This window comes from Mauremys reevesii, linkage group 1, assembly GCF_016161935.1.
Source record: "Mauremys reevesii isolate NIE-2019 linkage group 1, ASM1616193v1, whole genome shotgun sequence".
In the NCBI taxonomy this organism is placed as follows: Eukaryota; Metazoa; Chordata; order Testudines; family Geoemydidae; genus Mauremys; species Mauremys reevesii.
Genome location: NC_052623.1, coordinates 51592030 through 51736208, shown reverse-complemented (window position 1 = coordinate 51736208; position 144179 = coordinate 51592030). Strand labels below are relative to the sequence as shown.

The 144179-nt window shown below is 45.9% G+C and overlaps 1 protein-coding gene and 1 long non-coding RNA gene across 5 annotated transcripts; one reads left to right on the top strand and one right to left on the bottom strand.

Moving 5' to 3' along the window:
• The first annotated feature begins 43397 nt into the window (after positions 1 to 43397).
• KATNAL1 (katanin catalytic subunit A1 like 1) lies at positions 43398 to 93138 on the top strand. Of its 4 annotated transcripts, none has more exons than XM_039520070.1 (11): positions 43398 to 43578; positions 59765 to 59940; positions 63922 to 64082; positions 67395 to 67563; positions 76040 to 76167; positions 79441 to 79546; positions 82783 to 82941; positions 85594 to 85720; positions 87576 to 87710; positions 90887 to 91013; positions 92834 to 93138. In XM_039520070.1, exons 2-11 carry the CDS (start codon positions 59779 to 59781, stop codon positions 93030 to 93032), a joined length of 1473 nt encoding a protein of 490 aa, XP_039376004.1. In that variant the 5' UTR covers positions 43398 to 43578; positions 59765 to 59778; the 3' UTR covers positions 93033 to 93138. The 4 variants fall into 4 exon arrangements, with proteins under 4 accessions (XP_039376004.1, XP_039376006.1, XP_039376007.1 ...); XM_039520072.1 differs by lacking the exon at positions 43398 to 43578 and adding an exon at positions 43616 to 43717; XM_039520073.1 differs by lacking the exon at positions 43398 to 43578 and adding an exon at positions 43621 to 43651.
• A 12149-nt stretch (positions 93139 to 105287) lies between these two features.
• Positions 105288 to 137886, bottom strand: LOC120399456. Its single transcript, XR_005595178.1, has 5 exons — positions 137793 to 137886; positions 135576 to 135622; positions 133689 to 133801; positions 132550 to 132645; positions 105288 to 105399 (listed from the first exon to the last, which is right to left on the bottom strand). It is a non-coding gene; the product is annotated as an uncharacterized LOC120399456 (long non-coding RNA).
• Between the last annotated feature and the right edge of the window lie 6293 nt (positions 137887 to 144179).

Below are 144179 nucleotides of genomic sequence, written 5' to 3'. Positions count from 1 at the left end.
GACTGGCAGTAGCCATACACTGAGGTGAGGTAGGGATAGAGGGAGGGGGTTCCCTGAGAAGGGGAAGCCCTGAGAGAAAAGGGGTTACTGCCAGGGGGCAGCACCCCCATGTAAAAGGGCACTGGGTCCAGGGAGGGACATGGGGGGGCCTGAGGACAGGTGGATCACCAGCCTACAGAGGGTGCTCCAGTGCTGGAACGAGCTAATTCCCGGAGTCACCAGCAGGAGGCGCCACAGGGGTGAGTCTGGCCCGTCTACAAGAGCGCATTAACAGACCAGGGCGTCTACACTGGTGCTGCAGCGCTCCAGCGGGGGCACATCAAACATTACACTCGCCGAGGTGGAGTACCAGGAGCACTCTAGCCACGGAGTCCAGGCACTTTAAGTGCCTTGCCAGTGTGGACGCGTCCTGAGTTAGAGCACACGGGGCTGCTTTAATGCGCTCTAACTCGCAAGTGTAGCCCTAAGACTGCTTTGCAGGCTTTCAGCTGCAGATGGCTCCTTGTCCTATTAGACTGTAAGGCCAGGGCTATACTACAGACCCGTGTCTGTATAAATACATTGCTCAGGGGTGGAAAAAATCATCATAACTTAGGCCTGGTCTATACTAGGAAATTAAGTTGGTATAACTATGTCATTCAGGGGGTGTGAAAAATCCACACCCCCTGAGCAATGCCGTTAAACCTACCTAGCCTCTGGTACAGACAGTGCTAGGTCAATATGAGAATTCCACCTCTCAGAGAGGTTGATTGCCTACGCCAGTGGTTCCCAAACTTTAACAACCTCTGAATCCCTTTCACTAAAATGTCAGTCTCGCAAACCCCCTCCTGAAAATAAATATTTCAAGGGATTTTCTCTTTTACCGGAGTATAAATTATAAAAGCATTGGTCTTGGAAATATAAAATTTGTTTTATGACATGCTTATTACACACTATTTATTATTAATTATTTATCATTACAGTATTATTATTACATTATGAAAACTCTTCCAGGATCTCACTTTTGTATCACTTTGAATAAGCCTGTTATAAGACAAGGCTCCTATGTTTCATCAAGGAGTATCAGATGTGAAACCGCATGAAGGTATTTAAGAAGCCAACTCAAAGAGTTCCTCCTACACAAGTATTCAGATCTTGAGCAGTCCAGGCAAACAACGCATGTTACAACAAAGCTTAAATTTGTTCTTCATAATAATTTTTAAAACAATACTAGCTGCCTAGTTAATTTAAAAAACAGCAAAAAATATCCACCTCCCTTTCCATTTCTTCTAAGGAGTCTTGAAATTTAAATCTCCTCAGTGTGATAGATATACTTGCTTTGATCTGCTTAACTCTGGGAAGTCCAGGGGCTCTGGGCTGCTGGCCCCCTGCTCAGTGGCATAGCCAGGTTTTCAGTGTAGGGGGTGCAAACATAAAAAAGGTGCCCCCCCTTGGCTCCTCCTCTGGCCATGCCCCCCAACCGGACCCCCACACTCACCTTCCATCCTGCGCCGCCGCCTGTCCCCGGCCTGCTCCCAGCGCTCGGCGCGCTCCACATGGGGCTTGCCAGCCAGGTGGCCTTAAAGGCACAGGGGCCCTTTCGCCTCCCCCTGCCTGCCACATTAGCAAGGGGCAGGGGGAGTGCTTGGCTGCCGAGCACTGAGCCGAGGAGCCGGCCCCCTCTCTCCTCCGACCGCGTCTGCCGCCCCCGCATGGCTCCTCTGGTCATGCTGTTGGTAGCGCCGGCCAGCAGGCGCCACTTCCGCACTTGCCGCCCTGAGGGGAAGCGGCTGCTTCCACTGAACCCCGCTAGCTACGCTGCTGCCCGGGGTCCCTAGGGACAGCTCTGTCCACCATTAGGGAATTTTTCTCAGAGAAACCCCTGTAACATTTCACGAACCCCAGTTTGGGAACCACTGGCCTATGCTGACAGGAAGGGTTCTCCCATGCGTGTAGGTAGCTTCTTCACTGAAGCCCTGCAGCAGTTCTGCTGTAGTGGTTTGTGTGTAGACAAGCCCTTAGCACTTTCGTCAGATTTTGGATGGTACAGCTTCCTGCCCATCTTTAATGCAAAATCTCAGCACCAGGGAAATTCCAATGCCAGATTCATGAGACACATCTGTGGCAGATATTGCAACCCCATGCAGTATCTTTGGGGACCTGTGTATTAAAATGATGAATTGCTTATGTGTGATTGTGTTCTGCTCCATGGAAGGGTCACAATGGCTTCTTCAGGAACTCAAAACACTAGGGGATGATAAGGTGAGAGGTACCACCCCCTGGAGAGGTTTGCATATACCATAGAGCAAGCTGGGTTTTCCAGAGATTAGGGCTTTTTGGTATAAAAGGATGAGCTGGAACAGACACAGAGCCTTCTTTCTGATCCAGCAAAGGGATGGGACCTCCAGTCCTAGGGGCCCCTCGTTCTTGAGGAAGGGTTGGAAAGACTTTAGCCTGCTAGGGCCCCATAAGACTGATAGGCAATTCCTTTAGGCAGACTGGCTTGCTACAGCTATCACAGTAGATGGCAGGGGCCTGTGCAGCATTAACACCTCCAGTCAGAGCGAGGGAGGGACAAGCATCCCTGCCCCAAGACAGGTGACTGAGGGAGACCTGAGACCTTACTGGGCACGCCTGGAATGGACCGCATGGGTGGGATGCAGCTGGAGTTACCTGAAACTGTGCCAGCATTTATCTATCATCTGTTCATATTGCACCAATCACCATGGTATCTAGGTGCTTCATATGGAACTCAATGGAGTTGCAGGCACTGTTGATGATCTCCTTGTCTCTGACTGTTCAAAGGAAGAACATGATGCAAATGTTCATACTGTCCTCCAGAAGTCACATGATAAAACAGGTATGTTTGAACCCAGAGAACGGCATCATCTGAAAGTCACTTCACTTCCCTGCATCTGTTTCCCTGTCAGTGTTGTCTACTTAGATTAGAAATTCTTTGGGGCAGGGATTGCCTCTTACCATATATGTACACAATGGCTAGCACAATGGGGCTCTGATCTCAGCTGGGACCTCTGGGTGCTCCTATAATACAAATAATAAGTCCAGAGGGAAGATATTTTGCACAATGCCTTGCTGTAGATAGGCTCATCTAAAGTCACTCTGGTGAAGAACATGGAACTACCCCATAAACTGTCACTAAATACAATCCTTGGCATGTTTACCTCCCTGTCCAAGTTTGCACCAAACTATTTTTTAAAATCAATGGACCATTGGAGCAGTTGCTGAAGTAAGCCAACGAATTAATCTGAGATAATCACCATGACACTACGCTCCAGAATACAAAGGAACTGCATGTATTACATGCCTTCTTTGACTCTAATAAATAGTTGACTCTAATAACCAATTCAGTTAAGAGGGACTTTTGTGATGTACTGCTCCAGAGAGGCTGGTCATGATATTACACATCAGTCACTCACTCACACCCACCCAGGAACACTGTGCACAAATAAAAAGGAACTATGTGCACTTGTATTTGGCTGCAAGTATCTTCCTCTGTATATGTATGGCTGCTAAATTTGACCATAAACTGCTTGAAACAATTCTGAAGAAACCATTTTGCAGCATCATGCAGATTATGCAGTACATGATTTTCCCATTGCAGAGACAAGACACTCCATTGCAAGGTTATTTTTATATGACACTGAACTTGTGTTTAACTAAAACTGTATTCTAGAGATGGTTAGAGTGTGTGATGATTTAAAATGGACTCATTTTGAAATAGGCTAACATAACTGTACATAATCTGGAATGCGCAAATATTTCAGGCAAAGAGTTTCACTGTATTAGAAATGAAGCATGACAAACTTTGGAAAAGGCCAAATATAAGCCACAACTGAAGCTCCTGAAAACATGTAATTATTCTATGAAAAATAAGGTAGAAGAAGGCTTTTTTCATCTCTGCAATAATAATCACAGCTGTAAGTTCTAGGTTCTCTAGAATAAGGCCCTGAAAGTCAGCGTCTTTGGGATAAAAAGTAGTCAGGAATCATTCTTGAAAAACTTTGTTTCTGGTTTGCCAGTCCAGTGCAGACATAACTGCCATGGGAATTACTGGAAGATTTCCAACAGTTACAGGACTGGGCATTTATACAGAAGAAAAGAAGTACCAAAGGTGGTTGGTTTTTTTGTTTTTTTTCCAGTTAATCATGATGAAATATAAAAAGAGAAAAACAAGCAATATTTTTACAAGGTTTCACTGTGACCTATTAGACTTTTGTGCACAATCAGTGTTTGCTATAGTTTGGGTTTTATTTCCTTTATTCTGTTTCCTTTCATTTCTCTCTGGCTCTCTAGTCTGTTTTGGATGACTTTTCGTCAACTCACTATACAAATAAGATCTTTTCTCAACACGGTCCTGCTACACCATTTTCCTTCTTTTGTATTCTGTATGTTGCACATTACTTGGCTTTCTGCTGCAGCCCCTCATTTCTCAATGTTAACAAAAACAGGAACTAAAAGCAAACCAGCACTACAATTCAAAATTCATGCTGTTGCTTTTAAAAAGAATCACGGTTAAAACATTCTGACTCTTGACAACTTTCAGTTAGCACAGTTCTGTCTTCGTGGTTTGCAAGTCACTCCATAGAAAAAGACTGAGGAGAACCACTTTTGATTTTGTAGAATTTGAGCCCCGCTCCTGCAAGATTTGTAACACTGACCTACACTTCTCCTGTTCTAAGCATTTTGCGTTGAAAAGTGAAACCCTCTGAATAAAGTGCACATTGCTGCACAATTGACCTCTTTTTCTCCTATCATAGAAGGCCTGCAGTAGGATTCTTGCTCTGAGCAGATTAGATAGCATGTCTTCAGGGAAAACCACAGAGCATGCTGCACGTTGCTCAAATGCTCTCGTTATTCTGAAGCCTGAAGAAACAAGGAAGGAAGCTTGAGGCTGGTGGTTTGGCAGGTGTGAAGCCTTTTTACAGAGACATCTGTTTTTAGTGGTAAGTCTGGGGCCGTGTCTGAGTGGAAGAACCCAAACCCGCTCCTTCCCTGTGGTACACAGAAAGAGGTCTGGGTTCCTGAAGAAGTGATGAGTCTGTGCTGTCAGCTCCCTCAAGCTGCACTTTGAGCCTCTGCACTGTCATATTGGTACAGGAGGGTTTCAAAGTGAGAGAATTCCTTCCTCTAAACCAACAACTGTTTAATGCAGCTGTTCAGCTGTTGCATCAGTGAGAGGTTTCTGTTGCTGTGTTGGCAGCCACAAAATGGATGAAGGATATAAAATGGGTGAAAGATGACACCCCACTCAGCCCTCTATAAAGCCCTTTACCTGGATGGTACCTGCTGCACCACATGAAAATTAACTTTTCTAACACTACGAGATTATCTCTAGTGGTTTGAGGACACTGTTGAGAAGCCAAGCACTTCAAAGCATCAGTGGGCTGAGCTCACTGCATCCACTGCCGGCCCCTTGCAGCCTCCATTTCCCACACCCTCCAAGCTCCCTGTGTGCCACCCTCCCATCCCCTTCTATTTCAGAGACTCTCTGCAACTCTGCTTAGCATCTCCTTCATGCCAAGGGCTCTGTGTGTCCCCCATTCCTCCCCCTCCCCATGGCAGGGGCTCTGTGTAACCCTATCCCCGTCCACAATATGCCAGGTCCCCCATTTTCTCCCTCAAGCCAGTGGCTCTGTGTACAGCTCCCTTCCCCCTCACATTGCCTATTCCTTCTACCCCCTGGCAGGAGTGCTGTGTACCACCATTCCCCCCTTCCATCCCAGTAGGGGCTGTGTGTGCCCCATTAGCCCTTGCCCCAATCTTGGGGTTCCCAGGCACTCTCAGGATGCTGCAGACTTTCTATCTGGCACCCCCAGCTGAGTTTCAGAATCCTCTGGCAAACCGCCTAAACACACCACTCTCCCAGAGGTACGATTTGCGAAGCATCTGGTTTCCAGCTTAACTGTCTCAGGGGCATGCCACAGTTGTGAAGCTGATAATACACACACTTAACAGATAACGCACAGATCACACAAAACAATGGAACACCCTAAGCGCTATGTCCCTCACTAGATCACCCTTCCCTTGGGAGTCCTTGTGAGACCCTCTGTGTTTTTTGTTTTCTGTTTGTTTTTTTTCTGTCAGGCAGGCAAGGCCCTCTGCCCCATTGCCTACCCTGCCCCAGCAGCCTCCCTCATCTTAATCTGCTGCAAAATGGCTATCCCCACACTGTAGTGTTTCTCCCCTCCCCCCAGCCCTGAGTCCCTTTCCAGACTGCTGGTAGAGTCACCTGCTTCTTCTTTTTCTCTCTTTTGGTTACTTTCCAGTACTCCCAACCCCCTTGCCTTTCAGACAGGATGTGTCTTCTCCCACGCAAAGCAAATCCACTGTCCCAAGGTATTTTACTTTGACTTGGAGAGAGCTGATCGCTCACCATTGTCTCCGGCCTGGCAGACACATGACACAACCCTGTTAATTCACGGTGGCTCACATACATAGAGGCATTCCATGACATAGTAATTTCATGATACGAGATCATAAAATAATTCTCTATTCAGGAGTAGTACAGCCAGTGCCCTCAATTCATCACATTAGGGTCCCCCAATCTCCCTCCATACCAGAGCCTCCCCTTCTTCCCTGCCTCCCCAAGCCAGGCGATGTGTGCAGAGCTCCCTTCTTCCCTTCCCCCAACATAATTATTTGTTTTCTATCTGGAAGATAAGTCATTCAAGGGTGTGGACATGTTACACACTAGTGGGAGGATGGGCAGAGCTGAAATAGGAGATATTGTTATGCATGAAGGTGTTTAATGGGTGTCATCAACTGATGCTTTGATCTCCAGACAATTGCTGGGGTGTTTGAAGCTGTGGCTCTGCTGAACAGATGACAACTCCATGTGTCCCCCATTTACTGTATTTTCCTCAATATTCTATTCCCCCACCCCCAGATCAATAGAATTCCGCTCACTGATGCCTAGAACGTTCCCTGAGATTTTGGAATTGATCGGATGTGGTGTTCAAAAGTTATCCTGTTACATACATACAAACAGACAGACAAATGCTGGCAAGTTGAGTGTAAGGCCCTGCAAGCTCAGCCAATTTATGATCTGAATGAACTGCTTCCTTTAGATGGATGCTATGGCAGATTCTCAGCTAAAGTCCTGCATTGAGTCTGAAGGACTCAGTTACTGTTGTTATCCATGTGGTCACACAGCTGTGCATTGCACTTTGTATAAACTTTACACAGTCCCTTGCCCTGAGGAAATACAGTGTGAAGGGTCTGATCTTGTTTTATTAAACCAAGGGGGTGAGAGGTGCCATTTATTTGAATGAAAGCAGGCTCAAGCCCTGAGTTAGACAGAGTGGATTTGATCCTCCACTTCCTTTTACTTGCTTAGTCATTTACACATGTGCAACATGGGTGTAAATGGCCAATAGATGGTAGCATTTTGCACTTGCTTTGAAGAGGGGTAAAACATTACCCAATTTGCAAGGCAGTGGAGAATCAGCCTCATTACAGTGACTATCAGAGTTGGTGGAGTGGTAGCTGCGACTGGGGAAGGGAAGGGCAAGGATTCCAGGGAGATGTATCAAGAGAATTGCTTTGCTATGTTGCTTGTGTGTCTTGTTTGGAGGTTTTCTAATGTGATATTTTGCCATTCCATTTCCATTTTGGGAGTTGAGCAAACTGTAGATGGTATTGGGGCAGAACTCAGCTCCTGCCATTCCTGATGTTCCATCTTGAAGTTATCAAGGCTAGATTTCAATCCTCTGACACAAATGTCAGAATGAGCAAAACTCTGGGGAGGAAATGGGGTTTGGTAGCATTATGCAACTCCCTACATAGAAGACAGGATTTCTGCCATGTCATGGATAATGTGGTCTCTGGAGCTATTTTGTCCCACGGCACTAGCTAATTATGTGGAAGACCATTCAACTGGTAAGATTAGGGTGACCAGACAGCAAGTGTGAAAAACTGGGACGGGAGTGGGGGGTAATAGGAGCCTATATAAGAAAAAGACCCCAAAATCAGGACTGTCCCTATAAAATTGGTACATCTGGTCACCCTAGGTAAGATAAATCTACTGGACCTTTGAGTCTAGCACCACCAGCATAAAATTCTGACCTTGTTTTGGACAGAAAGGAAAATCACACTGTAACATTGTCACTTTCGTATCTTACCTCTCTCTTTTTTTTCATCTGAAAAATAAGTCTGATGTGTACTTTGACTTCTGATTTTAAAGATATCATCTCCCTTTACCAGGTGGCTACTGTTTTTGGAGATGTTTTTAAGTGAGATCGCACTTGAACCTTCGAGTTTGGAATGCACATCCTCGAGCTGTTTGATTTAGAAACAGAACGTGCCTTTTTAAACACTCCTTCTCTTCCTTGAAATTAGTCTCACCAGGAGTAAGGCAAGGAAATTATTTTAGAGCATAATGAAAGAACCTAATCAGACATACTAGTGGCTAATAAAAGTGCATAAAAAGAATAAATGACTTTTTGGCAGAGATGAAAACAGAAGAAAGTGGCATAATTACTGGAAATATCCAAACTATACAGCAACAGGCATCTTGGGTCAATAGGTTACAGCAGCACCACTGCAAACTGAACCCTTTGGGATAGCTTGATTGAATAGTTTAACTGATTTAGTGTTAGAGTAATTGGTAAATAGATACATCAATCCAGTGAAGCCCTAAATTGTACCATTACAGGGTGGTTATGGTCAGAAAACTCATTCTGTGGGAAATGGCACCTTGTTACTTCACATATTATCCACTCCCCATGGGGTAAATTTTCAAAGCATTGCACAGGGTATTATCTGCATGACTCCTATTAAAGTAAATAGGAGTTGAGTGAGGGTAAAACCAAGTGCAGAACATTGAGGTGTTATACCTATAAGTCTTTTGAGTCTCATGCTATCTGCTTAGTTCACTGACAAAGAGATGGGTTTACTACTGTCAATATGGCAAGGTCAGTGAAGCACAGGAAGAGGGAACTGAGCCTGTATTCTATTGTGCCTTTCACAGTAGCAACACAATCCTTAGCTCGTGTACAGAGCAGATGGTGTACTAGAGCAGGAGGAATTTAGATGGATTTTTTTCAGCTGCCAAGTGGCGATTGTACTGCCATCAGTTAAGAGAAATCCAGTTTTGACTTGCAAAGCTTGCAGTTCTATTTTGGAAGTCATTGATGGAGAATTAATATGGAGTAAGACAAAGGTGGTTACAGAACTGCCTTTTGCAGTATTAGCAACCCCAAATGTTCAAAAATCATGAGTCAGGCTCACCAAAAATCATGAGATTGGCTTTAAAATCATGTGTTCATGTAAAACTAATAGATTTGGAGTTCTTTTTATTTGCCTTCTGCTTTTTGAGCCTTTAGGGTGTACTGGGATCACATTGTGAAGCTTTCTCCACAGCCACAAGGGCTGGAAACTTACTTTATTTTTTTAAGAATGAAGGCTAAAATCATCACATATCCACTTGACCCCAGGAGCTGGGGCTTAAAAAAAACAATAATTATCATGAGGATAATTATCATGAGTTGGCAACATTGCTTTCTAACTAACCATAGCTACCTTTATGGAAAAAGTTTACTTTCTCCATTACAAGCACTTCTGAGGTTTTCAGTAGTCTTTCTTGTCGTGCTAAGCAATTTCTTTCCTAAGATCTGGCTTGCTTCACAGGTATCTATCAAATCACTGTGCCCCAGACAAGTGCCCCATCTTGCACAAGCTTGTGCCAGTCTCTTGCACTGGGAAATGTGATCATAGTTCTATTTTAAAAACAAGTGCCTTTTAAATGTTGAAAAATAACCTACTTTCCACTCCAGTATTGTAAGCTTTTGTTCTTCTGTTTGTTGCTTGCTGTAGATAACGTAAATTTAATAAGTGAACAGCAATTCTTGGTTGTATCAGTAGGTGGCACACAACTATGAATTGTAGTGGAAAGTTAAAAAGTGAAAGCTATAGTTAGGCTGAATTTGGTCTGAAGTTTCTGTGTTGCTATAACATACGTTAACAACATGAAGACACAGGCCTAAATTTTCATAGAGTCATAGATTCCAACATCAGAAGGGACCACTGTGATCATCTAGTCTGACCTCCTGTGTAACACAGGCCACAGAACTTCCCTCAAACACCTCCTGTTTGAATTAGAGCATATTTTTGGAAAAAACATCCAATCTTGATTTTAAAATGATCAGTGATGGAGATAGGGTGACCAGACAACAAATGTGAAAAATCAGGATGGGGGTGGGAGTAATAGGAGCCTATATAAGAAAAAGACCCCAAAAACGGGACTGTCCCTATAAAATCGGGACATCTGGTCACCCTAGATGGAGACTCCACCACAAGCCATGGTAAGTTGTTCCAGTGGTTAATGATTGTCACGGGTAAAGATTTACACTTTATTTCCAGGCTGAATTTGTCTAGTTGAAACTTCCAGCCATTGGATTGTGTAGTACTTTTCTCTGCTAGATTGAAGAGCCTATTATTAAATATTTGTTCCCCATGTAGGCACTTAGAAACTGTGATCAAGTCACTCTTTAACCTTCTCTTTGTTCAGCTAAATAGAATGAACTCCTTGAGTTTATTGCTAGAAGGAATGTTTTCCAATCCCTTAATCATCCTCATGGCCCTTCTCCAAAGTTTGAAACCTTTCTAATATATCAACATCCTTCTTAACTGTGGGCACCAGAACTACATACACTGTTCCAGCAGCAGCAGTCACACCAGTGCCAAATACAGAGGTAATCTAACTTCCTAACTCCTACTTGAGATTCCCCTATATGCATCCAAGGATCACATTTCCCATTTTGGCCACAGCATCGCACTGGGAGCTCATGTTCAGCTGATTATCCACCATGACCCCCAAGTCTTTTTTAGACTCACTGCTTCCTTGGACAGAGTCCCCCATCTTACAAGTGTATCCTACATTCTTTGTTCCTAGATGTATGACTTTACATTGGCCATATGAAAACACATTGCTTGCGCCCAGCCTTCCAAGTGACCCAAATCACTCTGTATCAGTGACTTTCCCCTTTAATTATTTACCATTCTCGCAACCTTTGTTGGCAGATGTACTTGTATTAATGATGATACTTTTCTCTACTTTGGAAAATTGGTGTAGTCGACGTGCAGTAAATGCCAAGAAGACAAAATGGTTGCATTTTGAAAAGGGTCAGGGGATAAAGTGTTGAAATTTAGCAACAGTGAACAAGTAGAATCTTATGTGTACCTAGGAAACATAGAATATCATGGTTGGAAGGGACCTCAGGAGGTCATCTAGTCCAACCCCCTGCTCAAAGCAGGACCAATCCCCAGACAGATTTTTGCCCCAGATCCCTAAATGGCCCCCTCAAGGATTGACTCACAACCCTGGGTTTAGCAGGCCAATGCTCAAACCACTGAACTATCCCTCCCAGTACTGATGGCTCCGTTAAGGATGAGCTTAAAAATGAAATTATGGTTTGATAAAAACATTATGTCTGGTATCAAAGTGAAAATGTATCAAACCAGCATACTAAAAGTATTGCTCTATGGTCTGGAAGCAACTGCATTAAATGAAACGGAGAGCAGAAAGTTCGAGGCAGTAGAGATGAAAGTTCTTCAAAAGATGGCAGGTGTAAAATGGAATGATTTTAAGACAAATGAAGAAGTTAGAAGGAGAGTAGGTATAGGATTGGCTGCAATCAGAAAGATCCTTATGGTGGGGACACTGTAGAAGACAAGCAGATGATATGGCAAAGAAAATAATGCAAATACAACCAAGGTCAGTCTGACCTAGAAGCTGACCAGGGGCGGCTCTAGGGATTGTGCCGCCCCAAGCATGGCAGGCAGGCTGCCTCCGGCAGTTAGCCTGCAGAGGGTCCGCTGGTCCCATGGCTTCGGTGGACCTCCCGCAGGTGTGCCTGCGGGAGGTCCACCAAAGCCGCAAGACCAGCGGACCCTCCGCAGGCGTGCCTGCGGGAGGTTCACCGGCGCCCCAGCCCGGCGGACCCTCTGCAGGCGCGTGCCTGGAGGTTCACACGAGCGGGACCTCTGCACCCTCTGCTGCCGCGGCGGCCGGGAGGAGGGACCGGAGCGAGGACCCTCCGCAGGCAAGCCGCCGGAGGCAGCCTGCCTGCCGCCCTCGCGGTGCCGGCAGAGCACCCCCCGCGGCTTGCCGCCCCAAGCACGCACTTGGCGTGCTGGGGCCTGGAGCCGCCCCTGAAGCTGACCACCAGCTAGATGGTGGGACATGGACATCTTATGTGGGGACATAACCAGGCTGGGCTTAATGCAGGAACAAGCCATGTACAGGAATGAATGGTGACACTATACTACTCCTCGTGTCTGCAAAGAAGCTCCGGGATGAAAAGAAGAATAATTTTTGAGTCATTTGCAGACTTTATTTCAGGCCATTCCCTGCATATATTCACAAGAGACAGGGATAGTGCCAGGAGCCACCCCTTCCTTGCACAGGAGCAGGCAAGAATCTCTTTGGGGCGTACGCTGCTTGCACTCAGCTAGTGCCCCAGTGGGCGTTAGCTGCCTGAAAGGGGGGCAGGATCATGGTCCCCTTTCCATGTCCCCACTGTCCTATGGAAGTGGCCAGTGTTGTGTCTTCTGCTGTGTACACACCATCCATAACACAAAGGAAAGACATGGGCAAGCTGGGGTCTAGATAACTGTGTATAATATGCAAGGCCTGGCTACATATACACACTGCTGTTCTTGTGGCTTTGGAAATATAGTAGACATTGAGGGCTGCTCTTTAAATGTAAAGGGACACTACCTGATGCCTGTTCACTAACGGCCCGCACAGAGCATGCTGGACTCTCTCAAAGGGTGGGGGAGCTGTTACTATGATGTCTTCTTCATTTGTCTCAGGCTCCATTTGTCTTAAAATTATTCCTTGGGAGCCCCCAACCAAGAGTAATTTTGACTGAGTGAGTTCCAGATACATTTGGCTCTTGCTTCCCCCTCCAGCATATGTGTGGGCACTTAGGGCGGAAACTTGCCCTGGGTAATTATCCAGGAGCTTCCCTAGTCCCTTTGAAAATACAGATAGGGGTGTTTGATAACCATCTGCTTGGGAATGATGCTACAGGACAAACAGACATTTAAATAAGCTATTTTTTTACATAGCACTTAGGGCAAAGATTTGTAATATCTTATCAAACAAGCAATATGCACTATGGCTTCTCTGTTACCATACTGGAAATGTGCATTGCAAAATATGTGTTAATACTAGCACCTACCGTATCATGTTTATATGATATCTTCAAAAGGAAGAGCTGTTTGTACTCTCATTGTATCAGTCATTGATGTCACAAGCTGGGCTATTGACTTTTTAGAGGAGAAAGATTCTACCAACTCTAGATGACTTAAATCACTTACTCAACGATCCTTTTGTGATTTTTCTTGCGGTATAGGACTGTTAATTTATTTAATGAAGAATTCATTTGTGGCCAATGTCTGGTTAACCCAGCCACCATAAAACCAAGCTACATGTGATGGCAGGTACTGACAGAGCTAACTCAACATAACGTTCTCAATAGCCTTTCCTGAAAAAAGGACGATTAGAGACAAATTGATAATTGGTGAGTTCAGGGTTAAGAGGTGGTCTCTGGCGCTGGGGCCTAAAATCACATCTTTAAGAGAGGCTGATCACTGTCTGGCTTTATTAAGTACATGCAGTAAATCACTCAACTCCTCTCCACACTTTCAACTTTCTTGATGGGCCCAATCAATTCAATTACCTCAACTAACTCCCACAGCTTGTTCAACATCCATGCAGTCACTCCACTTTATTAAGTTGAGCACTCACTGAACTCAGAAAGAGATACAAGCTAATGTCCCCATTGTTACGATTCCAAACAGTCTGCCCTCTGAAAAATGCTAAACACAAATACAAATACTTCCCACTACTTAGCCACTGCCTCCCACTCTGATCAACCTCCTGGATTTGGGGGACTCATTCTGTCCTTATCTCGCTCCATTGCTGGAGGGCTTCTTGAAATTCAAGGGTTTAAAACATTCTTATTTTAATTGTATTTCCTTTTAATCCCAACAATGGTTTTTGTAATTGTCTCCCTCTATTACAGTTACAGTAATGAGTAAAGAGTCCATTAAAAAAGAGTGTTGGATATAGAGAAATACTGCCAACTACAGTACCAAGGAAACATTACAGTTGCCCTTTGCCCCCAAATACCAGTTCCTCGCTGTGGATAAATAGCTATTCCAGTCCTTCTGGGAGAAATTCTCTTTTTCTCAGTAGTGGGTTCAGAGTACACTGTACCAAAGAACAGTCTGTTTTCCAGAATGCACGTCTAATCCATGCTCTCTCCGTACCCGGGGGAACTGGAAGGCTAGGAGCAGTGGAAAAGCGGGGACATACAAAGAAGAATAGTGGGCTGAACGACTATTCTAACAATGGAATCACATGGCAGAAAAAGCAATTTCCCCCCCCCAGGTACCTGAGTCTCCTCATATAAGGTTTCTCTTAGTCTAGAAAATGCCTCATGTTGATGTATTTGTCATCTGATCCCTTATCTAGCCCTAAAGACTGGTTCTGTTTTCACTCGCTTGGGCCAGAGGTAAGCAGAAAGGCAGTCTAGTGAGTCGGGCAATGGCCTGGAAGTCAGGACACCTAGGTTCCAGTCTGTGCTCTGCCACTGACTTACTACTGTGACTTTAGGTCACCTCAGCTCTCTGGGCTGCTGTTTACCTTTCCAACTTGACTTTTTCTCACTGTGTGTTTGTACAGCATCCAGCACAACGCAACCCTGACCTTGGCTGGGGTCTCTAGGCACTATGGGTCCAGACAATAAAATAATCCAAGTAATATATTAAGAGTAACTTCATTTATGAAAATCAGTGGAGTTACACTGGTGTAAAACAGGCATAAGGGAGACCAGCATCAGGCCCTTAGTCCTCCAGCTTCAATTCAGTTTTGATCTGTATCTTTTTTCCCCTCACATGGCTTGATTCTCCTTTCCCTTACACTGGTGTATGAATCAGGAGTATCTCCATTGCAGTGAATGGCATGAGAGGAGAATCAGGCTTATAGGTTTTGTTGTACTGTCTGATCCTCTCACTTTATCTTTCAGATCTTCAGTGATCTGAAATTCAAAAAAAGAGTCCTACAAAAAGTGGAAACTAGGTCAAATGACAAAGGATGAATATAAACAAATAACACAAGTATATAGGGACAAAATTAGAAAGGCCAAGGCACAAAACGAGATCAAACTAGCTAGAGACATAATGGGTAACAAGAAAACATTCTACAAATAAATTAGAAGCAAGAGAAAGACCAAGGACAGGGTAGGCCCGTTACTCAATTTGAGGGGGGAAGACAATAACATAAAATGTGGAAATAGCAGAAGTGCTAAATGACATTTTTGTTTCAATTTTCAGTAAAGAGGTTGTTGGTGATTGGATGTCTAACATAGTGAATGCCAGTGAAAATGAGGTAGGATTAGAGGCTAAAATAGGGAAAGAACAAGTTAAAAAATAGGGCTTGTCTACACTGGCAATTAACAGTGCTGCAACTTTCTCAATCAGGGGTGTGAAAAAACCCACCCCATAGCACAGCAAGTTGCAGCGCTGTAAAGCACCAGTGTAAACAGTGCCCCAGCACTGGGAGCTACGCCGCCTCATTGAGGTGCCAGTGTAGACTAGCCAGACAAGTTAGATGTCTTCAAGTCACCAGGACCTCATGAAATATATCCTAGAACACTCAAGGAGCTGACTGAGGAGCTATCTGAGCCATTACTGATTTGAAAAATCATGGAAGACGGGTGAGATTCCAGAGAAATGGAAAAGGGCAAATATAGTGCTGACCTATAAAAAGGGAAATAAAGACAACCGGGGGAATTACAGACCAGTCAGCTTAACTTCAGTACCAGGAACGATAATGCAGCAAATAATTAAGCAACCAATTTGTGACCATCTAGACAATAATAAGGTGATAAGTAACAGTCAGCATGGATTTGCCAAGAACAAATCATATCAAACCAACCTAATAGCTTTCTTTGTCGGGGTAACAAAGTGATAGACAGATAGATGTGGATGGGGGGACAAGTGATAGACATGGTATATCTTGACTTTAGTAAAGCTTTTGATACTGTCTCCCATACCTTCTCATAAAAAAACTAGGGAAATACAACCTAGATGGAGCTACTATAAGATGGGTGCATAACTGGTTGGAAAACCATTCCCAGAGACTAGTTATCAGTGGTTCACAGTCAAGCTGGAAGGGCATACTGAGTGGGGTCCCACAGAGATCAGTTATGGATCCAATTCTATTCAATATCTTCATCAATTATTTAAATAATGGCATAGAGAGTACACTTACAAAGTTTGCGGATGATACCAAGCTGGGAGGAGTTGCAAGTGCTTTGAAGGATAGGATTAAAATTCAAAATGATCTGGACAAACTGGAGAAATGGTCTGAAGTAAATAGGATGAAATTCAGTAAGGCCAAATGCAAAGTATTCCACTTAGGAAGGAACAATCAGTTGCACACATACAAAATAGGAAATGACTGCTTAGGAAGGAGCACTATGGAAAGGGATCTGGGGGTCATAGTGGACTACAAGCTAAATATGAGTCAACAGTTGTAATGCTGTTGCAAAAAAAAAAAAAGCAAACATCATTCTGGGCTGTATTAGCAGGTGTGTTGTAAGCAAGACACGAGAAGTAATTCTTCTGCTCTACTCCGTGCTGATTAGGCCTCAACTGGAATATTGTGTTCACATTTCAGGAAAGATGTGGACAAATTGGAGAGAGTGCGGAGAAGAGCAACAAAAATGATTAAAGGCCTAGAAAACATGATCTTTGAGGGAAGATTGAAAAAACTGGGAGAAGAGAAGACTGAGAGGGGACATAATAGTTTTCAAATACATAAAAGGTTGTTACAAGGAGGGAGAAAAATTGTTTTTCTTAACCTCTGAGAATAGGACAAGAAGCAATGGGTTTAAATTGCAGCAAGGACAGATTAGACTGGACATTGGGATAAACTTCCTGTCAGGGAGGTTAAACACTGGAATTAATTGCCTAGGGAGGTTGTGGAATCTCTGACATTGGAGATTTTTAAGAGCAGGTTAGACAAAAACCTGTCAGGGATGGTCTAGATAATACTTAGTTCTGCCATGAGTGCAGGGGACTGGACTAGATGACCTCTTGAGGTCCCTTCCAGTCCTGCGATTCTATGGTTCCACGGTTTATCAGCTAAAGCATTGCTGAATTCATAATGGAGGAGCATTGTGTCCTGAGAACTGAAAATCAAGATGAATAGGTTCCGTTCCCATCTCTGCCGCTGTGAGTTACTTACCTCTCTTTTTTCAGTTTCCTCAGCTATAAAATGGGGATAATATTACTTCTCTATCTCACCACAGAGTTAGAGGCTTAATTCATTGAAGTTTGTAAAGCACTTTGATATCCTCCAATCAAATTAATATAGAAGTGCAAAGCATTATTATGATCCCTCCACTATATAGTGTACACACACACACACACACACACACACACTATTCTTTCTAACAAACACTTTGCATGTGTGGTCTCTTGCCAGAGAATGATCATGTTGCCAAGTGTTTGATTATTTGGACCAGCTATTTTTGAACTATGCAACCTCCAAAAAATGACAAATATCCGTTTTTGGAAGAGTCTGATACATTTTTTTACTATTGCATTACTCAAAATTCCAAATTGGGTTGATCTGAGAACTCCAAATATATTGCATTGCATTAGGGTTCAAGGAAATGTTCTGAGATCTTACTTACACTCAAAGATCTACCACAATGGGGCACCAATCCTTAGTAAGGTTTCTATGGTCTATTGTATTAGAAACAGTTACAATAACAATAGTATTGAACTATCCCGGGTAGAAAACTTCTTCTTTTGTATGGCAAAAGAGGTGATTAACAATATTCAAATACCCAAGTCCAGATTGGTGAGCCAGTGAGTAGCTTTGGTGCTGTCCCAAACAAGGACTCCTAATAAATTTCGCATTGCTAATCATATTGTGAGGTCAACAAATCAATGTTCAGTAGCCTTCTGGTGACATTTGTTGTTACTCAATTACTCATGACAGCAGCACTGAGTGAAGGTTGTCATCTTCCCCTGATGGATAATTGGAAAAAAAAATCTGAACAGCTGAAAAATACAGAGATTCTGTAATGGCTTTTATTGTTGTTGTCAAGTGGATAATGGAAAGAGTCACTATAGACTCTCTGCAAACATTACAACTTGCATTCAATCAATAGGCTGATCAAGAGGAGCAGTTTCCTAGCTTACAGCTCCCAAAGGGCCTCCCCTTTCGAGGGTCACACTATGCTCACAGGCTTCTGCTTGGCTGTCTTGGCTTTTGCCTCTGCTCTGCCTCTCTCTCTGTTCTTGTCTGTTCTCAGTTTTTGTGCGTGTTCTGCTTCATAGACGGACATGAGCCCACACACATAACTCAACAAAAGCCCTTCATCCACTCAGCCCAAACTCCTGAGTAGGTTTACGACCCGCTTTTGTTTTAGGTGGGAGGGGAAGGCTTCTGATTAACTCATCCTGAGAGGTATGTTAAGTGAAGGGTGTGTATATCAGAGAGGTTTGTGATCAATGCAGTCACCAGTGCCTCAGCATAACACTATCTTTTCATTGTCAATAAGATGTTATTCAAAAAAGGGTTCTGGTAGATGTTGTAAGGATCCAGTGCAGATTTAAAGGGCCTTTGCTATATTTAAGTACTGTGCATGTGTACACAGGGACAGCCTCAGGGCAGCCTTGCATCAACCCTTGATTTGTTGGCATTTGGCCCTTTCTATCATGCCACACTAAAGTTCACAGCAGGGAACCCTGTTTGTCAAGCCAAAACACAAGGCGAGAGCAGGAGAACCTCCAGTCTACCAACAGGACTACATGGGGAGTTCCTTTAAACACTACATTGGGAAACCTTAAAATATAAAAGGTGAAATTAATGTATTTAACATACAGTACGCAGTGTTGTAGCCTTGTCAATCCAGAATGTTAGAGACAAGGGGGTGAGGTAATAGCTTTTATTGGACCAGAGAGAGAAGCTTTCCAGCTACATAGAGCTTACTCAGAGTGTCACAGCTAAATGCAAGGTGAGACAGATTGAAATATGTGTTAACTATTTATGCTAAACAATCTGTTCCATCTTGTATTCAGCTGAGTTGCTCTGTGTAAACTCAAAAGCTTGTCTCTTTTCACCAGCAGAAGTAGATCCAATAAAAGATATTACCTCACCCACCTCATCTCTTTAACATACAGTAGGCTTTGTTAAGGAGGCTCTGTCAGTTTAAAAATCAGGACAGCTGCTGGACTAGGACTGTTAGGGTCAACAGAGGTCACACAGTGTCTACACTTGCACTACTACATTGACCTTAGATTGACCCTGGCTCAACACTGTTTGGGGAGGTGGTTTTACTGCATTACTGTAACGAAGTGCTTACATTGCCTGGCGACAAATTTTAATGTAGATACATTCACAGATAGGTCAATGCAAGGCAACGTACATCAACCTAACTTGGTAGCACAGACCAGGCCTTAGTCTGGTAGTGAACGCTTGCAGGATTGGGCTTTAAATTAGCAGGGAATCACACACATTACTGTGAGTTATAAGGAGATATTGTGGAAATGTTTTAACTAGGACTTGTCAACCCACAATTGTTTTGCTTTATCTATACGAATATAGCAAAAGTGGAACTCCTCCTACTGATAGGTAGTGGGTGGAGCCCCACGGTCAGAAAGCCATGAGCCCTCCCCCCACCCAAATTTGCCACGAGCACCCTGCCCTCGGCCTGGCCAGAGTGCCCCCCCCTCAGCCAGAGGAGTCTTGGGCTGGCCGGAGGCCTGAGCGCCCCCTCCACATCCTCTAACAGACCCCTTCCAGGACCCCAAACCACCACAGGGTTTTGCTATGCCCCATACAGGTTCTGGGGCAGCTAAGGAGGTGATATTTACTACCGGGGTGGCTCCAGGCACCAGCACACCAAGTGCATGCTGCAGGGGGCGGCCTGCCAGTTGCCATGAGGGCGGCAGTCAGGCTGCCTTCTGCGGGATGCCTGCAGTCCACCAGTCCCGCAGCTTCGGCAGCAATTTGGCGGCGGGTACACTGAAGGCGCGGGACTGGTGGACCTCCCGTAGGCATGCCACCGAATCTGCGTTACCAGCGGATCTCCCGCAGGCGCACCACCGAAAGCCGCCTGACTGCCGCCCCTGTTTGCTACTCAGCTTCACCAATAATCTCTCTGGAGTCCAGGGAGATTACTGATGAACCCAGGAAGCTGAATAGTATATATTGCCTCCTCAGCTGCCCCAGAACATGCATGGGGCATAATAAAAAAAAATCTCCCCCCCCAACACCCTGCAACTGGGGTTCCGGCGGCTGCAGCAGTGCCAAGCCTATTATACCCACTGCCCACGCCCCTACCCGTACCCCTCCATCCATCCAGTTTTGTGTATACCTAAAAGTTTTACCAGCATAGCCAATTTGGTTAGAAGTGTGAAAAAAAATCACACCCCTTACCAACACAGCTATGCTAGCAAAATCCCTATTGTAGATGCAGCTATACTGGCAACAAGTCCTTTTGCTTGTATAGCATGTTCCACTTGGGAAATTCTTTTGCCAGTAAAAGCTGTGTCTCCTCAAGGAGAGTTTTCTGGTAGAGCTTTACTGGTGTATCTCTACCCCCTACCAGCAAACCCTTTCAAGGCTGTACTGTGGACTCCGGCAGGCTACACGTACATTAGCAACTGTATGTATCCATAAGAACATAAGAACGGCCATACTGGGTCAGACCAAAGGTCCATCTAGCCTAGTATCCTGTCTTCTGACAGTGACCAATGCCAGGTGCCCCAGAGGAAATGAACAGAAAAGGTAACCATCAAGTGATTCATCCCCTGTTGCCCATTTCCAGCTTCTGGCAAACAGAGGCTAGGGACACCATCCCTGCCCATCCTGGCTTACAAAAATTATAAGGGGTATGGAACGGCTAATAGCCTTTGATGGATCTATTCTCCATGAACTTATCTAGTTCTTTTTGAACCCTGTTATAGTCTTGGCCTTCACAACATTCTCTGGCAAGAAGTTCCACAGATTGACTATGTGTTGTGTGGAAAAAACACTTCCTTTTGTTTGTTTTAAACCTGCTGCCTATTAATTTCATTTGGTGACCCCTAGTTCTTGTGTTATGAGAAGGAGGAAATAACACTTTCTTATTTACTTTCTTCACACCAGTCATGACTTTATAGACCTCTATCATATCCCCTCTAAGTCGTCCCTTTTCCAAGCTGAAAACTCCCTGTTTTATTAATCTCTCCTCATACGGCAGCCGTTCCATACCCCTTATAATTTTTGTTGCCCTTTTCTGAACCTTTTCCAATTCCAATATATTTTTTTGAGATGGAGCGACCACATCTGCACGCAGTATTCAAGATGTGGACATGCCATGGGTTTATATAGAGGCAATATGGTGTTTTCTGTCTTATTATCTATCCCTTCCTTAATGATTCCCAACATTCTGTTAGCTTTTTTGACTGTCGCTGCACATTAAGTGAATGTTTTCAGAGAACTATCCACAATGACTCCAAGATCTCTTTCTTGAGTGGTAACAGCTAATTTAGACCGTGTCATTTTATATGTACAATTGAGATTATATTTTCCATGTGTATTACTTTGCTTTTAGCAACATTGAATTTCATCTGCCATTTTGTTGCCCAGTCAACCAGTTTTGAGAGATCCTTTTGTAGTTCTTCGCAGTCTGCCTGGGACTTAACTATCTTGAGTTAAGTCATCTAGTTTTGTATCATCTGCAAATTTTGCCACCTCACCATTTACCCCTTTTCCCAGATCATTTATGAATATGTTGAATAGGACTGGGCCCAGTAGAGACCACTGGGGAACACCACTATTTACCTCTCTCCATTCTGAAAACTGACCATTTATTCCTACACTTTGTTTCCTATCTTTTAACCAGTCACCAATCCACGAGAGAACCTTCCCTCTTATCCCATGACCGCTTACTTTGCTTAAGAGACTTTGGTGAGGGATCTTGTCAAAGGCTTTCTGAAAATCTAAATACACTATATCCACTGGATCCCCCTTTTCTACATGCTTGTTGATCCCCACAAAAAATTCTAGTAGATTGGTGAGGCATGATTTCCCTTTACAAAAACCATGTTGACTCTTCCCCAAATAATTATGTTAATCTATGTGTCTGACAATTTTGTTCTTTACTGTAGTTTCAAACAGTTCACCTGGTACTGAAGTCAGGCTTAGTGGCCTGTAATTGCTGGTGTCACCTTTGGAGCTCTTTTTAAAAATTGGCTTCACATTAGCTATCCTCCAGTCATTTGGTACAGAAGCTGATTTAAATGATAGGTTACAGACTACAGTTAATAGTCCTGCAATTTCACATTTGAGTTCTTTCAGAACTCTTGGTGAATACCATCTGGTCCTGGTGACTTATTACTGTTTAGTTCATCAGTTTGTTCCAAAACCTCCTCTACTGACACCTCAATCTGGGACAGTTCCTCAGCTTTGTCACCTAAAAGAATGGCTCAGGTTTGGGAATCTCCCTCACATCCTCAACCATGAAGACCAATGCAAAGAATTCATTTAGTTTCTCCACAATGGTCTTATCATCCTTAAGTGTTCCTTTAGCATCTCGATCGTCCAGTGGCCGCACTGGTTGTTTAGCAAGCTCCCTGCTTCTGATGTACTTAAAATTTTTTTGCTATTACTTTTTGAGTCTTTGGCTAGCTGTTCTTCCTTTTTTTTTGGTGTGGCTTTCCTAATTATATATTTACACCTCATTTGCCAGAATTTATGCTCCTTTCTATTGTCCTCACTAGAATTTAACTTCCACTTTTTAAAGGATGCCTTTTTGCCTCTCACTGCTTCTCTTATTTTGTTGTTTAGGCACGCTGGCTCTTTTTTGATTCTCTATGTTTTTACATGTCTATGAGCATGGTCGTGCCACAATCCCTGTGCTGTCAACATCTAATCTCCAGAAGCACATGTCTGAAGTGAGTAGAGGGGGAGTAAGCTAGTACGCCTGAGGGGTGTAGGTAAGTACATTCTCAGGCTGTGGCATGGCCCCATACCCATACCAGTGTGCAGTGTGGATGGGGGTAAGAAGTGTGTACCAGGTCTCAAGTTTTAGTAGTCCTCCACCCCATTGCCAGAATGCACTGAACCCTTTTCTGCCTGACCCTTTCCAATCTACAAAGGTCCCTGTCCCCCATTTTCATTGATGATAGCGAGCTGCACTGACCATATTAAAACAGCTTTCTGCTGCACTCTTCTGATCAATACAGGTGAACATGGATCCTGCTCCGAGAGCAGCTGCCTGGTCTGCCGACCACACCGGATGCTGATCAGTGTGTGGTTGGAGTACATTGTCCTCCATGGCTTTGCCTGGAGCAACGGGAACATTCCTCTCTACAGGGAAATTTCAGAGGCTGGAGCAGGCCAGCATTGTGCGAACTCCAGTCCCGTGTGGGAATGCATCATGCACCTGAGGCTCCTGTACTGGAGGGCAAAAGATTTCAAGAGTTGCTCAAAGAGGGCTCCTCATACGTGCCCTTTCTATGATGAGCGGGACTGGTGTTGTCAGATCCTGAAGTGGCTCATGACCCTCTCCACAACCCCACCAGCCTCTTTGTCTGAAGGGATGCTGATGAGGGGGCACAGAGGATGAAGACCTGGAGGATGAGGAACATGTGATTCTGCATCTCTACCAAAGGAACCAGTTGAGGAAGCCCCATGAGCAGGAGTCTGAGCTGCGGCAGGAGCTGGAACTTGAGGCTGGTAAGTTACAGTGGACACCCACACTTCCTGCCAATATCTCCTCTTGCTCTGGTTGCCTCAGACTAGATTTTAAGCCTAGCCCCATGCAAGACACAGCTATAAATAAATGATTTTACTGATTGCTGATGAGTCACTGTTAGGCATTTGGCAGAAGCTATAAAGCAGATTATTAATGAACAATCATTGTGCTCCCGTATCTGTGCATTTTTCGGCCAGCTCTCAGGCAATGGTGCTCCTAGGGCCACACAGACTGGGGGAAGGAAGAGGGCGGGTTTAGAAAGATTCTGGTCTAAACACCGACACCTGAAATCCCTCCCAGTGGGAACCCCCTGAGCATCCAGGAGGGGAATGATGAGCCTGCGGGAGTCCCTGAAGCCCACCAATGGCCTGTCCCCCAAATTCCATGCAAGAGACATCCCAGTTTGCCCCCAAGAACAATTATCCCTCATTGTCCCCTCCTCCTTGCCAGGGGAGGACAAGGAAATGGGTGCAGAGACATTAATATTTGGCCATTCAGGGATTCAGTCCCATTAGGTTTTGTTGGTTTCCCTCTCTTTTTAAAAATATTTTACTTACCTGCCTAATATAGTACTTTTAATCAATGTTAGCATTTCCTTGACTTCTGTGTGGACTCTCCTTCCTAAGTATGATGAGCCTAAGATGGTTTCAGGTTCGGGATTATACCCCAGGATTCACACTACAGGAGCTGGAATGGTGTAACTGTGTGGTCCCTTCATACTACAAACACTTTTCTCTCTGCCCCGCACCCACAACGCCCCCGTCCTTCTCCCAGGGTTAAGAAATAGCTGAAGTCCCAAGGATACATGAGAGGGATAGGGAAAGTGCAGCTAGTGTTATATGCTTACAGAGAGCACTGGTAAGTAGTTCTAAATGCAGCAGAATTCCCTCCACAGAAAATGAGGAGATAAACATCTTTAGAGCTTGTGGCACCTTAAAGACTAACAATTTTATTTTAGCATGAGCTTTCGTGAGCTGCAGCTCACTTCTTCGGATGCATAGAATGGAACACACAGACAGGGGATATTTATACATACAGAGAACATGAAAAGGTGGAAGTATGCATACCAACAGGCAGAGTCTAATCAATTGAGATGAGCTATCGTTAGCAGGAGGAAAAAAACTTTTTGAAGTGATAATTAAGATGGCCCATAGAAGGTGTGAGGAGAACTTAACATAGGGAAATAGATTAAATTGGTGTAATGACCCAATAGCTCATCTCAATTGATTAGACTCTGCCTGTTGGTATGCATACTTCCACCTTTTCATGTTCTCTGTATGTATAAATATCCCGTCTGTGTGTTCCATTCTATGCATCCGAAGAAGTGAGCTGCAGCTCACGAAAGCTCATGCTAAAATAAATTTGTTAGTCTTTAAGGTGCCACAAGTACTCCTGTTTTTTTTGCGGATACAGACTAACATGGCTGCTACTCTGAAACCTGTCTTTAGAGCTTGGTTCACATGCAGAACAACGAAACACAATCCAATTAGCAATACAGGCATCTGCCTCTACCCAGTGATTAAATGACCCCTCCTTCCCCCACAAATCTTGACCAGTTTCAACCTTAGTAGCAATTAGTGCAGCATACCAGCCACTAAGTGCAATTAGCACTGCAGATAAAGAACTGTAAAAAAAAAAGAGAGAGAGAGGCAGGGTGGAACCCTTCCCCAGCCAAGGCAAACGCTGATAAGGTCATTAAGAGACATTGAGCCCTCCCAATAAGGGAGGCTTGTACACAAGTGTGAGCAGTTAAGTCAAAAGCATTACACATGGCCACAGTACTAACTCAGCCACCCTTCTCCACAGCACAAATCCAACCCAAAGCTGTTAACCCAATGGAGGTACCTGGTTATAATTGTCAGGAGTGTGTGAATTGTCACAGGAACAAAACCCTCACAAAGCTGGGTAGTCCCACAAGTAAGTGCCAATGTTCTCTCATGTTCTTTTCCAGCAACTGCTCAGGGTGTGAAGTTGTCATTCTCTGTCTCCCTGCTGTGCCAAGATGTGTGCGCATATGGCATCCCTGGGCCAGCTGAGAACTGGGACCAGTGTGCACATGGGTGGGATCCAGAGGCTCATACAGATTTTTGTAAACCAGACTTGACTTGATCCCACTCAGGACAGAAGCACTCCCTGTCACCTTCACAAACATTATGGAGTGCACAATATATGATTATAAGAATAGTATTTGCCACATTGGCATGCAGACGGGTACGTAGGCACCACCACCACCAAATGCACACTCCACAACCATTCTGCAGCCACTGCGTTTGCAACTGAATTCCTGTTTTCCCGGGTCATTGATGTTGGGGTATAGTTTCATGAGCCAAGTTATGAGTGGGCATGGGAGGTCCCCCAAAATAACAGTTGGCACAAACACAGCATAGAGAATCATATCGTTTCTGGGGGATAAAGTCCCTTCTTTCCCCTTCAAAGCTCAATCCCAATCGCCTCAGCACCATGGCATCATGGCCCTTTCCAGTGTCTCCCACTTTGGCATTCATGAATTGGCCTCTGTAGGCCACTAAGTCTCACAGAACATGTAAAATAGTCACCTTTTTGGTTTACATATTCACTACCCCCCTGGTTGGGGGCAAAGTACTGCATATGGATGCTATCCATGGCTCATGCATGGTTTGGAAACCCCATCCTCAGAAATCCAGCTATTATTTCTGGAACTCTTCTTATGTCAGGCACCTGTGGGAAGATCACAATGTCAGTTGTCTTGCAAACATGTGTAACGCCAACAGACCCCCGTTGTTAGTGGGCAGGATCAAACCAGGAACTTTGGGAACTTAGTGCACAAGCCTCTACCGCATGAGCTAAAAGCCAACTGGCTGTTAGCTAAGGCTGTAGAGCATGCTTATTTTATGTCTCTTTTAAGTGGTCTCGGTGCCACTAGGTGGGACAGAATACCACACCCAGAAGGTGTGTGGTTACATGTGCACAACCACACCCCAGTAGTGGACTTTCTGACCCCAATAGTGGAATTTCTAACCCCAAAGTGGTTTGCAATGGGTTTATAGCTGTCTGGTGTTGCCACTTTCCACAGGGAAATAGTTATCTGCTTCTGCACCAGCATGGCTTCACTGAATTGAGTGTTCTGGCTCTGAAGGTTTGGTGTAACCGCCTCACACAACTCCATGAAGGTCTGTTTCCTCATTCAGGGAAGTTTTGAAGCCACTGCTGGTCATCCGAGGTTTCCAAAATGATGTGATCCCTGGGTCTCCTGGACCAGAAGTGATGACCCACCCATGGGCATATCATGGCAATACTGGCATTCATCATATCCGTAGCATGGGAGCTTAATGAATAGTCATTGACCTTTAAGGTCAACCGTCTTCAACATGTCAGAAAGTTCTGCTCAAATTCCATCCAGGATATTACCAATCACCTACTCCACTAAGCATTTGTCCTGTGATAAGGAGCAGGAGCAGAACTACATCATCCCATTGTTCCATGTCTTCCTCCCAGTTTGGCAGGGGGAGATGTAAGCAGGAACTGCCATTGGCAAATGTGTGAAGGCAGGAGACAGTACCAACAACACACAGCAAAGTGGTTCCTAGAACATCTCCCTGTGATACACAGAACCTTGGGATACCTGAAATGGTAGCATTAATGTCATGTAACAACCATGGTAGTGTGGACGCAGGTATACTCCTGTACAAAGCATTATACCTGTGTTCAGCACAGCATATGTGCACACGAGTATAAGGAACACGTGTGAGCAGGGCCGGCTCCAGCTTTTTCGCCGCCCCAAGCAGCGAAGCGAAAAAAAAAGAGAAAAAGATAAAGCCACTGTCATAGGTCTCACCCCCACTTAGAGCTGTTGGGTTCCAATGTGGGGACCTGCACTGGTTTCTTTCTAAACTAAAATCCTAGTTTAGATCTAGTAAAAGCTGCCACCACTCAATCAGGTATGTGGATTGAGACACAGTCCTTCCCCAAAATCCTAGGGGATTCCAAGAGCCCCAAATCCATGGAGTTCTTACACCCAGGAGAAATAAACCATTCCCCCCCGCTTCCTCCCCCCTCCCTTTTCCTAGGAGGGGCACCAGGATTTAACTACAGAGGGATACCTCCCCCTCCCCTTTCCCTGAGAATCTACCCAAAGAAAGATCAACCAAGTCCTTAATAGAAAAGAATTTATTAAAGAATAAAAAGAAAATTCACTGTCTCTGTAACCAAATTGGAACAATATACAGGGTCTAAATTTATCAATCTCTGGAGAGAATTCCCCCTCCTTTCTTTCTCAGTAAAAGCAATCACAGTACAGACTTAAAGAAATTCTATAGCAAAACACAGAATTGCAAATACAGAAATAAAAGTATAAGAATACTAGTTCCTTGCTAATACTCACTAGCGTGAATAGAAGAATTTGTTGCAGAAACCTGGGAGGACTTGATTAAGATGTCTGGACTCTCTTAATTCCCAAGAGAGACTCTCTAAGAAACAAAGAACAGGAAAAAAAAAACCTCCACAGGGATTTGAAAATATCTTGTCCCTGATTGGTCCTCTGGTCAGGTGTCCACAGGTACTGCTTGTTAACCCTTTACAGGTAGACAAAAACCTTAACCCTTAACTGTTTATGACAGCCACGATCGGCAGCACTTAGGTGGCAGCTCCATCGCGCCGCTTCATTCTTTGGCGGCAATTCAGAAGCGGGTCCTTTGCTCTGAGAGGGACTGAGGGATCTGCCACTGAATTGCCGCCAAAGACCCAGACGTGCTGCCCCTTTTCATTGGCTGCCCCAAGCACGTGCTTCCTTAGCTGGTGCCTGGAGCCGGCCCTGCGTGTGAGCTTTTACATGGTCAGGTAACCAGGTACGTGCACCACAGTAGACATAGCCTTATACTGGTGTAGCTATTCCTGTTTGGGAAGGGAAATAAGATATACCCACATAAAGCATGTTTATGTTGATATAGCTGTATTAGGGTTGCCAGATGTCTGGGTTTCGACCAGACTTTCCCAGCAGAAGGGGACCTGTGCAGTGTCTGGTCAGTACTGCTGACTGGACACCAAAAGTCAGGCTGCTGCAGTAACTGCAATCAGCCTCTGTCACCAGGAGGGTGGGAAGAGCAGCTGCAGCTGGAGGAGAAGGGAACCCGATAGTGTGCCGCATTTGAGGAGCTGGGCCGGCTGCCGGGCTCCCCACCTGTGATGGCCCATCCTGCCTTCTCAGCCTCTTGGGGGCCCAGCTCTCTCCAACCCCTCGCTCTGGGGATCTCCCCTTACACCCCATCATGCCCTGATTGGGCAGGCAGGCAGGCTCTGGCTCTGCAGGTAGCAGGCGAGTCCCGGAGGAGGGGGAAGCAAACGACTGGGGCGGGGGGGGGGGGGGGGAGCAAGCAAGCAAGCAACTGGGGGCCTGTAGTGTCCGGTTTTGAAAATTGGAAAGTTAGCAACCCTAAGCTGTAACCACACTAGTGGTTGTACCAGTACAACTATATATCGGTAAAAAAAAATCACACCCCTAGCCAAAACAGCAGACCAAGCCTTAGAGAGAGTATAGTAGAGAAGTTTGTAACAGTCACAGTGAATAAAGAAATGTTAGTTACTTTGCAATCTGTCTTTATTTTGCTGTTCCGCTCTATTGGATGCTGTGGTGCTGCCAAGAGCTGGGCTAATAGGTATCCCTACTGCGTGCCCTAGTTAGAGCAAAGGACAGAGAGAAGCGAGATTGAGAGGTGGAACACGGAGACCTAACAAAGGATAGAACAGGCTGAGCAAAACCTTTCGGAAGCTGGGCCACCAGAGCAAACATGACTTCATGGAGATGCCCTCTAGCCCAAACATTTCATGCTATTTTAAACCTTTCTTGGCCTGGATAGCTTATAATTCTAAAATGTCTTCTTGGAGAAATTCTCTTTCAGAAATATTTTGCCTCGTATTTTTAGGTCTAGGCAGTTTTATTTGGATCCTCAGTAGTCCATCTACTGCTGCAGATTGATTTCAGGGTTTATTTTTTTCCTTTTTAAACATGCTACATGCACACACACACACAAATCTGTGCACTTTGTTGTTTTTCATTAAAATGCCTTTTTTTAATCTTAGCAAATGCTCAGTCTTTTCCACTTCAATAGCCCGAAATTCTCCCCTGGGAGTCATAAGCTCTTTAAATATTTTTAGGTTGCCAGATTTCTTATGTTCTCTCTCCAGGAAGCCAATTTGGTTTCTAGGCTCTTGAGAGTAGTGTAACTTCATCTTTTTGCGCACTCACTGCATCACAATAAAATGCTGCCTAATTGCTGCCTTTGTGGAGTCCCAAAGGTGTAAGTGTTTGTCTCGAGGCTCTCATTGTGGACAATAAACTCTTCTCATGCTGGAGTTAAGCCTTCTTATTATTTAAATCTGAGTCATGTAAAATTAGTTTACTAGCAAGAAACCCATAAGGATCTTGTATGAAAAATAACGCCCACACCTTGTTTTCCAGCACCATGCAAGGACGATCAGACATAAAGATTTTCAAATGGCTGAATGTATATAATGTACAAAATGTAATAGAAATGCTGAATTTTAAATCAGTTGAAAGGAAACACAAATGTTTCAGTGGAACTAGGAGCTACTGCCAGACCTCAACAAACCCCTGGTCATCCTTGTTATGTCCTCTTGCTCCTTACAAGTTGGTTGGAGGAGCAGTTGCTCTTTTCCTAGCTGACCCTTCAATCTGCTATACCTACAGAATAGAAAAGCAATCTGTAAGATCATGAATACACACTAGGACAGATGTAGCTGTGCTGATTCCCAGAGTAGACCAGACCTAAGAAGCAAGAAAGATTCAGGGCTGGTCTACATGGGAACTTACATCAGCATAGCTACTTCTCTCCGGGGTGTGAAAATCCATTCCCAGAAAGATGTAGCTATGCCGACCTAACCCCTGGTGTAGACACTGCTAGGCTGAAGGAAGAATTCTTCTGTCAACTTAGGTACCGCCTCATGGGGAGGTGGATTACCTATGCTGATGGGAGAACCCCTCCTGTTGGCCCAGGTAGTGTCTACACTGAAGTGCTACAGCAGTGCAGCTGTGCCGCTGTAGCGTTTTAAGTGTAGACAAGCCCTCAGTGTAGACATACTTTCTAACATCTTTCCATCCCCTCTATCTCTCTTCTCACCTGAGATCACTCATTTGCCCTTCTTTTTCCTATCCTTGGCATCACCCAAGGTATCACTTAACATTTTGCTGTCCCAGTTTAACTATTTGTAAATGTGATGTACTACTTCCCAGAGTCTTGTGAGAATTAATTACTTGGTGCTTGTAACAACCTTTGGAATGAAACTCCAAAGTATAAATGTAAAGTAACTATCGTTGTATGATCACTGCTTCTGGGACGCTGCTCATGTATGCCACTGCCTGAACTCTGTCTTTGCTGAAATCCCTCTCCTTGCCTCCAGCTACTCTACAGAATGCACTGTCCCCAGAACAGTGCTGACTGGGCTGTTCTGCACAAGGAAGCACCAACATGTTACTCTTGGCCTCAAACAACTCCACAGGCTTCACGTTCATTTCAGCGTCCAGTTCAACATCGCCCCTCTTGTTTCTAAAACTCTCCATTGTCTTGCTTCAGGCTGTTTCATTCTGTCTCTATCTATTCCCCTCCCCACCCTCTTTATCCATTTAGCACTGGCTTTCCCCACTGCCTTGTTTTCCACCCCATCTGGAACAGTCCTGCTGCCTCTTTGATTCCATAACCGAGGGCATAATTTTACTGCAAAACCTTCATTACTAATGCTGATAACCAAGCCAGAAAGGACACAGTTTGACATTCGGGTCTCAAGTTGCATTTGCTGCAGGGGGGGAGGGTGCAGTTAAGAAAAAACATGGATTAACTCCTTGCCCCACTGAAGTCAATGGGAGCTTTGCTGTTGACTTAAATGGAGACCAAGATGTCACTTGATATTTTTATCTGCAGTTGGAGAACATTTATTTTGGAAGTCACAATAAGTATTGAATCCCACGGTGCCATTTTTAGAATAAGTTTTCAGAGTATAGCCACACTGGCTCTCGGTGCCTCCTCCATCCATCTGTAAAACTGGTATAATAATCTGAGAGGGGAGTGAGGCTTAGCAGATGAATGTTTGCAAATTGCTTTGAGATGCTCTGATGAAAGGTGCTACCAAGGTTCTACAGTCATGCAGAGGATCATTATACTACGTTCTCCCTGTAATGGGGTCTACAAACTCCATACTGAGCTTAGGCAGGAGTGGGAGGGGCGTCTCCTGTCTGCAGGCAAGCAGCTTGACCATACCCACATGCAACGGCCAGAGCTGCCAATCAGGGAGGCAGGCACTCCCAGGTGTGCCCAGTAGGGGACACAAAGCCTGCTGTAAAGGAGATAGTGCAAACAAGGAAGGGAGGCAAAAAGGTCTGAGACAGAAATGAGGTAACACCCCTGCTGGTTGCAGCCAAGAGTCTGAGGATCACTTCTGGACTCAGTCAAAGTTCTGAATCAAAGAAGCATCCTGAGCCGAGGCAAACTAAGGGGGTCCCGATGAGGGCAGCAGTGACCCTCCAAAGGAGCAGACCCGGCGCCAGTGACGCTCCCTTTCTCTGTAAATCAATTTGTGATATTTCAGATGAAGGATACTATGCAAAATTATTTGTATTTTATCTATATATGAGATATACTGCTATATATATTTACTCTTTATCTGAGACCTATCTATGGAAAAATGTTTTATGTTAATATTTTAAGCACAATCCTGTAAAGATTGTCTTTGTTTGGGTGGATGTGTTTATAAGGTTATGTTACATAGTCCTGTAGCATAATGCAGAATGTATAAGCAATATGGCTGGATTTTTATATTTACTGCTTGGAGAACAATATTAGCTGATTTATTCAAGCATCACTTCCACAAAATGAGTGTTTAGAATCTCAATGAAACTTTCAAAAAGGAAAGACACTTTCCACCATAAATATTAGCCAATGACTGTGTTTAAAAAGGTACTCCTGGGGATATTTAGAAAACCAGTTTATATTACAGCTCTATGTCACACTGTACGTACATGTAGTCTGTACATTCCTTTTTCTTAAAAACACTTAGGGACAAATTGTCCCCTGAGGTTTATTCCTGAATACAAGACTACAAGCTCCACTACACACTCTATCTATATATATGTTCCCCACTGGCTAGATGGACCTTTGGTCTGATCCAGTATGGCTGTTCTTATATTAATTCTCATCCCTCTCCACTTTTGCCATCTCCAACATGGTGAACTCCAACTTCATGGCTGTTTCACTGGAAGCTGTGCTTGCACATAACTTATCTTGTTCCTTGAGTACAAAATCTCAATTCCTTCCTGAGTTTATTTATTTCCTGAGTTGTCACTGCTGCCCCAACAACTACTGCCTCTTTAGTTTTGTGACAGTCAGTAGAGTTTCCCCCTAACAGCTAGTTAGGCATCTTATAATAGCTGGCAACCATTAGGGGAATTGGACACCTCAGGGACCCAGTAGCCTGAACTTTTGAACTGTCTTCGCTTATCGGTCTAAAGGCAGTTGAAGCTAGTCCTGAACTGGTTTTTGCTGAGCAGATTGCAGGAGTGCAGGGTTTGCTAACCACCAATCAAATGCTAACACGACCGAAGCCTGTGTGTGAGTGTGTATAAAAGATTTTTGTTTTTTGTATGGAGTAGAGTTTTTGTATCTTGGTACAAAGCTCTCCTTTCTTCTGCAGAATAAAGCAACCTTTCCTTATCCCTGTCTGGCTGTCATTGCCTCTCAGCTAGGCGGACCCGACATTTCGGTAACAGTTTGGTATACGATTCTTGCTTAGTCTCTGGGTGCTATTGTCTGTTCTATTTCCCTTACCCAAAATAAACAAACAGAAAATAATAAACCATATCCTTTTTCTTTATTTGTTTCCAGCCATCTCATTTGTGTATCTCTCAGTATCCATGGGCTGGTCTACACTAGAAAATGAGATCGACCCAGCTACTGTTGCTTGAGGTGTGAAAAATCCACATCCCTGAGAGACATTGTAAAGCTGACCTAAGTCCCTGTGTAAACAGTACTAGCTCGGTGGAAGATTTCTTCCATTGATCTAGCTATCATACTGCCTAAGGGGATATGCAGAGGTCTTCTGGGGGTACATCAGCTCCTCTAAATATTTGCCTAATTGTTGTTTTTTTTGCTCGGAGCTTCAGGGATGGCAGTTGGGCGCTTCAGGCTACATAAAAAGCACTAGCAAAGTCAGTACAAATTAATATTTCATACAGACAATAACTTGTTTGTACTGCTCTACATACTATACACTGAAATGTGAGTACAATATTTATATTCCAGCTGATTTATTTTATTATTATATGGTAAAAATGAGAAAGTAAGCATTTTTTCAGGAATACTGTGCTGTGACATTTTTGTATTTATATGTCTGATTTTTTAAGCAAGTTCGTTATAAGTGAGGTGAAATTTGAGGGTACACAAAAAAAAATCAGATTCTGGAAAAGTTGAGAGCTACTGGTTTACAGTAGTGTGTTTCACCATGTCTTAATGGGCAAAAATATATGATTTTCTATCAAATTTGTTCAATCAAGTTAACATAACACAATTGACAAGTCTTTTTAAGGAGTGCTAAAATGAAGGTTAACACATTTGAGGTTGAAAATCCTAGGCTACAACAGAGGCAGTTAACATGACTTCAAACATGTTAGGTTGAGTTAAGAGGGCTTTTCAGATGGGTTAATCTAATTCAATTTGAGCTAATGAGTGAAAAACACACATTTATTGTCTTCAAAATAGGCTTAAGACTGAGAGCAATTTTTTATTTTGGTTGCATGTCCAGAGTGGAAAATCCTACCTGTGTAAACTCCAAAAAGATCAGAACTTGATTTAATAAATTTATCTTCAGAAAGCAAATCTCATTCACCAAGGTGAAAAATTAGCTCTTATTGGTAAGGTTAAGATTTTGTCTCAGTTATTTTTAATAAAAGTCACAGACCAGGTCACAGGCAATAAAAAAAAAAATTCACAGAAGACCATGACCTGTCTCTGACTTTTACTAAAAATAACTGTGAGAAAATGGGGATGAGCCCCAGCAGGGCCGGCTTAGGAAGTGCGGGACCCGATTCGAACAATTTCAATGGGACCCCAGCAGGGATGACTGAAAAAACCATAAACACATAAAAAAGCACGTGGGGCTTGTACTCACCGGGTGGCGTTCCTAGTCTTCGGAGGTGGGTCCTTCACTAGCTCCGGGTCTTCCACGGCACTGAAGGACCTGCCGCTGAAGTGTTAACGAAGACCTGGAGCGAGTTAAGGACCCGCCGCTTAAGTGCTGCCGAAGACCGGGAGCGCTGACGGGTGAGTAAAAATTAAAAAGGAGCCTCTAGCCAGGGAAAGGATTCTCGGCTACTTGCAACCCATGGTGGCCCTGCCACTGGCCGCGGGACCCTCTTACGCATGGGGCCCGATTCGGGGGAATTGGTGGTATTGGGATAAGCCGGCCCAGGTCCCAACCCAAGTGCCATAGGAACCCTAACCCTAGCTCCAAGTGCCCTACCTTTAGGAACCCTAACCTTGGGACGGGAAGCCCTACCCATAGGAACCCTAATCCTAGCTCCAAATGCCCTACCCATACGAACCCTAATCCTAGGGCGGTGTGCCCTACCCATAGGAACCCTAAGCCTAGCTCGAAGTGCTCTATCCTTAGGAACCCTAACCTTAGGATGGGAAGCCCTACCCATACGAACCCTAACCCTAGCTACAAGTGCCCTACCCTTAGGAACCCTAACCCTAAGGCAGGGTGCCTTACCCATAGGAACTCTAACTCTAGCTCCAAGTGGCCTAACCATAGGAACCATAACCCTAGCTACAAGTGCCCTACCCATAGGAACCCTAACCCTAGCTCCAAAAGCCCTACACTTAGGAATCCTAACCCTAGGGAGGGAAGTCCTAACCATAGGAACCCTAACCCTAGCTCTAAGTGCCCTACCCTTAGGAACCGAAAACCAAGGCGGGTAGCCCTACCCATAGGAACCCTACCCATAGCTTAAAGTGCCCTACCCTTAGAAACCCTAACCCTAGGACTGGAAGCCCTACCGATAGGAACCCTAACCCTAACTCCAAGTGCCCTACCCATAGAAACCCTAACCCTAGATCCAAGTACCCTACCTGTAGGAACCCTAACGCTAGGGCAGGAAGCCCTACCGATAGGAACCCTAACCCTAGCTCCAAGTGCCCTACACTTAGGAACCCTTAACTCTAGGGCGGAGCGCCCTACCCATAGGAACCGTAACCATAGGGCTGGAAGGCCTACACAGAGGAACCCTAACCCTAGCTCCAAGTGCCCTACCGTTAGGAACCCTAACCCTAGGGCGGGAAGCCCTCCCCATAGGAACCCTAACCCTAGCTTCAAGTGCCCTACCCATAAGAACTATAACCCTAGCTCCAAGTGCCCTATGCTTAGGAACCCTAACACTAGCACCAAGTGCCCTACCCTTAGGAACCCTAACCCTACATTCAAGTGTCCTACCCTTAGGAGCCTTAACATTCAGGGCGGGAAACCCTATCCATAGGAACCCTAACCCTAGCTCCAAGTGCCCTACCCATAGGAACCCTAACCCTAGCTCCAAGTGCCCTACCCTTGGGAACCCATAACTGTAAAGCGTGGTGCCCTACCCACAGGAACCCTTACCCTAGCTCCAAGCATCCTACGCATAGGAACCCTAACCCTAGCTCCAAGTGCCCTACCCATAGGAACCCTAACCCTAGAGCTGGAAGGGCTACCCATAGGAACCCTATCTCCAGCTCCAAGTGCCCTACCCATAGGAACCCTTACCCTAGGGCGTGACGTCCTAGCCATAGGAACCCTAACCCTAGCACCAAGTGCCGTACCTATAGGAACCCTAACCCTACCACCACGTGCCCTACCTTTAGGAACCCTAACCCTAGGGTGGGGCGCCCTACCCACAGGAACCCTAACCCTAGGGGAGGAAGTCCTACCCATAGGAACCCTAACCCTAGTTCCAAGTGTCTTCCCCTTTGGAACTCTAACCGTAGGGCGGGCCGCCCTACCCATAGGAATCCTAACCCTAGCTCCAAGTGCCGTACCCTTAGGAACCCTAACCCTAGGGCGGGGCGCCCTACCCATAGGAACCCTAACCCTACCTCCAAGTGCCCTACCCTTAGGAGCCCTAACATTAGGGCGGGAAACCCTACCCATAGGAACCATAACCCTAGCTCCAAGTGCCCTATCCTTAGGAACCCTAACCTTAGGATGGGAAGCCCTACCCATAGGAACCATAACCCTAGCTACAAGTGCCCTACCCATAGGAACCCTAACCCTAGCTCCAAAAGCCCTACACTTAGGAACCCTAACCCTAGGGAGGGAAGTCCTACCCATAGGAACCCTAACCCTAGCTCTAAGTGCCCTACCCTTAGGAACCGAAAACCAAGGCGGGTAGCCCTACCCATAGGAACCCTACCCATAGCTTAAAGTGCCCTACCCTTAGAAACCCTAACCCTAGGACTGGAAGCCCTACCAATAGGAACCCTAACCCTAACTCCAAGTGCCCTCCCCATAGGAACCCTAACCCTAGCTTCAAGTGCCCTACCCATAAGAACTATAACCCTAGCTCCAAGTGCCCTATGCTTAGGAACCCTAACACTAGCACCAAGTGCCCTACCCTTAGGAACCCTAACCCTACATTCAAGTGTCCTACCCTTAGGAGCCTTAACATTCAGGGCGGGAAACCCTATCCATAGGAACCCTAACCCTAGCTCCAAGTGCCCTACCCATAGGAACCCTAACCCTAGCTCCAAGTGCCCTACCCTTGGGAACCCATAACTGTAAAGCATGGTGCCCTACCCACAGGAACCCTTACCCTAGCTCCAAGCATCCTACGCATAGGAACCCTAACCCTAGCTCCAAGTGCCCTACCCAGGGGCGGCTCTAGAAATTAGGCTGCCCCAGGCAGCGCGGTGTGCTGCGCCGCCCTTCCTCGGTCCCGCGGCGGGTCCCCTCTTCCCGCGGCTCCGGTGGAGCTCCCGCGGCAGGTCCACCGGAGCCCCGGGACGAGCGGACCTGCCGCAGGCATGACTGCGGGAGCTCCACCGGAGCCGCGGGAACAGCGGACCTCCCACGGGCACGGCTGCGGACGGTTCGCGGGTCCGCGGCTCGCTGAGCTGCCGCAGTCATGCCTGCGGGAGGTCCAGCCGAGCCGCGGGACGAGCCCCCCTCCGCAGTCATGCCTGCGGCAGGTCCGGTCGTCCGCGGCTCCGGTGGACCTCCCGCAGGCATGACTGCGGCAGGTCAACCGGCCCAGCCTGCCGCCCCCTAGATTTGGCCGCCCTAGGCAACAGCTTGCTTTGCTGGTGCCTAGAGCCGCCCCTGGCCCTACCCATAGGAACCCTAACCCTAGAGCTGGAAGGGCTACCCATAGGAACCCTATCTCTAGCTCCAAGTGCCCTACCCATAGGAACCCTTACCCTAGGGCGTGACGTCCTAGCCATAGGAACCCTAACCCTAGCACCAAGTGCCGTACCTATAGGAACCCTAACCCTACCACCACGTGCCCTACCTTTAGGAACCCTAACCCTAGGGTGGGGCGCCCTACCCACAGGAACCTTAACCCTAGGGGAGGAAGTCCTACCCATAGGAACCCTAACCCTAGTTCCAAGTGTCTTCCCCTTTGGAACTCTAACTGTAGGGCGGGCCGCCCTACCCATAGGAATCCTAACCCTAGCTCCAAGTGCCGTACCCTTAGGAACCCTAACCCTAGGGCGGGGCGCCCTACCCATAGGAACCCTAACCCTACCTCCAAGTGCCCTACCCTTAGGAGCCCTAACATTAGGGCGGGAAACCTACCCATAGGAACCATAACCCTAGCTCCAAGTGCCCTATCCTTAGGAACCCTAACCCTAAGACAGGGCGCCATAGCAACCCTAACCCTACCTCCAAGTACCATACCCTTAGGAACTCTAACCCTAGGGCGGGAAGCCCTACCCATAGGAACCATTACCCTAGCTCCAAGTGCCCTACCCATAGGAACCCTAACCCTAGATCCAAGTGCCGTACCTATAGGAACCCTAACCCTACCTCCAAGTGCCGTACTCTTAGGAACCCTAACCCTAGGGTGGGTAGCCCTACCCATAGGAAACCTAACCCTAGCTCCAAGTGACCTACCCATAGGAACCCTAACCCTAGGGCGGGGCGTACAACCATAGGAACCCTAACACTAGCACCAAGTGCCCTACCCTTAGGAACCCTAACCCTACATTCAAGTGCCCTACCCAAAGGAACCTTAACAGTAGCTCCAAGTGCCCTACCCATAGGCACCCTAACCCTGGGGCGGGGTGCCCTACCCATAGGAACCCTAACCCTAGCTCCAAGTGCCCTGCCCTTAGGAACCCTAACCCTAGCTCCAAGGGCCTACGCATAGGAACCCTTACCCTAGGGCGGGGTGCCCTACCCATAGGAACCCTAACCGTATCTCCAATTGCCCTACCCTTAGGAACCCTAACCCTAGCTCCAAATGCCCTATCCTTATGAACCCTAACCCTAGGGCGGGAAGTCCTACCCATACGAACCCTAACCCTAGAGCCAAGTGCCCCACCCTTAGGAATCCTAACCCTAGGGCGGGGTGCCCTACCCATAGGAACCCTAGCCCTAGCTCCAAGTGCCCTACCCTAAGGAACTCTTACCCTATCTCCAAGTGCCCTACACATAGGAACCCTAACCCTATGGCTGGAAGGCATAACCATAGGAACCCTCACCCTAGGGCAGGGCGCCCTACCCATCGTAAACCTAACCTTAGGGCGGGGCGCCATAGGAACCATAGCTCTAGCTCCAAGTGCTCTACCCATAGCAACCCTAACCCTACCTCCAAGTGCCCTACCCTTAGGAACCCTAACCCTATGGCGGGGCGCCCTATCCATACGAATCCTAACCCTAGAGCCAAGTGCCCTACCCTTAGGAACCCGTACCCTAGGGCGGGGCGCACTAGTCATAGGAACCCTAACCCTAGCTCCAAGAGCCCTACCCATAGGAACCCTAACCCTAGGGTGGGGCACCATAGGAACCCTAACCTTACCTCCAAGTGCCCTATCCTTAGGAACCCTAACCGTAGGGCGGGAAACCCTATCCATAGGAACCCTAACCCTAGCTCCAAGTGCCCTACCCTTAGCAACCCTAACCCTAGGGCAGGGCGCCCTACCCATTGGAACTCTAACCCTAGCTCCAAGTGTCCTACCCATAGGAACCCCCCCCCTAGGCTGAGGGCCTCCCCCATAACAACCCCTAGCTCCAAGTGTCCTACCCATAGGAACCCTAACCCTAGCTCCAAGTGCCCTACCCATATGAACCCTCACCCTAGGGCAGGAAGCCCTACCCATAGGAACCCTAACCCTAGCTCCAAGTGCCCTACCCATAGGAACCCTAACCCTAGCTCCAAGTGCCCTACCCATATGAACCCTTACCCTAGGGCGGGGAGCCCTATCCATAGGAACCCTAACCCTAGCTCCAAGTGCCCTACCCTTAGGAACCCTAACCCTAGGGCGGGAAACCCTCCCCATCGGAACCCTAACCCTAGCTCCAAGTGCCCTACCCATAGGAACCCTAACTCTAGATCCAAGTTCCCTACCCATAGGAACCCTAACCCTAGCTCCAAGTTCCCAACCCTTAGGAACCCTAACGCTAAGGCTGGAAGTCCTACCCATAGGAACCTGAACCCTAGCTCCAAGTGCCCTACCCTTAGGAACTCTAACCCTAAGGCACGTAGCCCTGCCCATAGGAACCCTTAGCCTAGGTCCAAGTGCCCAGCCCTTAGGAACTCTAACCCTAGCTCCAAGTGCCCTACCCATAGGAACCCTAACCAGGGCCGGCTTAGGAAGTGTGGGGCCTGATTCAAACAGTTTCAACGGGGCCCCAGCAGGGATGACTGAAAAAAACACAAACACATAAAAAACACGTGGGGCTTGTACTCACCGGGAGGCTCTCCTAGTTTTCGGAGGCGGGTCCTTCAATAGCTCTGGGTCTTCCACGGCACTGAAGGACCTGCCGGTGAAGTGTTGCCGAAGACCTGGAGCGAGTTAAGGACCCGCTGCTGAAGTGCTGCCGAAGACCCGGAGCGCCGCCGGGTGAGGAAAAATTAAAAAGGAGCCTCTAGCCAGGGAAGGGATTCTCGGCCACTTGACCCCCCTGGTGGCCCTGCCACTGGGCGCGGGGCCCTCTTAGGCGCGGGACCCGATTTGGGGGAATTGGTGGCATTGGCCTAAAGACCGTCCTGAGCCCCAGCCCTGCTGTGGGAAGGAAGGGAGAGGAGGATCCAGCACCCGCTGCCACTTGGAGCTCCGGGGTCTCCCTGGTGTCAGCAGTAGCTGGGAGCTCCGGGGTCCTCCAGCTGTCTGCAGTGGCTCGGTGCTGTGGGTCTTTGGCTCGGAGCTTCAGGGCTGGTAGTTGGAAGCTTCGGGGTCTCCCGCTGTGCTGGAAGCCCCCAGCGGCAGCAGGGAGCTTGGGGTGCCCTCTGCTGCCAGCAATAGCACAGAGCTCTGGGGCTGGCGGCTCAGAGCTCCAGGTCCCTGCCATGGCCTCAGCACTGGGCATCCGGTCAGCATGGCTGCAGCGCCTCCAGCCCTCGGGTGCCAGGCAGCTGCCCCCAACCCCGGTATCCCACATGGCCATGTGGTGCGGCCATAGCGCCCCCAGCCGTGGAGTGCCAGGCAGCGTGGTCCGAGAGCTGAGCAGGTAGCGTGGTCCTAGCACCAGCCACCCCAAGTCCCTGCAGGAGGCAGGCCGGCCAGCCCTAGCTCCAGCCCCAGCCAGCTTTGCAGAGCATGTCAGAGCACTGGGAACTGCAGAAGAGGGCATGGGGGTGGAGCATGGGCGGGGCCACGCCAGGCTGTTTGGGGAGGCACAGCGTACCCCTGCCTATGATATCTGCTGCCCATGGCTCCGGGGCTGGTGGTTCAGAGCTGCAGATCTGCTCACCGCTCAGATCGGCTGGGAGCTCTGGGTCCCCCAGCAGTAGCTGGGAGCTGCTGGGGCCCCTGCCACCCATGGCAGTTCACAGCTCCCTGGCCCATGATGGCTGACAGCTCCCACCCCACCACCCTGGGGCTGTAGACATGGGTGGTGGGTGAACCGTGGGCTTGGGGAGGCTAGCCCAGCCCACCCCTTCTGCCCAAGGCCCCCCCACCCAAGGATGCCCAAGCACCTCCAGCCCCAGAGCAGTGTGTGGGTAGGTGGTGCATGGCCTCCAGCCCCGGAGCACCAGGCACCATGGCCCCACTGTTGGGTGGCATAAGCACCAGTATGGAGCTTTACCATGAACAGCAATCGCTCGGTAGGCATATGGGCTTTATTTCTGCAAATGGCCATGGAGGATAGTTTTTTGCAAATCCAATTGGAGCTCTCTTCCTCCTGCAGCCCCATTTTCCTAGGCAGGCTTCACTCCCCAGCCTGGGTGCCATGGCCCCCCCTCTCATCCCCCACAGCATAGGGTGAGCAGCCCCAGTGCCTCCAGCCGCCCCCAGCCCTGGAGCACCAAGTGGCACGCCTGGGGTCCCCCCAGCGCTGGGTGGCTCCAGCTGCCCCAAGTCCCAGGTGCAAGCCAGCTGCCCCAGAAGAGGAGCAGCCTGCCTGGGCTGGGGCTGAGGAGGAAGTGGCAAGCAGGAAGAGGCCTCAGGTGAAGCGTAAGCTGGGCCACATGGGGCTGTTTGGGGATGCTTAGCCTCCCGCAGCCTATGATATGCACAGCCCATGGCTGAAGCATCAGATGTCACGGAGGTCACAGAAGTCACATAATCTTAGCCTTACTTATTGGACACTGGATGTGTGAAGGCATTGCTAATGAGCCAGAGCTGGGGTTCTCAAACTGGGGGTCAGGACCCCTCAGAGGGTCGCAAGGTCATTACATGGGGGGTCACAAGCTGTCAACCTCCACCCCAAACCCAGCTTACCTCCAGCATTTATAATGGTGTTAAATATATTAAACAGTGTGATTAACTTATTATGGGTCGCACTCAGAGGTTTGCGATGTGAAAGGGGTCTCCAGTAAAAAAGTTTGAGACCCACTGTCATAGAGCCTTTCCCCTGTGCATCACCAATTTGATTTCAGCCCAGCTCGGCAAGATTAAAAATCATTCCCATCTGTTGGAAGTTTGGTGGGTGAGTGCCAGCTTCTGTGTCACAGACTCACAAACAGCATATGGGTATGTGGGAGGATAGGTGCAATATGTAGGGGCAGACACCATGTGGGTACATGGGAGGATGGGGGACAAGTGGGCTGTGGGGGGACAGGCACCATGTGGGAGGACAGGGGACAAGCGGGCTGTGGGGGGCCGGACCGGACAGGCAGCCTGTGGGTACATGGGAGGACAGAGGTCAGGCAGAGTGTGAGTGTTGGGGAGGACAGGGCACATGCAGGCTGTGAGGGGGCAGGCAGTGTGTGGGTATGTGGGAGGACTGTGGGGGAGGTCGGTGGGGGCAGATAACGCTGCCCCTCGGGTGTTGCAGGCGGAAGTAGGGGGTGTCTGTGGGGGCGGATAAGGCTGCCCCCCGGCTGTGGCGGGCGGAAGTAGGTGGGGGGTGTCTGTGGGTCCCCCCCCGCCGGGTGTGGTGAGGAAGGGGAAGGGGTCTGGGTTCCACACACCCCTCAGGGGAGAGCAGCCCGCCCCCAGCCTCTCTCGGGGCGGGGGGCGGGGCGGAGCAGCGGGATACCCAGGCACCATGGCCGGGCGTCGCCCCTCAGCGCCATGGCAACGAGCCGCCGCCGCCGCAGCGCGCACGCCACGGGCTAACGGAGTCTGCGGGCTGCGCCCCCCGCCAGCGGGCACGCGCCCAGCGTCAGCGGCGGAGGTGACTCCACCAGGTAAGGGCAGGGGCTGACTAGGTGGCGCCCATCGCGGCTGCTGGGGAGGGGACGCGAAACAAACCCCAATAGGGTCCGTGGCGCGAGCAGCGTTGGCGACTGAACGTTCCTCTGTCCTGCCGGCCGCGGGGGGAGGGAGGTGCGGAGCCTCTGCCGCGAAGCAGGATGGGCGATGTAGTTCTGGGGTTCACGCGTTCTGTGATGGGCCGCAGAGGCGCGGGCGGGACCGGACTACAAATCCCAGCGCGCTGCGTGTAGCCGGGTGGGGGCACAGCCTGGCTTTGCCCCGACATCTGAGCCTTTGGGGGGTCGGGGGTGATTTGTTGGGGGGCCGGAGGTGGGTGCGGCACCGGGGCCTGCGGCAGCGTAGGCTGGGTCCCAGCGTGGGGCCGCTGCAGCAGACTGGGCCCGTATAACGGTGCCGATGCCGCTCCCCCACCCCACCGTCTGTCGGGGGATTGTGGGACCGCAGCATCTGGGGCGAGGCTCTGCGAGCGGACAAAGCAGCGCCCGGAGCCAGGCAGGGAGCTGGGGAGCCGCTCCCCTCCCTGGGGCTGGGGGGAGGGGGGAGTTGTGCGCGGAGGGGTTAATGGTGTATAATGAGGATGGAGAAGTGGGTGTGTAAGGGGATGGGGAAATAGATAATATTTCCCCATGTTAAGTATCCTCACACCTTATATGATTATCATGTTAAAAGTTTTTTTTTTCCTCCTGCTGATGATAGTTCATCTCAATTGGCCTCTTACAGTTGGTATGGCTGCTTCCACCTTTTCATGTTCTCTGTATGTATAAATATCTTCTTGCTGTATGTTCCAGTCTATGTGTCGGATGAAGTGGGCTGTAGCCCGCGAAAGCTTATGCTCAAATAAGTTTGTTAGTCTCTAAGGTGGACACAAATACTTCTGTTCCTTTTGCAGATACAGACTAACACGGCTGCTACTCTGAAAAAATGATTTATTGTCTGTTGTGCATTTCTAATGCACCTCGCAAACACTGACCCTGTTGCATTAGCCGCTCTACACATGCACACAGCCAGTTTTACTTTTCATAGTTCCTTTTGTCTTTGTAATGCTCAGCTCTTCCATCCTGATTGTACAGCCTGCTCGCCCAAGGTTGCAGATTTAGTGTGTTCTGCAGCTTGTCCCTTTAGAAAAGGCAGAAAACAAAGTTCCTGCTCCAGAGAGATTTAACATACAAAGGTCTATGTTCAATATAGTAACTGGAGATGGAACAAAATGTTAGGTTGTGCTTTGTCCTGTAGGGACTAGTGCAGGATTTTTCCTTACAGTATATTCTTCACTGGCTTGTGTCCTCTATTTTTAAAGTGATGGACATTTGTTTCTAGGGGAAAGGAAAAAACATTTCCAATCCTAGATGCACCCTATTTTGTGCATTTTACTCTAGTTGTAGCAGATGCACTGAGATGTTAGTTGAGCACCTGCAAGTGGTTTCTAATGTGTCCAAGAGGAAGGATTGATTGGTGAATAGGCAAATGATTTAGGACTCTAGGGATTTCTTTCCCAACCATTCCTAAGATATTTACAAATTGTAAACATTTATAATTTAATTACATTTGAAAAATTGTTCTCTCTTGCTGTAAATACAGTGAATACATTTAGTATGCTGCTCAGTTGGGAAAAGTCATATATTTTCAACTTATTTATTTTATAGTACTTAAATGTGTGATACATCCTTCAGAGAAGAGGAAAAATGCTGTCCCTACCCAGAAGAGTTGGCAGTGGTCTACACTAGAAACTTAGATTGACCCAGCTATGTTGCTCATTGATGTGAAAAATTCACACCCCAGAGCAATGTAGTTAAGTCCTGTGTAGACAGGACTAGGTTGACGGAAGAATTCTTCTGTTGACTTAGCTATTGCCTCTTGGGGAGGTGGATTACCTATGTTGGGGAGAACCCCTCCCATTGGTATAGGTAGTGTCGCCCAGTGGAAGAATGGGGAACTTTTTATATACGCCATGCAGGTTCCAGGGCAGCTGAGGAGGTGGTATCTGCTACTCAGCTTCCTGGGTTCATCGGTAATCTCTCTGGAGTCCAGGGAAATTACTGAAGAACCCAGGAAGCTGAATAGCAGATACTGCCTCCTCAGTCACCCCGGAACCTGCATGGCACATAAGTAAAAACCAGCAAATGGCTCCTTCGGCCGCGGCTGTGCCAGGGAAGGCCTATTATACCCGCTGTCTATGGTGTAGACATAGCCTTAGACGTAACACTATCAGTAAGGATTACAGCAGTAGGAAAGTGGTTAGAGCAATAGCATAATGTAGCTATTTGCTATAAGATGTACACATCTTCGTGTTTTTCTTTTTTTAATGGGAAAATAAAACAGATCACATTAAAACCAGTGAAAATAACTGACTCATTTATTGTAGATATTGCAAGAAAAGTGAGATTTTTTTTAAGCACAACTTAAATAAGGCGAGGGTAGTGCCTTGGTAGACCAGAACAGTATAACGGGCAGCATGAATAAAGGCAGAAAAGTGAATGAAAAGGGGGTAAAGGCTGGTATCTTTTTGCCTATGTATCTTCTCAGCTATACTGCTCTTGGTAATCAATGTTCCACTGAAAGCAAATGAAGTGTTAGGATTCATGCTAATTGATGTTTATATACAGTCACAGGACAGACTCATTCTACCTGGAACATTTGGCATCAGTAAAGCTACTTATTTATAATCAGCTGCTAGAAAATATGTATGCTAGGCATATTCAAGTCAGGCTTTCTAAGACTGGGAACCAAATGCTGCTTGCTTTACTCATACCCATAGTCCCATTGAAGTCAATTGAAATATTTAAATGAGTATGGCAAGAAAGATTTTGACCCTGGATGTACAATTTCCATTTTAATCTCTGAGCACTAACTTATTTTACTTTTCATGCTGTGGGATAAACATTTCAATTTAGATCCATCCATTATTAACAATTGTTTATCATTTCAAAAATATACATCTTGCAGTAATAAGAAACAGAATTTATTCAGAAGATAAAAATAAGATACAAATTTACTGAAGTTTCTGAGATAAAGACTGAAATTACACTGGGATTCAAATTTAAGAAATATTCTAAGTATATGTTTAATCTTTTCTCATCCCCATAAATTTATGTTTTCAATCAATGATGTTGCATTGCTTCTTATTATTTAAAGTAATATTTGTTCATAGTAGTGCAAACAATGCATGCCATTTCCAAACATTCAAGAAGGAATGTCAGGTACTCCAAGGAATGCACAATCTCAGGCTGGGAAGGCAAGTGGACAGAAGTTAGGGCAAGGTGGATCAATGACAGGTCTTGTATATGCAGGTCAATTTGATTATACATATATGAGGTCTTTTTCAACATAACTAATTGTCCCTCAAAAGAATCACCTTTTAAAAAATGGAAATATCCTAAGACTTGAAGCCTGCCCCACCAATAATAGAGAACTTGTCTCTGGTGCCTACTTGTCTAAACCAGGGATTCTCAAACTTAATTGCAGTGCGACCCCCTTCTAACAACAACAATTATTACATGACCCTGGGTGGTGAGGGGGACCGAAGCCTGAGTCTGCCCCAGCCCCACCACCCTGGATGGGGGCGGGGGCTAAAGCCAAAGCCCAAGGGCTTCAGCCTGAGGGAGGGGGCCTCCAACCTGAGCCCTGCTGTCCAGGGCTGAAGCCCTCGGACTTCAGCCTGGGGTCCAGCAAGTGTAAGCCAATCCTGGCAATGCCATTAAAACGGGATTGTGACCCACTTTGAGGTCCTGACCCACAGTCTGAGAACCGCTGGTCTAAACCATTATTATCTGAGTAGAGAAATATCTTGAGCTTGTTTATAATCATAAGACAATTAGTTTGATTCTTAGAGAAGTATAGTTTAAATGGGGAAAAGTTCTGAGGCCTAAATTAAAGTAGTAGTGTATATTCTGATCTTTATGGCCCTGCTTTATGAACAATATGTGAGTAACTTAACATTAACTTAGGGGGAACCACTCATGCCTTAAGTTACTAATGGGCTTAAGCATCTGCTTGATTTAGCTTATAGTCAGTGGAAATCCTTTATTGAAGGTTGTACTGGAAACAACTTGGAGATTTGAAGGAGGGACTAAAACTGGCCGTCCCGTCAAGAAATAACATAGCAATCTGTAATTCCTCTTTGTCAAGTACTTCAAAAAACCCTAGTACACCGGCATTAATGTGTTAAGTTAATTCTTCAGAATTTTAATTTTTCTGTTCAGAAATAGCACGCTCTCTAATTATAACATTAATCAACTGCTTAGTGCTTTCTTCTTTAGTTTTGACTACCATTAACTTCTGAAATTTTTTTAAGATTCTGTTTTTGTTTGCAATTCAGGCAATTCAAATTTGTCCTCAAAAGAATTGAAACAAATCTCTTTTGAGAGGCAAATGTCGATGCTACAGGCCTAGTATCTGGTGTCCCCTCTCCAAATATACTTGTAACATTTCAAAACGGATTTCACTTCAGTACAGTCTGAAGACTGAAATGCAAGGAAAAAACAACTTGTTGCTTAATTTTTTGAGCTTCCCTTGTATACTTTTAGGCCTGGAGTGAGGAAGGCATCCCTGTTGAGGACCACAATTAAGAACATGGTCAGATCCTGAAGTCAATTAACCACATGCTTAAAATTAAGCCTGTATTTAAGTGCCCTCTTGAAGTAGGATCATGGGAGTCTGCAAGGTGATAAGCATCGTCAGCTCCCATGGAAGTCTATGGAAAGACTTGCATGGAAGTTTGGGAACTTAGTGAAAACAAAGCTAACGGAGAGAAGTGTGGTGTGTGTGTGTGTGTGTGTATTTTTGTTTTTCCCCTACTGAAACTAACCAATGCTCTTTGCATCCATCCTTCAGTTTATCTGATGGGCTTTAGTTAAGACTAAGGGTATGTCTAAATTATAACGGCACAACTAGCACATTAGTGTAGGTTCCTGTGTTGACTGAAGGGGTTTTTCCATTGATGTAATTAATCCACCTCTTTGAGAGGCGATAGCTAGGTTGATGGAAGAATTCTTCTGTCAACCTAACTGGGTCTACGGTGTGGGTTCGGTCAACCTAACTGTGTCACACAGGGTGTGAAATTGTTCACAGCCCTGAGCTGTGCAGCCAGGATGACCTAATTTTTAGGTGTAGACCAGATCTCAGGGCAGCACAATTGCACCTACAGTGCTATAGCGTAGACACCTCCTACAATGATGGAAAGGGTTTTTCTGTCACTATAATAAATCTACCCCATCGAGAGGTGGTAGTTAGGTTGATGGAAGAATTCTTTGGTCGACTTAGTGGTGTCTACACCTGGGCTCAGGTTGGCTTAACTATGTCTCTCGGGGATATGAATTTTTCACACCCCTGAATGATGTAGCTGCATCGACCTTAGAGCTAGTCTACACCACAAAGTTAGGTTGGCTTAACTACATTGCTGTGAAAAATGTCACTCCCTGTGCAATTGTGATTAATCTGACCTAAGCCCTGGCGTAGACACCGCTAGGTCAACAGAAGAATTTTATGTTAACCTAGCTACCACCTCTTGGATAGGTGTGTTTACTACCGCAGTGGAAAAACCCTTTCTGTCGGAGGGTACGACTTCACTACCCGCCGGATCGGCGGGTAGCAATAGATTTCTCGGAGTTCGATATATCGCGTCTCATCTAGATGCGATATATCGAACCCCGAATGTGCTCCTGTCGACTCCGGAACTCCACCAACGCGAATGGCGGTACGGAGTCGACATGGGGAGCTGTGGACGTTGATCCTGCGCCGTGAGGACGGTAAGTAATTCGAGCTAAGGTACTTTGACTTCAGCGACGTTATTCACGTAGCTGAAGTTGCGTACCTTAGATCGACCCCCCTCCCCAGTGTAGACCAGACCTAAGGCTTTGTCTACACTGACACTTTGCCGCTAAAACTTTTGTCGCTTAGGGGTGTGAAAAAATACAAAAAGCGCTGGTGTGGACAGCGCTTCATTGCGGGGAGCTGCATTCTCGGCGATGAAGTTACTGCCCCTCGTTGCAGGTAGTTTTATTTTGTCACTGTGAGAGCTCTCTACTGGCGATAAAAAGCGGCCACACTGTGCACCTTACAACGGCGCAGCTGCAACAGCATAGCCACACTGTTGTAAGGTGCGCAGTGTAGACACAGCCTAAGCTAGAGCACTACAGTGGTGCTGCTGCAGTGCCTTAGAGTTTCTAGTGTAGAGAGAATCTAAAATTTTAGGTGTAGACTAGGCCATAGCATCTACAATAACGCACATGGCCTCTGATGTGAGTCATAGTTCCTGAGCAGGCGACAATGTTCATTACAGACATCAATGCCAATTGTCCTAGGATGTAGAACCTGAAATGAAAGAAATCTATTTGTTACACACAGACAAGATTAATTTAAAATGTTATGAATAATTAAATAATTAAATATTAGATGAATAACCAGTTCTGAAAGATTTCAGTGTTTAAAAAAACCCTGTGCTATTGGTATTGTGAAGAAATATAATATGAAATTAAAAGGCTATGAAATATGAACAGTCCTGCAGACTTGTAACAGGTCTCGGACTGGCTGAAAATGAAACTGGATTGGTTGCTTTTCTCTGATATTTTAATTACTATTACAGTTCATGCTACTCATTCAGGTTCTGTTAACATATTTATTATGTTTATATTTTAAAGAGTTTACAACTTTGAAGGGAAAGTGAGAGAGAAGATGGTTATATAGAAAGCCTTGAAATAATAGATAAAGGGAGGGAGAGACATATTCCACATTGATCAAAGATATAGAACTAAATTGGTGGCCTTAAATTCAAGAAGGGCAAGTTTAGATTAGTTGTAAGGAAAACCTTCCAAATGATATGAGCATTTTAACAATGAAACAGCAGTCAAGAGCAGTTGCTGAGGCACTATTAATGGAAAAATGCAGAGATTAGAAAACAGACTTGGAGAAATAGCCTGTGCTTAAACACACAGGGTATGTCTGCACAGCTCGTGGTAGCGAGCCTCCCAGCCCAGGTCGACGGACTGAGACCTGGTCTACACTAAAAAGTTAAATTGACCCAGCTGTGTTGCTCAGGAGTGTGAAAAATCCACACCCCTGAGATGCATAGTTAAGTCAATCTAACTCCTGGTGTAGATAGTACTAGGTTGATGGAAGAATTTTTATTGACATAGCTACCACCCAAGTTCCCTCTAAGCTATGTGGCCGGGGATTCCTCCCCCCCGCCCACCTGGGACTCGACCCAGCCCAGCCATGGACCTGCCACGGCCGGGGGAGAAGGGTCCCTCCCCCGACCTCAATCCAGCCTGGCCTGGACCTGCTGCAGCCAGGGGAGACACGCCCCTTCCCCAGCCCCGGACTTGCCCCAGCTGTGGGAGAGGCGCTTATCCTGGGGCCATAAGCACCGACTTCTGCTGGTGCAGGTGGGTGCTTGACCCCCCCCAGGCCCCACCCCGACTCCATCCCGGCCCCACCCCCTCCTGCCCCCATTCCACCGCCTTCTCAAAAGTCCCTGTGCTAAATCTGCCCCCTCCCTGCCCCTATTCCAACCCCTTCCTCAAATCCCCACCCCAGCCTCGCCTCCTCCCCTGAGCGCGCTGTGTTCCCGCTCCTCCCTGCTCCCTCCCGGAGCTTGTTACACCACAAAACAACTGTTTTGCATCAGCAAGTGCTGGGAGGTAGGCGGAAAAGCGGGGACGTGGTGGGCTCATGGAGGAGGCGAAGGTGAGGAGGGGCGGGGGCTGGGGAGGCCATGGGTGCTCCAGCCCTGGAGCATCGTGGAGTCAGTGCCTGTACCCGCAGCCCCAGCCCTGGAGCCGCCATGGCAGGGAGAGGCGCCCCTCCCCTGAGCCCAGCTGCTGCTATGAAGAGAGAGAGCTGTAGGGAGTTCTCTCTCCTCGTCGAAGCCCTGGGCAGCTTTCACCCCAAATCCCCAGCCCCACCTCAGAGCCCTCATCCCCTGCATCCCAACTCTCTACCCCACCCCTGAACCCCCTCCCACACTCCAAACCCCTCGGCCCCACGCTGTCACATGTATTTTGTTGTGTGCACTAACGTGGAGGTGATGTGCCTGGATAACAATTGCAAAGTTAGTAGTTCCTTTAGGAACATAGGAATTTTGAGTAGACCGCTGGTTTTCTCTCTATTTTGCGTACAAACAATGTCATAATAACATTATTAATGTTACAAAGTCAAGCATAAAAAAGCTAGGAAATGGCAGAATGAAGGTTGCCTGTGCAGCCATCATTTGTTTCCCTTGTCCATGTGCATTATGATACAGACTTTAATTAGATTGTCACGTACTATTTTTTCCACGGAACTCCTGCCTCATTCAGTGCAAAGGATGGATGGGGCTCACTTAATGAGCAGCTATTCAATATTTTGTTTTCTCCTCATTGCTCACTGTATGACCCCATGCCTTATTTACTGCACGCTATTCAAAACCCTGTCTGAGTGCTTCACAATACCCCTGTTAGGCAAGGGGGAGATATTACCCTCGGTTTACATAAGAACGGCCGTACTGGGTCAGACCAAAGGTCCATCTAGCCCAGTATCCTGTCTGCCGACAGTGGCCAATGCCAGGTGCACCAGAGGGAGTGAACCTAACAGGTAATGATCAAATGATCTCCTGCCATCCATCCCCACCCTCTGACAAACAAAAGAAGTCTAGGGACACCGTTCCTTACCCATCCTGGCTAATAGCCATTAATGGACTTAACCTCCATGAATTTATCCAGTTCTCTTTTAAACGCTGTTATAGTCCTAGCCTTCAGGCAAGGAGTTCCACAAGTTTACATATAGGGAACTGAGGCACCGAGAGATTAAGGTTAAAAGTTTCCACCAATTTTTGGGTGCTTAATTTGAGATGCCTAAAACCTGATTTTTTTCAGGAAATGTAACATTATACAGTAGAACCTCAGAGTTACGAACACCAGAGTTACAAACTGACCAGTCAACCACACACCTCATTTGGAACTGGAAGCACACAATCAGGCAGCAGCAGAGAGACACACATAACAAAATTAAATACAGTACAAACATAACTACTGTGTTAAACATAAACTACTAAAAAAATGAAGGGACAGGTTTTTTTTAAAAAGATTTGAAAGGTAAGGAAATGGTTTCTGTGCTTGTTTCATTTAAATTAAGATGGTTAAAAGCAAAATTTTTATTCTGCATGGTAAAGTTTCAAAGCCGTGTTAAGTCAATGTCCAGTTGTAAACATTTGAAAGAACCACCATAACGTTTTGTTCAGTTACAAACATTTCAGAGTTACAAACAACCTCCATTTCTGAGGTATTTGTAACTCTGAGGTTCTACTGTATAGCACTTTATATGTTCAAAGCGCAGTGCACTTCTGCAAATCAGAAGTATTAAGGTATTAAGATGGCCACCCAGAAAATGAGAAACACAGTTAGTTTGAACATTTTGGTTTAAGTTTTGTGCCTATGGCAGCGGTAGGGATAGAATCCAGTTATTCAGCTGTCTTAACTATAGAACCATCTTTTCTGTTTCTGCAAAAGCCTGCCTGATTCATTACATCCCTTCCAGCTTCTGCAACAAGTCTTACAAATAACAGCTTCCTTTCATACATATCCCTGTTTCTGTGCACTGAATGAGATAGGTATCTTGTGGATAAATAGGATGTGATATAGTAATTGAAGACTGTATCATGCATGTGCACAAAGGAGCTGGCATTTCCTAACATTTGAATGCTTGACTTTACAACCTTACTATTGTTTTATCTTAGGACTTTTATGTGTAATTTCCTAGTTTTTTAAAAAAGCAAACTGAAAAACAGATAATTCATCATGTGGCATCATATTGACACCCCCATGATGGTTTATCAGCAGAGTTGGAACCTTTAGCTCCACTGCCCAGTTCTCTGCCACTAGTGAAGTAACTGATAGCAGTAGTAGGTTCTCATCATTTGTGTGTACCACAAGAGGGGGTGTGAGACACATTTTGCTAGTGGATTTCACAGGTATTTGCTGTCAGCAGAGGAATGGTGAGACTCAGGAATTAATGGTTTTTTCCCCAGGCTGTGGAGGGGAGTGTTCTCTGTTGGGCACAGACTTCTGCCCATTCTATCCCTACTCCCCTCAGACTTGATCCCTTCTGCTCCATCCCCTCCAATCTGTCCTAGTCCTGTCTCTTCCCCACCCTGGCTCCTTCTCCTAGTCCCTTTCTCCTTGCCTACCCTACTTCAGTCTCTAGTCTGCAGGTTTCTCCCCAGACCCAGTCTCCTTGCCCAGCCACTCCTAGTTTGCTGCTCCAGGTCTGATTAGGATGATCAGACAGCAAGTGTGAAAAATCGGGACAGGGGTAGGTGGTGGGGGTAATAGAAGCCTATATAAGAAAAAGACCCAAAAGTAAGGACTGTTCCTATAAAATCAGGACATCTCGTCGCCGTAGGTCTGATCTGCCTCCCTGCTTTTTCACTTGTTCTCAGTTCTAGCTGCCCTCTCTTGGGGCTTGGCTACACTTACAAATTTGCAGCTGCAGCAGGGTGTGTGAAAACACTCTCAGCGCTGCAAAATTGTGGCGCTAAAGCAATGTGTGTCAAGGCAGCAGCCCAGCGCGCTGCGCAGCGCTCCTCGCTTGCCCCACAGGGAGGGAGGGAGAGGGAGCGCTGGAGGAGCTGGGAGAGCCTCTCCTGCTGGTGTGCTGACTGGCCTGCCACGCCGCGCGCCACCAGCGCGCGCTGCCAGCTAACAACTTAGCCACAGCCTTGTTTTCTTATCCAATCTCAGTCTATCCCCCTTTCTTGTTGCAGGCTCCAGCCTCTCCTTCTCTTCTCCCGCAGCTCCCAGTCTCCTTGCCCAGCCATTCGTTGCCCCCCAACTCCCAGGAACACTTTGTCCTTTTCCTGCCCCTTGTTCTGGATTTAGTCCCCTCTGCGTTCTAGTCAGGCAGCAGTCTCCTTATGCAGGGAGATCACTGACTGAAAGCGGCGCAGTTGTAAGGTCTGCCATGTAGCCACTCTGCTGATGGGAGAGAGCTCCACCATAGGCATAATTAAATCACCCCAGCGAGCAGCTGTAGCTGTGTCGACAGAAGAGCATAGTGCTGTTCACACCAGCACATCTGTTGCTGTAATTTATGTTGGTTAGGGGTGTGGTTTTTTCACACTCCTGACAAACAAGTTTTACTGACAAAAGTGCTAACATAGACATAGCCTAGGCCTCTTTATTTTTGCCTTATTTTTTAAAGACCCTGGCTATTCTGCATTAGCCTTACTATAGCTCATGTTTATAGAGATTCATAGTTTTTATTTTTCCCTTTTATTTTTCAGAAGAAGGTGGATTTTTTTTTCTGAATTGTTTTAGTTCTAGTTCTAGTACCCCCAAACTTTGCAGCAGAGACTTGAAATTGGGTAGGGAGTTGACTTCTTAGAGCTTCCAGTGCAGAATTGGAGTCAGAACTGGCTTCAAGCCCTTAGCAGTTCCAGTCTTCAGGCATATCCAGTTCCGGTTCCAAGAGAGGGTCTGAGAAACCCAAAGGTAGTTTTGGACGCCACACCAAATCCACTTTCCTTTGTGTCGAGAGATGGAGAAAAGAGGAATACATGGCACCATTGCTCCATGTGGTCATGTTCCTGAGGATCAGGCAGGTGGTTGGCACTGAAGATTAAGGTGGAATTATCTGGTGCTAAGGTAGGATGTTCTTGTTATCAGAAGCCCATCTCCTTGGTTCTAAGGATTAGGTCCATCTTATCTAGTTCTGATGGAAAGATTGTCTTTTCTCCCCAGTTTCAGTCCCGGAGAGGCTACAGTTTTAATTTCAGGCTCCATTATCTGTACTGCTGAGCAGAAATCCCACAGTGCTCCACTTGCTAGGGTGATGTTAAGGATTCCCTTGGAATTGAGGATTTGGAGCTGAAGTTTCCTTATTGTTACTTTGGTGCCAATGGAATAGAATGAGAGGTTCATTCTAGGGTCATTTAGTTCCTTTTGCCTCAAACTAGACCTTTCTTGGTTTAACCGTCGACACAGAGTACTTCAGTACATCCCTCTCAGTTGAGGTTTCGAACCCCACCTTCTGCACAAGGGCCATTTTGCACGTTTATCTGCCATGAGCCAAATGGCCTTCCTGGACATCACAGTCTTGGAGGATAGGAATGGCAGTCACTTTTTAATCTCCCTCTTGGTATACCAACCTGCCAAACCCCTGTACTACCTCCTTCACTGAGATATGATTCAGATTCCACAGCTGAGGAAGAGAGTGTAGACCATACTCCATACAACTCATGTTTCTCCAGAGGATGTTATGATAGACATCAAAAGTATTATGGAAGATGTAAAATCTTCCAAGACCTGCTCATCAGGAGCATATATGCATTGGTCTTTGAGCCATCTACTGTTCAAGAAAAGTCTCACAAATTGTTGGATATTCTGGAAGTGAGTCAGTCAGACAGAGGGGTTGTATTAATAATGGCCTCATGGATTCTACCAAAAATTTCTGGATGACACCAGCATCCATCTCACCAAGTTCTCAGAAACTTTTCAGAGGGCTCCAATCTTTGGGTCCACCCCGGTGATGTAGCTCTGTTTTGACAATCTTTTTGAAGACATCCAGCGGCAGGGAAGTAACCTTGTTTTATGATTCAAGTAAAAGCAGCATTCCTGGGACAAAGTGTGTCCAAGCTTTCAACGCCACTGCCCATGTCATGTCCTATGATTTCAGAGAAGACTTGTGTTTCTATTGCTGTCAATTTGGCATATTTCATGAGCATTGAAATTCATATTTAGAAAATCTCCAAAAGCCGACAAACATTTGCCTCGTCAGCCCTTGTTACTTCCATTACACAAATTAAAAGAAATTGGATAGTATACAGAAGTACATTTGTCTTTATAGTGCATTGAGTGTAACTGAGCTCTTTAGACATAGTGTAGCTGGGAACTACTGGGTTCAAGATATCTTCAGGGCAACTGCTACTAAGGAGAGAATATTTTTAAAAGAGAGAAAGGATAGTCTTGTGGTTAAGGTGCATTCAAATGGGAGTTGAGAGCTGAGGTCAATTCTTGATTCTGTCTCTGTTCCCAAACTTCTGCTTACGTGGCCTTTCCCTTTCTCCTGTTCTTTCCCTATCTTGTATATTTAAAATGTAACCTGGTTAAGATGAGGTCTTTCAAAAGTTCCTAACCCAGTGGGCTCTTAATGTTGATTGGATCTCCTAATCACTCATGTAATACAAATAATATAATACATGTAAAGCCTCATGTGATGTGATTCATGGGTGGCTGGTTGCTAATATATGTTGTGGTGGTATATAAATTAAAGCCTGATTCTGTACACGAACACTTAGTTTGCAGTGAGATGGAGCATAAATGTATCCTGCACTACCCTGCTGTCTGCATTCCCTCCCCACTCTGAACTCTGGGGTACAGATGTGGGGACCTACATGAAAGACCCCCTACGCTTATTTCTACCAACTTAGGTTAAAACTTCCCCAAAGCACAAATCCTTTTCTTGTTCTTGGATGGTATTGCTGCCACCACCAAGTGGTTTAGACCAAAATCTAGGAAAAGGGGCCACCTGGAGTCCCTGTTTCCCCAAAATATTCCCCCAAGCCCCTTCACCCCCCTTTCCTGGGGAGGCTTGAGAATAATATACACCTCCACCTCAATATAACGCTGTCCTTGGGAGCCAAAAAATCTTACTGTGTTATAGATGAAACCACGTTATATCAAACTTGCTTTGATCCACCAGAGTGCGCAGCCCCTCCCCCCCCCAGAGTGCTGCTTTAGCACTGTAAAGCTGAATTCATGTTATATCGGGGTAGAGGTGTACTAACCAATTGGTTACAAAGTGAGCACAGACCAAACCCCTGGGTTTTTAGGACACTGAAAATCAATCAGGGTCTTAAAAGAAGAATTTTATTTAAAAAAAAAAAAGGTAAAAGAATCACACCTGTAAAATCAGGATGGAAGGTAACTTTACAGAGTAAATAAAAAGATTTAAAACACAGACTCGGACTCTGTTTTCCAGTTACAAAACAGGACTGAAATTACCTCTTAGCATAGGGAAAATTCACAAGCTAAAACAAAAGATAATCTAATTCATTTCCTTGCCTTTACTTACAATTTCTGTAATTTTAGATGTATCATTTCAGGTATCTTTTCAGGAGATAGTTTACCTGCTTGGTCTCTCTCTCTCTGTCCAGAGAGGGAACAAACACAGAGAGCAAAAACAAAACCTCTCCTTCTCCCCCCTCCCCCCCTCCGATTTGAAAGTATCTTCTTTCCTTATTGGTCCTTTTGGTCAGGTACCAACCAGGTTATTTGAGCTTCTTAACCCCTTACAGGTAAAGTGATTCTGTACCTCTGGCCAGGAGGGATTTTATGTTACTGCTTACATAAAGGTTGTTACCCTTCCCTTTATATTCATGACACCTGCTATGAACCAAGCATCTATGATGTGGACCCTGCTGCCGTGCATTAAAATTTCCCTAGTGCGCTTTGACTCACTTTGAAACTGGAATAGATTAAAGCACACTAGTGAACTGTTAGTGTAAGGCAGCATGGTCCACACAGGCACTTACCCTGCCCTAGCCTGCCATGCACTATGTTTACACCTTAGCTTGCTGTAAACCAGGGGTCTCAAACATGTGCCCCAGAGTTATTTCCTGTGGCTGCCAAGCTCCCCTCCCCCTCTGTCCCCGCTCCCCCCACCCAGCGCGCTGTGTCCCCGCTCCTCTGCCTACCTCCAGGCGCTGCCTACTGCAGAACAGCTGTTTGGCGGCACTTAGCACTTTCCAGGAGGGAGGGGGAGAAGCGGGGAGCCACGCACTCAGGGGAGGAGGTGGAGAAGAGGTAGGGCAGGGGTGGGGATTTGGGGGAAGGGGTTGCAATAGGGGCAGGGAGGGGGCAGAGTTGGAGTGGGGACATTGGGGAAGGGGTTGGAATGGGGGCAGGGAAGGGGGCAGCGCAGGCGGGGGGCTTTTGTATCTTTATATGAAAAGGTGTCAATGAAGTGGCCTTTGGGTCAATGTACTAGTCCTCATGTGGCCCTCATGGTGATTTGAGTTTGAGATCCCTGCTGTAAACTGAATATTGACAACAAGAGGGCTCAGCATGGGTGCTGCAGTCCACTTGCATGTAATGATTTAATGACAGGTTTCAGAGTAGCAGCCATGTTAGTCTGTAGCCGCAAAAAGAACAGGAGTACTTGTGGCACCTTAGAGACTAACAAATTTATTTGAGCATAAAGGATACAGAACAAAAACACTAACCCAGGAACCTATCCTTGCAACAAAGCCCAATGCCAACTCTGTCCACATATCTATTCAAGTTACACCATCATAGGACCTAATCACATCATCCATACCATCAGGGGCTCATTCACCTGCACATCTACCAATGTGATATATATCATCATGTGCCAGCAATGCCCCTCTGCCACGTACATTGGCCAAACCAGACAGTCTCTGTGCAAAAGAATGGACACAAATCTGACATCAGGAATCATAACACTCAAAAACCAGTAGGAGAACACTTCAACCTCTCTGGCCATTCAGTAACAGATTTAAAGGTGGCAATTTTGCAACAGAAAAGCTTCAAAAATAGACTTCAACAAGAAACTGCTGGACTTGAATTGATATGCAAACTAGATACAATCAATTTAGGCTTAAATGGAGTTTGGGAATGGCTGACCCATTACACACATTGAATCTATTTCCCCATGTTAAGTATCCTCACAGCTTCTTGTCAAACTGTCTGAAATGGGCTATCTTGATTATCACTACAAAAGATTTTTTCCTCCTGCTGATAACAGCTCATCTTAATTAATTAGCCTCTTAGAGTTGGTTGGGCAACTCCCACCTTTTCATGTTCTCTGTATGTATATATATCTCCTCACTATATGTTCCATTCTATGCATCCGATGAAGTGGGCTCGAGCCCACGAAAGCTTATGCTCAAATAAATTTGTTAGTCTCTAAGGTGCCACAAGTACTCCTGTTCTTGTAATGATTTAACAGGCTCAGGGTAGAGGAAAAATACATAAGCATTACCAGTCATTGTGGTTTATTGTCAATAATCAGCATAATAAGGAGGTACTATAATAATCTGTACATCTAAATGGGAAAATGGATGTAAAGCAGCCATACAAGGAATAGCAAAACAAAAACTACCTAATGATTTTCTGAATCATTATATAGCCTGTACAAGTTTTCGTCTTATGATTAAATGTTATGTTTTAGGTTTGTGAGAGACGATGAATTTGGCAGAGATTTGTGATAATGCCAAAAAAGGGAGAGAATATGCACTTCTTGGGAACTACGACTCCTCTATGGTATATTACCAAGGTGTCATCCAGCAGATTCAGAGACACTGTCAATCAATCAGAGACCCAGCAGTTAAGGGCAAATGGCAACAGGTATGATGAAGTGATATTGCACTGCATATGGTGGATTTGGAAAGAAATACAGCATTGCACAAGCTTTTTAAAATGTAGCCTAAGTATATATTGTCTAAATTGAAGTTCATGATACTTATGTGGCAATATTTCTTGTGACATAGTTAGAAGGGGTTCTTTAGTTCTAATTGAATCAATTTTCTTGTCTTCACATAGTGTGTCTTGCTAATCAATGGACTAATTGTGTGTGACTGCCTTTTTTGGAAATACTATTATGTTTTCTACTAATACTATAATGATTTCCTTTTGCTCTCTCATCTTTCATCCAACTAATAAGCAGTAAGCTATGATGTGAGATGGGCTTGCATCATTAAAAAGATCAATATAGTTGCAATTATCTAAAATGTTATCTGCAGATTTAGATAGTACTCTTAGGCCCTGATCTCACAATCACTTGGGCATGTGCTCAACTTTATTTGCATGAGGAGTATTTTTGGGTCGATTTCTAGGAGCGATGGAAAGAGTGAGAATGAATCTGTAGTGTTAATGGGAGGTAAATTGCTCCCAAGCTACTGATCTGTGATAGTGCAGAGGTGGAGGAAGCAGACTGGCATAGCAATAGAAATAGATAAGCAGCAGACAGTGTGCTGCATGACTTAATGCTATAAGCAGGTGTCATCTGAGATCCCAAGGCAGATAGATCCAACAGCAAGGAAACATACAAAAGGGCCGAAATGCATAAATCATGGATTCAGTACTTAAACACAATATTAACAACAGATGTGAAATCTTTGAGGGATAATGTCACAGTTTTTAGGCCAAAACATTTGAGTTAGTTCAATATTGTAACAATATTAGTGTTGGGTCCTGGAGTCCATTAACTCGCATGAGCTCACATACGTCAGCCTGGGTTTCGATAAATTCTTACAGCATAAATCTCTTGAATTCCAAATATTACTTTGAAAAAAAAACAGGCTACGTGCAGCGGTGGGGAGGGGTGGGCAGAAAAACTGCCTATTTTTGTGGAATCTAGCAAAATCAATGGGACAAATTATGTCCTTAGATCTGGGCATGCTGGTATCATGACTTTAGTAGGAGCCCCCTGCAGGCAACCAAGGATAGAGCTTAGTCCAGTGTTATGTGCTGTGCAGATTTTAAACAAACACATGTAATTAGTTTGATACTGATGTCAGACACATTTTGGCAAAATAAGGCACTATATAAATTAAAGTTGTTGTAGACAAAATGTTCTATGTTAACTTCAGCTCCATTCAGAATGCACACACAAAAAAATCTGTTTATCAAGGCAAAATGGACAAAGTAGAGGGACAATACAGGTTTATGTTTGTACGTGATACTACTGTAGACAGGCAAAAATTAAAATTTAAAATAATTACCTGAGATTATCTTCTTAATTAAATAAAAAAAATCTTGCACAAGACATATTGCATCCCATTCAAATTAAGTTTTATACAATAAGAATTTGTATAAGATACGTATACGAAGTGTATTCATAGTATACACTTTGTACACATATTCTCCAAAGATTAATTTGTTGATGTTAGAAAATACGTTTTGTATAACGGAGGGAATCCAGGACGAAGGCTGAAGACAAGCTGATCAGTTTTCAAAATGATCTAAAAGGTCCAATCCTTCCATCACTGAAATAAATAGGAATTTTGCCATTGACTTTAATGTGGCCGGAATAAGTCATTAAAGCTCAAGTGCTTATGTAAGTGCTTAACTTTCAGCCCAGGATTACTCCCACTGACTTCAACAGTGCTCATAAGAATGGCCATACTGGGTCAGACCAGGCCATCCAGGTCCATCCAGCCCGGTATCCTGTCTACTGACAGTGACCAATGCCAGGTGCCCCAGAGGGAGTGAACCTAACAGGTAATGATCAAGTGATCTCTCTCCTGCCATCCATCTCCACCCTCTGACAAACAGAGGCTAGGGACACCATTCCTTACCTATCCTGGCTAATAGCCATTAATGGACTTAACCTCCATGAATTTATCTAGTTCTCTTTTAAACCCTGTTATAGTCCTATCCTTCACAATCTCCTCAGGCAAAGAGTTCCACAGGTTAACTGTGCACTGTGTGAAGAAAAACTTCCTTTAATTTGTTTTAAATCTGCTGCCCATTAATTTTATTTGGTGGCCCCTAGTTCTTATATTATGGGAACAAGTAAATAATTTTTCCTTATTCACTTTCTCCACACCACTCATGATTTTATATACCTCTATCATATCCCCCCTTAGTCTCCTCTTTTCCAAGCTGAAAAGTCCTAGCCTGTTTAATTTCTCCTCATATGGGACCCGTTTCAAACCTCTAATCATTTTAGTTGCCCTTCTCTGAACATTTTTTAATGCCAGTATATCTTTTTTGAGATGAGGAGAACACATCTGTTCGCAGTATTCAAGATGTGAGTGTACCATGGATTTATATAAGGGCAATAAGATATTCTCCGTCTTATTCTCTATCCCTTTTTGAATGATTCCTAACATCCTGTTCGCTTTTTTGACTGCTGCTGCACATTGCGTGGATGTCTTCAGAGAACTATCCATGATGACTCCAAGATCTCTTTCCTGATTAATTGTAGCTAAATTAGCCCCCATCATATTGTATGTATATTAAATATCATACTATTCATAGATCTTTACATTGGGGCTATGAAAGGTCTTGGCACTTACTAAGGTTTGTCAAACTGCCACATTAACTTGACATTTCTAATACTTGGATTTCATTGAAAAATTAATTTAGTGCATTAAAGAAAAGGATCTCCTTGATTTCAGTGGGAGTTGGATCAGGCCATGAGTCAACAGATAATAGATTAACAAGTATGAGATACATTTTAAGGAATTATCTATTTGAATGGTGCTAGTTATCTACTATATTCTCTGACCAGTAGAAAATGGAAGTTTCAAACGTACAATGCAAGTGTATAACTTCACAGTCAGACTTCTGTTATAAAAGTAAGAAAACATGGGTGAAGTAATACCTTTTATTGGACCAGCTTCTGTTGGTGAAGGACATAGGTGCCGACTCCATGGGTGCTCTGGGGCTGGAGTACCCACAGGAAAAAAAAATGGTGGGTGCTTAGTATCCACTGGCAGCCTCCCTATCAACGGCTCTCCCTCCCCCCAGTGCCTTCTTCCTGCTGGTGGGTACCACTGATCAGCACCTCCTCCTACCTCCCAGCGCCTACCGCCTGCTGTGCATCAGCTGTTTCGCAGCATCAGGAGGCGCTGGGGGTGAGGGGAGGAGCAAAGGCGCAGTGTGCTTGGGGGAGAGGGCGGAACTGGGTGGGGAAAGGATGAGGCAGGGTGAGAACAAGCAGGGCAGGGGTGAGGCATTGGGAGAAGGGGTAGAGTAAGAGCAGAGCCGGGGGGAGCACCTTCCAGCAGATTAGAAACTGGGTGCCTATGGTGAAAGAGACAAGCTTTTGACTCCCACAGAGCTGCTCTCCATGTCAACTTGTCTGTTTCACCAACAGAAATTGGTCCAATAAAAGTTATTGCCTCACTTGCCTTGATTCTCTCATATCCTGGGGCCAACATGGCTACAATAACACTGAAAACAAATTATAAAAGTAAGTCATGTTCCCAGTTTCTTCGGTTGCTTTAGTTGTCGTCTTAACCTAGGCTACCTTTATTTCCCTCTCTCATGTCTGTGTTACTGAAAACAATTCCTGATGCTTTGAATGTATTATGACTGTTCACCTGTACAAGTGAACATCTCTGTCAAGTTTTGAACAATATCAGGGCATGGATCTTGCAGCCCATGTTCTCAAGGTTCCATTGAAGTGTAATAGGAGTAGTCACATGTCTGAGAGCTGCTGGATTGGGCCGTTAGTTCTTTGTAAATGTTAATTTATTCTATTGTAGTAAACATTTTCTAAACATTTTATTCTGTTGTAAATTGAGATTGTATATATAAAAAAAGACCTGTGCAAAAATTAAAACACTTTTTTTCTGAAATCACTTGTTTATTTTGAAGGTCCGGCAAGAATTACTGGAGGAATATGAGCAAGTAAAGAGTATTGTCAACACGTTAGAGAGTTTTAAAATAGACAAACCTCCAGATATTCCTGTATCCTATCAAGATGAGCCATTTAGGGATCCTGCTGTTTGGCCACCTCCAGTTCCCGCTGAGCACAGGTAACTGGAAAGCACTCTGGGATAGTTCAAACTTTAACTCCACCCTTGAACATTAATCTCTCTTACCAGTGGACAAATTGATTTTTCAAGAGTCTGTTGCTACCTAAAAAGAATTCTGCAGTTCAGATGTGGGGGTGATTTTTGAGGAATTGGATGTTTTTGTACAGTGGAAGAGGAAGTGTGTTTGGGTATTATGGTGTGGTAAGGCCTATGTATGGAGGTTGGGCAGGATATTAATGTTTCCATAACTGATTTTCTTGACTTTTGATGATTGTCTTGCAAAGAAATTCACTTGAACAACTTTAACTCTAACAAAATTCTTTGTTTATTATAAATGCCTTGGAATAATAAAAATTACAGATAGAAAAGATCTATTAAATCAGCTGATCATGTAGGATGGGTTATTCGTGAACAGTGACTGTTTTTGAGGTCAGTAGTGATTCAGGTATGGCCTAAGGTACGTAATATATTGCCTGAAGCCAATTGCTTTAGTACTGAAGGAAATCTGCAGACAAGGTGATGCTTTACAGAGTTAGGGCCAGATTCAAAGCCCTCTGTAGTCCATGGAAATACTTCCATTGAATACAGTGGACTTTTTAACAGGCCCCTAATGTAGGTCTCTAGTCTAACTTTTTACTATATAAACGTGTTACACGTTGTTGTTAAGGGGTTCTCTGAAAATAGTTGAGTTGCCCATTTTGTTGTTTGAAAGAGTGGTCAGTTGTCTGATTTTTTTTATTTTTTTTTAACTATTTTCATGAAGACCTAAAGACTTTCTTATCAGGTCATAGGAGGCTTTTTTTTGCCAGTTGGAATTGAGGGATACAATAGAAAACAGTAAAGCATCTATATTAGTTTTAGATTTCTAAAATACCTTTCATCTGGAGGATCCTGCTCAGCAGAACTGGAATACAGGCACCTGTGGGATGGACGACAGCAATCCGTGGGAGGTGGAAGAGGGTGGCCTGCTCTTGGGATTTTTATTATCTGGCAAGATATTACTGAATGATGTAGAGCCGAGTTAGCAAAATTGGGAATTTGGTGGTAATTAGAAGCAGTTACTAGCCAAAAGCTATTTTGTAGCCTATATTAAATGTATTTGGTTTTCTTAGTGCATTACCTAGTGGACAGGGGCCTGATTCTTCATGGCTTTGCAGCATGTGTAGTCATTTACTCCCTGTTCAAAGTTGGTGTAAAACATTACCATAGCTTGCTGCTTCAGTTTCCCCCATCTCTACCCCATTACACTGTTGTGAGCGTGAAGCTACTCAGTGACTCCAGAGCATGAGTACCAAGCTTAGGACAGACTATTAAGAACCAGGGCACTAGTGAATTTATACTTAGATTTCACCAACCAATTATCAAGTGTAAACTCTGCAGGCACTATAACAGCCAAACAAGGAGTCACAGACAGGCCCTTGGGTACTCCATTCTATCTGGTCCCCAGGTGAACATACCTTTGTGATAGATGGTCCCTTACACCAAGAATCACAACAATGTTCGGGTTACTCCCAGTCCCAAAGGACCAGTCACTTACCCAAGTCAGTTGCACCTTAGATCTCATGCCAGAGACAATGCTTGTAACCAATCCTATACTAAATTATACACAGATTTATTAAAATATGAAAGGAAATAAGAGTTACATACAAGGTTAAAGCAAGTAAACAGATACACACAGATGAGTTACAATCTTAAATTTCAAAAAGTAATAGAAGCTTCTATAATAAACAAGCTCTATATGTTTTATAGGACTAATCCAGGCTAAGCAGCTGTGGGGACCTCCTACTTATGCCTAGGAAACCTGACCCTCTAGAGTCGAAGCAGCATAGATCTCCAGTTCCTTCTTACTACGAGTTTTTATCTCCCTCATCTCTTGTTCTCTGAGCTGCAAACTCAGCTGATGGGAGGAATCCACTTGCATGACCCATCTTCATGTGGGGAAGACAAAACAAACAAATTTATTTTGTCCTCTTTAATGTTCCACAATAGTCCATTTGATATCAATGGATCTTCTGTGTTGGACAGATGTAACATCTTCTGTGGGAGACCAGCATTTCACACTAGCTAATGTTTCTCTCTCCTGTCTGGTGATTTACAGAGGCTTACAATGCAACTTCTCAAATATTACCTTACAATATGGGATACAGATGTTACAAATGAGATTAATGCATGCAGCAGCTCACAAGCATTCAATAAAATCTAAACACATTCTTATAATTCTAATACCTATTTTAACAATAGTAACAGCTAGACTGGCTCTAGCTATATATCTGTCAATGTTCAGTTGAGACATGTGGACCTTAGTACGAGCTGGCACCTGGTCTGCCAGTGTCACAGTGAGCTTTAAAGTTTTCAGGCGATTTTGGATGAAGGGCAGTATAAAGTGCAAAGTGGATTTATTTATTTGTTGTTTATAGATTAAACTGTTTCTTGGCTTGAGTGTAGGATCATAGATGGGAGAGGTGACCCATCCCAGCAGGTCAATACCCTTGTAAAATAAATTACAGTCTCATGCGGCTGCAGATGAGTAAAGAAAATTACTTTAAATGGTAACAGTAGCAGCAACTCTTCTGTTTCTTTATGCATAATGAAAAATGATTTGAAGTAAATACTTAATAATCACATCCAGGTTGTGAAAATGTGTGTGTGTGACTTTTAAAAACTAATCTTTCAGGAAAGTAGTTGCAAGTTTTGAAACAATGGCAGCAACCATGAATAAAGGGATTTATTAGAGGTAACATTAGTTTAAATTGATTACATCTTGGCCATATAGTTTGTTCTATATTTCAAGTCTAAACTGACCTCCCAAGCAAAATGAATATGACCTCTCAGTTTAATCTTAAAACCAAATTCTGACCCCTCCTACCACTGCTCAGCTTCCGTTAAGGTCTGTGGGAGGTATACAAAGGTGTACGAGTATGCAGTTTGGTTCTATCTAGTCCTAATTTTCTGAACAATTTGTAAGTGTTGACACTTTCGCATGGGGGAATTAAGATTGAGAATGGGTCATTTTTTTTCTCGTTGTCTTGCTCTCTTAGATATTGAGCCTGTCAAAGTTCTTAGCTGGCCTATTTTCCGAAATTTCTTCTATGACTGTTCTTGTAGGATCTGCGCTTTTGAATATAGCGTAATTTAGTGCCATGATTTATAGCTACGGGAAACTGAAATTCAAAGCCTGAAACTGAAATATGATTTGTTTTTTTCCACATGTATTTTGGTTGGTTATTGTAGGGTTGGTCATGAGTGCTGAGCTGTTGGTATTGATCTTTTTTTTTTTTTAAACTGTGATTGATATATTTTTTTTGTTGCCAGGGCTCCACCTCAGATAAAACGTCCTAACCGAGAAGTTAAACCTTTGAGGAAAGAATCACCAGGATTGCAGCCGCGAGGGCCTGTGGGCAGAGCACACCCAATATCAAAAAGTGAAAAGCCTGCCAGTAGCCGAGAGAGGGAATCTAGAGCTAAAGGGAGAGAGGACAAGGTAAAAACTGGGGCTGGCCGGTGGGGGGGAGAAGTTGGAGGGTTGTGTGTGCAGGGGGGAAGCATTTTTTTTACATAAATAAGCAAAAACTTAAGTTTTCCTGTGCAAGGGCAACATGGAGGGTCCACATCAGATTGTGGACAAAGCACGTATTACAGAGTGATTCAGTTGTAATGTCACCAAGCTGGGTACTGCTTTAAACTCTCAGCACTGTTTTTAATCAGGAAGGTTTTTTTATAACAGCACAGTTTACTGTAGCTTTGTTTTTCTGCATGTTTCAGCAAGGTTATGGGCCTGATTCTAATTTCTTGTATAATAGTGTAAATCAGGAGTAAATTCTATTCAGTGTAAGAGATCAGAATTGGGCCCTATTATAAAGTTTTCCAAGTAAAGAATATAGAAGTGAGATCAGTGAGCGTCTTTAGATATTATGCAATTTTATTAGGATTCGGCAGAATTTGAATTGAGATGAGTTAAAACAATTGAGATAGTTCTGTGTATTCTGCAGTGGTCTACAAGTATTTACAAAAGTACTTTTAAGTATGTTTTTAACTAGCAGATGGAGATGTACCAAAAGCATACAGATTAAAAAGACAACCACGCTTTATTAAGAATCTTATCATTAGGAGATTATTATTATAAATAACAAGACATTTAAAGGAAAATGTTTCTTTGAAAAGCATTGGGCGGAAGACATGGTGTTCTGAATTAAAATGGGCTGGGAATTGAAGTTTGTTGTAAAAAGAGAAAAAATACTAGAGTGAGAGAGAAGACTGTAGGAACTGATTCACCAACATGTAACTGTAGAAGATGTTTCAAAAGGAATTATTTTTGAGAAAGTAAGATGCATGTGTGAAAAATTGGGTGTTTATAACTGAAACTGCCTTACAACCTTAACTGTGGAGTCACTAGCAGGAATCCATAGAAGCCATTGTATAAATCAGTGATATGCAGACCTCAGTGGTTCAGGAGTCAAATTAACCCAAAGAGCCACAGTAGTGTGAAATCACTGTTTTATTTACTACCATTCATATTTAAACAGTATGACAGGGGAAATACTTAGTTTTTATATACATGTATATTATTCTCAGAGCAAATAAGTTAATAACTTAATTGGTTAACATAGTAAAAGCATCCTGATTGGTTAATAACTTAGAGGGATTAATAATTAAATCACACAGTGTTTTAATATTATGTGCTGCAAAGAGCTGCAGGAGACACTTTAAAGAGCCTCTTATGGCTCATGTGTTGCAGTCTGAGTATCTCTGGTATAAACAGTACGAGACTGGAGCATAATGGATTCTTTTACTTTTGTGAGATATGGAATCTTACCTATTTGGAGCTCATGGTATATATAATACAGGTTGTGATTGGTGAGTTAGAAAATGTTTTGGTAAGTTTTCATAGCTACACTAAATACTCAAGAATGAGAAAGGACTTAAAGGCAAGAATCCAGCACTGTCAAGGGATAGACAAAAGTGACCTTTGTATCAGTCATTTTTGATTCTGTAGAAGAGAAGCAACACTAGTATTAAGCAACACTAGTCCTCCTTGTCACTGGTTGTTCGGACGTAGTCTTCTAGCAGTGCCAGTGAATAAACTTCAAATAAACTTAGAAATGTAAAGTTGAATCATTTTAGAAATCTCTCACTACATACTTAGAACAGCAAGATTTACAATAAAAAAGCTTTTCAAGAACTGTGAAAATTGTTTACAGTTCTGCTGGTTAAATGAGGAATTGGAATCATGTTGTGTGACCATTTAATACACCAGGCATGTATGCATTCAAGTTTTGCCTCTAATGAGGGCAAAACCATGCACTCTGAAGTATCAGAGGGGTAGCCGTGTTAGTCTGGGTCTGTAAAAAGCAACAAAGAGTCCTGTGGCACCTTATAGACTAACAGATGTATTGGAGCATGAGCTTTCATGGGTGAATACCTGCGTCTGATGAAGTGAGTATTCACCCACGGAAGCTTATACTCCAATACATCTGTTAGTCTTTAAGGTGCCACAGGACTCTTTGATGCACTCTGAAGTTTCCTGTAAGGAGCATTATAAGGCTTTACTATGGATGAGGCTGTGCTGGTACTGCTTCTAGGACAGTAGTTATCTCTGGGAGGAATACTACTAATAATCTACAGCAGGGAAGCCAGATGGAGATGTTTCATAATTAGAAATATATTTCATATAGTACTTAACTTTTTAAAATTGATTTTATCTGAATATTTTTAAAAAAAACTTCTCATAGTTTACATTAGTACCTAATATAAGCAAGAACTTAGATTTCTCCTCCCAGTTTTATCCTTATCCGCTAACAAGCATTGATGTCATGTAGTGTTTGGAATGGAGCTGAAATTAGCATACTTCTTTTTGTCAACACATCAGTTGACATGAGATCAGTTGCTGCTTATGTTCCATTTATTTTTAAATGTACGAGAGTAGGGCACGTGATTAAAATTCTGTTGGCTGTTGAATAGATACTTGTTGCTATAAATCATGCCGCTCTACAGCATGCAGAGAGATTTCTAAAATGACGGAATGTTGTATTTTAGAGGGAGTTTGTTTGGTTGCCTGGCCAGGTCTTGTTAGAAATTGTAAAGATAAGATTCTCATCTAGTAAGACATTGGTTGCAATGTGACTGGTTGTAGCTTGCGATGGGTATGCTAGTGCGGTTATCTATATATAAATGCTTCTTTTTCTGGATTTGTAGCTAAAACAACCATCTCATCTTATGGGTTTGTAACCATCCCCTTCCCAAGCCTTGTAACAACCTCTTCAATCTGATTGTAAGCAGGGTCATGGACTTTGTCCTTTATTTGCCTGTATAGTAATATGCATGTTTATGGTGCTACATAATAATTCTACCCTGAGATCCCACTCCGGTGGTGCTTATGCACTAGCACCCCTTTAAAATGCTGTTTCCCAAGTGGTTTTTTTCTTTCTTTCTCTACTACTGCCCAGAAAGCCTCCGGGCTGATTGTCGTGGTGCCCCCGCCCCCCGGTGGAATAATTGTCAGGAATTTCAGCCTTTCAACCCAGCGGCTTATTTTAAATAGGCAATGTGTATATGTTACTAAGGTTGTGCAATGCCCCATGTAAGCCCTAGGAGAATGTTTGGGAGTACTCTGAAAATTAGATTAGTGTCTTCTAATAGGGAAGCCACCAAAGTTATGCAGAGCGATTCTACCAACCTAATGCTACAAAAGGAGATGCTTTTGTGCCTGGAAAAGTATTCAGAACCACCCATGAATGTATAACTCAACCCTTATTTGGGCAACTAATCCTTAAATCTGTGAGTAATTCCATTTACATTAATAATGGAGCTACTTGCAAGACTAGTGATTAATCACCCAAGCAAGGGCTTCAGAATTGGGCTTATTTGTAACTACTATTGATCATTTTGTTGCATGTGAAAACTGTAAATATTTTAAATCTTCTTTTATTTCAGGTGTAGATAAGTAATAAAATGTCCTGTTCTACAGCTTGAGTGTCAATTTGGCAGAGCTTCTATTTTTGAGGGTTTATTCATTTCATTTTTCGGAGTTTATTTTTAGCAATTTCTGAGTTTTATGTAGTGTCCAAAGAATCAGGGTTTTTCAGGGCTCTCTTTATATATTCTGTAATGAGTAATGTATGCAATGTACATTAAGCATCACAATATGTTATATAATGCATAATCTCTTTGTAATGTTCCCTAGTGAACTTTAATGTAGTACTGTTTCAAACAGCACTATGGTTAAGTGCATAAGGGAACTTTTAGCGTGCACCAGCAGGTCTAAACAGACCAATTAATGTGCAACACATTCGTGTGCTTTAGAAATTGCACCCCTGTTGTCCTCATCATTGCTCCATGCAGACGAGCCCTTAAGTAACCATTTCCAGTGTCTTTCCATTGTTTATTGGATAAACACTGATTTCATTTTTATTTTGTTACACTCCCTACCACCGTCCGTTTCATGAAGGGTTTACTCCAGGGGTCAGCAACCTTTCAGAAGTGCTGTGCCGAGTCTTCATTTATTCACTTTAATTTAAGGTTTAATGTGCCAATAATACATTTTAAACCTTTTTAGGAGGTCTTTTTCTATAAGTCTATAATATATAACTAAACTATTGTTGTATGTAAAGTAAATAAGGTTTCAGAATGTTTAAGAAGCTTCATTTAAAATTAAATTAAAATGCAGAGCCCCCCGAACTGGTGGCCAGGACCCGGGCAGTGTGAGTGCCACTGAAAAATCAGCTCGCGTGCCGCCTTCGGCACCCGTGCCATAGGTTGCCTACCCCTGATTTACTCGATACCTTCCCGCCAGTATTCAAGCCCAAATCCCCGAGGGACCTTAATCTCGTTATCTCTGCTCCCACAGAGCCGCTGGCAATGTGCTCCCTCTCCCACCCCTCCATAAAGGTGATATTCTTGGTAGCTATTACCTCAGTTTGACGTGTCAGTGAACTGGCGGCCATGATCACAGACCTCCCTTACACTGTGTTCCACAAGGACAAAGTGTCCTTACGGCTACACCCTAAATTCCTCCCAAAAGTAGTGTCGAAGTTCCACCTAAATTAGTGCATCTACCTACCTGTTTTCTGCCCCAAACCACATGCCTCCCATGCGGATAGGGTCTTGCACTCCCTTGATGTCTGGTGGGCATTGACATTTTACCTTCACAGGACTTGCTCCTTTTGCACATCACCAAAACTATTTGTGGCCATTGCTCACTGATTCAAGGGCCAAACCCTCTTCTCCTAATGAATCTCCAATTCGGTCTCTTGGTGCATCTGCGAATGCTACACATAATCCAACATTCCCCAACCTGATGGAGTTACAGCGCACTCTACACAAGCGTAAGCGTCCACATTGGCTTGCCTCGTGGACATCTCATGGCATGAGATCTGTAGTGCAGCTACCTGGCACTCCATTCACATGTTCACGGCCCACTAAGCCATCGCGCACACGACAGGTACGGAGGCTGCTGTAGGCCAAGCAGTACTGCAGACTGCACTTCCTCGCTGCTCACTAATCACATATGGCATACGTATAGGGACTTTCACTTGAAGAAAAAGAGGAAATTACTTACCTGTAACTGGAGGTTCTTTGAAATACGTGGTCCTTATTTATATTCCAATACTCACCCTCAAATCCTCTGCTGCAGACGAAACTGCACAACAGTAAGAGGGACCCTGGTGAGGCATCAACCCACCCAACCTTTTATATCCTTGGCTGCGAGCATGAGGGGACGTACTACACTTGTGCAGGTCAACAGACACTGCTAAGAAACACTTTCAGTCTCAGGTTCACGGCGCACATGCACACCAGTGTATGGAATATAAATAGGGACCACAATCTCGAAGAACCTCCAGTTACAGGAAGTAACCTCCTTTTACACCAGGACTAAGATTGTCAAAATATCTGCAAAGTGGCATTTAGTTCGAAACGAACTCAATGGCTGCAGGAAATTCAAATAAGTTATGTCAGAACAGAGTGTTTATAACATGACACTGTTTAAAAAATACTCTCTGCTGTGGAGGCAGATTTTCAGATGTGATTGTTTAGTATATAAAAATGAATGCATACAATTGAGAAAGCTTGTTATGCTCGAAGAGTGCCAACTTGTGAAAGCTGTGCGTGAGAGTACCATGAAGTGGCAATAAGAGCCGGTAGCATTCTTATATTTTATTTTTATTTAGCATAAGATTGATTTACTTATGCAGTTATTTTCAGACAGTACTTGTAGTATCCTTACAAATCCTTTTGTTCAGGCTTTTCCTTTTATGCTGCCACCCTGTGGTTATTTGTAGTAATTACATGGTTATGTAATGGTCTTAGTGCAAGTGGATAAATACAGTTGTTGGCCTGCTCCCAGCACGCAGCAGCAGCGTGGATGGTTCTCTGGCGTTGTCCATTTTTTGTTTTCATACGTACATCTCATAATACGTGCAGTATTTTGTTTATTTGTGTACCATCTTTTTGCATAGCAATAACCTACACTCTGGTTTGCCCAAATGTTGGAGCACACGTCAGCTATATTGTTCAGCCCTGCTGCTTTCTGTCACCTTGCAGTGCACTAATAGCCTATTGAAACATTCCCTGGCTTATTGCTATTAAAGCCTGGCTTAATTTTGTTTCAATTTAAAAATCCTGTTAAAATCAGCAAATCTTTCCACTGTAAAAAATAAAACAAAAAAACCCTAGCTCATTGTAGGGGGATAAGAGAGAATTCAGTATCAGAGAGAGTCTGCAAACACCTTTTTGTTACGGTGAATACTGTTCTTATTGTTGCCTTTAAAGATAGGTAGCTCTGTCTTTTAAAATCTTTTGAATGCGATGGGTCCCTTCTCATTGTTCCTTTTCTTCATGACTGTGTCATTTTGACAGAAGTTTCTGGTCCCAGTGCAACTTTCAAGTTGCTTGCTATTATGGATTCAGTTTTGTAATAAAAGTGAGAGTTGAAAGAAGCTAGAAGAGCAGGGACTGTTCCCTGAAGAGCATGTGGGTTAATGGGCAAAGGGAAGGGCCATTGTTAACTGCCCCTTTTTCCTCTGCTAGCTCCGGCTCCCTCTTCCTATGCTGCCTCTGGCCACTTTCCCATAGGCTGCTTTTCTGAGGCAGCTGGGATACTTAGAGGCTGTGTTAGGAGCTCTAAACCAGCTACCAATTTAGCCTAGTTCAGTTAAAAGCAATGCAGCTGCTCCTCAGGCTCCACTTAATCCTGCTCTGGGGCTGGGAGGGGAAGTAGTTTTCTGCTGAAGTGTCAAAGGAGGAGAATTAGAAGTGTTGCTTCAGAGGGAAGATGTTGCTTCACCCATGAGATCAGCAGAGCTGTGGAATTACTAACTTTGGAGTTTATGGTCAGTTTGGGCTGAGGTTGTTTTATCCAATTGTGGAACAGTTCTGAACACACCGGATGTTCCTCTAGTAAGAACAATAATGAGGCTGAAATGTAGGGTTGCCAACTTTCTAGTTTCTGAAAACTGGATGCCCCGTTCCGCTTCTTCCCCCAGGCTCTTCTACCCCTGTTGCTTGTTGCTTTCCCCCTCAGCCCCAGTGTGAGTTGCCCAAGAGACTTGCAAACCCCAGCTCCAGCAGGCCACCTGGGAATTCAGGTAGCAGAACGCTGCGGCCGTGTGGGAACAGCCAGGCAGCCCTGCTGGCGAGCTAGGATGCAGCAGTCCTGCAAGGCAGCCTCCTGCCTCCTTCTGCACGGCTCGCCCAGCAGCCCCCTTCCCCGCTCACTTGAGCCCCTACCACCCGGGGTTGCCTTAGCGTGGCCAGGGGAAGTGCTGGCTGGTGGGGCAGCTTAATTTCCTTCCCTCATGTGGCGCATTCTATGCCCACTGGGACCCCTTACCCCGTTTGCTATGCGCCCCCACACTCTGTTCTCCGCCGCAGCCCTGCAAACCGTGCTCCTCAAAGGGGCGACAGGCTGCCACTCCTCCCCCTACCCACGGTAACTGGACTTTCCGGTCAAAAAGGGTTGCCAACTCTGACCGAAGCTGTTCCAGAAGATTTTTTTCCCAATATGATGTAATGTCATTTTCTTAAAATATCTTATTAAAATCTCCCAGATTGCTTTCAATAGTCACTGGGAGATCTGTGCCAATTTTGGGAGACTCCAGGCCAATCCTGGAGGACTGGCAACCCTAGACACCTGACAACCCTACTTTAGGGCTCCTAATGCAGCCCTTTAAATGAACCTTTAAAGTGTCCCGGCAGTGTGTGGGAATGGGTTGTGAGACAGAGAAAGGGAATAGGAAATAGACAATTGTTGGAGTTGGGGGAAGAGACGCAGCCAAGCAGGGAAGACCTTTTCTTTATGTCCTGACTATATTGAAATAAATAAATAAAATATATATCCGTTAAAAACCAGGCAGAAAAAAATCTTATTTCTCCCATCAAAGAGAACAGGTATAGAGATTTAAAAAAAATTTTTTTGGTGGTGGTGGTAGGGTCTGGATGTATATTAGTACCAACTGGCCTGGCATCATCTGGCCCAGCTAGCCAATCAAAATGCACCTTTGGACAAACTTGTCCTAAGCCAGGATCTAATATAGCATTACGTCACGACAGGGTATGCACAGATAGGCATGTGCTGCATTTGCCTCGTGTGTTGAACATTACAAGAAGTGTGCTGGTAATCTAAAGAGTGACTTATTGCTACTAGTTTGTAAATTAAAAAACCCAACATTTTAAACTAATTTTTGGATTTTGGGATCAAGGTAACACCCCTTTAGAAAGACGTGTGACTCTATAGCACATTCTGTTGCACTGGCGATAGTGACAAGTATCTGGAGACTGTAGAGATAAAATGTGCTTCCTTGGCTGTCAGAGGAATGAGACAGCCCACAGTTCTGTGTAAAAATCTGAAATTTCTCTTGGCTTAAACATAGTAGCAACTGAACAATTTTACTCTGATTCAAATCTTTGAGCTGTTGAAAGTAAAAATTTCATTATAGACTCCTGTGATTTCTTATTGTTCCTAGGGAAAGAAAATTCCACAGGAAGGTGCTGGTGATGGGGAAATTCAGAAATTTGATGGAGCAGGATATGATAAAGACCTGGTTGAAGCACTGGAAAGGGACATTGTATCAAGAAATCCAAGCATTCATTGGTATGAGAATTTTCTCAGTTAAATTCTTTAACCAGGTTGGAGGGGAAAGAGCATGTCCTCTCATTAAATTGGGATGGGATCTTAACTCTTTTAAAATGGCAAACAGCCATGACTTTCCAAATAGGGGAAACAAGGGCTTCTGGTTCTAATCGCATACTAATTTGATTGCAGAGTAAGACTTTCATTCTTAACCAGGGGTGAAAGTAACTTACAGGACTTACCGGTACTGCTGGAGTCCTGAGGGGGGCGTGGCCTCATCCGGAAGGGGCGTGGCCTCTCAAGATTTAAAGGCCCTGGGGAACCAGCTGTGGCTGGGAGAACCAGAGCCTTTAAATCAACCAGGGGATCCCAGCTGCAGAGGTGGCTGGGAGCCCCCTGGGGCTCGGGGCAAATTAAAGGGCCCGGTGCTCCGGCCACCAGGGGGAATCTCGAGCTTTGCGGGGCTGGGGCAGGGATTTAAAGGGCCCAGAGCTCCTGCCACTGAGGGAAGCCTGGAGCCCTTTAAATCCTGGCCCCAGCCCGGCCACCAGAGCCGTGGCCAGGATTTAAAGGGCTCTGGGCTGCCCGCAGCCATGGGGAGCTCTGAGCCCTTTAAATCTCAGCCGCGGCCGGGAGTTAAAGGGCTCTGGGCTGCCTTCAGTGGCGGGGAGCTCTGAGCCCTTTAAATCCCAGCCACGGCTGGGATTTAAAGAGCTCTGGGCTGCACACAACGGCGAGGAGCTCTGAGCCCTTTAAATCCCCAGCCCAGCCACCGGAGCCACAGCCAGTATTCAAAGGGCTCTGGGCTACACGCAGCGGCGGGGAGCTCTGAGCCCTTTAAATCCCGGCCCCAGCCCAGCCACCAGAGCCGCGGGCAGCCCAGAGCCCTTTCAGTCCCTGCCGTGGAAGTCGATGCGGTCCAGCACGGCGTACTGGCTCTTGCCAGTATGCTGTACTGGCCCGGACCGGCTTACTTTCACCTCTGGAGCAGCAGAAATACTGTCTCCCCTGTCCCCCCACCCCTCAAAAGGGCACCGGCACCCTTCCCACGGGATAGTAATACATGCTGTATGTATGTGTATCAATGTGTCACAAAGAATGCAGCTGCAGCCTGCCACCGACCAGCAGCGACCCCAGCAACCGGCCCCTGTGGGCTGCTACCTGCAGAGAGCCAGCAGGTGCCGCTGGGCTGGGTCTGCCAAGGAGTAAGTAACCAAGGCAAAAACCACAGCCAGCCAGCCAGCCAGGGAGGGACTGGAGGGAAGTCAGGGTGAATGAAGGACAACTGGAATAGCCTTCATGAAATATACAAGATATTTAGAGAAATTTTTATCAATTTCAGCCTCTGCACTCTGCAGGCAGGACAAAACAAAAAGAGACCTGAGATTGCATCCGATGTCCTAAGGACATTTCAGGTGTTTAAATCAATATATAAAGAGGGTGGATTGGAATGAAAACTACTATTTCTTTCAAAGGAGGCACAATAATTTCCCTGAATATTCAGTTTTCTTCTCCAATCCCTTTGTGGTTTTGTCTATGGGGGCTATTTGCTTTCCCTGTGATTCTTTAGTTGCTTTAGCAAAATTGCTTTGCCCAAAATAAACCCTAATCATCATGACACATCTTTCCACCATGTTCTTCATGTTTTTTGTGTTGTTTTTTTTTTAAACAGTAACATTTCAAAGAGGATCTGCAAGCAGTTTGGACATCACAACCATGATCCTCTGCTGGGGAGGGAATGGGATAGATTTGAACTTGGAAATGGTTCCTGATTTTGATTGTGTTTAGGAGATCCCCTTATCCCGGAGGCAGAAAAGAACTGCCCCCGCCATGGTCACACACACCCAACAACAACTGGGAGTGAAATTAACAAGGATGCCGGAAACAGCTCCTAACTCTGGGCACTGAACTGCACAGGGAACAGCTGAGTTTAAACTGTTCTTTTGCAGACAGCAGCAGCAGGCATCTCAGCCAGTCTCCCTACTGCAAGCTAGAGCCTAGAGGAAAACCCCTGCTGGGGGGGGGGAGGAATGCAGAGCCTTGTCTGCAGCCTGGCTGGAGGAGGGGGAGGGAGGAGACGAGAAACCAATGTGACAGTGAGGTTTTCCCCTTCTACCTGCTTTTATTAGCTCTGGTTTAAAGCTGTGCAGTCAAATGCTTGTATTTGTTGTGTATATTAGTATTGGCGAGATCCCCTCATCCTAGGGGCAGAAAAGGACTGCCCCTGTCATGGTCAAACACACCCTCCCCTTGACCCCCTCCCCCCAGCTACTGTGAGTGAAATTAACAAGAATGCCAGAAACCTAGCCCTGGGGGCTGAATCATCAGGGAACAGCTGAGTTTAAACTATTTTTATGCAGGGAGCAGGCTTCTCTCTCCCTCCCTCAGTCAGTCTCCTTTTCTTACCGGTCCTCCGTACCGGCCCGTACCAGCTTACTTTCACCTCTGTTCTTAACCAGTATGATATGCAAAATGTCCATTACGAGTACCTACTCCAAAGCCTAACTGCACCCCAGAGAACATTAAAAGTATTGTTTCGATGATCACCAGAGATCCTAGAAATCCATTTGCAATGGGGAAAAACGAGGAAAAACATGGATTTTGCATTTTTACAGAGAATCTTTAGTTTTTACATTTTGTGAAAAAATAAAAACATATATTAACTATTAACTAAATTTTACTGAAAGTATCAGTGTCACTTACTCAATGTGTGCAACCTCTCCCCCTCTTGTGATTGATTTTTGGATGCGCTTTAAATTTACAGTGGAACCCTGTTTCTGATCTAATTGGGACCATGGGGCCAGATCGGATAATCAAGAGAATTGGCAAGAGCTTTCTACCCTTATTTCGATCCCAGGCTGCTGGTGGTTCGGTTAATATGGAGAGCCAGATAATGGAGGCTTGGCTAAACGGGATTCTACTGTATATCAATAAAACATTGTGTTCAACTGATACCTATATGGTACTGAGGCTAGTTCAGTGTTTCATTTTAATAATGGAAAAACACGGATATTTGATTCTTTATTAGAGAGTTTGGAATTATTTTAACATGAAAAAGTAGGACCCCTGATGATCACGTGAACCCAAACCATTTTTAATTGAGTACCATAGTAACCTTAGCTGAAAGTAATTTTTTGCTGCCTTTCACAGGAGAGGTCAATGTAAGGCCACAGACTGACAGCAATGTTCTCAATAGGAACATACTGGCATAATACAATACTTTTTTTCTGTTTTTCGTGGCTTAAAAACAAAGTGAAATGATATGCTTTGTAAATTTGAGCTGGTCTTTCACAGGGATGACATAGCGGATTTGGAAGAAGCCAAGAAATTATTAAGGGAAGCGGTTGTTCTGCCGATGTGGATGCCTGATTTTTTCAAAGGGATTAGAAGGCCGTGGAAGGTGAGAATGTACGACCACGTTCTGGGGACTGGTCACAGCACTTTCATGTATGCCAAGTTGCAGGGCTGTCCCTAGCTATTTTGGTGCCCTGCGCAGCCCCCCCCCATGGCGGGGGGGTAGTGTGGGGCCCCAGGCCTCCACGAGGGAGCTGTGAGCCAGGGGAGCGGAGCAGGCTGGGGCTGGCTTGCTCCACTTACCATGTGGTGAGTGCAGGGTCGGGGCTGGCTGCAATCTTCAGAGGATTCAGGGTGAGGCTGGGGTGGAGCAGGGGCAGAGGCCTGGGGAAGAGCTGGAGCAGGGGCTGGAGCCAGCACGCAGCTGTGCAGGGCACCAGGAAACGTGGTGCCCCAAATTTCCTGCTGCCCTACTTAGCTGCCTACTTTGCCTATGGGTAAGGATGGCCCTGACGAGTTGTATCTACATGAGCGTAGCATCATGTGCTCATGCTCCCTTGTACTGATGGTATACTGTAGTATTTATAGCTATTGTACTGCAGTAATAGCCTAAAATACACATTTATTTAGCAGGGATGGATAATTCCTTAATTATAATAAATGTGGGATTGATCCAGAGTAGCTGGGCCACAGTAAGTGGGAGGCCAATTTGGATCTGATTCACAACTTGAAAAAAAATTGTTGAGGAAGCATATGAGCTGCTGTGTAAACAGCAAATGAAATGACCTAGCTTTTGGTATGGGATTGATTGTCCCTTATTCAGGGCATGTCTTATGATACAGTTGTGGGCTTGTCACTTTGTTGAGTTAGTTATGTTGATGAAGTCCAGGAAGATATTTCCTATTGGATATCTTCTTTATGGCCCTGATTCAGCAAAGCTCTTAAGCATGTGGTTAATGTTAAATACATGAGCAGTCCCAGTACTTAAGGCCCAGATTCAGCAATGTACTTAAGCACGTACTTGTTCTAAATACCTAACCAGTTAGTAGTTAGGGTGGGATTGTGGCTTCCCTTTCATGGCTGGAGCTTTTCTTCTTCACTTTGTCCTGTGGGAGAAGCAGACAGGATGTGGCTGTTAACCCTCTCTAAGCAGGCTAGTGTGCCTGAGGTCCTCCACATACTAGAGATCTATGTGGGGAGTGCACGACCCCTCTTCCCTCCTAAACCCATTGGTTCTCATAGGCCAGCACTCTTCCTGACTAAACATAGGTGTCGTGCATTTGCAGCCATCACTTTCTGAACATCCAAGAGTGGTTGTTTCCTTTCTCTGACCTGCGTTTGTGCCAAGAGGGTCCTGTCTTTAGTTGGGCATCCCACTGCTCCACTAGTGGTAGTTATAACTACAGGAAATAACCCTGCAGTGATTTCATCAAACCACTTACTCCCTGCAGTGCATATTAGCTTCTTATTGGGAAACACTAGTATTGGTGCAAGGCCTGGTCTACACTGGGGGGGAATCAATCTAAGATACGCAACTTCAGCTTCGAGAATAGCATAGTAGAAGTCGACGTATCTTAGATCGACTTAGAATCACTTACTTCGCGTCCTCGCGGCGTGGGAGCGACGGCCGCCGCTCCCCCGTCAACTTTGCTTCCACCTCTTGTTGAGCTGGAGTTCAGCAGTCAACGGGAGAGCAATCGGGGTTTGATTTATCGCATCTGCACTACACGCGATAAATCAATCCCCGATAGATCAGTCGCTACCCGCCGATCCGGCGGGTAGTGTAGATGTACCGTAAGGGTGCAATACTAGCAGGGACTAACATTCCAGTGTAGACAATGCCTGCATGAACTTGTGTAACAGGAGTCCATTTATCTCTTATAGTTGCTGCCTTGGAGTTTAGGATAACGTGAGCATCCTTATAAAGGGAGGTGGGTTGTCAGCTCTCTGGAAGTAATATGATTGTTTGTAATTTAATTTACCGATGAATGTCTGTGGGAGCTGGCAATACCTAAGTGTTAAATGACAATAAAGGTATTAATGGTTAATGGAAAATGTAGGCACAGAGAGGCTATTGCTCTTGATAAGAACGGGGAAAACATTTTTGAATAATTGTATTCCTGGTTGATTTGTTTTTATAGATCTCTTCCATGTCATTCTTTGTGCTCATTGCGTTAAATTTTGTGTAGAACAGACCCAATTTAATTTGCAGCATGGATCGCATTTAACAGATATTTTATTGTTGTGGTATTTTATGTAAGATATTAATTGCAAAGCACATTATGATGTGCAAATCTAATTCCAGCTAATTTGATTACCCTTGAAGCACAGTCTGACTTTACCTTAGTATGCTTTTGTTTAGTATGAAATCAGATCTTGCATTTGTACAAGAGAGCTGCCCAGAAAGCGGCCATATTCGCGACAGCAGAGCATTTGGTGTTTCCATATTTCTTCTTGTCCCTTGCTGGATGGGGAAAACATTGTGTCGTTCATTACCACGATGGCGGCCCACAGTTTGGAAAGCAGATTTTCAAAGTGTCTTGATGAATTTATTTAAAGTAATTAATTAATTATCAAGTGTTACTCCCTATCTTGGGGCAGTTCTAACCTTACTACAGAAGGGGAAATGGTCATTGCCACCACTCATTTTCAGGAACTCTTGCCATGAGAGGCCATTTAAAAACTAATGCCTTTTTTCACAGTCAAGACGATTAGCAAGCCCCAGCATGGACACCTAGTTTGGCCCCTGAGAACTTTGTCTCTCCATCCATAATGTCTTTTACACTTTGGTGAACCAAACAGGCACTGATGTAGAGGAGACTAGTTCTCTCCTACTTTGCCCTCTCTTTTACCTGGATGGGAGATGGAAGGATGGTCAGGCCACTAGCCTGGTACTTGGGAGAACTGGGTTCATTTCCCTGCTGTGCCATGGACTTCCTGTGTGACCTTGGACAAGTCACTTAGCCTCTCTGTGTTTCAGTTTCCTCTCTGTATAGCGGGGATAATAGTCCTTCCCTACCTGATAGGGGGTGCTGTGAGTATAAATACAGTAGATTTTGGGACACTCAGATACTGTGGTAATGGGGGGCATGTAAGTACGTTAGTAAGAATAAATAACATGAGAAGCCCACGTATACAATTAATGGTTTTAGTGAAACAAGTGCTTGGAAACAAAAAGCAGGCCCAGGGATATGTTTTTAAGCAATTAAAATGCAGACCTTGGGTCACATTTAGATCTAGTGCATCTCAGCTGATTGCGGTGGATTAGCATTTTGCTTACATCAAGGCTGAATTTGGGGGTCTCTTCTTGTCATTTATTTATTACTCTGTATGGAATTTTAGGGTGTTCTGATGGTTGGCCCCCCTGGGACTGGCAAAACCATGCTAGCAAAAGCCGTTGCTACGGAATGTGGGACAACGTTCTTCAATGTTTCCTCCTCCACTCTGACGTCCAAATACAGGGGCGAGTCTGAGAAGCTAGTCCGCCTGTTGTTTGAAATGGTAAGTCTTCGATGCTAGGGACCTTTGTTGGTTTATCCAGTCCCTCCCAGCACATTGTTGCAGGATTGAGTTCATTATCCCTAAAACCTCTCCAGTGGATGGGTGTGCACGCTTATATAGCAGACCCTTCTTGATGGCTATTTGAGGATTGGGGAGTAAATTACCCTTGTCTCTGGAAGCAAAATGTTTCATCTATTTTCTCTGTTCCAAGCTGAAGGTTGGTTTCTGAAAATCAAGGGCCAGATCCTGAACTGCAGCTGAGAAATACTTACACACAGTCTCATCCCAGGAACTTGACTGTGTGTGTATGCAAATATGCCATGTACCCTCTCCTCATCCTTATTTGCTTCTGCACTTCCAAGATGTTGCTCATTAAAACACCTTGCGATTTTTAGGTAGGCTGGAAACTCCCCTCCCAACCTTTGACTTCACAAGAAGCACAATATGTATACTACAAATAGTATATTTTGATTGTTCCCCCACCTCCTTTGCAGGATCAAGACCTAAGAAAACAAAGGTCAGATATAGAATAATCACTATCAGTCCTCATCCACAAAGGAAACCTGCACAACACTTTCAAAAATGAGCCTGGGAGCTTGTGACATACCCAGGGTACAATCTGGACCAATGAGTATCTGTGTCAAACTCACCCTATAAACTTTATACTGATTTGTTGCTGTAGCCTCTAGTCTGGACTGCTCACAAACAGCCTCCAGCATGTAAGTCACTGCCAGCTATGTCTGTGTGTGTGTGCTGCAGCGTGACCTCAGCTCACTCCCTGTCTTAGATTCCCCTCCACCAGAAATGTGTGTCCTGTACTGCCCAGCCCTCTCCTGGACAATACAAGTATGTTAAGTCCCCTTTTTTATTTAAGATAATAATATACCAGCTTAGTATTTCAAATAGTTCTTCAGACACCTCAATTGAAACATACTGTATTAGATAAAACAGTAAAACAAGTTTATTAACTACAAAGAGATTTTAAGTGAATACAATAAATGAGGCATAAAAGTCAGAAAAGGTTACACGAAAAATAAAGATAAACACAACTAGCGCCTTAACTATGTTAAATGCAAGCAAAGTTTTTCTCACCACATGCTCTCAATAGGCTTATTGGCCAAACTTCCTAGGCCAGGACCCCTTCTTCTGTTTAATGGCTGCTTCCTTTGTCTCTTCTCATGCAATGAATTGATAGACAGAAAGAGAGGAAGGAGACCCCTTGGGGTGTTTGTCCCCCTTTTCTATAGTGTCAGCCCCCCCTTTGGAAAACATTTCCAGCTGAGATTTGGGAGACAGAGAGTCTACAGAAAGGGATCTTCCCTGCTGCTCTTCCTTACCTGTTGGAGCCTCTTTTGTTTTCCTTCCTGCTTGATGACTTTGTTTACTACTTAAATGCAGGTTAAGCAGAGCACATTCTTTTGTTTGAGACAGATGTGTTTGCCACCACAGTTGGAACATGTGTTAATAACATCATACAGGGAAATTGTCATGGGCGGCAGGTCACGTAGACTGGGGGCGGCTCAGCCTCCCCAAACATTCAGGCATGATCCCGCCTCCTGTCGTGACCACTCCCTGCGTGTGGCTCCAGTTCTCCCTCTCCAGCTCCCTCCAGTGCACCGCTGGTGGGACTGGGGCCATGCACTGCCCGCCTTCGCGGGCTCCTGAACTGAGGAGGCTGCAGCTGGCGCTGGGGCCGCCCGCCCTCCCAGCACTCCTTTGGGGCTGGGGGGCTAGCTGCAGGGGGTGGGGGAAGGGAAGGCTTGGCTCCAGTGGGGGACGGAAGAGGCGGGGCCTCAGACGGAAGGGGCGGGGCTGGGGTTAGCCTCCCCCAGCTGGCAGTTCACGCACCGCCCATGGAAATCTTGTAATTGCACATACAGTGTTGCTACACATTTTATCAAGACAATATTGACGAGCAAATGAAGTCTTCAAATGACACCTTACAAGGCATACTTTGTACAAAGATTGTTACAACAGTGTGTAGGGTGTGGACACAAGTACATTCTGTCAGAGCTTAAATTCATTACTCTGCTAGACACTAAAAATCATGGACTGAACAGAGACACTGGATTTATGGGTTATTACAACAATCTGTAACCAACTAACCCCTCCCCCTTTTTGTCCTGTGACTGCAGAGGTGTTAATGGGCCACTCTACCATGAATGGTCCCTTAGAATACATGCTAAAGAATCTGTTCCACCTTGTATTTAGCTGTGCCATTTGGAGTACCTTTCCCAGACCCAAAGAGCTCTGTGCGCTCAAAAGCTGATCTCTCACCAACAGAAGTTGGTCCAGTAAAAGATAATCCCTCACCCACCTTGTCTCTCTAATGTCCTCAGACTGACACAGCTACAGCTACACTGCATACAAGAAAACAAGTAACACACACAGCTGCACATGCTTAATTCTCTGCACTGTGAAAGTCACCATTGACCTCAGTTGTGTGTGTGTGTGTGTGTGAGAGAGAGAGAGAGAGAGAGAGAAGTTAGGCACATGGGGAAGTCTTTGCAGGGTCAGGATCTTGGAAGACATGTCCCAGCCACAGAAAATGTCATCTATTTGTTCAGCACCGAGCACAATAGGGCCTGAAGGCTGACTGGGGCTGGTGCTTGCGACTGCAATCTAAGTCATTGTATTTTCACTTCAATAAAGGCCAGGTTTTATGCGCCAACAACAATCTTCATTGATGAAATAGATTCCATCTGCAGCCGCAGAGGCACTTCCGACGAACATGAAGCAAGTCGCAGGGTCAAGTCAGAGCTGCTCGTTCAGATGGACGGTAATTGGTGTTTAGATACCTCCGAGTTGAGCTGCTGTTTCTCTTCTGGTTATGTGACATGCTTTGTAGACACTTCATTGCTCAGAAATGAGTAGAGCTGGCAGAAAACAACCACCTCTTTTTATGTGGGGTGGGGGAGAAAAGAGATCTCTTTAATTCTGAAGTGTTCAAAATGGGCCCATCTTTTGGTGAATAAGAGTCCAGAATATTTCATTTTTTTAAAGTATATTTTTATAAGCATGAAATTGCTGCAAAAGTTTTGTTTTATATAAAGCCATAGTCAATAAACTTTCATTTGAAAAATTTACCCTGCTCTAGGAGAAGCATATTTTGAACATTCATGCAGTTTAACACAGACATTTGTGTGTGGTGCAGTGCACAGGGGGTTTCTGGAATACAAAGTTGTGAACAAACGCCTTCCTTGACTCTCCCACTGGGGACCTCTTTGTTTGATTTGACTAGACCAGACCTTGCATTGACAACTAGTGTCCTTTTATTAGTAAGATTTACCATTGGATCACTATTCTCTGTATATGGACCACTTAACACCAGCATCAAAGGAATATTTAAGGTACAGGGGTTTGACTACCCCCCACTCTGTTGTGGCTGTTAGTCACTGTAGGGTGGCACCCCCAAGTGTGTAGGCACATCCAGAGGCAGATTCCGGTTTCCTGGGGCCCAGCCCTTCCACCTGCAGTCCTGCCCCAGTTTCACCCCCTCTGCCTGTGACCCCACCCATGGCCCCATCTCTTTGTGCCCCTTTTGCCAGGCCCTATCTTTGTTCCCCCCCATTCTGCACCCCCACTGCAGCCCTGCGACCCATTTGCTACTTTCTACCCCCCCCCCCACTCCACTGTGGCCCTAAGACCGGAGAAGCTCTATCTCCCTCCCCCCTCCACGCCACAGCCCCAGACTACAGCAGGGAATGAGAGCTCCCCCAACCCCGAGGCCATGACAGGTAGAGAGTTATCCTTCCGTCCCAGGGCCGCAGCAGGGGTCCCAGTGCTGGGGCTTCCCCTGCCACTCCACGGCTTCTGCGGAGGCCCGGTGTAAGGGCATTGTGGCTTCTCCTGCCTGCTTGGCACTTCTGCTGGAGAGCGTGGGGGGCTTCCCCTGCTGCCACCCTCAGCTTCTGCCTGGGACTGGGTCGGGTGCTGGGGCCTTCCCCTGCTGCCCTCCAGCTTTTGTCAGGAAGCAGGGTCAGGGGGTGCAGGGGCGTCCCCCATTCTGCAGGGTAGCGGGGTCAGGGGGCGCAGGGGCGTCCCCTGACACCCCCCGCTTCTGCCAGGGAGCGGGTTTGGGGCCCGAGGGCTTCCCCCACCCCCCGGCTTCTGCCAGGGAGCCAGGTTGGAGTGTGGAGGCTTCCTCTGTCACGCTCACCCGGCAGTGCTGTCCTCCACTGGGCATACCACAGAAAAAGAAGGGACAACAGCATTTTTGCCCAGAGGGAATCAGTTTCTTTTTTAATCTAACTGCTTGGGTTGGGGGGTGACGGAGAGTTTTTTACCATCCCTTTAGTGGCCAATACAGAATAAGTTGGTAGTTTCAGTTCAGTTCATAGTGGGCAAGTGTCCATGCATCACAAAACTACGTTGTCGGCAGTCTGGCAGCGGCCAAAAACTGAACTGTCAGGCAGAATAAACTGTTCTCTCCTCCCTAGAAGTAGGTGCTGCCTCCAAAGCAGAGCTGGGGTATGTTGGGAGAGTGGTGTAGAGAAGCTTGCACCCATGCTGTGCCCATGTACTGATAAATGCAGTGCCTCCTTCTCCAAGGTTTGTCAGTCCAGCGCCTTTAGCAAGCATGGTATTTGCTGTGATCATTAAAATGACTCTTTCCTACACTGTTGGACTTGCAGGAGTAGGCGGTGCACTAGAAAACGATGACCCTTCCAAAATGGTGATGGTGCTGGCTGCTACAAACTTTCCCTGGGACATTGATGAAGCATTGCGAAGAAGATTAGAGAAACGGATTTATATACCTTTGCCAACAGGTACGATTGCTACAAGCATTTTCCTTTAAATGTTTTTTCTAGGAAACTGTTCTTCAATGTATCTCTTAGGATTGTTCAGACCATTGATATTTCTGTTCTAAACATTGCATTTGTGGGGTTAATAACTTGGCTGGCTGTTTTCTTAAAAAAAAAAAATTGCTTGGAGCTCAGAAACAATGAGCTATGGTATTTCATTGCAGACCCATTGATGGGTTCTTATGTTTTGAAACCAAGTTAGTTTTAATGAGCCTGGAATTATTGTAAATGTTGCAGTCAATCCTTGAGTGATCATCAAAGGAAGCCTTTGGACTTTTTAAGAAATATTGCAAATGCATTTCCATACGGTTGCAGATGAATGCAGAGAAGTGGATCCATGAATTATCACTTCCAGGCTTAGCACGTTGTAAATCACTGCTTGCCGGCCTTTATGCCTAGACTTCAAGTCACTCAAAATGTAGCAGACTGATTGCTTTCCTGCCCAAGCTGCCTTGGCTTGTATTGTCATTCATTCCTGGCTGTCACTTGTATACCCTATTAATGTCAAGAGTCGTATCACTTGAAGGTTCTATAGCTTTGTTTCTCCTTGGGACAGTGGATGTCTTGTGTCACTGCATGAGCACACAAGATAAGATGCATGTTCATGGTGACAGCAGTTGTGATTGAGTTTAACAAGTATAAGGACATTTTAATAGGTATACAGCTTGGTTTTTGCAGCTCACAGACAGTACTAGCTCATAACAGGATGACTGGCTTTATGACCAATTAGTCTAAAATTCTAGCAGTTTGCTCTTGTTTCTAACTGAACAAGACTTGCTTTTGACGTAGTGTAATACACCCTGCACTTCTTACATGAGGTGGATTTGCCACTGTAGTTGTGAGTTTACATTCTATCATCTTATTCCGCATATGAGGAAGTTAAATTGTTCTGTGCATCTCCAGATGATGATTTACATTCATGCTTTGTAATTTGAGATCACCAGGATTTCAGTTGGAAAAAGTTTTAAACAAAATAAATAAATTGTAGGATCTGATTTAGTGTGAATTTTATAATGTGATATTTCTAAAATGACACAAGGCCCTGGGAAAACTTAGGAAAATATTCTCTTTTAGAGAAACAATTCTGCATGTGTGCCATATGTGCATCTATGGTGTTCTGTAAATAATAAATAACCCTTCTAAAGAAAATGCCATCTCTCTGTACAGACCCCCTTTCTGGATTATAGGTAGTTGTGTAAGGCACTTAGGTACCACAGTAGTATAAATCCTTTCTATATTTTCTTTTTCACTGTTCTCCATTAGTCACCAGGGACACTTATAAAACAGGAGTTGTGTTCTTAAGATTTTGTCTGCTCATCTTGCTGCTTCCCCCTCAAAGTGGTCATCCTCTCTTTTTAAGACATCAAAGCTGGTTGCTGTAGAAATGAAGATGCTGATGTAATGTACATTTTCCCTTGCAATATAAAACTGAAAAGAAACCCTTTTTCTCTTCACCCCCGCCCCTCAAAATAACATAAAGGGACAAACTTTCAAATGTGGGTTCCCAAATCACAAGCGTAGGACTTGCATACACACATGCTTTGTGTGCAGAAAGGTTAAGTTGACTGTGTAAACGGGTACTTATTTAGTCAGTTACCATGCTGTGCACACAGCATCTGTGTTTGAAAATTGGCCAAAGCAATTGTTTCTAAATATAATTTCTCTGTTTTCCATGAGGTTTCAGCAACTCTGTTGGGCACCAGTTCAGCAAAGCACTTACGCACGTGCTTAAAGTTTAGCATATGCTTAAGTGCTTTTGCTAAATGCTCTCTGCCACTATGTAAATGGAAATATTTGTGTCATCAAGTCCATGGTGTTTCTAATAAAACCATGTAAATAATGTGCAGTCCAACTTCTGAACAGAAGGGTGTATCCCAGGGGTCAGGAGGAGCATCAGAGGTTTGTAGGATCACGTCTCTGTGTCTTGTAAGAATAATATTCCCTGCTGGTCAGCTGTGTACAGTGAGAAAACGATGCATAACAAGGTATGTGATTATCCCAGAGACAGTATCTGTTTGTCTCAGGCACATTGTGCAGAATGAGGCAAATGGCTAAGTGCTTTCAGTCACCTGAGAAGTGTAAGCATTTGGTATGATTGCACTTGGAGCTGGTTGGGGGTTTTATGAAGTGTCTGTACAGGATATTTTTTAACTACATGCTCTGCCAAAAATGTGATCAGTTTTGTTTTTTTTAATATGTGAGTACAAAGGAGACCACTCACCATAGGTGCTGCCCAGTGTTCAGGCAGGGCAGGCCAGGTTCTTTTCTTTCCTGGCACCCCCTGTTGAGAGCTGCCCTAGTCCTGTGGTGGTGCGCTCCTTCTGTGACGCAGCCCTCCTGCTGGGTGCCACGTTGATGTCCGCCCCTTCTGGAGTATAAGAAGAGTCCAGCAATGGGGTAGCTCTCTAGGTAAAGCAAAGGGCTCCCGAGTCAGGGTCTTGACTCTTCTGTCTTTAGTGCCTTGCCCATCATGGTTAGACCTCGGCCTTTGATACGCCTAGCCTAAGGGATGGTAGAGCAAGCTCTCCACCAGCTCCCGATCCAGGGCTCAGTAAGAAGCAGCTACATCCTGCACCCCAGGGTGCTACACTGCTGCTTCTCTGGGTCACTTGTACAGTAGAACCTCAGAGTTACAAACGTTTCCGAGTTACGAACACCCTCCATTCCCGAGGTGCTCGTAACTCTGAGGTTCTACTATAAATTTAGACTTTTAATAACTGGAATCAAAGATAAAGTCTCAAACCTTCAGAGAATCTCTAGGCTCTTCCCTTCTGGTGTGGCAACTTTTCCAAAGGCAGGCAGCAGGGGCTCCTGCAGTGCTCCTTTCCAGGAACTCAGAATGTGTGTCAGTTCGCCTCCCCACTGTATGCTGCCTCACTGAGCTGACCTGTTCCTTTTGTGCGCCTCCTCCAAGCCATGCATGCTTTGCAGGTATGGCCTGGTGAGGCTACCTGGTCTGGAGCAGCCGCTTAGCCCCTTCCTTATTGGTGCTAGGTTTGTGTAACCCATCATAGTGAGGCTTTTAATCTGTAGTTTCCATTTAAAACCTAGATTGTGTTTGTCTTTTTGAGTATTTGTGTGTCATAGTGACTTGAACAAAAGTATTGTTAAACTTTAAACAAGTGATTCTTATATCATAGCAAAAGGCAGAGCAGAGCTGCTTAAGATTAATCTTCGGGAAGTAGAGCTGGATCCTGATATACACCTTGAAGAAATTGCTGAGAAGATCGAAGGCTACTCTGGTGCTGATATAACTAATGTTTGCAGGTATTTTGTTCGCTTTATTTGCAAACAAATATAAAATCAATAGTTATGTTACTCAGTAAAAGAGAGCAGCACCCGGCCCTACCCACAATAGTTGAAAGCATGCTAGCAGCAACCATGTTTAAGGCTTGAATACATTTGCTAGCGCTATTCAGTACAGTAGAATGGTTCTTAGGAGTCTGTGTACAAGAGGTGATGGAGTCTGCTATGGTCGTGGGAGAACAGACAGCCTGAGCAAATGTTTTACCCCATTGTCTGCTTTCACCAACTCCTGTTTTAACCTTCTAATCTAATATAAAGCCGGGTTGTTTGGGTTTTTTAACCTTGTGGGTTTAGGAGCTGGAATTTCCTGCTGCAGAGAGAAACAAGATATTTTACTTATTCCTATATAATATTTTCTATTGCAGTCATGTCCAGAGACCCAGTCAGGACGCTGATACTCTCTCTGTGCTAGATGGAGCTGGCTGGAAACCGGAATCTCTATTCTGCAGGATATTCCAAAATTTAAAAAACATATTGCTTTGAACCAAAAAGATCAATGACATTTCCTTCAGAATGGGAATTCCAAACTTGTTTTGAAAAAGTCAAAATGACCTCTTATTTTGATCTTTTTCAAACATTTCAGTGACTTCCTGCGCTCACTGGAACACTGTCAACCTGCCAGACAGGGAGATGGGCAACTTGGAGACCCTGAGAGCTTGGCTGCCAAGGAGCCACAAGCCTGGGAGCTTGGGATGTGAGGCTTCCAGGGCCTCCAGGGTCCCCCAGGCTTTCCAGCAGACTGCCTGGTTTCCGACAGAATTTCATCAAAATCGTTGTTACTGCAAAACATTTCAATTTAGAAGAATTTGCATTTTCTAATAGAAAAACGTTCTGCTGGAAAACGTCCAACCCGTGTCAAGTACAAACACCTGGTCCCTGCCCAGAGGAACTTGCACTCTACGAACATGTCTCAATAATTTGCTGACCCATATTTCTACTGATTAAGCGGCCATTAACCTGTGTTGAAATGACTCAAGCGTTTTGAAATCTTTGTGCTGAACTGTACAATAGTTAGGTTAAATGTTATCCCTCGGGCCTGTATTTGCCCTTGCTGGGAAAACTGCAAAAAGAGAATCCAGAACTGAAAATTCCCCATGGGCCATGCTGTGAGAAATGAGCGACCTTCTCTTTGCTGGTGAGCAGGGGTTAGAAAGGGCCAGGGGCAGAGTCTACCAGACGAATAGAGCATAAAGATCTGCAGGCATCGCTGTCCCCAGCCCTGTGGATTAATATGTCATGTGCTTTGTGGCTGCCACTCTGCACTTTCCGGATCAAGTCACCCTGCCAAAACTGGCAGCAGGGCTGAATTACCTGTCAAGCTGCCATTGCGCCCCCCCCCCCCCCCGGGACTGCACACTGCTAAGGAGGTTGAAGCCATGGGGTGGGAGTTAGGCTGCAACAGAGGGGAACAGAAGCTCCTGAGTGTTTCAAAAAGGAGGGAGCAGTTGAGCACAATTTTTTTCAGGAGTTTAGTGACTGCATTGAAGTCACAAGATTCATCTCCATGAATCATTGTAAAAGGTTTTCAGTTTTATAGTTTTAATTATCTCTGCACATTTACCATATGCTTAAATGGATTTGGGTACCAAATGCATTCTTTACATCAAATGAATGTAGTGATCTTGGAACATAGAAGCGAAGAAAGATGTGTTCTACATCTTAGAAGTTAATGCTTTTTTAAGTGTTCCTTCCAATGAAGCCTGAGAATATAATCAAAATTCATATGGCTCACAGCACATACTACTGACACTTAGTTCCCATGTATTTTCCTTTGTTTCCAGGGATGCCTCTTTGATGGCAATGAGACGGCGCATTAACGGCTTAACCCCAGAAGAGATCCGTGCACTTTCTAAAGAGGAACTTCAGATGCCCGTTACCAAGGGAGACTTTGAGCTGGCTCTGAAGAAAATCTCCAAGTCTGTTTCAGCTGCAGACCTGGAGAAGTATGAAAAATGGATGGCGGAGTTTGGATCTGCTTAACCTCAGTGACATCTCTTCTGTGCTATAGTTTTTTTTATCTTTTCCCGTTGTAAACTGTAAAATGAGTTAGAAATGTTTTAAAAGGTTTAATAAAAGGTTTGATATATTTTTTTTTCTTCTGGTGACAAGAATCTCCCCTCTCACCTCCCCCTTTTAAATTTTGTTATGCTTGAAAAGAACAAAAGTGGTAACCCACACGAGACATAAATATGCTTTCTGACTGAATAGTAAAATGCATAAATAGCAAGGGAAAAATACACTTTTGAAGATAAGCTGCACTTTTCCAGTTAATGTCAGTGTTCCTTATTTTCACACACACTAGTCTTTCATGGCCCAAATCTGTAAATCAGACATGGGAGGGTGATGAGAGAAGCTAGCAGAGACTTGCTGCACACCTTATTTGTAGGAATTGCTGTATTTCTAGTAAGGATCAGGTTCCTTGCCCTTGTATGTGGCACCGAAGTTACTGTTTGGCTGCTGCTTCTCCTTTCTCTAGGTTATTCTGAGCAAAGTACATGGGTAAAATTGGCCTTGTTTACAGTAAGCAGAGAGCAGTTTGCATCAAGACTCAAATTGTTAATGATTTTGTTGGAAACTTTCAGCCTGATTTTCCTCTCACTCTCACCAATTTTACACTGGTGTAACTTCACAGACTTCTGTGGTGTTACTCCTGACTTTACGCCAGTGGAAGTGAAAGGAAAATTGGGGCACTTGATTTCTTTTGGTCAATCTTAGGCCACATTTGCACCAGTTTAACCAAAGCTGTGATTTTTAAATGGATTTTAGTTGACCCTCTACTCTTGCACTATTACTCATCCCCCTATATTTTGTTTGTGTTTTCTAGATATATTTTATTCTTATTTATTAAACACCAATAGTGTGCTTGACTCAATTCAAGACTAATACCAAGCCCGTTCCTGCTCCCAGAAGACAGACACAGGACATGGGGCTCTCGTTTTCCTATCAGTCACGAATACTCTCTTTCCTAGACTTGGTACAGGACAACATTTGTTTACGCTGTGGAACTGTTTTTGCAGTTAAAACTATTTTATGCTGTTTTCTTAAATGTGTAAAAATGCTTCGACTGGGAAAATGATTAATTTCAGTAGATTGTCTCTTCTACCCTCCCTCCCCCCATGCCAGTGTAGTGCTGAAAAATGCTGGATTGGCAGCTTTGGAGAATGAAGGCCTCCGTTCCAGAGCGTGGCTGTCACACTGGAAGTGGCTGTGCTGGCCCCTCGCCACACGAGTTTGTCTGTGGTTCTCATATCTGACATACCGGAGCTTCCTCCGCTTGGAACAGAGAGAGAGTTCAGTTTCAGTGACCATCCTGTCCTTGGCCTCTCTGCTGAGGCTGTCAATAAGGCCACCAGTTGTGACGATGGGGATTGTAACATCGACCTGTTCCTTAGGAATTAGACCAAATCCACTTTTCATATAATCACCAAACTGCTATGGCATGGAAGCAACTTCTTGCTACAACTGACTTTGACCAGACCTAAAAAGTTTCCATCTGCCATTATTACTCCACTGAGCTAGCCAGTCCTTCATAGTACCTGTGGGACATGGCCAGAATTGTTTAGATGAATTGCTAGTGCAAACACAACTCTGGCGCCTCACCCATTCACTTGTTAGGGGAGAGAGACGCCTGGGATTTATTCTAAACAGTTCTACAGCATATAACTGGTTATGTGGGCTACATTTGCAATAGTTTTGCCTTGGATTCATCTGTTGATACCTTGGATGTAGACAGCACCTTGGGCTGAGCCTGTGAATGGTACGGTTTGCTCTTTTCAAACAAAAGGGCTGCTCTAACTTGAATGGAAAAAATGCTAATAAATGTCCTGATGACTCTCATTCATGTTGCGTTGTACTTTTGTTTGGATGCAGACTTTGGACTCAACTGTGGTTCTTCTGGCCCAAGCCCCTGTGGCTGACTTGGGCACAATGCCTGAGCTCTGGCAGTGGAAGGGGAGCACAGGTGCTGCAGAGACCTTCCAAAGGGTGCAGCATTTGCTCCACTGGCCAGAGCTGGGGAAAGGGAATTGTGGGCCCTGCTGTGCTGTACCCCTGCCGGGGGAGGCTACAGGGCTCAGGGAATGCATGGACTCTCATTGTGGTCATCCCTTGCATGGTGGAGAGAGAAGGCTCCATTTGCCCTCTTTCCTCTGACCAGTTTCCTGCACTTGTGCAGAGCTGGGCACATTTGGACCCCTGGTGTTTTCACATATCACTAATGATACATCTGACCATCAGACTAAATAAAGAGGCAGTCTCGGAAGTTGCAAGAGGAGCGAGTGGAAACCGAGTGTAATCTGTATTGTTCTAGAACAGAATTCATCCCTACTCAGGCAGTCGGCACAAGCCCTGTGGGCTTAAATGGGATTTAATTGGTTCATTGCCCTTTGCACAAGAATGAATGTCATCCCTAGTGAATAGCTGAGCCTTTCCTGGGGGGGAGAAAAGCTTTTTAAAAATTGCGAGCGTCCATAATTACTCCTTGCTCCTTCGTGGGTGATGAAGCTGTCAGGCATTGCACTTTCCTGTAATTACTTATGTTCATTTGATTTTAATGTTATTCTTTCATGTGGCTACTACATGGACACTGCAGAAATTAAAGGACCCAATGAGAATCTCTAATTAGTACTACTGGAGTAGTGCCTTGGTCCCCCATTGTGCTAGGCACTGTACAAACAGAGAGAGAGAGTCCCTGCCTGAAGAGCTTACAACCTAGGCAGACAGAAGACTGGAGGGGAGCTGGAGGCAGGAAGTGACTTGCCCAAGGCAATGCAGCAGCTCTGGGACAGAGCTGGAAACAGAAGCGCTTCTCCTGATACCCAGTCAGGTGCCCTACCCACTAGATCATGCTGCCCTCCTCTGTAGGTCCATCTTGTACAGGGGTGCCTGGGGGGGGGCAGCAAGCGGGGCACTTTTCCCCAGGCCCCACGGGCCCCCACGAGAATATAGTATTCTATAGTATTGCAACTTTTTTTTATGGAAGGAGCCCCCCAAATTGCTTTGCCCCAGGCCCCCTGAATCCTCTGGGCAGCCCTGATCTTGTAACAAAAGTCTCCTTTGCTACCGTGATTTGCTAGGGTTGGTTGCCTCAATAAACGGGTCACGCTTGGGGAATCATAGTCATTGACTTTTCCCTCCTACCCCTTCAAATTCTGATCCGTGTTTTGGGCTTTGAACATTACACTTCAGCTTCTGATCTGGTAGGTGCGGCTGTAACTCCAGTGAAATCAAAGGGGTTGTACTTGCTACAAGTGACCGCAAGACTCTAACATTGCTCTCTGGGCTGCTGCACAATCCGAGTGGCCCCTGCAAGGTGCGTTCAGCCGCTGTGATTCTGAAAGTCTCAAACGTCCGCATGTTCTTTTGCGTCATGTGAGGCAGTGACCCACCTGCCAATGAGCACGCTGGGAGGATGGAGTGATCTTAGGAGAGGTTTCATTACCCTTAGCTCCTCACACTCAAACTGCCACTTTAAAGTGTTAAGCCACCACATCGCATCATCAGAGCCATCTGTGAAACAAAATTCAGTGTGGTGGGGATTTAAATATTCAAACGCCTTTTGAACCCATCCACACATGCAAGACCAAAATGTTATATCACTGAGCCCCCCATAATGAGCCTTCTCTCCCCCACCTCAATCAATTTTCTTGTGTTGACGGTGCCATTATAGAAATGTATTTCACAGCTGCGGCACAGACTTGTGAAAATGCCCCCAAATCACAGATTTTATTTTTTATCTGTATCATGGTAGTGCTCAGAGGGCCCAGCTAGGATCAGGGCCTCGTTGTAAAACCACACTGTAAGAGTCTCTGCCCCAAAGACTTTGCAAGATAAGGCCCTAATCCTGCATTGCAGCTCCCTGCAGTTGGACCCTTGAACTGGCACAAAGCCCCACTGAGGCCAATGGGGGCTCTGCAGGAGTCTACCTCACCTACCAGCGTGCAGGATATGAGAGTGAATGGGGAGGGAGGGCAAGGCTAACCGTGACAAGAGCTCATGGTTACCTAGATTACCTATGGGCACAATTAGCAGGAATCAGTTGACTTTAAAAAAAAAAATCTCTGTAATTGTGACACAGTAAGTCATAGCTTTCATTTGGTGATGCCTGAACTACCATGGGCACAAAGTCCAAAAGAACCGCAATATAGGACAACAATTGGATGGATCACTTTGTGTATATATATTTTTGTTCAATGTGTGGCCTCTCCGTATTTTGTACCTAAATTACAGGGGAACTTGTTTTAAAACAGTATTACGCTATCTCTTTCCAAACATCTGTGAACGTCTCTCCTGCTGGCACCATTGACTTTGTAACCTTAATAAATTGGTTGTATTGCTAAACATGGAGAGTCTTTCTCTGTTTGCTCTTGAAAATGTTTTCCTGATGTTTGATCTAGGACTCTCCCACCATAGATTGAAATTTTTCAGCATGTGGTGTTGATATTTGAGTCACTAAAACCCTTGGCAGCCAGGGATTGATGTTCACAGAATCTGCGTGTTGGATGGAGCCATCAGTCATGCTTTCTGTTCTCAACTGACTGTTTGTGGTCACAAGCTATAAAACAGTGTATGCTGCATGGCTGATGCTGATGGAGGAAATGGGAAAGGCCCTCTCTGAGTTAATGCCCTGCTCAGACCTCTCACAGCTGTTCAGCTCTACTTTATTACCTACTCCTGGGGCCTGAAAGGCTAATCAGGCACTCAAGAAGCTATGTGATTAACAGCTTGCTAACCAGGCCTTTGGGAAGGGTAAGCTCCAGTAACTGTCAGAGGAGAGGGCACATGGCAGAGCTGGGATGAGAACCCAGGTTTCCTCAGCCCAAGTTGTGTGTTTGTTTTCTAATTATGTTAACTTTTTAAAAGGTGTTTTGTGGTCACAATAGTCTCCAACACTTCAAGAATGAAGCTTGCTGACCAAAGGACTGTTCTTTCCATTGCGGAACCTGCGGCTCCATTCCACCAGCTGAAAGGAAGGTAATTTCACATAGAACCTGTAGTTCGCCCATTTAAAACAAGACCACACAAAGCTGCACCATACTGCTCTGGTCACTGTGAAGGTGAAAGAATGTGCACACACCTTGGAAAGGGAGAGAGTGCACCAAACTATCTGGATAGTCAGAGAAACAATGAGATCATGTGAAACCAACCGAGGAGGAAATGTGGAAAAAATCTTCCATCAATTTTGGAATAAATTGTCCTGAATCAGGTCCAGGAATGTAAGCTGCAATTAGAGATTGCTGTTCCTATCTGCGATTACAGTGCTTGGCACATTTTGAGCATGACTATAATGCAAATTATATTATTGTCCATTTGTGCATAAGTGAAAACCTGGGAGAGTGTAAAGTGTGAGTGGTACTCAGTCACCAGTGTAAAGTGAGTGGGCGTAATGGATGTGGCCTGATTTGACTCCGCAAAGTGTCCACAAAGCAAAGGCACAAAGGGACCATTCGTAAGCCAGTGGCAGCTATGCAGCCAGGCAGTTTCTCAATGTGCCCATAAGGGAATAAAACTTGTATAAAGCCACCAGTGGTGGGGGTGAGGGTTGCTACAGTAAACAGCTGACACTATGGAGGAATTGTAGCCATGGGGTTGTCAGCTGAGCAGTGAACTGGCTTCAGAAGTTTTCTTTTATGCTACAGTCTACTTCTGTAATGGCCAAGAGACCCAATGTTCCTATATCATCCAATGTAAACCCCAGAGGCTGAGCTGCTGTAGATAGGTCACGTTGTATGCCATTGTTAAGCTGGAGGTGGGGTTACTTCAATTCAGATAACGAGGTGAGTGACCTCCCCCCACATCATCAATGTCCCTTCAGAAGGAATGGTCCTCACTGCATCTGCATAAACCACACACGTCATAGCCTGGATTTCACCCTAAGGGAACTGGGACTAGGGTGACCAGATGTCCCGATTTTATAGGGACAGTCCAGATATTTGGGACATTGTCTTATATAGGCGCCTATTACCCCCCAACCCATGTCCTGGTTTTTCACACTTGCTGTCTGGTCACCCTAGCTAGGACCACAGATAACTGAACTGCATGAGCCAGTAGCAAAAATCCCCAACGCTAGATGGGGAGGGCTCTGAGTTACTACAGAGAATTCTTTCCCAGGTGTCTGGCTGCCGGGTCTTGCCCACATGCTTAGGATCTAACTGATCACCATATTTGGGGTCGGGAAGGAATTTTCCCCCAGGTCAGATTGGCTGAGACCATGAGGTGTTTTTCGCCTTCCTCTGCAGCATGGGGCACAGGTCACCTGCAGGTATAAACTCGTGTAAATGGTGGATTCTCTTAACTTGAAGTCTTTAAATCATGATTTGAGGTTAGGGGTCTATTTCAGGAGTGGACAAGGTTCTGTGGCTTGCAATGTGCAGGAGGTCAGAGATGATCATGATGGTCCCTTCTGACCTTAATGACTATGAATCTAAATCACACTTCTGTCTTGCAGACTGGAGGTGACTTTTGAATCATTGCATGACCCTTGCACAGCCAGTGGATTGAGCAGCACATGTTTTAGGCCTTCTCTACCTTACAAGCATAACCCTGTTTCTGTAACCAGTTAATGACCTGTTCCTCTGACCCAGTTACAACAAACTCGGTTGAGCTGTGGCCACAGGAGCAGCTTTTTGCACAATAGAAGTGGTTTTTTTTTCCCCCATCAGTTACAAGACCTTACTACCTAACTGTGTCTGCATCAGTGCATTCTGGGAAACTCTGGGCAGCAATCCCATAGCAGCTCAATAGAGAATCAGGAGAAGAGGGGCAAGGTACTGTGGTGTTCCCAGTTCTCATGGCTGTCCCTCTAGAGTTAAGGGGGTGTGGCTGTGCTGTGTGCTAACTGCATCACCTGGTTTCTGTAACCGTGTGGCTTCATGTTCTTTCTTGTAACACTAACACTCTTCTCAGGACTAGGTGGCGAGACTTCACTGAGTATTTATTGCTTTTTTGAATGTTTGAGTTTGGGGTTTTGGAGTCCCCTGGGCCCAGCAGGACCTAGGAAGCAGTTGTGTGCCAGCAGCGTTAACGCTCCATCTCAGTGAAGGGTTTTGTCAGGGAAGACTACTTCTGATGTGCAGCGAAAAACACTGCTGTGTTCTCTCAGGAGCACTGTCCTCGGGCACAGCAGTGTAGCTTTGTGCAAAGTATCCCAAAATGTATCTTCTTAGCTTAACAAAAACACAGACACTCTGAGCCCGATCTCAGCCCCTTGCTGTCATTAGCGAGCAGTTACTCACATGAGTAGGTCCATTGGCGTGAGAGTAACCAAGGACGGGAGGAAGACTTTTACCAACTGGCCTTTGGAAAGCAAAAGGGGTAGAACATGTTTGCCTAAAGAAACCCGAGAGTCCCTAAGTCGTGCTTTTCCACAGGGGCAGTGAAAATGTCCCTGCTTTTCCACCTCTCGCGTACACAGCTGCTGTGCAGTGCTGCTGTGTTTTATGATCCCAATATACCTTGAAATGTGTGTGTAGATGTTTTCATGTCTCTTCACAGATGTCTGTCACACACGGATTGGTTCAACAGGCACCTATCTTGCTTAGCAATGGGTGTTCTTGTATAGGCTGTTGTGCCATTTATAAGTGAGCAGGTTGATTGTATGAGATAAAGAGAAATAAAGGTCATTGGGCTGGTGAAGGTGAGAGGAACCGTGTGGCATAGCAATTGGGTGGAAAGTAACAGAAACCATAGCAACTCTGTGAAGGGTTTATAAATATAACAAAAGAAAAGTGAATAGCCTGAAGGAGCTGCTGTGCTGACAACATGCTGCAATATGCATGTTGATCAGAATAATGCCGTATTCACCGCTGTGCCAGTCAGGACGATGTACTGTAACAAAATGTGTCTGCTTTGGAGACTGAAGGAAGGACTGCCTCAGTCATTGGTTCTTATCCTGCCTGGTTTCTCAGTGCTTTGCTGGTCTCCATATAGGATTGCTAAAGACACCAAAAGGGCTCTCTCTTTTATTTAGGCTGTCACGGAGTCACAGGCTCAGTGCTCTGGAACTGCTCTGTATGAAGCCAGACAAGACTCTGGCATAGCCATTGTCGCCGGGGCATGAAGCCTTTTCGGCTATGGCCTTCCTGGGTCCGATCCCTGTTCTCACCATTCACTTCCCGCAGTGAGTCCACCTGGATGGGACCCTTGGGGAAGCCACAGGAGCCATGCACCCCAACTTCACAGTCAGCAGTGACTCTCAGAAGGGTTTATTAGTCGGCAGGAACATAGCACAGAACAGAGCTTGTTAGCACAGAAAGCAGGACAGTTCCGTAAAGTCCATCTTGAGGAAAGGGAAACCTAAGTCTTGGGGTCCTGGCCCTCCCCCTGGAGTCCCAAACAGGTGATTGAAACAGTTCCAGTTACCTGGCCCCAGACACACCTGTTGCCCCTTCTCATTCCTTTGTCTCTTTCCCCGGCCTGCAAGTCACCTGGTCTGCCTCGACACCTCTGGCTGATTCTTGCAGAGGAGAAGGCTTGGTCATCAGTTGCCAGGCTACGTAGTGTTGGTGGGTCTCTGTCCCAGGCAACCAGGCTGCAGTCACACCTATCCTCTAGGGGTCACTGCAATGATCACACACTCTTATCCCACCACCTAAATACTTGAGAAACACATAGGGGAAACTGAGGCGCGCACACACACACTATTCAGAGAAGGCATAAAGAACATTCCCAGTTTGTCACATTGGCGTATTTGACTTCCAGCTTGGATTTTCTTTAAATGGCTCATTGGTGTTTGTTGATATGATAAGGATGATGAATAAATAATAATGATACAGTGATGTATTATTGTAGCACCTAACAGCCCCAACTGAGATAGGGGCTGAGTACTGTATGAATATATAGTAAGTGATGGTCTCCTCCCGGAAGGGCTTATAAGCTACATAGATAAGACAGACAAAAGATGGGCGGGGAAACAGGTGAAGTGACTTGCTCAAGGTCATACAGCAGGTCAGAGCCAGGAATACAACCCAAGTCTCCTAACTCCCAGGCCCCTGGACCATGATACATGCCAGTCTTGACAGTACTGGTTAAAGAAGATGCTGTGTGATGAAACTTTTGATTATAAACATACTTTCTGCTAGTTTGATTAAACAGCTGTGACCTATGGGATGTGAGGTGCTATAGGGGAATTCATTTACAGTGTTCATACAGTGAAGAGTAGCATACTGTCAGCATATGGCACAATTGTTTAAAATAAATAGTTGATTGTACTTAATTTATGCTTGTGCACTAAGGTCCCTGAACATTCAGATCCCTTTGTTGATCATATCTAAATAGCTATCTAGGCATTTATACCACATTGCTAGTAAACTCTGCCCCCACTCCTAGCTGGGGATCTGAGCAGTGATCCCTGCATTTCTCCTCTCCAGACTGCATTCCTCTGTCTCACTATATGTGGGTGAGAAGGTGACAACAATGCAGAGGCCCCAGCTCATAGAAAATATGGCAGCCAAGGTTTCACGGGCCAAGGCTGCCAGGAGCACATGGCCCCTTTGTTCTCCACTCCAGTCTGCTTCCATTGCCAGTTCAATGTCCTGGTCCTGATCCTAAAAGCCATCAAATGAGCCAGCTCTCAACTCAGCTCAATCAGTGACTGTACCTCCATTCACAGCCATGGAGGCAGCTGTGCTCTGCTGGGACACTGATACTTGGAAAACCCAGAATGAAGCATGTGAGAGCAAGACAAATTGTTCTGGGTCAATTCAGAGAACAAGCTTCAAGAGGAGATCAGGCTAATCTAGTCTACTTGTTGTCAGGGCATGTTGACCCTCGTCTCTGGTAACATGCTTCCACCATATTCAAATTAATGGAGGGTGAGGGGCAGAGAAGAACAACATCCTGTGACCATTGGAGAGATACCAAGCGTAGCTCCCTCTGCCAGGGAAGGGAGAAGAACAGGAAACTCCATGACGTTCACTAGGGACCTTGACTTGCAGATCTAATATATCTGGGAAGCGCTTAGCTGCCATGGTGATGATGGGCCCTAGAGAAAAGCCTATGCTAGATCTGTCACCGGAGCATCTGGGTGTCTTGAAAACTCTAAAAGCAGACACCTTACGAGCTCTCTCTCCAGGCCATTCCAGACCCTGGCTGGGGTTTGTTTTGTGCTGTTGTGCTTTTTTTTTTATGTTTGGCTCCTTTCTGCTCCATGCAGGAGGGAGAGAAATTGAGCATCAGCCTGAACTCTGATTTTTAAGGCAACTTCGGGCGGGGAGTCTATTGTCAAGTTGTCTCTTGCTGTAAGTGAATGACTAGCCCAGACCATGCCCATGACTGTGTCCCCTTTCACTGCCGGCAGCCCCTCCCTTTGTGCTCAGGTCATTGTGGCTGTGATATTGTAGCTTCTATCTCCATGACTCGGGGGAGCAAGGTGAAAACAGCTCTCTGAACCCTCTTTCCCCTCCAGTGCATGGGGCAGCCCCCACTTGGCCTTCAGACTGTAGACTCCTAGGAATTTAGCTCTTGTTTCTGTACATCTCACTTGTAAAACACATGTGCAGCTATGGGGGATAGACAGATACTAGGCTGTGCTGCTAACAGAGGCACCTTTAGCTGAAGGGACAGCAAAACCTAGGTTGTGCCACTGGTGCCCACTCAGTCACATTCGCTACTCAGAGACAGAGGCCAGAGCGTCTATCCCAGTTCACCTCCTGGCCTCTACCACAGGCACAAGCTGACATCTTGGGGACGACGGCCTTTGAGTGCCACACCCTTCCAGGAAGAGGTTCTTCATTTCACAACAAAGTGGGGGAGGAATAACTTGTAGGAAAAGTTTGCATCTGCTAGTGATGGGGAATATACTCCACACTGGCGTGGGAAGAGTTCGCTGTAGCCAGAGAGTGTTTAGCGCAGGTGGTTGTACCTGGAGGGCAGAGCAGGTCCAATTAAAGATGAGGCCTGGCTGTGAGGGTTGGGGGACGGCTAATGAAAGAAGGAATTTGGGAGCATAGGTTTAGGGATCCTCTTCTGAGATGGGAACTCTGGAAAAAGACCAGGAGAGGCACTGAGATGCTATCGGGGTGGAGCAAGTGCCTGTGGTGAGCCTGGATAAAAGGGCAGGAACCAGGCTGCCAGGGAGACCACCCTGGGACGTGTTGTTTGCTACCAGAGCCAGACAGAACTCTGCAGAGCCTGGAAAGGTTATAGGGGATGGGGCCCAGAGACAGGTAAAGGTAGGAAGGAGTCTGAGGAAGCAGATCTTAACTGCTCACTAGAGGGGCCTTGGACACCCAGAGCAGTGGGAAGGCCTAGGTTCCCCCACCAGCCGCTGAGGGGTAAAGACTCTTGAGAGCCCTGGGAGAAAGGGTGTAAGGACCACTGGGCCCAGAGTTGAGGGCCAAGACCTGGTGCAAGGTCATTGGACTATTGACTGGGGGACTCTCCTGCCTATAACGTGTGGTAATTCTGTAGGGAAGAAGAGGTCTCAGTCACTCAGCTTTCAGTTGCTTGATCTCTGTGATGTCATAACGCTACTTGTTTCCCAGTTGTCTGCACAGACTTCAGAAGAAAACCAGGGTAGAAAGAGAACCTCAGTTCTACTGTTTAAATAAAAACAAAATACAGAAACACTCATTTGGAACTTACATTATACAGGATAAAGAAGGGCCTGAGCCCACTCGTGTTTTTCCCTTTGCTGGTCACCCAGTGAGAGAGGAATGACACAACAAGGCTGTGTAATTCCACAGCCTTCCCCACCCAATCATGCTCCTCTACTCGTCAATAAAACTTTCCATTGGGATCCCCTTGCTAACTCCTGTCCAGACAAACTCTTGCAATTGCATGTGCTTCCACAGCTTCACCGTGATCTCCCCCGCAAATACCGTGCCGATAGGCCTAACGTTGCTGGAGAATACGGTGTTAGGCTCTGTCCAGTGTCAAAGGAGGATTCTTTCAGAGAGAGAGAGAGCATTGCTAGAGCACTGGTTGTTTTGGGAGAATCTGGAAATGAGCCAGACACACCCTCATCTGTGCAGGCATGGTTCAGCTAGCAGTGAAAGGGAACAATCCAATCAGGTACACAGATGTTGTTTTATGTTTTTCCAGCCAAAAAAAAAAAAAAGGTTTTATCTCCGTGCCAAAGCACGAGATATAGAGATGCTGGGGAGTGCGGCATTCTAGACACTTGGCAGGATTTCAAAGGATGTCTTGCAGGGCCCAGTTATAGCTATTCAGGGCCTTGCAGTTGGCAAAGAGTGGGTGAAGGTGCCATGTGTTATGCCAAATACTTAACCATTCTTTCCTGCGAGAGGCTGAGATTCAGTTCTCTGCCCCGTGTGGCTCCAGGGGAGGTAGGTGTGGCACAGAGAATGGTACAAAGCCAATGTTCTGCAAATCACAGTTCAGTCCCGGCCTGAGGAGGAAATCAAGAAGTGAGCTCAATTTAGTAAGATAACCCAGATCTCGTAAAAGAGATGACGACCTTCTGGGCTCCATGAGCCAGAGCCAGGGGGAGGCTGGTCGGGAGAAAGATGGACTCAAATAATTGGGTTCTCAATATATTATACCAGAGGTGCTGAGGGCTATTTGGGTTTGGTCCTACCTGTAGATTTTTGTATATAGGCTGCTCAGGTAATTTGTTAACCAGTTCTTGAAAATGTTTGCTCTGAATTCTCTCTTTGTGCCAGTTCTTTTTTGGGAGCAGAGGGGAGCATCCAAAAATCCTGATGAATGACACCGGTTCAAAACAGGCTCCTGTACATTTAGCTCTTTCCCCAGCGAGCAGCATCACCAAATCCTTTCATCACCCCTTCTCGCCATCCCTGGTCTGTTTATATAGCCTCCGTGCCCTTGCTACTTTATATTCTGGTGTCCATAATTGGACTCAGTTGTCTGAATGTTGTCTGAGTCCTACACACTGTGCTAGAATAGTATTTTCTGCCATCTCTGGTGCTCCTCCTGATTGTATATCCAAGTGCTTGCTTTGTTACTTTGACAGCAGCCGTACATTGTGCTGACAGTTTCATGATTCTTTCCTCTGGCTCTTTCTCATTGTCAATAATTATTGGCTAACTTGCCCTGTGCTACACTGTACCCACTTTCTCCTTGGATGTTACAGGCAATGTCCTCTTCCACTTTCTTCTGTCTCGGAAAGAATCTCTGCGCGTTTCTCACAGCTCCCAGACAGTATGCAAGGCCACGTTGAGGCTGGCTAGAGTCTGGGACTGCTTGCACTTAACTGCAAAGTAAACTTGATTGATCAGAGGCAGAATCCATCATTTACCTGCTGTGCATTAAAGACGCACATTTTTCTCATTCTCTCATGCAGAATATAGTTAGCAGATGGGAGGGAGCATATGGCCTAATGTGAGTGAATGCAATCCAAACCCAGTGGAAATGGGCCAGCGTCACAGAGGGGTGCGGGAGGAGAGAGGAAGCACGCATGTGTACATGCACATGTTGCGGGGGAGGAGGAGGGGAGACTCGGTAGCTCCCTGGTATGGTTCTTCCTCCCCACCCCTGTATCTGTGGAAGCTCCTCTGCTCTTGTTGCGGCTCCAACTCAGCGAGGCACGTAAGCTTGTGCGCAGTCCCCATTAAAGTCAATGGGACTAATCTAGTTAAGCCAGTACTTAATACTTTGCTAGAGCAGAGCCTCTGAAGTGATTGCACCAGAAGCCTGGTGGGGCAAAGCTGGCAGATGGCCACTCTCTGGAGCATCACCCTGCAGCAAATCCATGGGGATTTCCCCTTGGGAGATGGTGATTTCCCCCTTTCCCCCCGCCCCCGCCCTGCTCTCTGTCTCTCTCTCTCCTGTACAGTGAACCCACCCACACAAAGCTTGGTGGGAGTTAAAGACAACTACCAGCAGGAGGCCATGACAGCATAGCTACACAGAGCACTGTGGGGCAGGGCAGTGTGTCTATAGGAATAACTACACATGGTTTATGAAATAACAAGTTCTTTTCACGGGCTTGACTTTTCTAATCCCTCTCTATAAGTTCGCCAAGAAACCCAAAATGTCAGAGCCATTACACATAAAGCCAATCCCTAAACCTCACATATAACATAAAAAGATATAGTATAAAAGAGAAAACAATCTGCTGAATATCATAAACAATCTCAGCATCTCTCTGCAGCCAACACAGATCTAACCCTACTATCAAATCCAATTCCAACAAAACCAAATTGGGCTGTTGGTCATGATGGTCCCTTCTGTTCTGGCCTTGAAATCTATGAATTCCCCCTGTGTGTTCCTTCTTCATAGACCATGGGGGAGAATTGCATTGGTTCAACATGCTTGTAACACTTGCTGCTGTGTAGTAAGACAATGATTATAATCAAATATCATGCTTCAGGGCTTCAGATGGTTGCCTGCAGGGGTCAGGAAGGTATTTTTTGTTGTGTGGTTTTCAACCCCAAAGGTATGTCCCTAAATGATGTAACACTTTAAGTCTTACCCATCCCTTGTAACACTGAAAGAAACATGCAAAATTAAGGATTACCCACCCCATAATGTGTTACATAATTTGTGGATTGCCCCAAATACACAACTGGCCAGATGTATTCTGGGCCTTCCCCCTCTTTACCCCCAAACCTCCCTCTGAAGCATCTGGAGATTGGCCACAGCAGGAGACAGGACACAAGAAATTCCACTGTAGGGGCCTCAGATATTGCTGGTACCTTATTCTTCCCTGTTCTCTGCCTGTGGCACACAACAGTTTAGTCTTTAGTGAGACTAAAACATTTCAGTTCTCTGAAGTCTTTGGGCTCAATTGGGGGTGGGGGGTAAACTGGGTGAAATGTAATGGCCTGTGTTATGCAGAAGGCAAGATTAGATGATCACTGGTTCCTTCTGGCTATGAAATGTTACCTTTGCAAGTAGCCAGATTGTCTGAGGCATTAAATAAGGCAGATGGAGGAAACTTCATGTGGTGCAAGAAATACTTGAGCTATATTCTTTGAAAGTGCGCCATTGTGTTCTTTCAGGGAAAGGGGATCATTTCGATTCAGATGTACTGCTAGTATGATCATTTATTACTGATCACGTGTATTGCAGTAGCACCTAGAGACCTCTTCTAGGTTGTTAGCCCAGTGTGCTAGGCGCTGTACAAGCACAGAGGAAATGATAATCCCAAGACAAGCCAATGTAGGGTGTGTGTTTGGCAGGGAGAGAGGGGATGTGTGGAAGAGAGGAAGGGGTAATAAAAACAGTAGCATGTTCTACCACAGATTTGCTATATGCCACATTTTTAGCCAGTCAGTAGCAGTAATGACTATAATAGCAACATGAACAATAACTGGCAAGAAAATAACTGCAACCACTACCACATCCTGGCCAAATCTATTTCAGATATTATTGAATATACATAGATGTAACTAACTTGGTGTAAGGAGCTGTGACATGAAGCACCCCTGTGTTCACACCCTACGCAGTATTGTAATAATCTTTGTACAAAATATGCCATGTGAGATATCATTTGAAAACTACCAACTCACTGATCATTAATATTCTTGTGTGATGTATGTCTGAGATGTGTATTGAGAGTCTGAGTTTATGCTGGAATTATAACAAAAGGATGTGTAGACCAGGTGTGTCAGCGGGAGTCAGAGGTGAAAGTAAGCCGGTCCGGTACGGGGTACTGGCAAGAGCCAGTACCCCGTGCCGGACCGCATCGACTTCCACGGCGGGGATTGAAAGGGCACTGGGCTGCCCGTGGCTGCAGGCAGCCCAGAGCCCTTTGAATCCCGGCCGCAGCTCTGGCGGCTGGGCTGGGGCGGGAATTTAAAGGGCTCAAAACTCCCCACGGCTGCGGGCAGCCCAGAGCCCTTTAAATCCTGGCTGCAGCTGAGATTTAAAGGGCTCAGAGCTCCCCGCCACTGCGGGCAGTCCAGAGCCCTTTGAATCCTGACTGCAGCTCCAGCGGCCAGGCCGGGGCTGGGATTTAAAGAGCTCAGAGCTCCCCGCCACTGCGGGCAGCCCAGAGCCCTTTAAATCCCGGCTGCGGCTCCGGTGGGCAGCCCTGAGCTCTTTGAATCCCAGCCACGGCTCTGACAGCTGGGCTGGGGCCAGGATTTAAAGGGCTCCAGGCTTCCCTCAGCGGCAGGAGCTCTGGGCCCTTTAAATCCCTGCCCCAGCCCCGCAAAGCTCGGGGTTCCCCCTGGCGGCCAGAGCCCCGGGCCCTTTAATTTGCCCCTGAGCCCCAGGGGGCTCCCAGCCACCTCTGCAGCTGGGAGCCCCTGGTTAATTTAAAGGCTCTGGTTCTCCCAGCCACAGCTGGTTCCCCAGGGCCTTTAAATCTTGAGAGGCCACGCCCCTTCCGGATGAGGCCACGCCTCTCTCAGGACTCCGGCAGTACCGGTAAGTCCTGTAAATTACTTTCACCCCTGGCGGGAGTTGTTAAACATGTTTATCCTAAACATAAAGAATGTGTGTTTACCTCAATTTACATATACACAGTAAACAGACCCATCAAACTAACAATGGAAGGGGGCAAACCTCACATTAGGAAAGGGGGGAGGAGACAGCCTGGTGTCTACACTCCTGCAGGGAAGAAAAGCTTGGTCTGGGTTTTAATGCTCACATAATAAATTGCAAAGGTTTACTGGTGGGGGTGGGGGGCTGAACCTCAAGTGATAAGCAACTGAATCAACTAATTGTCTACAGTATAGCGTGAGGTATTTTCTAAAAGCTAATGACAGACTGGTGATTAATATTGTGCAATGTATGTGTTAACACTACGTAAGGAGTTATGGATACTCGATATTAGGCTGTACAGTTGGCCCAGATACAAGGGAGTGTCACAGCCATTTACCTGTCTCCTATGTAAATTAAGCATGGTGGAATCAGAAACAATGGAAGCCCCATTTACATACAGGGGGTGGGAAGCCCACAGGAAGGGAAGAACAGCATGAGGCCATCCTGTGGTCATTGAACTTTGGAAGATATAAGCAAGGACAGAAGCCATCTTTGGCATCCATCACTAGACAGATACAAGAGACCAGAGCTCTTGCAAGCTGAGAAAGATGGGTCCTTCCACCAATGAAGGGATGGAGTCTCTGGAGCTGAATATATGTGAGAAATCTGCTTAGGTAAAAATCTTTCAGCTAAGAAGCCAAGGGAAGACAGCACCTTGTATTCTTCCCCTCAGTCAAGATCTTCCACAAGTCAGCCACAGCTGGAAGGAAGAATGGTTAGTGAGAGAAACCATTTGGAACAAAGCCTGTATCTTGCTAGAGTGTGTTTGACATTTAGAAGCATGTTTTGTTTTATTTTACTTGTAACTCCTTCTTTCTTCATTCCTTGTACTTGAATTCACTATAGCCTGTGTATATTCTGTTAATACATTTATTTCATTTTTACCATAAACCAACCCAGTGCAGTGTTTAAAGGGAAGGGTGTATTTACTGTGTTAAGTTAATAAGCTGTGATGTGTCTTAAAGGAACCAATGAACCATATTATTTCTCTGAACTGTCCAGGAGAGGGCTGGACATTGCAGAGCACGTGGTTCTGGGAAAATTTGGGACTGGACAAATGTAACCAAGTAGTCGTAGGTTTCAGTGTGGTAGCCGTGTTAGTCTGTATCAGCAAAAACAACGAGGAGTCCTTGTGGCACCTTAGAGACTAATGAATTTATTTGGGCATAAGCTTTCATGGGCTAAAATCCACTTCATCAGATGCATGGAGTGGAAAAAAACAGTAGGCAGGTGTGTATATACACAGTACCAAGGCTGGTGGAAGCCAGAGTGAGGACTGGGGGCTTGAGGCAAGCTGCTGGAGTCAGAGCTGCTGAACCAGGGCCATCTAGCACATAGATGCTCAGGGTGTGCCCTGTAGGCTGGTTGTGAGTGGCCCAGTTTGGGAGCTACAGGTACAACAGCAAAGTACTGTAAGGCATCCAGTGTTCCAGGGCAAGTGGTGACACCCCACACTGGTGTGATTTGCAGCCCTGAACTGTGACACCCTCTGACAGAAGCCTAGACCATTTCCATCAAATATGACATTGGCTAAATGCAGTTACCCAGCCTACTGATGTCATGAGAGCTCATCTGACAGCCAGCCAACTCCCTCACACAGCCTAATTCTTTGGGTAGCCCAGGTAGCTTGAGAAGTGTTGTGCAGAGACTTTCTGAAGAATGGGTTTCTCTCTCACGTCACTGATTCCTATGGCATTTGGCAAATTTTGTTTTCTTTCAAAGAGAAGCAGCAGTACATTCCGCAGCTCCTCTTTGAGGCATTATCTGAAGCCCTTTCTGCTCCCAACGTCATTCTCTCACTGCCATGGTTGTTCACTGCATGACTAAAACACATGTATTGTGGGTGGAATGCCCCATAAGAGGGATTTGGTTTTGCCTTCAGTAGCAATAGCCCATACTATGAAACATACATTTTTGTATTCTCCTCTTTCCTCCTGGAAAACTAACAGCAGGGATTAGTCTCTCAGTCTTAACATTGCATTCACTTTTTTATTTAATTTTTCAATAAAGAAGAACAAAATATAGAGAGATTCAGCTTGTAAGTTCAGTCAGTGGAATTCCCTTGAGCTCACAAACTGAGCGGACATGAAGTTACTCTGTTTGCAAAGTTTACACCAGCTTTAAGTGCCTATTCCTTAAACCAGTGGTTTTCAAGCCCTGGGTCGCGACCCAGAATTGGGTCGTGGAATGTAAGGCACTGGGTCGCGGCGGCTCTGGTCTGGTGACCGGGCCGTTAAAAGTCCCATCAGTGGTGCTGCCTGGCTAAGGCAGGCTAGTCCCTACCTGTTTTGACACTGCGCTGCACCCTGGAAGCAGCCAGCAGCAGGTCCAGTTCCTAGGCAGGGGGGCCATGGAGCTCTGCGCGCTGCCCCTGCCCCTAGCACTGGCTCTGCACTCCCATTGGCTAGTTCCCAGCCAATGGGAGCTGGGGGGTCGGGGTGGGGAGCAGTGCCTGTGGGCGAGAGCTGCGCAGAGCTGCTTGCACACCTCCGCCTAGGAGCCAGACCTGCTGGTGGCTGCTTCCGGGGCGCCGTGTGGTCCGCAGTGCTAGGAAAAGGCAGGAAGCCTCCCTCTGCACACTGGCTGCACTGCTGACTGGGAGCCAACAGAAGTAAGCCCCTGCCCAAATACCGCACCTCAATTCCCTGCCCCAATCCCGTGCCTCAATCCCCAACCCTGTGCCCTCCCAAACCCAGACCCCGTTCCTGCACCCGAAACCCCTCATCCCCAGCCCCACCTCACAGCCACCCACACCCCAGCCCAGAGCCCTGACCTCCTCCTGCACCCCTACTCCAGCCCTGAGCCCCACCCCAACCCAGAGCTCCTTCCTCCAATTTTCTTCAACTGTGTCGCCAGAAAAAAAGTTTTAAAACCAGTGCCTTAAACCACAGGCCTGACCTACATCTAAAACTTAGGGTTGACATAGCTATCTCACTTGGGGTGTGAAAAAGTCACACCTCTGAGAGACGTAGTTAAGCTAACCTAAGCCCCAGTGTAGACACCACTAGGTTGATGGAAGAAGTCTTCCATGGGCCTAGCTACAGCCTCTCAAGGGGGTTGATGTATGGCAGCAATGGAAAACCCCTTCCGTAGGCAGCTACGCTCTAGCAGAGTAGATGCAGCTGTGCCATTGTAGCGCTTGTGATGCGGACATACCTGGAGGCTGCAGCCCTGCATAGCTTAAGAGCAGAACAGGAGCAGGACTGAAATCTCACAGAGCTCTGAAAGCCCTATAATTTGGCTTTTGGAGCAAACAGATGCATCATGAACTCAGCCATCTGTAAAACTAGGTCCTTAAGGAGTTGAGACAAACTGCTTTAACTCATTTCAGGCCCCTTAAGCACTTCAGGAAGTTTTAAGAGCTTAAGTTAGTTTAACAGTGACCTTAAGTGCTCAGGAACCTTACAGTCTGTGAAAGCAGCTGCTAAGCCAGTCCGAAGGCTGTAAACAATTAAGCTTCTCAACTCAAGGCTAAAGTGGTTTAGTACCCGCCCTTCACTTGAAACTGCTTTGAAACAAGCAGAAGTCAAATGCACCCGTAGGCACAAAATCCTGGCTTTAAACATCCACAACCTTAAAAACCAGTATTGAGCCGAGCTCCTAAGAAGCTGGCTTGTTTACAAGCCACAAGCCATTTTCAAAGCAAGCTAAATTTGAAGCTTATATCTTAACGTTCCAAAGCCCATCATCATTTTTCAAGTAAGAACATGGAAGGAAGGATTTTCCATGCTCTCATAAAGCGGTAACCATTTAAAAAGTCAGCATTTACTCCCACTTCCCACGGAAGCTGGTGGAAATGTTTGTGTTTTCAAACTGTGGGTGATGAAACATTTTCCAGTAAAATGTTGATGGTAAATACTGAACCTGCTGTCGTCACCACCCTTTCCCCTCTGTACTTAGAATGGGAAATAGTTATGATACCAGTGTGGCAGGAAAGGTATAAATCTAGGTAGAGTTATCTCGTACTCTCATCCCGAGGCTCTACACATGTGAGTGGTCCTACTGAAGTCAATGGGACTACTCATGCCTGAGTGTCAATAGGATCAAGGCCGTAGATACCGGTCACCAGTGACAAAGTGGCATTGGCTTTTTAGTGGCCCCTGTACAGGGCTGGCCCAAGCCCCTCACCTGAGGCTTCTCCCCCGCACCTCCCCCTGCGTGCAGGGCTGGTGTCTGGTGTTGCTGCTCTCTGGAGCCCTGCCTGTCCCCCACCCAAGCCCTGCCTCCCCCCTGCGTAGGGCTGGCATTGCTGCTCGCCACCCCGCCCCCAGGTTCCTCCATACCCATTTGGAGCATTTGTCCCATTTGCTCTTGCTAGGGCGGCAGGCAGGGTGCCTTCGGCGGCTTGCCTGCGGAGGGTCCGCTGGTCCTGCGGCTTCGCTGGACCTCCCGCAGGCATGCCTGGACCTCCCGCAGGCATGCCTGGACCTCCCGCAGGCATGCCTGCGGGAGGTCCGCCGAAGCCGCGGGACCATTGGACTCTCCATGCTTGGGGCAGCAAAATGTCTAGAGCCACCCCTGATTAGCCCTCTTTGCCACAGCAGAGGGCAAAATAGAAACCACATTTAAGAACTGCAAAACTAGATAGTGATATTAAAAAGAGAAAAATGGAGCCAAGAAGAAAGCAGCATAAGACACCAAAGCAGCATTAAGAGCCCAGTGTGACGCTAGCCTGAACAAATTGGTCAATATAAAATGCCGAGTAACGCAGTTTCTTCTCCTTTAGAGACGGTTACAGCCCTGTTGCGGCTATTTCTCTTTCCTTTCAGCTGTGATGACACCTTGGAGGGCAAACCATGAGAAAGAGACACAAGTGAGCAGCTGTGCCCTGATGTGAAGAAGCCGACAGAGGTGAGCAATACGAAGAGGATTGGTTACTGCTGTACTGCGGGGCATACACAGCCCCTGTTAAAATTCTGTCCTCAAGCCGGAGAGCGGTTTTGGATGACTTCCCTCCCTCCCCTGGGATCACCCCTCCGCTGGATGCTGCCAGTTAGCCCTGCCAAATGTGCCTTATCCTCAGGGCTCACAGAAATGCTAACAAAGAGCACTTTTCTGTTGCAGGGCATGCAGATAGTTCACCATGCAGCAGGTGTTTTCCTAAAGGCCTTCACCCACCCACCTTTTGTTTCAAATAGCACATACTGAACATGGTGCTGTCCTGTGCTTGGTACAGTTTTCAGGAACAACCTGTGAAAATTTCCAGCATCCCAAACATTCCCAAATGTACTTGCAATATGCTGGTTTGCCAGCCAATGCTGTCCCCTTCCTGTGTCATAGTTAACAGGAAATTTGGGCCTTAGCCCATGAAAGTCAATAGGAGGCCATGTCTTAGTGGTAAAATGAGAACAAGGATGGTCCAGTGGTTTGGGCAGTCCCCTAAGATGGGGGAATGCTGGGTTCCAGGCCCTGCTCCGTCACTGGCTTCCTGTGTGATTGTGCACATTGTAGCACTAGAAAATCCTGGGAACAGCACTGCTATCTGCAAAGACAGGTGGACTCCCTGTACAATGAATGGGGTGCGATAGGTGCCTTAGACTGCAATCCAGAAAAGCCTGAATGTTCGGTAAGGAGCTGTCTGAGCTAGCCAGTGGGAAATGCAGACCAGAGGGACGTGTGCCAAACCCTGCCCCTTAAGTTCCTAAAGCTGGGCTGTATGAAATGTTAGTTTGTACTGACTTCGCTAGTGCTTTTTATGTCGCCTGGTGTAAAACTAGGCATATGTCTAGATGAGTTGATGTACCCCCCTGGAAGACCTCTGCGTGTCCCCAGGGGTACGTGTACCCCTGACTGAGAACCATTGGGCTACAGAGTCATTCTCTTTTTCTTTCCCAATGACTATACATGAATTTATCAACAGTGGAACAGCGTCAAGAGGCGAGACTGAAGGAGTCCCACGTCAGAACAACCCCTAGCTTCGTGCTTGGAGCACTCTCCTGAGAGGCGGGAGACCACTGTTCAAATCCCTGCTCCTCATCAGGCATAGGAGAGGAATTGAGCCTGGGTCTCCCACAGCCCAGGGGAGTGCTCTAACCATTGCCTAATTGTTATAAGGTGGGCAGTGCCAGAGCTGGCTCCAGGCACCAGCTGAGCAAGCAGGTGTTTGGGGCGGCCAAGGGGAAGGGGCGGCACGTCGGGCTCTTCGGCGTCAATTCGGCAGCAGATCCCTCGGTCCCTCTCGGAAGGAAGGTCCTGCCGCCGAATTGTTGCCGAAGAAGAAAGGGGCGCGGTGGAGCTGCCACCGATCGCGATCGCGGCTTTTTTTTTTTTCGCCGCTTGGGGTGGCAAAAACCCTGGAGCCAGCCCTGGGCAGTGCACACCCCTCCCCTGCCAGATTTTGAACAGGACTCAGTCTGATAGGTGACCTCTGAGCTTGCCTACTGGATTGGACCCCGCACAGGAGAGAGGAAGGCATATGCCTATCTTCCCCTAGTTTGTGGATCATCATAGAATCATAGAATTCAAGATCAGAAGGGACCATTATGATCATCTAGTCTGACCTCCTGCAAGATGGCACCCTCCATAAACTTATCTAGCTTAATCTTAAACTGAATTTCCTGACTGACAGTTTATATCCGAGACATCCCTAAATGACTAACAGGCCTATTCTAGGATGAAGATTATCGGGCCCCCGATTACTTCCGTTAAGCTTAGTTTGGTTTCTACCTCAGCTCAGCTACCGTAATGTCCCCCCCCCTTCATTCCATCCCATCCCTCCTATATCTATCCCTTCCCTTCATTAGCCTCCATTAAAGACACAGATAGTATAAGTTCCAGATATTTGATATTAATTTAGTAAAATTAGCCCTTTCTAGTCTCAGATGCACTATTGATTATCCTCCCATTTATTTAAGCTGAGCCCTATTATTATTACTAGCATTTGTTTTTGCCCAAACAGACTCCGTATTGTCCATTGCAGCGCTAGTTATCTCATTACATTTTACCTCATTATTGATATACCACCATGTTTCTGTTATTCCTCTCTGGCTATATCTGTTATCTTGTTGTCCCAGTGTCTAGTTTAAAGCTCTTTAATCAGATGAGCCAGCTCAGATGAGCCAGCCTCCTAGAAGTCTTCTCCCACCTAATCCTTGGGCTTAGGTGGGAGATAGACATCCAGATGCCTAGAGTCACAGGCACTGACTTTCCAATGTGTCGGGGTGCTCGACTCCCGTCTCTGCGCCAGGCTCCACCCCCACTCCATGCCTTCCCCTAAGGCCCCACCCCACCCCATCTCTTCCTGCCCCCACTCCACCCCTGCCCTGCCTCTTCCCACCCTGTTCCACTCCCTCCCCCAAGCACGCTGCACCCACGCTCCTCCCCCCCAGAGCCTCCTGTATGCCGCGAAACAGCTGATTGTGGTGGGCAGGAGGCGTGGAGAGGGGGGCAGAGGTGCTGATTGCCGGCGGGAGGCACTGGGGGGGAGCTGATAGGGGGCTGCTTGTGGGTACTCAGCATCCACCATTTTTTCCCCTGTGGGTGCACTGGTCAATGCCTATTCTTAGAGTGAGAGAGCAGTGCACATGCACAGTGGCAGCAATTCAGGCTCCAAGGGAACTTTTAGCCTGAAAATGTAGGTGCTGAGTGAGTTTAGGTGCCTACAGGGTTTGATGGGCAGTTTGTGGATCTCAGTTGAGCCTAAAACTGAGACGTAGAGATGGTCTATAGTCAGAAATGAGGTCAGTATAATTACTTCGTTCAGGGGTGTGAAAAATCCACACTCCTGAGCGACACAGTTAAACCAATCTAAGCCCTGGTGTAGACAGTATTAGGTCGATGCAAGAATTCTCTTATCAACCTAGTTACTGCCTCTCGGGGAGGTAGAGTACCTTCGTTGATGGGAGAACGCCCATGATTGTGACTCTCGGTAATGTGCCAGACATCATAGATAGATTTGTAGCAATGGGGTTCCCGAACTGCAGTGAAGTGATAGACGGCACGCATGCACCTATTTTGGTATCAGCCCACCTTGTCACAGAGCACATCAACTGAAAGGGCTACTTTTCTATGGTTACACAAGTGTTGGTGGATCACCGGGGGCACTTCACTGACATCAGCGTGGGCTGGTCAGAAAGCTGGAAGCAGGGACATTCTTTCCTGACTAGTGGATTATCATTGGTGACACAGAAATGCCAATAGTGATTCGGTGGGTGGGGGGTGCAGGAGAATCAGCCTATCCCTTGCTTGTAAATTGGATGAAACTCAATAAGGACAAATGCAAAGTACTCCATTTAGGAAGGAACAATCAGTTGCACACATACAAAATGGGAAATGACTGCCTAGGAAGGAGTACTGTGGAAAGGGATCTGGGGGTCATAGTGGACCACAAATTAAATATGAGTCAACAGTGTAATGCCACTGCAAAAAAAATGAATATCATTCTAGGATGTATTAGCAGGACTGTTGTAAGCAAGACATGAGAAGTAATTCTTCCACTCTACTCCACGCTGATTAGGCCTCAACTGGAATATTGTGTCCAGTTCTGGGCACTACATTTCAGGAAGGATGTCGACAAATTGGAGAGAGTCCAGAGAAGAGCCACAAAAATGATTAAAGGTCTAGAAAACATGACCTATGAGGGAAGACTGAAAAAAATGGATTTGTTTAGTCTGGAAAAGAGAAGACTTGCGGGGGGAGGAGGAAGACATGATAACAGTTTTCAAGTATGTAAAAAGTTGTTACAAGGAGGAGGGGAAAAATTGTTTTTCTTAATCTCTGAGGATAGGACAAGAAGCAATGGGCTTCTTGCAGCAAGGGAGGTTTATTTTGGACATTAGGAAAAACTAGGGAGGTTGTGGAATCTCCATCATTGTAGATTTTTAAGAGCAGTTTAGACAAAGACCTGTGAGGAATGGGCTAGATCAGTGGTTTTCAAACTGCGTATCACGACTCAAAACTGGGTCACGGAATGGAAGGGACTGGGTTGTGGCGGCTCTGGTCATCACTGCCGACCAGGACGTTAAAAGTCCCGTCAGTGGTGCTGCCTGACTAAGGGAGTCCCTACCTGTTCTAACACCACACTGTGCCCCGGAAGTGGCCAGCAGCAGGTCTGGCTTCTAGGTGGGGGAGGGGCACAGGGCTCCGCGCGCTGCCCCCGCCCTGAGCACTGGCTCTTCACAGTTTCTGGCCAATCGCAGCCGGGGGGCAGTACCTGTGGGTGAGAGCTGCATGGAGCCGCTTGCGAGTCACTACCTAGGAGCTGGACCTGCTGCTGGCCACTTCCAGGGCGCAGTGCAGTCCACGGTGCCAGGACTGATAGGAAGCCTGCCTCTGCACCCCTGCTGTGCTGCTGACCGGGAGTTGCCCGAGGTAAGCTCACACCCCAACCCCGTGCCCCAATCACCTGCCCAAGTCCTGAGCCCCCCCAAACCCAGAGCCCCTTCCTGCACCCCAACCCCCTCATCCCCAGCTCCACTCCAGAGCCTGCACCCTGATCCCAGAGCCCTGACCCCCTCCCACACCCCAACCCTCTGCCCCAGCCCAGAGCCCCCTCCCAAACCCTGAACCCCTCATTCCCAGCCCCTCCCCGCACCCCTCATCCCCACACCCCAACTCTCTTTGCCCCAGCCCTGAGCTCCTCCCACACCCAAAACCCCTCATCCCCAGCTCTGTTGGGTCACGGACATCAACAATTTTCTTCAACTGGATTGCCAGAAAAAAAGTTTGAAAAGCACTGTTCTAGATAATACTTAGTCCTGCCATGAGTGCAGGGGACTGGACTAGATGACCTCTCAAGGTCCCTTCCAGTCCTATGATTCTATGATTCCCTGGCTCATGAAGCTGTACACTGATCACCTTAATCACACCAAGGAAAGAGTCAACTACAAGCTCAACAGGTGCCGAATGACAATTGAATGCTTTTGGGAGATTGAAAGGACTCTGGTGTTGTTTACTTAAAAGATTGGATCTCAGTGAGAAAAATATCCCAATGGTGACAGCTGAATGTTCTGTCCTGCATAATATCTGTGAGGCAATGCGGGGGAAGGCGGAAGTGGAGCGGCTATCTGCTGAGTTTGACACAAAGGCCAAACTCAAGGGTCATTACAAGAGCTCAGTTTGGAGCTAGTCAGTTGAGAGAGACTTTGTAAAAGCACTTTAATGGCCAGCCACATTAATATGCTATGCTGGACTGTGCTCAGGCCAGGAAGGTTTGGGTGCTGTTAGGAATTGTGTAATGCTTGCTGTAAACCTATAAATATTACCCTGTGTGTTTTTCTGTAACTGTGAATGATGTGGTGCATGCTGTACATGTGCACACATGCCTCGTGTGTTGCTGAACTCTGAGTTCTGTGGTGCTGTACACTTACAAGTACTGGGTGCTTTAAGGTACTTAGAAGATGTTACAGATGTTGGTGAGGGCTGGCTTTTTATATAGTTCAGGTGACATTTCTATGGTATGGAAGCAGACATACCATAAGTTCCTGATTTAGTAATGTTAAATGGGCTAGGTACCATGATCTTTGAAAAGTGCTGAGGATGTAGTTGTTTTAATAGGGTTTTCAATTTGTTTGTTTGTTTAATTACGTGGCAGAATGGATCTTTGTGTTTGGTTTCTGTGACATGGAGACCACATTTTCAGGAGTGCTCTGTTCATTCGTGACAACACTTGTTTGCATTTGGTGCCCAGATACATGATTGGGAAATGCAAAGCAAATGCTGTTTGTGCTCAAATTGCTAATTTTTCCATGGGCAAAATATGTAACCCCCAAAGGAGGTAACCTAGATTCCTGGGGCCCTGTATGCTGGTACCTCAGGGAGACACACACTGTCCCTGGTAGGAAGGGGAGCCAAGGGCAGACTCAGAGTCTGCTCCCCAACCAATAGAGAATGAGATGCCCTTCCCTGGGAGCTCAGGGAAGGGAGGGGGCAGGGCAAGGGTGTTCAGTTTTGTGCAATTAGAAATTTGGTAACCCTAGTGGGGAGTTGATGAGTCCCAGGCCTGCCTGTAGGGTTTCCCCTGAGAACTGGCCTCTGTGGACCTGAAAGCAAGATCTCCCAGCGTGAGCCTTTCCCTCTCCAAGGTGACTCCCAGTTGGTAGAACTTTGTTGGGAAATCTGCCCCCAGCAAGCTGAGTTAGCCCTCCAGCTCCCTAGGTGAGATCAGTCACCACATGGCCAGCTCTGTTCTGGCTGCTAATTCAGGGCTGCTGCCGCCTGAGCACTGGAGTAGGAGACAAAAGTTTGGATTTCAGTTTCGTAATCCACATCTTGAGCCCTGCACCCCTCGGAACCAGAAGCAGCCTGATTCCTGCGTGAAGAGGATCCCAGCCAGAAGTGATCATCAGCCCCTCTGCAGCGACCGAGGAGTCCAGAGCCATCTCTGAACCTGAGGATCTGTCGTGGAGTTGTGAGTCGCCATCTTAGTTAGCTAGTCAGGGAGATTGTTTGGGAGACCTCCCTCCCCCTATGACCTGAACTGTGTTCTCAAGCCAGAGGGTATGGGTTTGGGGATTTTATTAACCGCTTCCCTATTAAATCTGCAGAGGGACTTACCACCTTATCCCACTTGTGTGTCTTTTGGGTTGTAGTGAGCCCAGTCAGCCACATCGCTAACTGCTGCACAGAAGATACTGTGGTCAGAGGTCATCAAGGTACGTGTCATCAAAGTATGTGTACCAATGGGACACTAATTTTACTTTGCTGTATCAGGTCACATGACTGGGGAAATTCATGGGTATTATCAGCATGGGCACCAGTGACTAATCTGATTACTGTGTTACAATATATTTTATGTGCTTATGTTATTTCTTGAAAGTCTCCAGCTATCTGGCTAGTAAGTGGGGGTTACCCTGTGATTGGAATTTTTCTCCCAAGCTGCCCTGGTGACCCTGCCAAGAAGAAGCAAGGGGGGTGGACACATCACCAAATAAATTCATATGGGAAGAAAAAGAAGCTACACCCTGCTGAGTGAGTGGCGGGATCAGTGATGAGCTCCCAAAATCCTAAGAACCGGTTCCCTACCGGGTCCTCGGCGGCACTTCGGCGGCGGCGGAGAGAGGTTGGTGGGGGCCTTCACTCGCTCCGGGTTTTCGGCCCCGCTGCCCCGCCACCGAAGTGCTGCCGAGGACCCTGTAGGGAACCGGTTCTTAGGATTTTGGGAGCTCATCACTGAGCTCTGGGGGCTATTTAAAGGGCTGGGGCTCCCCTGCTTCTACCACCCCGGCCCTTTAAATAGCCCCTGGAGCCCCCTGCTATCCCAGGGCTCTGGGGGCTATTTAAAGGGCCCGCAGCTCTCCTGCTTCTACCGCCCCAGTCCTTTAAATAGCTCCCGGAGCCCTGGAGTAGTAGCGGGGCTCTGGCGACTACTTAAAGGGCTGGTAGAAGCAGCGCGAGCCCCGGACTTTTTAAATAGCCCCCAGAGCCCCGCAGCCCTACCCCAGAGCTCCAGCAGTGGGGCTCTGGTGGCAATTTAAAGGGCCTGGGGTTTCAGCCATTGCTGGAAGCCCCAGGCCCTTTAAATTGCCCCCCACCCCCGGGGAAGCTGGGCCACTCCTTTATCAACTGGTTCTACACTGGCTTCTAAATTTAACAACCGGTTCTTGCGAACTGGCTCCAGCTCACCACTGGGCAGGATCCAGAAGAACCCAGGCCTGTCCATCAAAAGGGGATTGGCACTAAAGGTGGGGTGACCAGACGTCCCAATTTTATCGGGACTGTCCCGATATTTGCTTGTTTGTCCCACGTCTCGACCGATGTTCGGTTGGGACACTGGACAAACAAGCAATTTTGCCCTCCGCTCCGGCACAGGTGGAGCTTGGAGGGGCTCTGCCCACCCTCCCCCAGCCCCCATTGGATCCCTCCCCAAATCTCTGCCCTGGCCCCGCCTCTTCCCCAAGCACGCGGCATTCCTCCTCCCTCCCAGGCTTGCGCAGCCATCGGCACAAGCCTGGAGGGAGGGGGTGGCCCCCAGCACTCACCCTGCGAACTGCTCCAGTCCAGGTTGCGGCAGCGGGGGGCAGGGGCCGTGGGGGGGGGGCGCTCCAGCGGTGGTGGTTTGGGGGATTTTTTTGTTTTTTTTTCCCGCTGCTGGCTTTTTTTCCCCTCCGCCGCACCCCCCTCTGTGTCCCTATATTTTATCTTTGTCATCTGGTCACCCTAACTAAAGGAGGTAACTGGATGGATAAGGGGGGTACAGGTGTAAACATTTTGGTTTTAATTACCCCTTTCATTACTCCCCTTTTATAGTGGTGTTAGTCCATTCAGTTCCAGTAGAGTTACACCAACGTGAAATTGAGGTAACACAATGGTGACTCAAGCCCTTGGCTTAGACCTGTTTGAAAATTTCAGCCAACTGAGCATAAACTTATGGCACAGAGGCCCATGAGCAATTGCTGAAATTAACTAAGGAAAGGTGCTAATTCTTCCACAACACAAAAGTTGGGGCAAATTATGGCGGGTGGCTGTCTAGTCTAGTCTCATTCTCTGCTGCCTCTTGTATTCCCTAATCCTAGAAAATCAGGCAGATATGACCTAATCAACTCGTCAGCATTCCCTTGAGAAACACTAATCAGTCAGCAGAGCTAAGTGGTGGAGAAATGAAGACACTTCTTGAAAAATCTTGAAGTTTTCATTCCACAGGGCTTCAAAGGGCTCCATGATCTTTCCTTTTGAAAATTTTTGCAATGTTTTAAGTCAAAATCATTTAATTTATCAAACTTTTTATTAAACAACTGCTATCAACTTTGATTAAAGTCTCCCAGTTTTCATTTTTAATGTTAACAATTCTTCCCAAAACGTGTTTTGAAAAAAGGCTATTTCTTGACAACAAAAACGACCTGCACGACGAAAGAGGGCTAGCTGCTAGATTGCTTATGGTGGCTGTTTCCCCCTGCAGTCCGAGCAGAGACCGCAGTTTTCTGGCTGCATGACAGAGGGTTTGAATAGGGTCTACCTGCTTCATTGCAGGCTGACACTGGTCCTGTAAGAGTGAGCAGGGCTGGGCCAGTGTACCTGTGACTCATCAGCTCACAACTGGGTTTTAAGAGAGGGCACCTGGGGCCATATAAATAGGGGAGTAGGTGAGGACAGAGAGTGAGTCAGGCAGGAGACTGGGGGAGGTCTCTGAGGAAAGCTGCAGAAAACTCTGTAGGAAAGAGGGAGGAATTATTAGCAAGCCAGTGGAGGGACTGGCCTGCTGACTTCCAAGAACCAAAGCCAGAGCTGGGAGGCTGAAAAGGGCTGAGGGCCAGGAAGCTGGCATCTCCTGCAGCTGTCCCACAACCACAGTCCAGAATTCCCCAGCATCATACAAACAATACATGCAACTCGCCAAGTACAGCTCCAGCATCACTCACCACACCTCACCCAATCTTCAGCCTTCTCTGGCCCTCTACCTTCAGCTCCCTGGCGCAGAGAGCCACCAGTCATCTTACAGAGAGACTTTAATCAAAGCTGATAAGTTGTTTACTAAAATGTTTGATAAATTATGTGATTTTGACTCCTACGTACCTTTCTTCTGTAATAAATTAACCCGCCAGGGCTATTTGTGCTCAGACTGTTTGGACTATTTCTGGGGATTCCAGAGGGGAAAGTAAGCCGGTACGGTTCAGTACGATGTACCAGCAAGAACCAGTACACTGCCGACCGTACCGGCAGGGGGCAGCTTCCCCAGGCCAGCATTTTAAAGGGCCCAGGGCTCCCAGCCGTGGCCGGAGCCCCAGACCTTTTAAATTGCTGCCAGAGCCCCAGGCTGCTGCCGCTACCACAGCGGAGCACCTGGCCCTTTAAATCGCCACTAGAGCCCCACTGCGGGAGCCCCAGGGTATCGGTGGTAGCTGGGAGTCCTGGGACTCCGGCCGCGATTTAAAGGGCCCGGGGCTCCAGGCAGAAGCTGGACCCAGGGCCCTTTAAATCGCCGCCAGAGCCCCGCTGCCAGAGTCCTGGGGTAGTGGCGGCAGCCCAGGGCTCCGGTAGTGATTTAAAGGGCCTGGGGCTTCGCTGCGGTAGCAGCGGCCGGAGCCCCGAGCCTTTTAAATCACTGCCAGAGTCCTGCTGCCGCAGCAAAAAAGCCCCAGGCCCTTTAAATCGCTGCCCAAGCCCCAGGGCTTCCGGCCGCCGCCACAGCTACCGCTACCATGGGACTCTGGCGGTGATTTAAAGAGCCTGGGGCTTCCAGCTGCTGCTACCACAGCCCCAGGCCCTTTAAATTGCCACCAGAGCCCCAGGCCGCCGCCGCTATCTCGGGCTCCGGTGGTGATTTCAAGGGCCCAGGGCTCCAGCCGCCGCTGTTGCAGCCCCAGGCTCCTTAAATCACCACCAGAGCCCAACTGCTGGAGCCCTGGGGAAACAGCAGCGGCCAGGAGCCCTGGGGTTCGGGCAGCGATTTAAAGGGCCCAGAGCTCCTGGCAGTGGCTGGAGCCCCAGGCCCTTTAAATCTCTGCCCAAGCCCCGGGGCTCCCAGCCACTGCCGCAGCTACTGCTACCATGGGGCTCCGGCAGTGATTTAAAGGGCCCGGGGCTACCACAGCCAGAGCCCCAGGCCCTTTAAATCTGGATTTAAAGAGCCCAGGGATTTAAAGGTCCCACCTCTTTTGGTTGAGGCCCTGCCCCCCTGCTCAGGACCCCAGCAAACCGGTAAGTCCTTTAAGTTACTTTCACCCTGGGGGATTCTAAAGAAGGGAAACTGAGGCAGGCGCACATGTTGTGCTGTGGCCTGCCGCAGGAGGGTGTTCCAGGCAGGGCCACCCTATGACCAGCACATTGTCAAAGGGCTGAACTTTGGTGATAGATGGAAGAAGTCCTTCTCTCTGAAGTACATGACATACAAGCAAGGCCCTTTGTTTTCAGTTTTCATTGAACAATTCCTGGGTTTTACAAAAGCTGTTGGTTTCCACTGATTTTACACCTGAAATTTGGACCACTCAAGTACATGAAAATACTGATTATGTTAAGCAGATTCAGTATATTATATTAGGTAGATGTGTTTATGTTAATAAGTTAGCCTAAGCGTAAATACAAGGCTGTCTGCAAAAGGAAGGCACTGTAGTGGAAGATATATATATACACACACATATATCTGCGTACGTGCACATCAGTGCTCAAGTGCTTTTAAAAAAAAAAAAGAAAAGAATTCCGGCGCCCTGCTCTGGAAGGAGAGATGGCTGCTCAGTAACCCGGGTGACACCCAGATACCCAAGCCATCATCTCTCCTTCCAGAGCAGAAGCGGTGGAGGAGACAGCATAAAGAGATGGTGCCCTTGCCCCTTCCACCTCTGGGCCCATTTTTCTCTTTGTTGCTTTTTTTCCCCATCCCCTGATATTTACCCAGAAAACTGTGAAGTTAATTTTTTTGCACTGATTTTTTTACCTATTTTTAATTTTTTTGTAATAAACACAGATAAATTCCTGGGAAATTTTAAACAAAATGAAAATGAAGGGCCTTGCGCGCACACATTCAGTGAACTGACCTGGCTTTGCTAAGCAAAGAAAGTTGCCTCGAAACTAGCTCTCTGCTGGTGATGGTGCTGCCACAATTCCCAAGCTTCAGAAGTAGCTTACTAGGGCTGGTGCCTATAGTAGGAGGTTCTTGTGGAATGTTGAAGACAGGTGGACAGCAAGTCAGAGCCCAGATCTCCTAAGCTCAGCTTTGCCACAAACTCACTGTGTTATTTGGGCAAGTCACTGGCTTTGGGCTTCAATTTCCCCAGGTGATAATCAGAGCCTGGTGCAAATCATGATTTCACCGAGGGCACTGAAATCTGAAAAATGCCTTCAAACCATTTCAAATATGACTTTAGCTACTGTGATCTTTTCAATATTAACTTCGCTTACTGTGCTGTGTGCATGTGGAAGAATGGAGTGCAGTGCTGTACACAAATCTGTGTGGAAGAATAGAGACTTTGTGCACACTTGCTGATTAAGTTTGCAGGTGAAATTCGTTCTGTGCAAACTCAGTGAAATTCAAGACCTTGCCATTTACGCTGTCATGAATTTTCACTTCTCAGGAGCTTTGTGGTGGGCTGATTCATCAGTATTGCAAAGCACTCAAAGATCCATAGATAGAGGGAGGCGATTTCAATGACTACCATTAAAAAGTAACTTTTACAATAAGTTACCATGCAGGGGTGCATGTGCTAGTGGAGTTATTTTCTATTCTAAGCACAGAGAAATCCTGCACTCCTTAGCTACACTAATTGTTGGTAAATACTGACTTTTTAGCAGTGATCACTGTATCATAAGTTCACTGTAATAATAGTAATACTTTGCAAACACTTAGGCAAGTCAGTCTATTAGCTCTCTGACATTAAACAGACAGCAAATGTCCCATTGTGCACTTTTGTTCATAATCTGTCTCTAGGAGAGAAGTTGGTAATCCTTGATTACTGAGTAAACTCATCACCTGGGAGGCCACTAATTAGTCACAGATGGAACTAAGCATAACTGCCTTCATTGGCTTCCCCCACCCTGTGACACCTCCTGAAATGTTGTGGTGGATCAAGCCCAGTTCGATTAGCATTGTATTCTTCAAAGGTGACTACAAATTCTGGGTGCTGAGTCCCTTTTGAAAATGACAGAGTCCTGTGGCACCTTATAGACTAACAGATGTATTGGAGCATGAGCTTTTGTGCATCTGATGAAGTGGGTATTCACCCACAAAAGCTTATGCTCCAATACATCTGTTAGTCTATAAGGTGCCACAGGACTCTTTGTCGCCTTTTAGAGATCCAGACTAACACAGCTACCCCTCTGATACCTTTTGAAAATGGAAGCCATTGTTTATCAGAACTAGCTGCCTAGAAACAGAAACATGACACGAATACACACTGCAGTGCCTGTAAGTATAGATCGGAAAAAAGCTCACTAGTCTTTGAAAAGGCAGAGCAAGAGCCTTTGGGACACTGCAGGCAGCCAGCAACTTCTCCTTCATCTCCAAGTCTAGAGTTGGCAGAGCAAAGAGGTTCTTTAACCCAGACCTTGCTGTGTAGTGGATTCTAGGGCCATAGGGAAACTTCCTTACAGAACCACAACAAGCCTGGTCTGAAAGCTCTTCTCAAAGAGAGAATTTACCTGCTGGCTCCACAGACCCAGTGGTCTTGCTTGTCTCAAAGTGTTTACACAGTGTTCAGTCAAAAATCTGACACACTAGACAGTTGTCTGTTGGTATGATTTTAAAATGATCCCCACCCTTTTCTTGAGCCCTTAATTTTGGGGTGGGAGGGCTGCCTAGTGGTTAGAACACTGAACTGGTCTCCATGTTAGGAATTCTGGTTTCTATTCTTGACACTGATTCTTTCCTCTGTGGCTGACATGCTGTGCTGCCTTTAGCAATTCATTGAGGGACAAATCCAGGCCCCAGGCAAGTGACTGGGTTAGGTGTTGGGGGATGGGGCGAGCAACCATCCCCTACAAACCATGGTGACGCTCCCTGGAGCCTAAGACATGAGTGGCTGGATTAGTTTATGCAGGTCCTTTACACAGGCCCCTGCTAGGGTTGCCAACCCTCCAGGATTGGCCGGGAGTCTCCAGGAATTAAAGATTAATCTCTAGTTAAAGATTGTCATGTGATGAAGCCTCCAGGAATCCATCCAACCAAAACTGGCAACCCTAGCCTCTGCTCACCCCCTTGTAGTGTGTATGTGGGAGGGTGGGTGGGGGCAGGATCTGTACATCATCACTCCTAAGGCTAAGATTTTGTCATGGTTATTTTTAGTAAAAGTCATGGACAGGTCACGGGCAATAAACAAAAATTCACGTCCCATGACCTGTCCCTGACTTTTATTAAAAATAACTGTGACAAAATGGGGAGCAGGGGGTCCAGCACCAACCACTGCTGCTGCTCCGGGGTGCCCCAGGTGCCCATGATGGCTCGGAGACACAGGTCCCCCCCGCCGCCCACAGCATCTGGGCGCTGCAGGGGCCCCTCAATCATTTGCGGCGGCTGGGAGCTCCTGGCCCTCCCGCGGCGGCTGGGAGCTGAAGCGGGAAATGTCGTCATGGAGATCTCTGGAAGTATTGATTTTGTGACATCATCTTAGCCCAAACCCTTATGTGCTACTGCTTAAGAGGTTTGCGTGCAGAAGGGCTCTGCAATACACAGCGTGACTTCACCTCTTGTGCAGGCACCACTCCCCACATCCCGGCTTCACCCTGCACAGCAGAACCACACTGCACGTGGGGTCTCAGGGATCACAGAGCAGGGGGGTGGATTTGTCCCTTCATTTCTATTTCTTGCCCCATGCCCCGGTGATGGGGACAGTAATACTTGCTTGGGAGCAGTGTAGTGTGGTTCCATACACTAAGGTTGTACAAGGCTTTGAGATTCGTGGATGCAAGGTGCTGCAGGAAATATTTTTTCTCTGTCCTCTACTTTGGCGCTGGCAGGTGGGAGGCATGGGGTTTAAAGAGTGGATTTCAACCTTTGATTTGACATCTAGGATGGTTTATTTTTTCTTTACCTATTTTTAATGTCCATTTCAGTATGATGTCTGTTTAGTCTGGTCTATGCAGCAAAGCGGACCCGTATAGCTATTGCGGATTAATAATAATCATTAGGTCTGGTCTTATTCCACAATAAATCTTTGTGCAGACACTAGTGTGCAATAGCTTATTCCCACTGCAATAGCTATTCTGGTCAGTTTCCCTCTGTTGCCGAGCCTAAAGATACAGAAGCCTCTTGATATATGTGCAGCTTGTTGAATAAGGACATTGAAACTGTGAAACTTCCTGATTCCAAAGGCTTTATCTTTGTATGACAATTGTGTTAGCTACCTGGGTGGCAATATCTTTTGACTTGATTGGGGGCTGTCCCCTCTCCTGAAAGGATGCCTGTAGTTAACAGCACAGAGCAGAAGGAATGACAGGCTGTGCATCCCAGGGCTAGACAGCTCTGAACATATGCTGTGTATCCAGGGCCTCACAAAGGATTTACAGGCCCGCCAACTTGCGTTAATTATGTGTAAGGCAGGAGAAGGTGTCTTGTTGTTGTTTAATAGGCTAGCTACCTGTGTCTGGAGGGGCAGAGCAAAACAGTCATTTTATTACTGGAGAGTGTCTGTTTGAGATGATAAAATGTTAGGTTTCGGGGTGGGGTTTTGATCAATCTCAGAAATGACACTTTATAAAGATTAAACAGATGACAGTTCTTTCCCTGTGTTAGTTAGTGGCATGGGTCTTTCTCGATAGTAAAATAACCTCTTAAATTAAGCTAATGAGGTTTCAAACCAGGCAGGACATTGTTGCATGGAGTGGAGGAGGCGGCATAGGGCATGAATCGATGTGTGTGTGTGTGTGGGGGGGGGGATTAGGGACTCCTTCCAACAGTTACATGAATGTACCCTAATTACATGGAAAATAAGTAAATACAATTTTCCCTTGCCAAGTAATCTTTGTACCATTCTCGCTCTGCAACCAAAGAACATGGGGCAATCATGCCAGGATGACACATGTGGAAAAGGGTCATGATGGGTGTTAATTCTCATCTCTCTAGGGCAGGGATGGCCAACCTGTGGCTCCGGAGCCACATGCGGCTCTTCAGAGGTTAATATGCAGCTCCTTGTATAGGCACCAACTTCGGGGCTGGAGCTACAGGTGCCAACTTTCCAATGTAGCAGGGGGTGCTCGCTGCCAGGGCCGGCTTTAGGAAGCGCGGGGCCCGATTTGAATACCTAGCGCGGTCCGGGTCTTCAGCGGCGGGTCCTTCACTTGCTCCGGGTCTTCCACGGCACTGAAGAACCTGCCGCCGAAATGCTGCCAAAGACCCAGAGCGAGTGAAGGACCCGCCGCTGTGCCGCTGAAGACCCGGACCGCCGCCGGGTGAGTAAAAAAATTAAAAAGGCGACTAAGTTAGGCACTCTTCTTTAGGGTGCGGGGCCCTCTTAGGCACGGTGCGGGGCCCGATTCAGGGGAATCAGCCTAAAGCCGGCCCTGCTCACTGCTCAACCCCTGGCTCTGCCACAGGCCGTCAGGCTCTGCCCCCACTCCACTCCTTCCCGCCCCCTCCCCTGAGCCTGCCGTGCCCTCGCTCCTCCCCCCCAGAGCCTCCTGCACACCACGAAACAGCTGATTGGGAGGTGCAGGGAGGGAAGGGGAGGTGCTGATTGGTCGGGCTGCTGGTCGGTGGGAGGTGCTGGGAGCTGGGGGAGCTTATGTGGGGCTGCTGACATATTACTGTGGCTCTTTGGCAATGTACATTGGTAAATTCTGGCTCCTTCTCAGGCTGAGGTTGGCCAGGAGAGCTTGCAGGGGATTCAAATGCAAGCAGTAAATTCTCTGAAGGCTAATCACAGGGAAGGGGAGGGAATGCCATTGCAATGCCTGGGGGCTGGGGACGAGTTCACTCACACACTTCTTTTCAGTCCCCTTGCCGTAGACACTGCCTAGCGAAGTGGTCAAGGCGAGCAGGAGAGAGAGGATAGGTTAATAGCCACAACTGTGAGTACTCAGTATGTGTTTGCACATGATTAGCCCTCCTTATATGGAAGCAGACGGTCTAGTGGACAGGGCACCGGCCTTGACAATGGGAGGCCTGGGGTCTGTTCCCAGCATAGGCACCAACTTCGTGGGTGCTTCAGCCCTGGCGCACCCACAATAAAAAAAAATAGTGCGTGCTCAGCACCCATCAGTCACAGCTGGTTGGCGACACCACCGAAGGTGCCCCAATCAGCTGTTTGGAGGCGCCGCAAATCAGCTATTGGGCGGTTGGGGGAAGGCGGAGAGCAGCGAGTGGCGGGGACCTTGAGGGAGGGATTGGAGCAGGGGCAGCGAGAGGCGGAATGAGGCCAGGACCTGAAGGGGGGCAGAGCAGGGGCAGGAAGAGGTGGGGCAAGGGTGGAGGGGGTGGATCGGAGGCAAGGCCTTGGGGCGGAAATTGGGTGGCGCACCTCTGGGGAAAAATAAAGTCAGCGCCGATGGTTCCCAGCTCTGCCACTGACTCACTGTGTGACCGTGGGCAAGTCGCATCCCCACTTTGTGCTTCATGTTATAATTCTGCTCACCCCCTCATGAAAGCACTTTCAAATCCCTGGCTACAATTCCCTAGCTAAGTGCTGTTATTATGTAGGGTCTGTAATTTAGCACGGTGCTATGAATAGATTTCAGTTTCTGTTTTGACTTTAACACAGCATACGCTTTCATCGCATGCTTAACAAACCCCCGTTTTGATGTGTACTTGGAGGGGGATCCTTCTCCCAGGCCTACATGTGACACTGCAGCCCTCACCTGGGCAGTGCAATTGGCTACACAGTTGTCTGTCATTAACCACTGGTTAGTGTGTTTAGTGCATGGGCTACAGAAGAGCTCTGGGCCGTCACCTCTCACCAGCTGGGGTGAGGGAAAGCTGATCTCTGGAACGAATGCTGTGGAGCAGGGCTGGCTGTAGGGATTTTGCTGTCCCGGGGCAGAAAACATTTTTGGCAGCCCCCGCCCCACCCCTGGGGAAACGAACAAAAAACCCGCCGAGCAAAAAAACCCAAACATACCTGATTTGGTATCCCCAGAAACTGGCACACAGGGCAATCACCCTGATCGTGCCCCCACCCCATATGGGAGTCACAGCGCCACCAGCTGAATTCAGAATCTGACTTCCAAGGCCTATCCCTGTTTAAAAGACAGTCCTGCACCCATAGAATGACAGACAGAGATGCAAACTACATTTGCAAGGGCAGGGATAACATCACAGTGAAGAATGTTTACACCCAACAGTGACATTGTTCAGAACATGAGAATGGCCAAACCGGCTCAGACCAATGGTCCATCTAGCCCAGTATCTTGTCTCCCGACAGTGGCCAATGCCAGGTGCCTCCAAAGGAATGAACAGAACAGGGTAATTTATCAAGTGATCCATCCCCTGTCGTCCAGTCCCATTGTTGTCCTTTGCTCTTTACACAACAAACTCATAGGAGGAACCACATGGTTACTCGGGCCCCACTGTGCCCATGTTTGTTGTATATGTACAATAACAACAAGCACTGCCTAGCTACATAGGCACCCTGCTGCTGGTGGTTTCTGGTGTCTTCTAAAACACAGAACATGGAGAGAGCCACTAAAGAGCTAACAGGCTATTTAAAGGGATACGCCCCAATTTTTATACATTGCAGACATCACATGCTCAATATAAACATAAAGTTGGAAAAGGATGAATGATGCTTACATGTGGGCAATGAGGAAGAGGTGAAGAGAGAGTTGTTGTTTCCTGGACTGAAGGAGACGACCTTCCCAGAGGGCAAGGAAAAGCAGCACAGAGACACTGGAGAGAAAACCAGAACCCTGCACCATTAAGGATAATCGGAGCTTTGCTATTGACTTCAGTGATGCAGGATCAAACTGGGTAGAATATCTTCAATGGGATTACTCATACTTAAAGTTATGCATGTACTTCAGTGCTTTGCTGGACTGGGGCCTTAATCTTATGCACTTAATTGTGTTTAAAACGCAGACCTTCACATGCTGTGTTGGGTTGTTGCTAGCTGCCATGGTCCTGTGTGACAGTTGTGAATTAAAGGTGGTGGCTTTTGAGGAGTGGACTGCAGTGTCTCCCAGGAGGAGGACTCCAACTTTGGGTGCTTTAAGTCACTTGTGACGACTTTGTTATCTAGCCTTGTTCACCTGAGAAGATCAGTCAAAAGTGAAACCTAGATGGCTATTGTGGGCATGCCTGAAACGAAGCCAGCCTGCGCTGCCTCTATGTCATGTGTTTATTTTTTTTAAATAAACAGAAGTGCTCAGACCAATATACTGTGTGTGCAGCAAAGTTCAGGAGCTGCTGTGCAAAATACACCACTATTTGGATAGTTGAGGAAATAGCAGCAGGGTGCAAGAGCACCGCATTCCCTTACCTGGAAAAAAAATTATTGAATATTCATTTGACACTTAAGAGCTAAGAACGTCCCTCCTCTACCTTTTGTGGGAGTTGCACACCCCTCAGGCATGTAACTGAGTTAGCCCTTTCTCTAGGGAAAAGGAGTTTAATGACTCATGGAAATTCATTCTTTGCTCAGACAGTGGGCTTGAACGCTGCTTTTCATGTACAGAACATGGTGTTCACACGGAAACAGCCCAATGTTTTATGAACAGGGCCCCTATGAAAACTTAAAGGTCTCTGATTTGGGACTTTACAGAAACAGCATGAACTGAACCTCAAGGATAACTGCTGAAATAAAACTTTAGAAAGAATGTTTGTGTCAAATTCAATCAGTATGTTAGAGTTAAAACAAGCTATTATATTATTCACGTGTGTATAATAGTCTAGGGTTTTGTGTGTATGCGCGTCTGCATGTGCATATGACTAACCTCTTGATGCCAACTGGCAGAGGGGACACGGAGTGCATATGGGTCACAGGAATCCCTCTGGGTCTGGTATTCACATTGTAGTTCATCAAAGAATGTCATGCAAGGGCTTTAATCTGTGAGGACAAAAAGCTAGCTTGATTTTAGGAGAAGTCTCACCCGAATTGATTGAAAACACTGGGGAAAGAACTTGTGGTAAGCTCTCTCGTAACTAATAAGGCATTCACCTATCTCTTAACTCAAAAAAAAATAATCGCGATTAAAAAAAAGGTGTTGCAATTAATCACTGTTTTAATCGCACTGTTAAACAATAGAATACCAATTGAAATTTATTAAATATTTTTGGATGTTTTCTACATTTTCTAATATATTGGTTTCAATTACAATACAGATTACAAAGCGTACAGTGCTCACTTTATATTATTTTTATTACAAATATTTGCACTGTAAAAATAAGTATTTTTCAATTCACCTCATACAAGTACTGTAGTGCAATCTCTATCGTGAAAGTGTAATTTACAAATGTAGATTTTTTTTGTTACATAACTGCACTCAATAATAAAACATTATAAAACTTTAGAGCGTATGTTTCTTGTTCAGCCAATCTCTAAGACAAACAAATGTGTTTACATTTATGGTTAATGTTGCCCACTTCTTATTTACAATGTCACAGTAAAGTGAGAACGGGTTTTCGCATGGGACTTTTGTATCTGGTATTGCACAGATTCTACCAGATCCTTCCTTCCCTTTCATAAACGTGGATCTCACTCTGTAGATCTGGCTAGGGTAGAGATGTGAAGAATCCTGCCCCTTCCCAATCCACATGAACAGCATTTAACTCTAATCCCATATCTGGGGCTAGATCTAAGCACTGCTTGTAACAAGAAAATAGTTTTCTCCAAGATGCCTTGTTCCAACCCCAAACAGAACCAATGCCTCAGTGTTTTTTTTTTTTTTTTTTACTTGAGTTACATGGAAGGACAGATTGTGACAAACATAGGAGTGCTCAGTGGTGAATATTGGTCTGTACCTCAAACCGTGTCTATGGATAGGACTCCTGAGGGAGAGGCTTGGAATGTCATGGGGAGAAGACAGTTTCAGTGCACTCTCCCAGTCACAAGACATCTGATTGCAAGCCATTGCACCTGAATGGCTTACAGACTGCCAAACGATGGAGCACAGTGGTAGCAGCCATGTCGGTCCCAGCACAGGAAAGAGACAAGGAGGGTGAGGTAATATCTTTTATTGGACCAACATCTGTTGGTGAGAGATACTTTCAAGCCACACAGAGCTCTTCATGTCAGAACCTCACCCATCTGGCTAAACAATGGAGCAACCCGTTACGGGGCACTCTTAGATGGCCAGGCTGGCTAATCTGAGGTAAAAGAAAGACTGCAAACTTATGCCCTGTAACAAAGACCATTGGGCAGCATATCTGGAGTTACCGGATTGCCAGTTCATTCCAAGTATTTTACACTCATGTAAAGGCCAGCTTGGACACTCCACACATTTGTTGCAGTCTACAAATGTGACTAACCCCTAGGATGAACAACATGTGTTTGCATCCTGGAAACAAAGACAAGTCAGTGAAACTGAGCGCTGGGTGTCTTGTGTGAGCCAGGGCCGGTGGGGCTTTGAGAGAAGGCAGTTTTTCCAGAGAGAAGAAACATGGGAAGCAATTCTGGGAAGACACTTTCTGGAAGGAAAAATGGTCCTGAGAGCTCGTTGGCTTCCTAAAGGAATTCAAGGTGGTTCTGCTCTTTTCCTGTAATTCAAGAGGGAAACCCCTCTAATTTAGCTTGCAGTGAAGTGTCAGATTCGGTGAGACTGTGTGTAGGCTTTCAGAAAACATCGTCTCTAGTGCTTAGTTCTGCTTTCCAATGAACATACCTGTTTTAAGAAGGCTGTTTCCTATCTGTTCCACTGATCACAGGCTCCTGAAGGGAAGACATACAGGTGTCCAGTGAGACTCACAGGTACAGGGGAGCCGGAACAACTTTCACCACAGCATCCTCTGCACAGTGTGACCACATGTGTGCAAGGTCACGCCAGCAGGGGCGTTCTGGCAGTGCACTACTCATTCAGGGCTACCCCATTGGTCGCACTTGTGTGCTAACAAGTGAGTGGCAGAGATGGGGTGTTGTACCCAGATTCCAATCCAAAGCTATGTCTACATGACAGTGGCACAGTTGCAATTACACCACTGTAGCACTTGTAGTGCAGACACTTGTGTGTTACACGGGCAGACCAGGTTCCAGCTCATGCCAATGTCCCTATGTCGCAACTGAACACTGACAAATATGTAGCTGGAATCAGTCTGGCCCATCTGGCCCATCTGTTTGTTAGTATTATTAAAATGGGCATTAGAATTATAAGAATGTGTTTGATGTTAAGAGTTTATTGAATGCTTGTGAGCTGCTGCACTAATCTCACTTATAACATCTGTATCCCATTTTGCAAGATAATATTTAACCAGTTGTGTTGTGTTGTAAGCCTGTGTAAATCACCAGTCAGGAGAGAGACATTAACTAGTGTGCAATGCTGGTCTTCAACAGAAGATGTTACATCCTGCCCAACTGAAAAGGTCCATCAACACCAGATGGACTATTGTGGGATGATAAAAAGGGCAAAGGGCATTGGCTGTTCTGCCCTCATCCCCATCAAGACAGGTCATGCAAGTGGATTCTTCAAGTCAGCTGAGTTCACAGCTCAGAGCACAAGTGGGGAGGGGGATAAAAACCCCTAACAAGAAGGAACTGGACCTCTAAACTACTTGGGCTCTGGAGGGCAAGGTTTACTAGGCATTCATGAGAGATCCCCAGTGATTAGCCTGGGTTATCCTTCAAGGACATATAGAACTTGCTTATAGAAGTGTGACCATTGTTGCTTGGAGGGGCCACACTGAGATAGCTCTGTCAGGGCAAACTGCAAAGAATGGGGCAGACAATCCCCCAAGCTGGTGGTTATTCTAATAATTAGATTCACCAAGCCAGCAGCAAAACAGCTTCCACAACACCTTACTGGTTACCCAGAAGCCAGAAATACATTTCCCTTAAATCAACCCAGCCTTGGGCTCCTACCCAGACAGCCAAGTCAAATATGGTGAGGATTGCTGAAAATCTTGTTCATCATATATAAAGTTCTACCAGTCCCAAGGGATCGGACACATTACCCACCAGGTCAATAAATATTTCAGGTCTTACCCAGATACACTCTTACAGCCAATTTTTATTAACTAAACTAGGATTTATCAAAAAAGAAAAGAGAGAATATTGTGGTTAAAAGCTCATCATACAGACAGATATGAATAAAGTCCTTAAGTCCGTTTCATAGTAGAGATGGTGAGCTGCTGAGTTGCAGCAAGTCCTTTCCAGAATCAGTTCATCCAGTCACAGTCCAAACAGGCAGTCCATAGATAGAGTTTGTTCAAATTATTCCATGAGAATTAGCAGGGTAATCCAGACTGGAGCTGGAGACCTCGGTCTTGCAACTCAAGTTTCCCCTGACCAAGCTTAAGCAGATCTGAGATAACAGGATCAGGGCCCTAGAGTTCTGTTATAGATCTCTGGCAGACTATCAATAGCCTCTTGACAGCAGGTATTCCTTGGGTGAAGCATTGTAGCTTTGAAATAAAACCTCTTATTTCCTATTGTGACAAAGTTCCTCCTCTGCTTTGGTGGGTCCTGTGCTTTCTGGCAGATTTGCTCGCCTCAGAGGTTCACGGCAGCCCTCGGTTTGGCCACTTTTGCTAGTGGCTCAAGTCTGCCATTCACTCAGCTAACCTCATCACTGGCCAGCATGGGGGAAATGGAGAACAATCCCTGCAGTCTCTGTGTCCCACCTAGTGGGTCAGGGACAGGCCAGATCCCTTTCCAAATTAGACCTTCCCTTCTGGTGTGTCTCACAGAGCAGGTCAAGTCCTCCTGTGTCCGATCAGGAGTGGGGGAAGGAATGGGGGGAACCCGGGCCCACCCTCTACATCGGGTTCCAGCCCAAGACCCTGGGGATAGCAGCTGTCTACAATGTCCCCTGTATCAACTGCATGACAGCTACAACTCCCTGGGCTGCTTCCCCATGGCCTCCTCCAAACACCTTCTTTATCCTCACCGCAGGATCTTCCTCCTGAAGCCTGATCACACTTGTACTCTTCACTCCTCCAGCAACACATCTTCTCACTCCCTGCTCCTTGCACACACCCCTGATAACCAGGTGGCCTGATTAGCCTGCCTGCCATAATCTATTCTAGTAAATTCTTAATTGGCTCCAGGTGTCTTAATTAGCTCGCCTGTCCTTAATTGGTTCTAGCAGGTTCCTGATTGCTCTAATGCAGCCCCTGCTCTGGTCACTCAGGGAACAGAAAACTGTTCATCCAGTGGCCAGTATATTTGCCTTCTACAGACTCCTGTACCCCACTGGCCTGGGTCTGGCACACTATGTATATACAGGTAACTGGTTGCATTCATCAGTATAAGGTCATTATCCAGTAAGCAGTTCATAGACAGGTTACTACAAACTTCAAAGAGAAATATAGACTGATATTATTATACCCAAGTTTCATCTAAATGTTAATATTCCCTTTTGCTCTCGGAATCAATAGAATATAGTAACAGACAGGAACCATCTGGTTACATGGTTAACCTCTAACAAGAGAGAGGTAAACACAGAGCAATACAATCACTATCTTCTTCTAATTCTCTAACAATACAAGTCTACATTTCAGAGCTCTAGTCTATCTAACATAGCTCTGTTAGCTATTTATAAGGAATGGCCCTAATTACCATTTATATACTTTTCCTAATATGTCTTTAAAGGTTGAATTTGAGTCATTTAGCCAGCTAGTTGCTTAACCCTTTCTGGCTCAGTGTCACAAGAAGCTTCTATTACTTTTTGAAACTTAAGATTGTAACTCATTTGTATATATATGTTTACCTGCTTTAACCTTTTATATAACTTTCTTGTTTTTTTTCTTACTTAGTAAATCTTTATATAGTGTATTATAGGATTGGCTAGAAGCATTGTCTTTAGTGTAAGCTCTAAGGTGCAATTGACCTGGGGTAAGTGACTGGTCCTTTGGGACTGGGAGTAACCTGAATATTGCTGTGATTATTGGTATAAGGGACCATATGTCACTAAGGTATGCTCACCTGTGTAGCAAGACAGATTGGAGAAGCCAAGACTGTCTGTGACTCCATGTTTAGGCTGTTACAGTGCCTAACTATAGGAGTCAAATATCAGAGGGGTAGCTGTGTTAGTCCAGATCTGTAACAAGTGACAGAGTCCTGTGGCACCTTATAGACTAACAGATGTTTTGGAGCATGAACTTTCGTGGGTGAATACTCACTTCATCAGATGCACATATCTGACGAAGTGAGTATTCACACATGAAAGCTTATGCTCCAAAACGTCTGTTGGTCTATAAGGTGCCACAGGACTCTGTCGCTTTTAACTTTAGGAGTTTACACTTGATAATTGGTTGGTGAAATCTAGGTTTAGCATTCACAACCAATTTGGAGTTTGTGACCTGGCTCTTAACAGTGTGCCCTGAGATTAGTACTCATGCTCTTGAGTCACTACAGGCAGCTTGACAATTTGTTACAGTGACAGAAGGGGTTTTTCCATCACTGTAGTAAATCCACCCACTCAAGAGACAGTAGCCAGTCGATGGAAGAATTCCTCTGTCGCCCTAGCGGTATCTACACTGGGGCTTAGGTCGGCTTAACTGCATCTCTGACGGGTGTAAATTTTTCATGTTCCCAAGTGATGTATCTAGGTCAACCTAAGTTTTAGGTGTAAACCCAGCCTAAGAGTGGGAGAATCATGAGATTCCACCCCAAGATAAGTGAGAGCATGTGTCTGGGCCACTGAAGGGGGGCACCTAGACATCAGAAAAGGGTCAGGGGTGCAATCAGCCTTGGAACCATGTCAGAAATATTCCAAGAGCCTACAATATCTGTACTTACACCTATTTGTGCATGGGACAAACATTACCATGGCAGGCACAGAATGCATGATTGCATGCAGAAGTGCTCTTTGGCACATGGAAATTGTTACATTCACAAAAATAATGGGTACTTTTCAAAGGGGCTTTGGAAATTTGGCTTTTGTTATCTTCCTAACAAGGAATAGCATTACCCGGAGTACACCTGTCTGTGTCCAGTAGCTAACTGGAAAGACTGCTCCATCGTGAGTTCTCTCTAACTATATTTACTAAAATGGCACAAATCACAAATAGGGATCGATGGGAAGGCAACTAATGACGACATATTAGCAACATCAAATGTAAGAAGCTTACACAGACATTGTGTATCAGCAGTGGGACAGATCTTGCCATTACAGTGATATACAGCCTCCTGTTTTCAACATCAGAAAACTCAGTGGTTTCCAAACACTGAGCTATTTCCAGTGCAGAAACACAACATACCTGCGAGTCAAGCACCACAGCACTATGTAGGAGGAGCAGTGGCAATATGTGTCATGCATGTCCATGTAGCAAGAGTCGTGTCTCAAACACATTTTACTGTGATGGTGAGTCACCTAGGCTTAGCTGCCAAACTACTTGCTTGTGGCCTTTCATGCCGCAGCCAAAAATTTAAGCATTTATGTCACGTGTCTTATTTCAACATGCCTCATGTCTGCCACGAAATACCATGATCCCCTTTCACTCTTGACACAGGCAATTTCCATATCACGGTGTCTCCTCACAGACACTGGTGTAAAACAATAACAAGAGAGCAGCAGTCATTTTTCTAGCCCAGCTGTCTGAAAGCCTAGAAGATGGTGCCAGTTTAATTGTTGCAGTCACTATTCTTTTTCTTCATTTATTCATGCTTGGAGGGCTCTGACATTCAGAGGGCTGGTGAGTAGAAAATTGGTACAGTTTCCTTTAGTTTTCAGGGGCAATACAGGAGTTGGATTATATGTCACAATTGAAAATACAGTGCTCCATGCTAGCCATTCCTTTTGTTCTGGATCCAAAGTCTTCAAGGGAGTATCACAAATCCACATAATGTTTCTGAGTGCCAGGTTTTACATTTGGATCTCTAGTTTGGATAAACGATAAGGGAAAACACGTGGTCAGAAAACTGACTCTTGCAGCATGGGCACATCTGTGCACTCTGGTGAGTGCAGGTTAACACTGACTTCTGCAGGAGTAACTTGAGTTTAGAGTTTATTCTCCACATCCAGCTGCCAGTCATCCAAGTGCCAGGGATTGATCAGAGAGAAAATAATTCCTAGACTGTGAGTTATGATGCAAAATAACAGCATTCATTCTACTACACTAGGTAGGACATTTAGTTATTTATTTAAAAATGATTTGCAGATAACTTTTTTTAAAATTGGGGTGGTGCCCTTTCTTGCTGCTTTAAGATGTATACGGAAATCATGTTCTTTTTTAAAAAAAAAAGTCATGTTTTCTTTTCCACTTGTATTTTGCCTTAGAAATATCAAGAACATTGATTTAGGCTTTCCTTCTTTCTGCTGCAGGCTTCCATGGTGGTTTCAGAGATGTATATTGTGAGCTCTCCCACATTAAGGTGAATAATCTTTAACAAAAAAATTCCTTTTTCCAGTATGTCCATCAGGCGTTATAGTTAAATATGTGAAAATAAAAAAACATATGTCCTTGTATCAAGGGCATTTTCCTTCTTCAACAAAGGCTGACATGGAGGCCTTAGGAGCCAATGTACTGCATAAATGATAGTGAGACAAGAAACTTAGGTTTTTGTGAACTTTGAACACCAGTCTTTCAATCACAGCTGATTTTCTACTGATTGGAACTTCATGTGCTTGTTTTATGACATTAGTTATCTCCCCTTGCCTGGCTCTGCTTTACTTACCACTCTGATCTTCCTTACCTTCCCTTTCCCCCTGCCTCCTCCTCTTCATGCTGACCCCTCTCTGGCTTCTGCTCCTTCCCGTATCTTTATATCTTAATTCCTCAGATTTCTTCTACCCTCGCATACTCTCCTTCCTAACTCTACCACCTTTGTTCTATACTCATCCCACCAAAAACCACACCTGCATTTATTTATATGTACATATACCCAGTATGCATGTGTTTATGTTCATGGAGATGTATTATGTAACCATCAGCGCATACATATAACCCCATATAGCTGCTGAATCCCAGTTTTGCAACTCTCAACTTGCTGTCCACATCTTTGCACCCTGTTGTTTGTTGCTGCTGCTCTTTTAAGTTGTGATCTTTTTGGGACGGAAACTGTCCTCTGAGGTGCCTAGAAAATTTCAGAGCACCAGATAAATAATAATGCTACCATCTTCTGAACTGCCTGAGCACTCACATGTGAAATGAACGTAAGCCAATGTAACTGAAACACTATGTAAAAGATTGACAGCCACTGAGGATCTGGGCCTATATCCAAAAGATACTATTTGGAATAATTTGCAGCCCGGGAGTCTACAATTATTTAATAATTTGGCTAACACAGCCATTTCTGTTACCCACCTTGGGTGAGCTCTTAAAGAATGGGCATAAGGGCCCTATGCAGATCACAGCCTGCACAGGGAGGTTGAAGATAAGGAGCTAAATCAGAAAATGAAAATGGTGCCTACTGAGTGGTATGTTTCATGATCCCAGCAGGCAAAATATCTGGTTTACTTCATCAGAACTATGTAACGTGTAAACAGCTGCTACTCTCGAACAATATTTTCTGTGGTAAGCAGGGTGGAGCTGCCCTCTACTGTTTCAATTATGTACGACTGTCCACTTGTTTATTTAGAAAATAAAGGACCTGTATTGATATAGTCTTCTGGTTTTTTTTTTTAAAAAAAGCCCCTCCCCTTTGAAATGAAGCAGTGTGTAGTAAAACTGAAAATGTATTCCTGGAGGTATTAACAACTTGTATTTCTTTCTACTGTCTGGCAACTTCCCCAGAGTCCGTCACACACCCTATGACGAGTGATGAAGTGACATCTGAGATTGTCCAAAAAGAAACATTGTGGAATTTGCATTGCATCTGAAAAGGGGGGCAAGTGGAGACTCGTTGTTCTGATTTTGAGGAGCTTTAATGCCCCTGGATGCTATTTATGAGCTGGGATATCCTGATGTTTATACCCAGTTTCTCAACCATCTCTGTTGCGCTTAGAGAAGCTTTGAGCTGTGTTAAGATTAGGAGGATCTAAATTTGATTTCCAGAGAAAGGAATGAAAGGAAGAGAGGATATTGAAATACTAATGGATTTAAAAAGAATTCTCAGCCATCCTGCCACAAAATATTCCTGGTATTGTCCTGGTTCACTTTCCCATTCTGTGACTGCATCTCAGATGAACAAAAGCAAAATGTGTCACAGATACCTATTGTCATGCCAGTTCCCCTAGGCTTACCTTTATTTCTAGAACCAGATTCTCAGCTGCTGTGAATCAGCACGGCAGCACTGTAGTCACCAGAGCTGCGTCAGTTCACACCAGCTGAGAATCAAGGCCCTTGTGTCTTGCTACTAGCTTTCATTGTTCTGATTTCAAACCAACAGGCTGCGTGCAGAAAGTGAAGGGTCCTGTGAGTCATAAGTATTACTTGTCGCTTCTTCGGAGGTGAAATCATGTTTGACATATTCTTGAACAGCTCTGCAGAAAACCACGATTATACCTTATAACTGAGCAGCGTGAGAACAAATATTTCACAGGCAATGCCCCAATTCGGGCTTTTGGCCTGAGACTCTTCAGGGGATTTCTCTGACCCTCGGGATTGTCCCCACCTGTCTCAGCCACAGCCATTGCAGATACTGCAGTCATGAAAGCAATCTTCAGTAGAATACAGGGCGAATACAGACATGGGTCCATTCTAGCTGTTAAAGCAGATAGTATTTGGATTCATCTACCATAGGGGTATATTACTGTCCGGATGTTTTTAAAGCCTCCCCCCTCACCCCCCCAGGCATTGGAGGGAAATTGGCGTGGGGGTGGGTGGGATGGTTATGTCAGTCGAGAACAAAAATCTCAGGCTTTCTAAATCCCACTCTAGCTAGTGTGTTCCTGGGCCTATGACTGAGTGGGGAGATCTCTATATATGGGTTTTTTTTTAGTGTACAATAAAATGGTGAGTCAAACAAGAACACCAAAGTGCGTGGACAAGCCAGGTGATATTGATGGTGGCAGGACCCGCTGTGTGGAGGAATTCCCCAGGCCTAGGAAAATGATGTATAATTGGCTGAGTCACAGGAACACTGCTGATCCAGAACACTGGAATGATGCCAAATTTGATTGTTTTAGTGGGCCCTTGTTGGAATGTGAATTGGGTTAGGTTCCAGGCCAGCCATTCTATTAGCATTAAAGTTAGGGTGACCAGACAGCAAGTGTGAAAAATCGGGCTGGGGGTGGGGGGCAATAGGACTGTCCCTATAAAATCGGGACATCTGGTCACCCTAATTAAAGTGGCCCTTTGTACTCCCTATTATAGCTGTTCAGACCAGCCCAGGACTCTGAAAATAGAAAGAAGGGACGATGGAGGGATGAGAGTAGCAGAAAGCACTATGG

What these genes read in the sequence shown, in the direction of transcription:
- KATNAL1 (XM_039520070.1), top strand. Translation starts at nt 59,779, where the DNA reads ATGAATTTGGCAGAGATTTGTGATAATGCCAAAAAAGGGAGAGAATAT. An exon ending in AGAAATCCAAGCATTCATTG is followed by an intron (nt 76,168 to 79,440) that starts GTATGAGAATTT and finishes GGTCTTTCACAG; the next exon opens with GGATGACATAGCGGATTTGG. An exon ending in GGATTAGAAGGCCGTGGAAG is followed by an intron (nt 79,547 to 82,782) that starts GTGAGAATGTAC and finishes ATGGAATTTTAG; the next exon opens with GGTGTTCTGATGGTTGGCCC.